At 38.4% G+C, this 120,766-nt stretch overlaps 2 protein-coding genes and 1 pseudogene across 4 annotated transcripts; all 3 read left to right on the forward strand.

The window, feature by feature from the left end:
• Positions 1 to 24,705: 24,705 nt before the first annotated feature.
• Positions 24,706 to 50,193, forward strand: DSC1 (desmocollin 1). Its single transcript, XM_059039648.1, is given in 14 exon segments — positions 24,706 to 24,768; positions 27,295 to 27,379; positions 32,391 to 32,458; positions 33,395 to 33,539; positions 34,927 to 35,093; positions 36,724 to 36,983; positions 37,132 to 37,232; positions 37,235 to 37,273; positions 45,438 to 45,650; positions 45,981 to 46,223; positions 47,998 to 48,081; positions 48,084 to 48,118; positions 48,846 to 49,100; positions 49,996 to 50,193. Coding segments are annotated over 14 exon segments (1,956 nt in total).
• On the forward strand, positions 39,339 to 40,074 carry LOC131742759 (small ribosomal subunit protein eS6-like; annotated as a pseudogene).
• A 17,816-nt stretch (positions 50,194 to 68,009) lies between the features above and the next one.
• On the forward strand, positions 68,010 to 100,756 carry LOC131742448 (desmocollin-2-like). 3 transcript variants are annotated; one of them, XM_059040268.2, is made up of 17 exons: positions 68,010 to 68,621; positions 75,118 to 75,202; positions 76,098 to 76,297; positions 77,397 to 77,516; positions 78,797 to 78,952; positions 80,436 to 80,580; positions 81,787 to 81,953; positions 85,507 to 85,641; positions 85,893 to 86,078; positions 87,713 to 87,963; positions 88,092 to 88,234; positions 92,939 to 93,166; positions 95,688 to 95,924; positions 96,535 to 96,659; positions 97,905 to 98,159; positions 98,704 to 98,749; positions 98,834 to 100,756. In XM_059040268.2, the coding sequence occupies exons 1-16, from the start codon at positions 68,553 to 68,555 to the stop codon at positions 98,737 to 98,739; spliced, it is 2,538 nt and encodes an 845-aa protein (XP_058896251.1). In that variant the 5' UTR covers positions 68,010 to 68,552; the 3' UTR covers positions 98,740 to 98,749; positions 98,834 to 100,756. The 3 variants fall into 3 exon arrangements, with proteins under 3 accessions (XP_058896251.1, XP_058896250.1, XP_066870966.1); XM_067014865.1 differs by lacking the exon at positions 98,704 to 98,749 and adding an exon at positions 76,960 to 76,994 and having other exon boundaries at positions 68,475 to 68,621; positions 77,393 to 77,516; positions 98,834 to 100,755; XM_059040267.2 differs by lacking the exon at positions 98,704 to 98,749 and having other exon boundaries at positions 98,834 to 100,755.
• The last annotated feature ends 20,010 nt before the right edge of the window (positions 100,757 to 120,766 follow it).

The following is a 120,766-nucleotide window of genomic DNA, read 5'->3' on the forward strand; positions in this document are numbered from 1 at the left end:
GTGGCCTCTCTCGTTGCGGTGCACAGGCTCCGGACGTGCAGGCCCAGCGGCCATGGCTCACGGGCCCAGCCGCTCCGCAGCATGTGGGATCTTCCCAGACCCGGGCACGAACCTGTGTCCCCTGCATCGGCAAGTGGACTCTCAACCGCTGCACCACCAGGGAAGCCCTTTTTGTTTTCTTAATACTGACCTGCATGACCTGCTTGTATATTTTGGAGATTAGTCCTTTGTCAGTTGCTTTGATTGCAAATATTTTCTCCCATTCTGAGGATTGTCTTTTCATCTTGTTTATGGTTTCCTTTGTTGTGCAAAAGCTTTTAAGTTTCATTACATCCCATTTGTTTATTTTTGTTTTTATTTCCATTTCCCTAGGAGGTGGATCAAAAAGGATCTTGCTGTGATTTATGTCTTAGAGTCTTCTTCCTATGTTTTCCTCTGAGAGTATTATAGTGTCTGGCCTTACATTTAGGTTTTTAATCCATTTTGAGTTTATTTTTGTGTATGGTGTTAGGGAGTGTTCCAATTTCATTCTTTTACATGTAGCTATACAGTTTTCCCAGCACCACTTATTGAAGAGGCTGTCTTTTCTCCATTGCATATTCTCATCTCCTTTATCAAAGATAAGGTAACCATATGCATGTGGATTTATCTCTGAGCTTTCTATCCTGTTCCATTGATCTATATTTCTGTTTTTGTGCCAGTACCATACTGTCTTGATTACTGTAGATTTGTAGTATAGTCTGAAGTCAGGGAGCCTGATTCCTCCAGCTCCATTTTTCTTTCTCAAGATTGCTTTGGCTATTCGGAGTTTTTTGTGTTTCCATACAAATTGTGAAATTTTTTGTTCTAGTTCTGTGAAAAATGCCATTGGTAGTTTGATGTGCTGTAGGATTCTGTTTGATAGTATTTTGTTGAGGATTTTTTCATCTATGTTCATCAGTGATACTGGCCTGTAGTTTTCTTTCTTTGTGACATCTTTGCCTGGTTTTGGTATCAGGGTGATGGTGGTCTCATAGAATGAGTTTGGGACTTTTCCTTCCTCTACTATATTTCAGAAGAGTTTGAGAAAGATAGGTGTTATGTCTTCTCTAAATGTTGATAGAATTCGCCTGTGAAGCCATCTGGTCCTGGGCTTTTGTTTGTTGGAAGATTTTTAATCACAGTTTCAATTTCAGTGCTTGTGATTGGTCTGTTTATATATTCTATTTCTTTCTTGTTCAGTCTTGGAAAGTTGTGCTTTTCTAAGAATTTGTCCATTTCTTCCAGGTTATCCATTTTATTGGCCTGTAGTTGCTTGTAGTAATCTCTCATGATCCTTTGTATTTCTATAGTGTCCGTTGTTACTTCTCCTTTTGCATTTCTAATTCTGTTGATTTGAGTCTTCTCCCTTTTTTTCTTTATGTGTCTGGCTAATGGTTTATCAATTTTGTTTATCTTCTCAAAGAACCATATTTTAGTTTTATTGATCTTTGCTATTGTTCCTTCATTTCTTTTTCATTTATTTCTGATCTGATCTTTATGATTTCTTTCCTTCTGCTAACTTTGGGTTTTTTTTGTTCTTCTTTCTCTAATTGTTTTAGGTGTAAGGTTAGGTTGTTTATTGGGGATGTTTCATGTTTCTTGAGGTAGGATTGTATTGCTATAAACTTCCCTCTTAGAACTGCTTTTCCTACATCCCATAGGTTTTGGGTTGTTATGATTTCATTGTCATTTGTTTCTAGGTATTTTTCATTTCCTCTTTGATTTCTTCAGTGATCTCTTGGTTATTTACTAGTGTATTGTTTAGCCTCCGTGTGTTTGTATTTTCTAGTTTTTTTTCCTGTAATTGATATCTAGTCTCATAGCTATCACATCAGTTGATATGATGTCAATTTTCTTAAATGTACCAAGGCTTGATTTGTGACCCAAGATATGATCTATGCTGGAGAATGTTCCATGAGCACTTGAGAAGAATGTGTATTCTGTTGTTTTTGGATGGAATGTCTGATAAATATCAACTAAGTCCATCTTTTTTAATGTGTCATTTAAAGCTTGTGTTTCCTTATTTGTTTTCATTTTGGATGACCTGTCCCTTGGTGGATGTTAATGTGGGGTGTTAAGATCCCCCACTATTATTACATTACTGTCGATTTCCTCTTTTATGGCTGTTAGTATTTGCCTTATGTTTTGAGGTACTCCTGTGTCGGGTGCATATATATTTACAATTGTTATATCTTCTTGGATTGATCCCTTGATCATTATGTAGTGTCCTTCCTTGCCTCTTGTCATAGTCTTTAAAGTCTATTTTGTCTGATATGAGCATTGCTACTCCAGCTTTCTTTTGATTTCCATTTGCATGGAATATCTTTTTCCATCCTTTCACTTTCAGTCTGTATGTGTCCTTAGGTCTGAAGTGGGTCTCTTGTAGACAGCATATATACAGGTCTTGTTTTTGTATCCATTCAGACAGTCTATGTCTTTTGGTTGGAGCATTTAAATCATTTACATTTAAGGTAATCATTGATATGTATGTTCCTATTCCCATTTTCTTAATTGTTTTGGGTTTGTTATTGTAGGTATTTTCCTTCTCTTGTGTTTCCTGCTTAGAGAAGTTCCTTTAGCATTTTTTGTCAAGCTGGTTTGGTGGTGCTGAATTCTCTTAGCTTTTGCTTGTGTGTAAAGGTTTTAATTTCTCCGTCGAATCTGAATGAGATCCTCGCTGGGAAAAGTAATCTTGGTTGTGAGTTTTTCCCTTTTATCACTTTAAATATGTTCTGCCACTCTCTTCTGGCTTGCAGAGTTTCTGCTGAAAGGTCAGCTGTTAACCTTATGGGGATTCCCTTATATGTTATTTGTTGCTTTTCCATTGCTGCTTTTAATATTTTTCATTGCATTTAATTTTTGATAGTTTGATTAATATGTGTCTTGGCATGTTTCTCCTTGGATTTATCTTGTATGGGACTCTCTGAGCTTCCTGGACTTGATTGACTACGTCCTTTCCCATGTTAGGGTAGTTTTCAACTATAATCTCTTCAAATATTTTCTCAGACCCTTTCTTTTTCTTCTGGGACCCCTAGAATTTGAATGTTGGTGCTTTTAATGTTGTCCTAGAGGTCTCTGAGACTGTTCTCAATTCATTTCATTCTCTTCTCTTTATTCTGCTCTGTGGTAGTAATTTCCACTATTTTATCTTCCAGGTCACTTTCCTGTTCTTCTGCCTCAGTTATTCTGCTATTGATCCTTTTTTATTTTTTTAACATCTTTATTGCAGTAAAATTGCTTTACAGTGGTGTGTTAGTTTCTGCTTTATAACAAAGTAAATCAGCTATACATATACATATGTCCCCATATCTCCTCCCTCTTTCATCTCCCTCCCACCATCCCTATCCCACCCCTCTAGGTGGTCACAAAGTGCCGAGCTGATCTCCCTGTGCTATGTGGCTGCTTCCTGCTATCTATCTATTTTACATTTGGTAGTATATATAAGTCTATGCCACTCTCTTACTTCGTCCCAGCTTACCCTTCCCCATCCCCATGTTCTCAAGTCCATTCTCTACGTCTGCATCTTTATTCCTGTCCTGCCACTAGGTTCTTCAGAACCAGTTTTTTTTTTTTTTTTGGATTCCATATTTATGTGTTAGCATACAGTATTTATTTTTCTCTTTCTGACTTACTTCACTCTGCATAACAGTCTCTAGGCCCATCCATCCACCTCACTACAAATAAGTAAATTTTGTTTCTTTTTATGGCTGAGTAATATTGTATATATGTGCTCTGCTTTTGATTCTTTCTAGTGAATATTTAATTTCATTTATTGTGTTGTTCATCAGTGTTTGTTTGCTCTTTAGTTCTTTTAGGTCCTTGTTAAATGTTTCTTGTATTTTCTCCATTCATTTCTAAGATTTTGGATCATCTTTACTATCATAACTGAATTATTTTTCAGGTAGACTGCCTATTTCCTTTTCATTTGTTTGGTCTGGTGGATTTTACCTTGCTCCTTCATCTGCTGCATATTTCTCTGTCTTCCCATTTTGCTTAACTTACTGTGTTAAGTTGGTGTCTGCCCCTAGTGGATATGGTTGGTTCAGTGGTTTGTGTAGGCTTCCTGGTTGAGGGGACTGGTGCCTGTGTTCTAGTGGATGAGGCTGGATCTTGTCTTTCTGGTGGGTGTCCAGTGGTGTGTTTTGGGGGTGTCTGTGAATTTATTATGATTTTAGGGAGCTTCTCTGCTAATGCGTGGGGTTGTGTTCCTGTCTTGCTAGTTGTTTGGCATGGGGCATCCAGCACTGGAGCTTGCTGGCCGTTGGGTGCAGCTGGGTCTTAGTGTTGAGATGGAGATCTCTGGGAAAGCTCTTGCCAATTGATATTACGTGAGGCCACGATGTGTCTGGTGGTCCAAAGTCCTGAACTCGGCTCTCCCACCTCAGAGGCTCAGGCCTGACACCAGGCTGGAGCACCAAGATCCTAGCAGCCACGTGGATCAGAAGAAAAGGGAGCGAATAAGAAACATAATAAATAAATAAATAATAAAATTATTAAAATAAAAAATTTAAAATTTTTAAAAAGTAATCATAAAAAAATAAGTGCAACCAAACCAATAAACAAATCCGCCAATGATAACAAGTGCTAATAACTATACTAAGATAAACATAAAAATCAGAAACAAGTCAATCTCAGACAGCAAACCCCAAGTCCACTATAGCTCCCGAAGTCCACAGCCTCAATTTTGGGTTGATTCATTGTCTATTCAGGTATTCCACAGATGCAGCGTACCTCAACTTGATTGTGGGGATTTAACCCACTGCTCCTGAGGCTGCACAGAGAAATTTCTGTTTCTCTTCTTTGTTCGCACAGCTCCTGGGGTTCAGCTTTGGTTTTGGCCCCGCCTCTGCGTGTAGGTTGCCCTCAGGCATCTGTTGCTGCCCAGAGAGGGCGAGGTTAAAGCAGCAGCCGATTAGGGGACTCTGACTCACTCATGCTGGGGTGGGGTGGGGGGCGGTGGTGTGCTGGCGAGGAGGGAGGGATACGGTGGTTATAACTGGAATGCTGGGCGAGCCTGCAGTGGCAGAGTCTGGCGTGATATTGCAACAGCCTGAGGCACGCCGTGTGTCCCTCCCAGGGAACTTGTCCCTGGATCACGGGACCCTGGCAGTGGCGGGCTGCAGCGGCTCTGCCAGGGTTGTGGATAGAGACCTGTGCTTGCACACAGGATTCTTGGTGGCTGCAACAGCAGCGTTAGAGTTTCATGCCCATCTCTGGGGTCCAAGCTGATAGCCGTGGCTTGCGCCAGTCTCTAGAACTCGTTTAGGCGGTGCTCTGCCTTCTGTGGGCAGACAAGGAAAGAATCCCCTCTCCTCGCGCACCAGGAAACAATGGTCTCTTGCCTCTTAGGCAGCTCCAGACTTTTTCCCGGACTCCCTCCCGGCCAGGTGTGGTGCACTAGCTCCCTTCAGGCTGTGTTCAGCTCCCAGCTGAACAGCTCCCAGCCCTGCCCACCCCGGTGGGTGAGCAGACAAGCCTCTCGGGCTGGTGAGTGCTGGTCGGCACCGATCCCCTGCGAAATCTCTCCGCTTTGCCTTCCGCACCCCTGTGGCTGCGCTCTCCTCCGCGGCTCTGAAGCTTCCCCGCTCCGCCACCCGCAGTCTCCGGCCGCGAAGTGGCTTCCTAGTGTGTGGAAACCTTTCCTCCTTCACAGCTCCCTCCCACTGGTGCAGGTCCCGTCCCTATTCTTTTGTCTCTGTTTTTTCTTTTTTATTTTGCCCTACCCAGGTACGTGGGGAGTTTCTTGCCTTTTGGGAAATCTGAGGTCTTCTGCCAGAATTCAGTAGGTGTTCTGTAGGAGTTGTTCCACATGTAGATGTATTTGTGGGGAGGAAGGTGATCTCCACTTCCTACTCCTCTGCTATCTTGAAGGTCCCATGGCAGCATCTTTTACAGTCAACTCCAGCCAATAGAGGACAACCACTGTCAGTCTCAAAGATGCCAGTATCCCTGCACCAGTGCATTCCTTATTTCCTTATTTAAGTAGTGTCATGTAGGCCTTCTCAAGAACATAATCAGATGATGGGTTCTACCATCTCACATAATAAATTTATTAAAATATTCACACCTCCCAAACCATCTAACCCCCGAGCTTCAACATTGCCACTTCATTTACATGTCCAAATTCCAAGGAATATTTTCAGCAGTACATCAGGAATGGCTCCAAGTTTTCTTGCTGACATTAAATCCTTAGTTACAAAGAATGTTCTCATATCAAGTAATTCTTCCTTAACCAGCTTTATATTCTACCCTCTAAAGCCCAACACCAACTCCTACCTGTAGTCTCAGAGCTCCTGCCAGTACAAACAGACAAGCTTTTTCAGTTCCTTTGGTGTATAAACTATTTCTCTCCAGAGCAGAGATTGTATTTCTCCATAAAGCTTCGTGAGACCTGTGATACTTAATGTTATGTGTCAACTTGGCTAGGCTATGGTGTCAGTCTGTCAAACACCAGTCTAGATGTTGTCGTGAAGGTATATTTTAGTTGTAAATTGTCAGTAGACTTTAAGCAAAGCACATTACCCTCCACAATATGGGTGAACCTCATCCGGTCAATTGAAGGCCTTAAGAGCAAAGACAAAATTTCCGTGAAATGGAAGGAATTCTCCTCAAGACTGCAACATAAAAAACCCCGCCTGAGTTTCTAGACTTCTTCTGCAGAATTTGGACTCAAGACAACATGAACCCTTACCTAAATTTGCAGTTTGCTGGTCTGCTCTATAGATTTCAAAATTGGCTGACTCCACAATCACCTGGGCCAAAATAAATCTGTTTTTCTCTTTCAATCTGCAGACACACACACACACACACACACACACACACACACACACATACATTATTTGGTACATATTTTTTCTGTTGGTTCTGATTCTCTGAAGAACTCTAACACCAGACCCAACTTTGATTATAGGTCTGCAGGCAATGAGAAGAGAATGGGTAGATTTTGAAAGAGAATGCTTGTTCCCAGGAAAGAACATTCATCTTAAAGGTTTGTCTTCTAAGGCTACTTCCGATTGTCTTGGCTCGGGTTGTCTTAGAAGCAGAGCCTGAGGTAACGTAGAGCCTTGAGTGCATGTTGTTTATTTGGGAAGCAACTCCAGGGAGACAGAGTAAAGGGCAGGGGAGAGAAAAATGGGGGAGGGAAGAGCCAATATACGGGTACATTACTTAGTTGGTCATCACCGTAGATGATTTGCGCTCAGTCCCATGTCAACATCTGAGAAGCCTTATGAAACATCCCCCAGAACTTTCTGGCCAGAGAATGAAAGGGAGAATTACTTATCCACTGGTTTGCCTCCCCCATTGTTCAAGATTGTGCTTCGTATTGTGCATACATGGGCACCATGTGTATTTAGTACTCCCATAATGAACCTTGAAGCTTGTCACTCAGAACCACTTGAGGGGTAAGATAATAAACTCAAACATTCTGTTCTCTGACCATAACCGATCTTCTGGAATTCAATCCTCTCACTTTCTTTTATTTTACCAGCTTTCCATCTCCTAATCTTTGATTCTTACATTTTGTCCCACTCACAGTGCTCTACTGGTTTCAAGTAGGTTCAGATCCTGTCTCCACCACTTGCTAGCTCTCTGACCTTAAACTCTCTAGGCCTCAGTTTTCTTGTCTATAAAATGGAATAATAACAGTACCAACTTTATAAAGTTGTTATGAGCATGGTTTGAGATAATGCACTTAGAGCATTTAACAGTGTCTGATACATAGAAACCAGTCAATAAATGATAGGTGTTATGACTATGATGGTAATTTTAATAACGATGCCAGCTCAGGTACTACAGCTCATCACTTCATTTACTTTCTTACCTTTTGACCCTTGGGTGGGTTTCTGCTGGTTCTGACCAATAAACTTCAAACTTGAATTTATGGTCTCTTCATCTCAGTTGAACTGTTCAAGCATAATTACCAAGAAAGGAAGATTAAGGCCCATACCTTATTCATGTTCCCAAGCTTTAGCTAGAGTAACTCTACTACTTTTCTACACAGTGGTTATTGCAGAGGCTTACCATTTGCCACTGACTTCTGTTGCTATCTCACTGTTTTGGGATGATGTCTTTGCTTATTCTGAGCAGAAATTTAAATCAAGACAAGGAATACCTCAAAACCATCCTCTATGGCATCTTTAGCTATTCTCTCCTCCTTTCCTTGTATCTCAGAAGACACTCTGCATCATTATCTTAATCTAAGAATTCAACATTTGTTCTTGCTTAATTGATCAACAAACCTATTGTTACCTAGATGTGCAGGTCACCATGTGAGACCCTGCCCCCAAAGAACTCTGTAACCGACTGACTGCCTGGCTTTTGATCTTTGCTCTGCCACTTTCTAGTAGTGTAACATCTGGGGAGTCATTTGGCTCCTGGATTTCTCAGCTTAACCTCAATTAAAATGGAAAATAATAAGACTTAACACGTTGGGTGGTTGCAAGGATGAGCTGATGTCTATAAAGTGCTCAGAACAGGACCTAGAACGTTACAAGAGTTTTATTGGAAATAGCTGTTTTTCTTCTTGTTGTAGGGGATACATCTGTTCAGGGTGTTAATGGGAGGCAAAGCAAAAGGGAGGGATCCCGTCTCCCTGCCTCTGGCATCCTGAGCTAGGAGAGTAGATCCTCTCTCCCAGGGATTTGATATTTGAGCAAGGGAAGCAAAGGCTAAGAAGATATTCCTGGCTGTATCAGGGGCTAACCCTATGAGGGCGGCCACGTCATGTCCTGTCACTGCAGGTGACATCCTAGGTAGAAGCGTCCTGTGACAGGGCCTTCACTGTGTTTTCTTATGGTGAAGTCTCCTTGGCGCCTCCCACTTTTCTGAGCCTGGTTCATCAGCTTTTGTGTTGATTCTGTGATGTATCTCTTATCACGTCATGAAATTCCTTTTCTGTGATGTTAACTCGTGTTCATTTCTCTTGTCTGGAGCCAGGAATCCTGACAACTTAGTGACCACTACGGAATCTTAAAAGTCTCTCTTCCCTGGGAAAGACATCTTCTCTTTATTCCTACCTGAATGCCCCTCAGATTCACATTTCCCTGATTTTTTTTCCAGATTTTTGGCTCTATATATTCTCTGTTCCCTTTTGTATTTTCTTTTCCTCTCATTCAGTCAGTACACTTTCTCTGATTGAGCTCATCCATTTCAGGGTCTTCAAACTACTTCAGTTTCAATGTAAATGGTTCCTACATCTATCTTTCCACTTAAGCCTTCAGTCCTAAATTCCAAATGCAATTTTTGACTTCCTACTTAGGATATGACCTGGATAGACTGACTATAACATCTTCCACACCTGAATCAGCTCATGTCCCTCTACTCTCTCAGTAACACAGAAGCCAAAACAACGCAAGAATCATCTTTGATTCTTCCCTTTCCTCCTGTTCTCTTCTCTTGTTGCTACTGCTTTATTTGTGATCTCTCTTCACTAGGATGAACAAGTGCAAGAACTTCTAAACTTGTACATTTCTAAATGCAAATCTGATAGTTGTCCCCTGCTCAACAGTTTCAGACAGTTCTCTGTTTTCCTCATGTCACACAAAGTAACTCTAGTCGAATTATTTCAGTTCAAAACTAATCTACTCAAGGACCGTTTTGGATGCCTCACTGTGAGGTATGAAGTACCAGAAATGTAAAGACACACACAAATGTTTCCTTACTCTTAGAGAGCCCAAATTCTACTGGGAGAGATAAATGCAATGCATGGGACACATCTTATGTTCCACTTGAGATCTCTCAGCCTCACCCAGATCTGTTTCTCTCCCAGATCTGCATGGTTCCTGGTTGACTTAACACAGACACACAGAGAGCCTCTTGCCATTTCCCTCCCATATCCTCATCACACAGGTTTGGAGTGACAGCAAGTCCTGAATAAATTATTGTTCAGAAAATGTCATCTTAATTGTATAATATTTAAAACACACTGGCATTAATTGTAAGCAAAACCTGAGTAAGAACAACTCCATGTTGTGCATGGAGGGTAATTGGGGATTTATAACATATTGTTATATTGTTTTTAATAGACTTCTAGCTTAGGAGGCATCATTTTAAAGGAAATTCTCTCAACAAATCCAGCAGCTACTTTATTAGAATGATTACATTAAAGAAATATCCTAACAATATTGTTTGACTCTATTTATTAATGCGATTCCACTTAAGTTAGTAAGCTAAAACTAAAGTTTAATATTTAATATCCTCAGTAAAATAAAAAGAAGTCAAATGATTTTTATTAAAATGTTCTCTCTCATACAAATGAAGAGGTAAAAAAATGAAAACAAAAGCAGAAACTCTGCAACCTTATATCAGGATGCTGTTTGCTGTGAAATGTACTTACTTTTTAGGATCATCTATGAATATTTGATAAGGACATCAAAATGTCTTGACCATTTTACTTGAGTACTAACAATTCAAATAACGCAAGACATTTTTGTCTATATTTATTGGCTTGGTGGTTGATTTTTGAAATCTTTTATTGTTAGACAAATTTATAAAGTGTTATGCACTTTGTATTTACAAGTGTTATGCAGATAATGCAGAGAGTTCTCATATATCCTGTACCTAGCTTTCCCTTATATTAACATCCAACAAAACTATAGAACCATTATCAAACCTAAGAACTTTATCTTGGTACAATAATATTAACTAGATTACAGAATCCATGGGGGTGGTTTCCACCAATTTCTTTACTAGTTCCAGCATCCAATTTAAGAAAGAGTTTCATTTAGCTGTCTTACCACCTGATTCCTCCAATCTGTAACAGTTCCTCAGTCTTCCTTCCTCTTTCATTGCCTTAACATTTTGAGGAATACCCATCAACTATATTTTAGAATGCTCCTCAATTTAAGTTTATCTGCTATTTTCTCATGATTAGACTGCGGTTTTGCATTTTTTGAAGGATGCCACAGAGGTGATATTCCTTTCTCAGTACATTGTATCAAGAAGCTACATGGAGCTGATATATATTATTAATGATGTTAATCTTGGTTGTTGTGTGATTAAGATGGTCTCTGCTAGGATTCTTTATTATAAAGTCATAATTTTTCTTTTTTATAAAACCTTTCATCCACACATTTTAGCATCCATGGGTGGATCTTGCCTGTGGCAATTACTATTGTGATAATTGAAAAGTGATTTTCTATTTCCTTCTTTCCCTCCAGATTTATTAATAGGAGTTCATCTGTAAAACAAGAATTGTCTATTTACCCCCATTTATGTTTTTGTCCAGTTATTTATATCAGTATGGGCTTGTAATATTTATTTTATTCTTTGGGTTGTAGTCCAATAATGTGATTATTTTGTTGCTTGGGCTGTTCTAAGGTTGGCCTTTGGGAGCTCTTTCAGGTTGGCTCCTATGCCGCGTTGACCTGCCACCATCCCTTTTTCTTTTCTAAACATTTCCTTACTTTCAGCATCTTGAGATCTGACATCTGACATTGACATTTATGCTCATCTTGAATTTTTCCTGCCCAGACCTGCAATCAATCAGTTATCTAGGATTTCTAGATCTTTTTATTAGAAATATAGAAATCAGGATCTAGGCACTGGGTGTACTCATTGCTATTGGGTCATCAAGTTTACAGAAAAAAAAACAGAGGCATACAAAAGAGGTGAAACTGACAAAGGAAATTCCCATGACAATATTGAAGAGAAGTCTCAGGATATCAGCTGTGCTGAAGGCCTAAAACTCTGCAAGGCCAGCTTGGGGCAGGATGGAGGTATTCAGGAAGAATGCCTGCGAGATATAAATAGAACTGAGCTACTACTTGGTATGTCTGAGCTCGTTGGTAGTCATAATAATGTGGAATTGAACATTAATTTAGTCAAAGTTTATGAAGGAAGTTGGCTGGGAGGTAGAGAATTGTGGATGGTGGGGGGGATGTAAGAGGTAAACACATATTTTCTATAGCAGAAAGTCAATAAATAATAGTCTAAATTTGGAAAATAATTTCTGTATAAGCACATTATTTAGCAATGCTGTGGCAAATAGCAGAAGAAATCGCTTTAAAAGTTGAATGTAGTTACTTTTAAGGAGTAAGAATTGGGATTTGGGGGCTTCCCTGGTGGCGCAGTGGTTGAGAGTCCTCCTGCCGATGCAGGGGACACGGGTTCGTGCCCCGGTCCGGGAGGATCCCGCATGCCGCAGAGCGTCTGGGCCTGTGAGCCATGGCCGCTGAGCCTGTGCTCCGCAACGGGAGAGGCCACAACAGTGAGAGGCCCACGTAACGCAAAAAATAATAATAATAATAATTGGGATTTGGGAGGAGAAAGGCAATAAACTATTATATTTTTAGCCAGTATATTTGAATTTGCATACTTTCTTGTTACAAATAAAAAATTAAATTTAAAAAAGGGAAAAAAAACATACCCACAAAAATTACAATGGATAAAGATTTATGGAACTGCCTCTGTTCTAGGTGAAATAAATTTTCAAAGACCCACACCTAGAAATATATTGGCAGAATTTTTCTACTTCAGGAACAAAATGCATCCTAAAAGAGTACAGGCAGAAATATAAGAATTAGCAGAAAATGTAACAAAATAAGTTTAAGGGAAAATAAACTAAAATGTGACCAAGAATATTATACCCTAACAAATTGTCTGCCTTGTGTGAAATCAATGGAAATTCAATTTCGAATATTTCCAAATTCACAAAACATGTACCTAGGCTGAAAAAAAATTATTTGTATATTTAATCCAGTTGACAGGAAATTTCACCTATTAAACAACTTATTTGCAGAGAAGTGTTTTAACTCAAAGTACACAAGTGTAAGAGGCAGACCTACCATTTAAATTCTGATTAAATGACTAAATGGCTAAGTGGCTTTACCTATTATGCTAAATGCGAGCTTTATTCCAGGAGCTTGACCATATTTCCTCTCCTTTCTTTTTCTTCTCTTTATCTCTCTCTTTTTTCTGCTTGAAATAATTTTTTTGAACTCTGTAACAGATTTCTGGGCAAGGAATTCCAAACTCAGAATACAAAACCCTGTTCATTTTTCCTAAAAGGAGGAGAGAAACAATCTAAGCATTATATACTAATTTTTCCCCCCAGGGAAACCACAGCAGCCGGGAAAGGGACAAAATCTGTGTGCTGGACACTGCTGGATTCTGAGGATATGATGATGAACAAGACTGTTGGGGTCCTGCCCTAATGAAGGCTATATTCTAATAGGGAAGATAGGCAAAGAGACAAAAAGCAAAAAATAAGAAAATACAATGTTAGTTTGTAATAACTGCTAAGAAGGAAACAAAGGAGGGTCTGGCAGAGAAAATAATGGGGACCGTGGGATCTGCTTTAAATTAGATGGCCAGGAGAAGCTCTCTGAAAGGAAGATTTAAACTGATTCTTGATAAAGGAGGATGAGCTAGCTGGTGAGGCGGCATTCCAGACAGAGAGGTGGGGCATGGCCAAGTCAAGACAAGAATGACTACTGAAGTGTGTGGTCTTATGGGGACAAATTAATTTCTCAATAATCCTGTTATTTTTTATTCAACAAATATTTATTTGGTTCCCTCCACGGGGGAGGCATAATTCTAGCCACTGGGAATAAACAGTCCCTGAATAGAAAGAATTTATCATCCAGGGAGGAAAACTTGCCAGTCAACTGGAAATGGCTAATCAGAGGCTTTATATGAGAAACACACCTAATACCAATTCATGTGGGGGTAACAGAACCAGGAAATGTTTGTTACCTTTCCAGGTAACCAGCGTCTAAGCAGACACCTGGACATAAGGGGAGTTGTATATAACTAGCAGGGCGTGAAAGCACAGAGGGTGTAATTGTCCTTTTGCATTGGATTGAAAGAGTTGAATAAATGACTTCAACATTGTTATGATTGAATTGTGTTCCCCCCATGTGAACTCAGGCAAGTAACTTCATTCTCTCTGATCCTGAGTCCTCCTGATTAATGTATTTAAATCTCTTTTTTTAAAAATTAATTTTTATTGGAGTATGGTTGCTTTACAATGCGTGTTAGCCTCCACTGCACAACAAAAAGAATCAGCCATACACACACAGATATCCCCTCCCTTTTGGATTTCCCTCCCGTTTAGGTTACCACAGTGCATTAGGTAGAGTTCCCTGCGCTATACATATGTTCCCGTCAGTTGTCTATTTTATACATAGTATCAATAATGTATATGTGTCAATCCCAGTCTCCCAATTCCTCCATCCCCACCCCTTTCCCCCTTGGTATCCTCTATGTCTCTGTCTCTATTTCTGCTTTGCAAAATAATGCACATATGTGGAATCTAGAAAAATGGTATAAATCTTTATCTCCTTTTGAATGTTTTCTACTTCCCAGCATGTTTCAAAACAAGTGTAAAGTATGTCATGTTGATAGTATGTAACTTGATACTATGTAATGAAAAATAGCACTTTCCTGTAATCCAACCATGGGAAAAATATCAGACAAATCTCATAGGACCCACAATACCTGACCAGTACTCTTTAAAACTATCAAGGTCATCAAAAGCAGGGAGAGTCTAAGAGACTATTACAGTCAAGAAGAACCTAAGAAGACCCAACTACTAAATGTAATGTGAAATCCTTGATGGGATGCTGGAACAGAAAAAAAGAAGTTAAGTAAAAACTAAAGAAAAATCTGAATAAAGTATGGATTTCAGTTAATAATAATGTATTAACCTTGGCTCACCAATTGTAACAAATATACGACACTAATGTAAGATATTAATAATTAGGGGAAGGTGAGTGTGAAGTGTATAGGATCTCTCTGTTCTGTCTTTGCAATTTTTCTGTAAATCTGAAACTGTTCTAAAACATAAACACAGGGCTTCCCTGGTGGCGCAGTGGTTGAGAATCCGCCTGCTGACGCAGGGGACACGGGTTCGTGTCCTGGTCTGGGAGGATCCCACATGCCGCGGAGCGGCTGGGCCCGTGAGCCATGGCCGCTGAGCCTGTGCGTCCGGAGCCTGTGTTCCGCAACGGGAGAGGCCACAACAGTGAGAGGCCCACGTACCACAAAAAAAAACAAAAAACAAAACAAACAAACAAAAAAACCATAAACACAAAAATGACAAAAAGACCAAGTATAAGATTTTCCCTATGTAATAAATATTTGGAAACAATTATTATATAATATCACCACTGAATCCGCTTTTCTGTAGGATGGAAATTCCCAGTTTCTTTAATCATTCTTTGCATGATACAGCTTCAAGTTCTTGCATCCTGGGAGTTTCTTATCATTCCTGAATAAGCATTGTTCTTCCACACTTCTTTGGTTTTGATTAAAAACTTCTCTGAAGACTGTGCTTCCTTTGGATTCCTTTATCTGCTTAGCTTCTATTCATCTTTCAAGAGCCATTAAAACTGCACCTTCTCCTTTGTGACATACCAAATCTATGGCATTGCTTTCCTAGCCACCATGCCGAATGACTTTCTCTCTTCTCTGTACTCTCACGGCACTTGTTCATAGCTGTTATTTCATCATGCAGTGTTATCTTTTTCCTCATTTGTTTCTTTTATTACACTATGAGAAGAGGCCATGTCTGTACCCTGAGAAACCTAGAAAAGCACCTGACACACAGAAGGGGTGTGCTAATTATAAGTTGATAAAGTTGGTCCTATCTAGACTAACTGTTACAGACAATCCGTTTTGGTCAGTTCTCTGTTCGTATTTAGAGTTGTCCCTGGGTGTCCAAGGAGGATTGGTTCCAGGAACCCCCAACCTCACCCCCACACCAAGGATACCAAAATCTGCGGATGCACAAGCCCCTGATGTAAGATGATGTAGTAGAATTGGCTCTCGGTATCCATGGGTTGGAATCCGCGGATATAGAAGGTGACTGCAACCATGGATGTGGAGGGCTGACTGTGTTCCTGTGCCTCTCTTATACCAGGTGTTCTGCATCCTCTTTCTGCTTATCTAATTCCAGTCTACCTTTCAATTCTCCATTTACAAGATATACTGATTTCTTTCTGAACCTTCGTTTCACTTATGGTTAGGTAGGCACCTAAAAAAATGTGTTTCTCCTTGTTTTAACGCACATTTGCTTTATCTGAGTTCAGGACCCTTGTCTTGGGCTATGCTTGAATTCCTCACAGGTCATCTAATATTTGGCTAGGATGTTCTGATTGTCTGATTATCTTACTCTTCTGTGAATGTCTTTTCTCTGAATGCTGGAAACACTTAAATTCTGTACCAATACTTAGCATGCGGTTATGTGTTTCTCGTTCTGTTCTCTCCTTGATATATATGCATTTTGTCTGCTTAATAACATTGTAAGCATTTTTAGGGCATAATTTTTCTCCCCTACAAATTTTGTTTTTCTCACGTTCTCAAGCAGTGTGATAGACACATAACAGATATTTATTAAAAAATAGGGAATGTATTCTAATTCACACTATCTGAGGACCTGGCAAAATATTGGGCCAATTCCAATCTGAATCCAAACTCTGTGAATTAAGTCAGGGAGTTCCTAAAGTCAGTGCTTTCTAGACTCACTTTCCCTAAATTATTCCATGGCAGGAGAATTGTATGTTACCAATTGACTGCAGAAGCACCTATGATGCAATAATAATTTGATCCCAGTGGCTAATTGAGGCTATGTTATAAAGGGTGTATGCTTTAAAGGGTGTAGTTTCTTTTGCTTAATGTTAATCAGTCTTATTCCATTTACATAAAGGAAACCTTGGTTAACACAAATGTAAAGTGTAGATGTGTATTTTTAATGTAGCTTAGTCCAAAAACATTCATGGGTTACTATCTTCCCTTTCTCCATCCCATTACTATTTTATACATTATACATTATATGAGTTAAAAGTTCTTATATATTCTATTAATGAAAATAACACCACCAGGGCTTCAGCAAAACAGACCATAATGTGCTATCCTTTCAGAATAATGGTAAAATGGGACTTCCCTGGCGGTCCAGTGGTTAAACCTCCATGCTTCCACTGCAGGGGGCACAGGTTTGATCCCTGGTTGGGAGACTAATATCCTGCATGTCGCGTGGCCCCCTCCCCCCAAAAAAGGTAAAATAGCAAAAGAGTCAGCAAAACAGTCTAGGCTAAGTTGAGGTAAACCTGAACTTTTTCACTGTACCTGAGACCTCTGCTCTGTCTCAGGAGAAGCACAGCGTGCAGCCATGCACATCTTCAAAGTACAGGCAAACATTCTCAGAAATATTCTAGTTCGAATTTGTATAGGGAAACTTTTACAAAAGACAAAACAATTTACAAAGTGTTTCTCTATTCAAACAGGAGAACTTGTTTTGTTTGATCATGTAGAGCAGTTTGTTTCCCAATTCTCATTTTTCTAATTATCTTCCATATAAAAGAAAGAGCAGCAGTTCATAGCAACCATTGTAATGACCAGCAATCTAATCCCTCATCTTCACCCTTTGACCTTCACACAGCAGCAGGACCACTGAGATGACAGTCTGTTTGTTCAATTAAACTTAGGTAAGAACAAATTCTTAGGGGCATTTCATGAAACACTATACGGAATCTGATCAATAGAGATTTATTTTTATTATATCCAAAACAAGCTGCGGGAACCTTGGGGAATGGGTTTTATTTTTAGCTCAAGAGCAAAGAAATTACAAATGGTTCCTCTGAGTATGTATCACATTTGCTATAGATGACAACACATATTTCAATCTAGCCAACAAATAAGTTTATAAACCTCTGGGTGAGTTTATGGTTGTTACTTCAGAGAATAACAGTAGTTTCTCAGGGAAGATTAGCATTTCAATAGACTTATAAGGCAACAATACTTTTGCACAATCATCAGATTCAATCACAAAGTCATAAAAGGCTAGAAGCTAAGTGTAACAACCTTCTCAACTCAAGAAGCTCCATTGAAGAAAGAGTTTTAGTTATTAACTTGTTTGGTTTATTCCAAAATGTGCCAAATTTCCTTACAGTTCCAAATATGTGCCAATATATTAAAAGAGCATATACATAATAAAAAAATACAATTGCTTGGCAGTTGTGAAAAGTGCTAGACATCATCACTAGACAAGTAATTCAGATTAAAATTATAATGATTTACTGATTAAAATAGCAGGATTTTTAATGAAATGATAACATTTGATCCTGTCTAGGATATTTATTGTTGCATTCATTGTAAGAATGTACACTGGTACTCTGCTTTTGTGATGCAAACTGGCTTTATATACCAAAAGCTATTAAGTCCCATTAAATCATTTGACCTAGAACTTTTACTTGTGGGACCCTGTCTCCAAAAGATACTCCTGAATCTAGAGAAGATGGTCTTTATAACGATGAAAAATTGGCAACAACTTAAATACCCAATATTATGGAGAGGATAAATCAACTGTAAATCATTTATCTGAATAAGTTTAATACAGTTTCTAGCAAATCCATTTAGGGCTTGTCATGACATAAGACAAATATTTGTTTTATATTATTAAGGGGACAATGCATGCTACACAATTATATTTATAGCACAGTATAAAAATGTTAAAAGTTCTATAAACAGAAACTAGACTGGAAGATATGCCCTGGAAAATTACCTTTAGATCATAGGTGAAGTTTCCTCTCCTCATTTTCTATCTTAACAAAGTTTAGATAGGGGATATGTACTCTTACGTTTAAAAATCAACATTTAAAAATATGATTTTAATATGTATAAATAATTGACAGTAAAATTGCACCTTCATTTAAAAAAAACACTTTTTAAACATTTAACTTTGAAGGCCACCAAAGAAATTAATAATTGAAGGAAATATCAGGAAGTAAATAAAAATCTAAAATATTCATTGTGTTTATTTCACCAGGATTTCAATCCTGATCGTATCATATGAGTACTTTAACTAATTTTCAAAACCAATAGTAGACTGTAAGCTCCATGAGGGCAGAGATAATGTTTTCTTCAGATTCTAGTCAGCAGCACCATTAGTAGTGCTTAGAATATAAAAGGTGTTAATGATTGATGGATAATTGACCAGTGTTATTGAGGTGACAATAAAGAAAAGGTCAGTTTACTGGGCTTCATTTAATTTGCTTGTCTAGCCTCCTTTTTCTGTAAGTAGCTGACAGTTGTTTTGGAGCAAGACCTCCTCACGGCTTTTTGCCCATGTGGTCTGGCCACCCCTTGACTTTAGCCTTTTGGGCAAGATTCTCCAATGAGATTGCGTTTTGCTCCAGCTATTAAAAATAAGACATGCTCTTTCAACAATGCATTACTGAACAGTTGAATGTAATCTTGGAGCTTCTGGTGACCATCTTTGCTGCTACACTGAGAAAACTGAATGATAATGAAACCAACACAAAGAAAGGCAGAGCTCAGAGACAGAGAGAACCAGTATCTTGGTGACATCATTTGATAACTTGGCTTGAGCTATGCCTGAATCTAGGAGATCCCTGGACTTTCCAATTACGTGACCTAACAAATCTCTTTATCCTCAACAATTTTGTTGTTTTGTTATGTTTCTCTTAAGCCAATTTGAGTTTGGTGTGTGTGCTGAATAGAGTTCTAAATTATATGGATATTTATGCTGACATTTCTTTTCATAAGTCTGCCAACAATTTTGATAATAATGGGAAGTAGTCGTTTTATGTAAAATTAGTCAGTACTCTATGTAAACAGCCTTAAGAAATCATTGCTAGTAATCATCAATACCTATGAGTTGCTTCTAAGTTTTGATAACCTTTTACCCAGATAAAAGTCCATGAATTCATTGGAATTGAAGGGGTTTTCCACTGAGAATTAAACTCCTGAGACCCAGATGTCTTCTATAGTTGACTTCTTTTAGTTTGTTCATACACTTCTAATCTTCTATTTTAAGACCATACACCCTATTTTACCCCTGTAGTTTCTGTTACCTTAAGCCATGTAAACTTAACCCAAAATGCCCCGTTAGGGCTTTATTAATGTATAAAGCATTGCTACCAGTCCAAAGTCTGTTAGAATAAATTGGGTCACCTAACAGAGTTAATAATTTTATGAGTAAGAAGCTATTTTGAGGCCTTGAATTTATTCATAACCAGTAATTTCTGCAAGTTAGCTATGAATAAATAGCTTTTATGAAATTTGTCACTGTATTTCTATAAGACACATTCTTTGAAATTTATAGAAAGGCTTATATTCTTTTTTTTTTTTTTTTTTTGCGGTACGCGGGCCTCTCACTGTTGTGGCCTCTCCCCTTGCGGAGCACAGGCTCCGGACACGCAGACTCAACGGCCATGGCTCATGGGCCCAGCCGCTCTGCAGCATGTGGGATCCTCCCGGACCGGGGCACGAACCCGTGTCCCCTGCATCGGCAGGCGTACTCTCAACCACTGCGCCACCAGGGAAGCCCAAGGCTTACATTCTCGACACCTCTTAAGCTAAAAACTAAAGAACTGCAACGGTCAGGTGGGTCTTTAGACTTAAATCTTTCACCCACGTTCCCTGAATTGGAAGGCAGATTCTTAACCACTGGACCATCAGGGAAGTCCCTAATTAAAGTGATTTTATTTTCTCATTGAGAAATCAAATTCCAATGCAGATTCAAAGTAAATATTTATTGGTGGTTGTACCTTTGGCAATAATATATTACAAGACATCATCTAGTTCTTTTTCCAGAACATTTTATTTCCCAAGCCTTCTTGGCCTCTAATTCCAAAGAAGCAGTTATATTATTATTTCCGTTTCTACATTCACAGTCAAATAAGCAAAAGTAAATCTTCCATTTTTCCTTTCTCAGCAGCATGGGGATTGAGCTGTACCTTTTCTTTTCAGTTAAACATGAGGTAGAAATGTAAGTAACAAGAGCAGGAAGAGTAATTTCAAGTATAAACATTTACAAAGTAAGTAGTCAAACAGCCATTTTACTTGACTGCGGTGATGCTCGCAAAAGAGGCCAGATGCTCACAGTGTTCTAGGATGATTGACTGTAATCAAGAGGTATAGGTTATAACTGCTTCCGAATACATTTCACTGGCCTCAAACAGGCTTATTGTTCAACGAGACAGAATTCTCACATACTCGGTCATCATTTTCTGCTCATTTTTAATGTATTGATATACATTTATTGTCAAAAGAGCACGAGAGAGTGAAAAGAGTAGCACTTTGGTGGCAGCCAGACCTGGGCTCAAACGTTTACTTCTCCATCATCTCTGGATTAATGGATTACTTACTTTCTCAAGTTTTCATTATCTAAAAGGAGCCCTCACTGGGCTGTTTGGGAGGATTCAGTGAAATGCCTGTCATGGTTTCTGATTCTTAACAGTGGCTCATTAAATAGGAATTTTATTATTTATTTATTTATTCATTCATTCATTTATTGGCCACGTCACGCAGCTTGTGGACATCTTAGTTCCCCGACCAGGGATTGAACTCACATCCTTGGCAGTGAAAGTGTGGAGCCCTAACCACTGGACCGCCAGGGAATTCCCTAAATATGAATTTTAGTTCCCTTTCTATAACCCAAATTAAACAATTACCATTTGAAAATATCTACCCTCCTTTCCTAAGTTCCATCACTGCTGTTGTGTGAGACTGATATTGAGCTCATTGAGTTGTGATAGGAGAAATGATTCTAAAGTTTCCGTTACAAGGGTCATTAGTGTTTACAAAACTAAGCTTGATGGAATAATGTACTTTTACACTAGAATTTCCTGCATGTGATGTACAAGTAATTTGGATGAATGGAGTGATTTTAAAGAGTTGGTCTCGGGCTTCCCTGGTGGCGCAGTGGTTGAGAATCTGCCTGCCAATGCAGGGGACACGGGTTTGTGCCCTGGTCCGGGAGGATCCCACATACTGCGGAGCAGCTGGGCCCGTGAGCCATGGCCGCTGAGCCTGTGCATCCGGAGCCTGTGCTCCGCAACGGGAGAGGCCACAACAGTGAGAGGCCCGCGTACCACAAAAATAAATAAATAAATAAATAAAGAGTTGGTCTTCGATCATAGGTGTTCTTGAATAAAGATACTCAAGAAAAAAATCTCTTCATGAGTAATAAAAAGAATGCAGTAAGAAAAGAATTAATATTTATATTCCAATAGTATTTTTCACAGAAATAGAACAAACAGTCCTAAAACTTGTATGGAACCACAAAAGGCCCAGAATAGCCAAAGCAGTCTTGAGAAAGAACAAAGCTGGAAGGATCATGGTTCCTGCTTTCAAACTCTATTACAAAGCTATAGTAATTAAAATAGCATGTTTTTGCACTTGGGTGATGGCTGCAGGAGCAGAAGCCGAGTGGAGCAGCAGCAGCAGAGCTGAGGACCCACATGTCTGGTTAGCTGAGCCTGGATGCAAAGGATGCAAAGGAAGAGTCCAGTGATGCAGTGAGTAAGACCTGGCAGCTGGAGCAGTGCAGGCCCGTGTGCCTGTGGAGCTGCAGGCTGAGGGGGTGCATCCTCAGCCCCTCCTGCCAGGCTTGGAGAGGCCAGAGGCCCAGGTGCACAGGGACAGACAGAAGCTCCCCAGGCCTTGGGGTTTCCTTAGTGGACAGCTGGGCGGGTGTGCCAAGGGTGGAGGATGTCGGCCAAGGGGCACTACCTCCTCAAGGAAGACAAGGAGGGCCCTGACCAGGATGCAGTTTATGAGAAGTACCTTCTAATATCATTTAAAAAAAAATTCTGGTACTGGCATAAAAACATACACATAGATCAATGGAACAGAATAAACAGCCCAGAAATAAACTTACACATATATGGTCAGTTAATTTATGACAAAGGAGCCAAAGATATACAATGGGGAAAGGACAGTTTCTTCAATAAATGGTGCTAGAAAAACTGGAGAGCCAAATACAAAAATAAGAGACAGGACCACAGTCTTCAGACACAAAAACTCAAAATGAGTAAGACTTGAACATAAGACTTGAAACCATAAAGTCCTAGAAGAAAACATAGGTGGTAAGCTCCTTGAAATAAATCTTGGCCATGATTTTTTGAATCTAATCCAAAAGCAAAAACAACAAAAGCAAATACAAGCAAGCGGGACTATATAAATTAAAAAGCTTCTGCATAGCAAAGGAAACTATCAACAAAATGAAAAGGCAGACTACTGAATGGGAGAAAACAGTTGCAAGTCATATATCTGATAAGGGGCTAATATCCAAAACATATGAAGAATTCATACAACTCAGTAGCAGAAAAGCAAACAATCCAATTTAAAAATGGAGAGAAGATCTGAATAGACATTTCTCCAAAGAAGACGTGCAGATGGTCAGTAGGTACATGAAAAGATGCTCAATACCACTAATCAACAGGGAAATGCAAATCAAAACCACAATGAGATATCACCTCACACCATCAAAAAGACAAGAAATAACAAATGTTGGTGAGGATGTGGAGAAAAGGAACACTTGTGCAATGTTGGTGGGAATGTAAATTGGTACAACCACTTTGGAAAACTGTATGGAGGTTCCTCAAAGAAGTAAAAATAGAACTACCATATCCAGCAGTTCCACTTCTGGGTATTTATCCAAGGAAAATGAAAACACTCATTTGAAAAGATATATGCACCTCGTGTTCATTGCAGCATTATTTACAATAACCAAGATATGGAATCAACCTAAGTGCCCATCAATGAATGAATGGACGAAGAAACTATGGTATATATATATATATACAATGGAATATTATTCAGCTAAAAAAATAATGAAATCTTGCCACGTGCAACAACGTGAACAGACCTGGAGGGCATTATGCTAAACGAAATAAGTAGGTCAGAGAAAGACAAATACCCATGATCTCACTCACATGTGGAATCTAAGAAAAAATAAATAAATAAAAAGCCAAGCTCATAGATACAGAGAATAGACTGGTGGTTTAAAAGAAGAAGCAGGGGATGGGAAATGGTGGGAGAAATGGGTGAACTGGGTTTTTCTTTTTTTAGTTTAAGTAAACTGAATTAAAAAAATTTTTTAACTACAATAAGAAAATTATGTCCCAGCTATTTCTTTATTCACTTAACTTGTATAACTTCAAAATGCACTGTGGGAAACTCCTGTGACATCTAGAGAATCAAACCACAGTGTGCAGACAATAATAAGGAGTAGACACAACACATCTGTGAAGTTGCTGCTGTGGACCAGAGTGCCAGACCTCGGGCAGAACTACAGTGCTAGGTGTGACAGGTTACACCAAAATGCTTAGATGGGGAGATAACTTCTGATGGATGTGATTGCAGATGCCTGTGTATTCCTGATTTGCCAATGGCAGCTGAGGAGGCATCACTTCTTTGAGTGGAGTTTGTGCACACACAATCTATGTTTGTACCCAGGGCCAAGACAGGTTAACAAGGCCAAGGAGGAGGGGAGGACATGGGAGTGGGTAATAGCCAGGGAGGACTTCAGAGCATTAATATGGGGGGAAAGGGAGGGAGGGCTGAGGATCGAGGGTACTCCCTGTTGCTTCTGCCTATGTGTCAAGTGGCAGTAGAAATTTTGAAAGCTGTGAGGAAGAGCTAGTGGTACCCCACCCTCCCCACTTGTAGGAAAACCTCTTTCCATTCTGAGGTAATTGAATTGAAGGAGGAGGACTGACCTGAGAATAGGAGGAAAGCAATTGTTCTGTTCCTCCTCCTCCTGTCATTTTTACCACTTGCCTCCTGACTCTTCTCCAAATCAAGCTCATCCACGCCAAGGTGGCAGCAGGATATCCTGTACAAGTGCCAGCTGTTGGGAATCTGCTGAAGCCGCCCTGTGCATCCCAAGCTGCCCTGTTATCCAGCCACCATCCATGACCATTGGGACTGCTTCTGATGGCTGTGGCCTCCACTGCCCCAGGGAGCATCTTCTCTAAGCAGCTCCTTTTCTCTTTCCTGGTGAGTAACAAGCAAAGGATTAGGGAGTTCAAGCATGTTACTGTGCATTTCCCTCCTTCAGTCTGGGCTTGAAAGAGAGTAGGGCGGTAGTGGAAGGCAGAGGAGGTTAGACTGGGAGAACAAAAACAGATCTGAGAAAATTCAAGGAAGAGTTGAGAGACTTGTGACCCGGGACGGCAGGTGTTTGGTTTGCTCTTCAAGTTTCCACTGCCAACCTGTTAGTTTTTCAAGGGAATCTCCTGTTCAGTCTTGCTGTGGTGTTTTTCTAAGGGGTGATGGAATGAATTCACTCCTCAGCCATTTGACCCAGGAGGTTCTGAGGTTTGCTGTTGCTACTAGTAAATAAGCTGTACTTATTTAACATACTTAGTTCCACTGAGCTGTGAGAAGAGGAAAAGGATTCTGGGTGGAGAGGTGAAATATCCAGGACTTTCTTAATTTTACTCAGGAAGGGCTAAAAGAAGGGCAGAGCTCTTAGTTCAAGCAAGGCGTTTAACTTGAAAAAAAAATAATAAAGAAAAATGTGACAGTCTTGGAAAAATACAGAAACTTGGCTTCCACTTAGGTTTTTAATAGCTTTGTAACTGTGTACTTCATTCCCTGGTATTAAGAATGAAAACATTGGGACTTCCCTGGTGGTGCAGTGGTTAAGAATCCGCCTGCCAATGCAGGGGACACGGGTTCGAGCCCTGGTCCAGGATGATCCCACATGCTGTGGAGTAACTAAGCCCCTGCACCACAACTACTGAGCCTGTGCTCTAGAGCCCACAAGCCACAAGTACTGAAGCCTGTGTGCCTAGAGCCTGTGGTCTGCAACTAGAGAAGCCACCGCAATGAGAAGCCTGTACACCGCAACAAAGAGTAGCCCCCGCTAGCCACAACTAGAGAAAGCCCGCGTGCAGCAACAAAGACCCAATGCAGCCAAAAATAAATAAATTTATAATAAAAACAAGTAATCATTATTTTAAAAAAAGGAATGAAAATATTATGTCAAGTAAATAAAAAGACTCATTTTTTAAAAAGTGGTTATTTAAAGCAGAACACAAATGCAACTTTTTAAATTCCAGTTTTTAGTATTATCTGCCTAACAGAGTTATTGTAAAATTACAGACTGTTTAAATAGGCTGACATGATATAGCCAATAAACTTGGGTTGAGTTAGAAAAGAAATATACATCCGTAATATGGCTGATGGTTTTCTTTCCTTCTCCCAAATAGTGGGTCCCATAACTCTAGAAATATGTCCTCAGAGGAAAATTGGTTATAAAATTGACCTATCTGCTCTAGCTCTATTTTTTAAATTGCATTTTAATTAGTATCTGTATTGGTCAAGACTGTTTTTTTTCCTTAATCTTTTCTTTTTAAAATTTATTTATTTAATTTATTTATTTTCAGTTGCATTGGGTCTTTGTTGATGCACGCGGGCTTTCCCTAGTTGTGGCGAGTGGGGGCTACTGTGTTGCGGTGTGTGGGCTTCTCATTGTGGTGGCTTCTCTTGTTGAGGAGCACAGGCTCTAGGCACGTGGGCTTCAGTAGTTGTGGCTCTCGGGTTCTAGAGCACAGGCTCAGTAGTTGTGGCACACGAGCTTAGTTGCTCCACGGCATGTGGGATCTTCCCGGACCAGAGCTCGAACCCGTGTCCCCTGCATTGGCAGGTGGATTCTTAACCACTGGGCCACCAAGGAAGCCTTGTCTTAGCTCTGTTTTATATTTAAATAATAACGAAACTGTCATTTGGAAAAACAGTAGAAGCAGCAGATAAACAGAAAATGCCAAGAAAAATAAGTAAAATAGGTTTTGAACTTACATTCACTTTTAAACTGATAGCTTTTCTCTTATTTTTCAGATAGTCTCTGTCTGCTTTCCTTGAGTTAGGTATATAGCTTTTAAAAGCAATATTTGTGTCTTGAATTTAATTAAAAATCTTTACCCTGTTGAAGTCTACTCTCTAAATTTTGAAATGTATTTCTTTTTAGACTAATTTTGTGAATAAGATAATTTAGACTTTGAAGTTTATGCAAAGCCAGTCCAAGGAGTAATTTGAGATCAGTGAATATTTATGGACATTTGTCTTCAGGGGGTTAAAAACATCCTCGAATATTTTCTCGACTTAACTACAGGTCAGATTGCTTGGGGCTGTGAAAATGATGATCTGTGTACAAATATGTGATTATTGTTTTCCAGAGTTAAGTACTTTCTTCATAGTAAGAAATCAGAATGACATTTACAAATGGTCTTAGAGATGATAAACTCTATATAGAGTCAATGGTTTGTAACACATTTTCTTGAAAGGATTCAATACAATTTGGGTTCTAAGAACTCTATTCATTTTAATTGATACTAAATAACTGTTGTGTCCCTAAAGCCACTTTCTTTGCTGTTTCCTTTTAAAATGAATATGAAAAATATTGAAGGTTTGGAAGATTAATTTGTTTCTGAAATTGACAATACTTTTATCAATAAGACAAAACTGTAATGTGAAAGTTTGTGATCAAATGTAATTCCTGATTTTTTTCCTTCTTTTGAGGTTTTAATATTATTTTGCGATGCTTGTCAGAAAATTTCTCTTCAAGTTCCTTCTCATCTTCAGGCTGAAGCACTTGCAGGCAAAGGTGAGAAACCATGTTACGAATTTCGTAGTTTTAACGACTACATTTAGCTTCCAGCTGCTCTTGTAAAGTTTGGGATAAAAGCCATATGGTAGCTATTTGCATTAAAATTCGACATGAAATGAAAGATAAACTACTTGTTTTTTGGTAGTGGTTAGAAATAAAGTACCAAGTTAGCTGTACACTTTTCATGCCAGAAAAATTAGCAAACATCAGAGGGGTAAATTATCTTAGTTTAGTACAAAGAGAGGCACCAAAACCAGAAATATGTTTTAGTTTCCTATGACTGATCTGCTTCCAACATTCTTTAATTGATTACATATAAAACAGATGTGTCAAAATTGAAGTGTCCCAAAATAAAATTTATGCATGAGTTTGATTACAATGACCAAGTACCCATCGAGAATTTATGTGATCTACTTCACAGAATAGCTTCAGAAAGTCAAATAAAAATTTAAGTAGTCTTACTATCACAGCCATACCTGAGGCATGGGTTGGTTGTTCTGAGTCCAGGGGTAACATTCCTTTCATCAGTGTTTTTCATTAGCCTTAAGTTTACATTAGAAAAACACACCTTGTATACAGAAGTGGTATACTTCTGTATACTTTGCCCAGTGCTTTGAGGTTTTGAATTAATCCCTTATATCTTTTAAAAGCACTTAAAAGGTACACAGTCGGGCTTCCCTGGTGGCGCAGTGGTTGAGAGTCCGCCTGCCGATGCAGGGGACACGGATTCGTGCCCCGGTCCGGGAAGATCCCACATGCCGTGGAGCGGCTGGGCCCGTGAGCCATGGCCGCTGACCCTGAGCGTCCGGAGCCTGTGCTCTGCAACCGGAGAGGCCACAACAGTTAGAGGGCCACGTACGGCAAAAAAAAAAAAAAAAAAAAAAAAAAAAGGTACACAGTCTATACTCTAAAGACACATAGTAAATATGGTAAATATATTAAATATGAATCAGTAAAGGAAATATTTTGATACAACCACTAAGCATTATTAAGCTTGGGGTTTATTAAGCCTCCAAAAGATTTTCTAGAATTAGTACTTGCAGTATTACTGAGAAATATTACTTAAGTATAGACCAGTTTTCTTATTTTTTGCAAGATAGTTTAAACTATCACAGATTATTGCAAACAAGTTCAAAATCTGACATCATACAGTTTACTACATATAATAGAAAACAACACTTTTGTACATATACATGAGTTAAAGTGGAAACAATAAATCCAGTGACAATAAAAATATTTTATGTCAGGGCTTCCCTGGTGGCACAGTGGCTGAGAATCCGCCTGCCGATGCAGGGGACACGGGTTTGTGCCCCGGTCCGGGAAGATCCCACATGCCGCGGGGCGGCTAGGCCCATGAGCCATGGCTGCTGAGCCTGCGTGTCCGGAGCCTGTGCTCCGCAACGGGAGAGCCCACAACAGTGAGAGGCCCGCGTACTACAAAAAAAAAAAAAAAAAAAATTTTATGTCTTTTCATAAATTATTTTATGATAAAAGCAGTGGAAACGGTGACCCCATCACCGTGACTGTTTTTAGGCGGGTCACTATTTCTCAAGATAGCGTCTTTCACCAAAACCCTATAAAGTTCTGGTTGGTTAAGTGACAAGTGATTAAATCAGGAAATAGGTGAAACTGGTTCTTACTCCGTGTGTGTGTGTGTGTGTGTGTGTGTGTGTCTTATTAATAAAAAACAGAACTTATGAAAAACAGATTGGGCATTATCCATGATATTGTTATATACAATCATTACTTATTTTCTTCACGTTACTATATATGTGAAAATCATAGTATCTAGAATGATAAGCAATGCTATATTTCTTCACTTTAAACATTTTGACCTTTTTATCAAAAAGCCAAATAAATGATTGATAAATATGTATATTTACATACATGTGCATGTAAATATATAAGTTCTCTGCTGCTTTTATAGCTTCTTCATAGGAAGAAAAGCTCTAGCACTAGCAGTCACTCTTGTGGAGAAATAAAAAGCTGCCTGCTCTGTACATTGTGATGTACACTTCGTTTCTTATTCTGCTGATAACATGCTGTTTATGGATTTTTGAGGTCTTTAGCTGCTTCTCACTGGTCAATCTGCTGTCTCTTTTGGCTTGTTATTAAGATCATTGCAAGAGGGAAGGGAAAGAGAATAGTTTATAATTAAAATAAGTTACTGGGAATTCCCTGGCAGTCCAGTGGTTAGGACTCTGCACTTTCTCTGCTGAGGGGATATATATGGTCGGGGAACTAAGATCCCAAGAGCCATATGGTGTGACCTAAAATAAAGTAAAATAAAATAAGTCAAAATGAAATAAGTTACTTCACTATTTTTTGATGTCTTTTAAAGGACAAAGGAATAAAATAGTTTGGAATTTTTGCTCAAAGTTGGCCTTTTGAGTAATTTTCCTTCAGAATTACTTGTGTTTCTCTAGTTTCCATTAACATGCTTAAGATTGAATTGGCATTAAGAAACATCAACTGCAAATCAACAAAATTCATAAAATATAACAACCAGATGTAAACATGGTGCAAGTTGTAAAATCTCTTGAGACAATGTGGAATAGAAGTCTTCTCTGTTAACGTAGAGGTTAAAATTAAAATAGTATGTCTTTGCTTTTCTATCAAACCAGTTTCATTTACTGTTTTATATATTTCTCTGGAAATTAGTGGATCTTCAGTACCTGCCACTTTTGCTTTTAGTCTTGGACAAATCACAACTTCAAGAATCTGTTTTCTTCTCTGTTTTATGGGCTGCTAATTGTTGTCTTATCTACCTCAGAGCTGTTGTGATCATTAAATGCCATAATGCTGGCAAAATCACCATATAAACAGTAAAGCTCTCTAAAAGTATTCTAATGGCAGATCAAATAATGCACATATTCCAGAATTTTGTCCTCAAGACTGGGGCTTTTGATGGGATTTTCCAATTCTTTGCTTTTATCTAACCTATTTGAATGTTAAGTGTTAATAAATTATTGTTGTTCAAAGTAATTTGATTTCCTTGATTATTGGGAACAGGGTCTAATTCAATACATATCATTACTGTGCTCCCATTTCCTCTATTGCCTCATGTTGTATTTAATTTTGGCTGGTAAAGATTTTTCTCGATGAGTCACACAATTATTGCAGTTAAAGGAATTTGTTTTAAACCATTCGATGCATCTAGTCTTTTAGGGATTTATATAAGGCCCTTTTGCAAGTTTTTTAAAGAAGAGTTGTATAAGAAGTGAATTTTCTTCAATAATTCCAAGTTATTTTATGAAAGAAAGCATCTGCAAACACTCTTCCTCTTTGAATGTTGAGGAGAGTCTGTACCTTTTATAAGTTTATAGGGAAAAATCAGCTCAGTCTGGTCTCTTCTTACCTATCCAGCCAGAGCCTTACTATCTTGTAACATATGATTTCTTTTCCAGACACACAAGTCTATCCATTGTCTTTAAATTTGTGTTGCTCGTTACATTCTGTACACACTCAGCTTTGGTGTCACTGCTCTCTCCCTTCCTCTGCCCAGTCTACACTCAATAACCCTCTCTACAAGGGTAAATTCAAGCCCCAACTTCTGTTGACAACTGTTTACACATTCCCAAAGATGAGAGCAATTACAGAGATAAATTGAATAGTGCAAAAGGTCTAAAAGAGATGAGGTTCTTCAAGCTACAGAAGAATTCAAGGGAGAAATATCACAATAGTAGACACAAGAAATTTAAATAATACTCTTCTGACTTAGCTAAAAATATGATTAATTCTACTAAAGTATAGTATTCCATTTATAGGTATTGTAACAATATTTAAATATATTATTATTGCTTTTAATATAGAATAATGGGAACTAGACTGCAAAACCATTAGTTGTATTGAGCTTTCTGAAACTGCTGCTTTAGTGACTAATTATGAAAATATTTATAATGTTTCTTTATCATATGAATATTAGTGGATTCTCCTAGGGATCCAGGCTGTGGTTTAAAGTTCAGCTGCATTTCTAGTTTAAATCATCTTTACAATAATTAGTTGAATTTTTATTTATTTTGAAGATGCTCAGCACATTAATAGTGAAAAATCAAACTCGTACCTGAAGTAGTACCAGAAACAAAATCGCTACATCTGAAAATCAGTGGAATGTGGAATAATGATATTTATTTGTAGTTGAGCATCGGGACCTATTTTAAACTACAAGTGATTATACAGCGAGAAGTAGATGATCATTTCCATTGAAGAGAAAAACTAGCAAAAATTAGTGTAAATTACAGCAGGATGGACTTAAGTTAGATAGGGAGATGTTTTAATTCCAACGTGATGAAGTAGAAGAATTCATTACAAGTGGTCCATTGAATGTTTATGACAGTTTTTACAGAGGGCAAACTTAAGGGGTGGTTTGTTTTCCTAAAAATAAAAGATGGATGGAATTGAATGCAACAAGCTATTTATTGGTGAATTACCCAATGTAAGGCACTATGTTAGGTGCTTCAGTCACACAAATATCCTAAGTCTCAGGCTTCACCCCTGAGGAAAATTGGAAACTAATAGGGACATAAAACAATTACATAGTCTTCTCTAGCCAAAACTCTCAAAATGACAGCAGTTTAAAGAAAGAAAAAATTACGTCAAATATGAGGGGAGAGGGAGGGATTGATAGGAAGGCTGAATAGTGTGGTGGTAGTAGTGATGGTGGTGGTGGTGAAGTGGTGATAATACACTCCTGTATCCCTGAGTGCAGAATTTATTAAGATACAGGAATCAGACTGACAGAAATCAAAGTATAGGTTTTATTACTGAAAAAGTCCAGCTGGAGGTTGGGGAAAAGTGAAAAAGGGAACAGAGAGAACATGAATGGTTATTTCAAAACCTTCTGTCCTAGAGATTGGAGTGGAAATTTCTTCCCCTCCAGGTTAGCATGTGAAGATGAAATGTTTCCTTTCCACCCAACAGTGAGGATTTTGCGTTACTTTGGTAGATGATAGGAAGATCACTGAAAAGTCTGGTTAGCTACTATCATGATTAAAATCGTGATTTGTAGAAATGAATCTGACTCCTGAGGGCTACGTAGTTTGGAGAAGGACAGTTAGGACAACTGTAGGAAAGTTGGTAGGACATGTGTGTAGGATACAATATGAAAGTTGATAGGATACATTTGGAGTCACATGAGGATAATGGCATTGAGAATAGAAAAGAGAAGTGAATGACGGAGACACAGAAATGCTGTAATCTCTAGAACCTGGCAACTGACTAATATAAGGCTAAAGAGGGGGAGGAGTTAGATACCTGAGATTTTAATCCTGGTTCATTTTAGAAAATGGTTAAGGTAGGGAAATCAGGAAGGCTAGTTGTGGTGAAGAACTGAGTTAACACAGACTTCACTTTGGGCAGATTTAGTTGTTCGTGTCAGTGAAGAAGCTCTGTTTAACTCAACAACCATTTATCAGAAAACTTCAGAAATAATTTGATGATATTTAAAGAAAAAGGGCATTAAAGCCTCACATTTGGGACCAAGATATATCATTTTGAGATAGAGTTTGGAATATATATATATATGATTTTATTAGCATTTTTACTACACAAGAAACACATGTTACTGATAGAAAAATGAGAAAATACAGGTAGAGAAAAGAACACAATCAAGTCACCTGGAAATAGTTGATATTTATATGTGTATATAAATCTACAAATAACTAGAATCATATTTTGTATTAACTTCAGAAAAAATACTTGTTATTAGCATGACTAGGGGAAGTCTACATGCATTCTAACAAGCAGAACTGCATGAAGTTAATTCAGGGAACAGAGTAGCCTCCTTCAGCTGGAGTGCGTGGTACTTGGTGAGAAAATAATGAGAAAGGATTGAAGCCATAGGGCAGGCATCGTCTGTGCTGCTGTGTTGTCTCTCTGTTGCATAAGTTCTTAGTTACATAGGCCTTTGCCAATGATTTTTTAAAATATTACATCTTTCCCCAACCGCTAGGTTTAATTTTGTGCCTAATTTGTTATTCAAGAATTAGCTGATGGTGTTTGTCTACCTTTCAGATCTATGCCTATGCAACTACTGTGGACGGTTATGCACCTGAGCACCCACTCCCCTTACTATTCAAAGTTGAAGATGATAACGATAATGTCTCATATTTTGAAGACAAAGTGACTGTCTTTAGTGTGCCTGAGAATTGCCAAACCGGTAAGTTCACATCTTAGGAAAAACATGAGAATTTTGCTTCAGTTGAATTCTTCATTTATGTTTTAGGCACAGTTATGCAAAACATTTTTAAATGCTTGACTTTCATGGATATTCTACATAAAACTTTGTAGCCTTATAAGATCATAGGCTCTTCAAGGGCAAACCTTTTTGTGCTCATTTCTAGGCACATGTAGAAGGCAGCTAACTGATACACAATGTTACTAACTTTGTTAGATTAATCCACAATGGCAGACAAAGTCTGTTTATATTTTCTATTTTGATCATGTACATATGTGTCCCAGATGTATTTATAGGGCAATAGAGCGTTTGAATCTTTATAAAGTTGCAATACATTTTCAAGGACCCGGAAATAGACTATGGTACGGAAATGCTGATCTGGCTTATAACAACATATGCATTTCTTTACTTAGCTTATTTTCCAAACAAATTGGAAAAATTTTAAACTGGTTTGATGCTCGCAGCAGCCAAGATTGTGGCCTCATCAAACCAAAGGGCATAACAAGTCTAGTTCATTCTCAAAAATCTCAAGATATGTTCTTAGTTTCTATGTGCATATTTAATACTATTTTGTGCGCATATTTAATATTATTTTCCCACAATAAATGGTTTGCTAAAGTAACATTGCCAATACTCTGATTTCTGAGCCATAAAGCTTGTCCAAATGATATTCAGACTGTTGCATAATGTTTGTCTTGTATGTATTAACAACTCGGCACATTTATTAAAATATAAAAGCATAAAACCTTTGTTATCATATGCAAAGCTGTGCTTTTCCTTTAACACTATCAAGTGGGGTATTAAAGAAACAAGATATACAGAGAAGGTCCCATCAAAAAATGGCCCATGGGCTTCCCTGGTGGCGCAGTGGTTGAGAGTCCGCCTGCCGATGCAGGGGACGCGGGTTCGTGCCCCGGACCGGGAGGATCCCACGTGCCGCGGAGCGGCTGGGCCCGTGAGCCATGGCCGCTGAGCCTGCGCGTCCGGAGCCTGTGCTCCGCAACGGGAGAGGCCACGACAGTGAGAGGCCCGCGTACCAAAAAAAAAAAAAAAAAAAAAAAAATGGCCCATGAACTGGATTGAGAGGAAGAATTTGAGAACCTCTGTTACCAACAGTGGGGTGGATGTTCTCACATATGCAGAACACAAATTATGTTATCCACAGTAGCCACCTAATTGAAGTTTCCAGGTTAGGGGTACTTGGAGTTGTGGGAGAGCATTTAGATACTTCTTCACTTATCTGTAAAATCAGACAGCTTGTGGGTTTTTTGGGAGAATATGCCACAGCAATGCCTTGATTTTATTTTTGTTTGTAATTCAATTATATTGCTATTTTAAGTTGTTGACAGTATTGGATTTATCTAAACAGGAACTTCAGTGGGAAAAGTGACTGCCATAGACCTCAATGAACCTGATACTCTACATACGCGTCTGAAATATAAAATCTTACAGCAAATTCTAGACAATCCAAAGCATTTCTCTGTACATCCAGACACAGGTGTCATCACCACCCCTACACGTTTACTGGATAGAGAAGTAATGAATTGCTTAATTAACTTCTCAATTACTAATGTAATTAGTAATTGTATGTGTAACACATGTTACACATAGTTACACATGTGTAACTATGTGTAAACTGATCATGCACTCCCAAAGAAGTTACAGTAAGTATTTTCTTAGAAGTGATATGCATAAATTTTGCGTTCCTTATAAAATTTTTAGAAACTGTCCTTTAATTATAATATTGCTTATTTTTCCTTTCTTTTTTAAATTTCTTTAAAAAATATTTTTGGACTTTTTTCTAGATTTCTTTCTTTCTTTTTCTGTTATTTTGATAGATTTTAGTCTCTAATCATTTATTGTTTGGGGATTCTTTCTAGTTACTCAGTTCATGAACTAACAAATCCATATATAATATACTTTGAAAAGGTGCTGCTAGATAATATGATTATATCTTTTGACTAAGATACTCAGAGTAACTGCCCCATTATAGCCAAATCTCATGTCCTAGTAGTCTTATTACTGAACCAAACTAAGGCCCGCTCACCTGCTGGCAGTAAAGCCAATCTACTGACACCAGGTTGTAGTGAAGGAAAGTGCAGCTTTATTGTAAAGGTGCCAATACAAGGAGAACAGGTGGCTTGTGCTCAAAAACTCCAAACTCCCCTAAGGATTTTAGCAAACGATTTGTAAAGGCAAGGTGATGGAGGGGCATCCCAGAGTATGTGATCAGCTCCTGCACAATTCTCTGATTGGTTGATGGTGAGGTAACAGGGTGGTGTCATAGGGGTTAACATTATCAGTCCTTAGGTCTGGGGGCTATGAGCTCATGGTCATCAAGTAGTTAACATCTTCCATTTGGTGGGGGCTTTTCACATCTTTAAAACAACTCAGGAAGTGTGCATCATATACTACTATCTAGGTACTGCAGAAAGGAGCTAAAGCAGAGGATATGGGGGAGAAGTCTGCCCTGGGAAGGCCCCATAGGGTCCTGCTTGGTTACAGTCTACCTAATTATTTTATATACTTAGCTTAGAGGGACTTTTGCTAATTTAGTTATCACTGTTATCCCATTTGATAATAATAAAATAATGAGAAATAGTCCATTTGAATTTATTCAAACACTTATTCTGTATTTCTATTAGTATTTAAACTCATAATAAAAAAAAATGAAAGCAGGGCCTTTCCAAAGGAAAGTGAGAAGAAAAATTTGTTGAATCTTAAAAATCAACAATTTTGCATTTGATAGTGTTTGTCACTATAGGAAGCTAATTATTCATCACTAATACATTAGCAACAACTTTTGGTAACATTTTATAGGTAAAAATGATTTTCCCGGGCCTCCCTGGTGGTGCAGTGGTTGAGAGTCTGCCTGCGGATGCAGGGAACACGGGTTCGTGCCCCGGTCCGGGAGGATCCCACGTGCCGCGTAGCGGCTGGGCCCGTGAGCCGTGGCCACAGAGCCTGCGTGGCCACAGAGCCTGCGCGTCCGGAGCCTGCCCTCCGCAACGGGAGAGGCCACGACAGTGAGAGGCCCGCATACCAAAAAAAAAAAAAAAAAAAAAAAAAAAGATTTTCCCTTTTGTGCTAAAACTTGGAATCATAGTTATGTCTTCTATATATATGTATATATAGAGAGACTCATTATGGTATGTTTATCGAACAGTCATTGAACTATGAAGTACATCACCAAATGGTTTTGCAAATTGGTGTACTTAAAGAAGCACAATTCTCTAAAGCAGCAAACTCACAAACTCCTACTATGTGCACTACAATTGTCACTGTTAAAGTTAAAGACCATGATGAGTGCCCCGAATGCCAACCACCAGTAAAAGTTATTAAGAGTAAAGATGGCCTCCCCATGGGCACAACACTCCTTGGATATGAAGCAGTGGATCTGGACAGCGGCACTGCTGAGGGCTTAAGGTAATGTATTTTCAAAATTTCCTTCTTTTTAGTTGTGATGATAATTGATTTCAAATTTGGGAACATTCTATGTATTTTTAGAATGACAGATTTTGAGATTATGTCCACTCTTTGGTTTGAGCATTTACATTTGATTTCTAAAAACTAGGTATAAGAAGATAAGAGATGAAGATAACTGGTTTGAAATTAATGAATACACTGGTGACTTGGAAACTGTAAAAGTTCTAGATAGAGAATCAACATTTGTAAAAGAAACCAATACAATGTTTCCATGATTGCAATGGATGCAGGTGAGTGCAATTTTCTAGAAATAAAATATAAATATAGGACATATTTTAAGGAAATCTTGGAGCTACATTTAAATTTGTTTGTTTCCAGATCAAAATTTAATGCAAAAAATGTTTGCATTATGATTGCTTGGAAACCACCCAGTTTAGGTCCCAGTGCATCACTAATGCAAAACTAGGAGGTGGTGAATGGCCGAAGTCCCAGTTTCGAGGTCCATATTATTTGACTTCTTCCATGGACATAGTGGCATCATCAAGGATCCCTATTTTTCTCAGGAGTACAGATTTAGATTATTCTGATTTGAACTTGCTGGAGGGATTCAACCCACCTACAACAGTTGGGTTCAGATAGATTTTTTTCTGAGTCTCTCTTACTGGGGAATAAAACATTTATCCTATTTCCTAAATAAATGGTCAAACAATGATTTTTAATGTCTTTTGCTGAGGTTTGCAATCATTCTCCAAGGTTAATTCTAGAACCTGTTTTGTGAAGAAATGTCTTTCAAATGTCCTAAAGTAGAGATCTCAAAACTCTTTTGAATATATCCTCCAAGCAGTAAATCATTTTTGAATATGAACCTTTGCAGTGTAAGCCCTGTCAGTTGGCTTCTCTTTTTGTAATGCAAGTGCCTGACTTAAGCTTTGATTGATATCTCAAATAAACACATTGCTAACCACAGAACTAGATCAAGAGCCAGGCTGATTCCTACCCCATCTCCCCAGGCTCCTTTGTTTTAGAGATTTTGGTTGATTTCAGTAACTCACCATTTGGGCTGCTGGCTTTTTTCTCCTCCTGTGCTTTAAATTCCTGCTCTTGTGTTTTAAATTCATCAATAAAGAGTGAGTCTGTGAAACCCAAGGGCCCAGCCTCCACCTCAATAAAAGCAGAATCCCAGGTGTCACTGCCCTTGCCCCACCCCGTCCATTCCCCACAAATTTACTCTTGCTGTGTGGCCCCATGTGTGCCATGTAATTTCCAGGACTTGTAAGTAATAAACCTTTTTTTTTTTTTTCAATGTTTCCTGATCGTTATTACTTAGGGCGTCTTGCAATCATAAGAGGAACCACGAGGGCCAGTCAGCTACAACCTTGGGTATTGATAGGCTGAGACCAGTCCATAACCACTCCCATATATTTACTAGTGTGTTTATTTATATACATATACTACTATGCTAATGTATACATCATAAAAATAGATATTAAAAGAAGATGATAAAAAATATAAATAGAAGTTACAATATGGCATTCCACCACACCAATTACACACTCACTCCTTTGGGGTAAATTTCCATTAATGATAAAGGTGAATGAACTTGGGCTTCTATGACAGAGCCTATGTTTTTGACTATCTGCTTAATCCAAGATGGTTTCCATTATTTTTATGGTTAGCATATTTTTATACACTAGATGTTCAAAACAAACAAGCTGGCAATGTTGTGGTCTTTTTCTATAGAATCACTGCATTTCTTTAGAAGGAATGGGCGAGTGTATGAATAAACACATATCAAATCCCACGGAAATAAACAAAAGTTGAAAGTAAGTCATGAAATGTTTCATGTTTATTCATTTTGTCCCTTGATATTTTGATAATAAGATAAAGACAGATGTTTTCTTACATATTATACCCATACTTTTTTCTATAGCTTTACACTAAAAGCCACATCTATGAAAAAATAGATTCTCTGATGAGAGACAAAGGTTAAACTAATGAAGATACTGCTGCTTATGATTTATAGAGGAATGGCAAGCCAGTTCATCTACATGTGTCGCATTCAGGTTTTTTCCTTACTTCCTGTCTCAGCCTTGGTCTATTCCTGTTACCCTGCGATGGAAGTGGTCTGTTGCACGTCATAATCAGTGAGATGACCCAGCAGTTTGAAAGAATTATGCCCATGAGCCAAACATTTTTAGGTTTCAAAATCTGAAAGAAAACCTCAATTTGAATATTATTACTTAATCATGTGCATATGATCTTCCTTTCCTCTTGATACCTCTCACACAATCTTTTAATGTAATTCTTTCAGTATAAGTAGGAAAAAAAAATCTACTAAAGAATGGGGAATGGTTGGCCGCTTCAGAATGAAGCTGAACATCTCTTTCCCGGCCACTGGCTGCCAGAAACTCATTGAAGTGGACGATGAATGAAAACTTCGTACCTTTTATGAGAAGCGTACGGCCAAAGAAGTTGCTGCTGACGCTCTGGGTGAAGAATGGAAGGGTTATGTGGTCCGAATCAGTGGTGGGAACGACAAACAGGTTTCCCCATGAAACAGGGTGTCCGCCTGCTACTGAGTAAGGGGCATTCCTGTTACAGACCAAGGAGGACTGGAGAAAGAAAGCGCAAATCTGTACGGGGTTGCATTGTGGATGCCAATCTGAGTGTTCTCAATTTGGTCATTGTAAAAAAAGGGGAAAAGGATATTCCTGGACTCACTGATACGACTGTGCCTCGTCGCCTGGGGCCCCAAAGAGCTGGCAGAATCCGCAAACTTTTCAGTCTCTCTAAAGAAGATGATGTCCGCCAGTATGTTGTGAGAAAGCCGCTAAACAAAGAAGGTAAGAAACTTAGGACCAAAGCACCCAAGATTCAGCATCTTGTTACTCCACGTGTTCTGCAACACAAATGTCTACGAATTGCTCTGAAGAAACAGCGTACTAAGAAAAATAAGGAAGAGGCTGCAGAATATGCTAAACTTTTGGCCAAGAGGATGAAGGAGGCCAAAGAAAAACGCCAGGAACAGATTGCCAAGAGACGGAGGCTGTCTCCTCTGAGAGCTTCTACTTCTGAGTACAGTCAAAACTGAGATGTATGGGCTTCCCTGGTGGCGCAGTGGTTGAGAGTCTGCCTGCTGATGCAGGGGATGTGGGTTCGTGCCCCGGTCCGGGAAGATCCCACATGCCGTGGAGCGGCTGGGCCCGTGAGCCATGGCCGCTGAGCCTGCGCGTCCGGAGCCTGTGCTCCGCAACGGGAGAGGCCACAACAGTGAGAGGCCTGCGTACCGCAAACAAAACAAAACAAAAAATAACCTGAGATGTTCTAAGAGTAACAAATAAGTAAGATCAGACATCAAAAAAAAAAAAAAAAAAAAAAAAAACAAAAAAAAAAACGAATGGGGAAAGCATTAACTGAGAAATATAGTTAACATTGCCACTCCTTTATAATCCTGGTGATTTGCTGCTTCTATATAAGCAAAAGTGAAATCTGAATGGTTCAGGGACACAATTATGATGTCAAACAAGGATTTATATTTACTCACTTATTCCACAAATGTTGATTGTCTTTTAAGTTCCAAGTACTAGGCCATGAAAATTAGGATTCATAAGACAAAGTCAAATTTTCACACAATATAAGTTGAGGGATTATTATGTTCTCATAACAGATTCCCTGGTATGAAAATTTTCCCCATCAAAGAATGTATGCATATCATGAGAAGTGGAAATCAGTTAAAGTGTTGCCCACCCAGATTAAAGGATAAGGGGAGGAAACGTCACAGAAATGCAGAAGCTTGGTGATAGAAAATGAAATACTTTTTGGAGAGAAGAAAAATATGGAAAACAGAGATATAAGAAATTAACTTGGTCTTTTGGTGACAAAAGAATGTCTTTAAATACAGTGATCATAGCACAAACAAATGAAATATCAAATCTAAACTTTGTGAGTCTATGTCCCAGGCCCATGGATAACCTGGATGTGTTCAAGAAGTAAAGATAAGGGTGCTATAAATGTTAATGGAAGACCGTATGGTGTCATGAAGGATTTTGTTTATTTGAACTTTAATCCATTTAATATATGCTTCTAAGGGCCAAATATATAAGTAAGTACTTATGTTTCCAAATGAATGTTTAGTTTTGATGCTCATAAACATTTTATGATGATGATCTAGGTATTCCAGCTTTCTTAGAATCTAGTTTATTTCCTTGTATTTTTTGCGTCAATTTTTTTGTCAGTCAGGCTGGTTTCCCTGCTTTCACTCTAGAAAGCACCGTTTTATACACCCACCACCTAGAATTAGACTGCCCCTCCTGTTTGAAATTCAGGTCCCTTTGCTTCTTCAAATGAATGGCAATGACATCTTCTGTGGTAGCTCTCACTAGTCTTTGTTCAGTTCTTTTTTTTTTTTTTTTTTTTTTTTTTTCGGTATGCGGGCCTCTCACTGTTGTGGCCTCTCCCGTTGCGGAGCACAGGCTCCGGACGCACAGGCTCAGCAGCCATGGCTCACGGGCTTAGTTGCTCCGCGGCATGTGGGATCTTCCCGGACCAGGGCACGAACCCGTGTCTCCTGCATCGGCAGGCGGATTCTCAACCACTGCGCCACCAGGGAAGCCCTGTTCAGTTCTTTTTTAAAAAAAATTATTTTATTTATTTTGGCTGCATGGGGTCTTCGTTGTTGCATGTGGGCATTCTCTAGCTGGCGGTGAGTGGGAGCTACTCTTTGCTGTGGTGCACGGGCTTCTCATTGCAGTGGCTTCTTTTGTTGCGGAGCGCGGGCTCTAGGTGTGCAGGCTTCAGTAGTTGCAGCACCCAGGCTCAGTAGTTTTGGCGCATGGGCTTAGTTGCTCCGCGGCATGTGGGATCCTCCCAGACCAGGGCTCGAACCCATGTCCCCTGAACTGGTAGGCGGACTCTTAACCACTGCACCACCAGGAAAGTCCCTGTTCAGTTCTTCTATGAACACCTTTTATGCTCTCCTCCCCTGGCAATAATATCGTAATTATCACAGGTGATTTGTCTTCTCTATAAAAGGGTACTCTCATTGTTTCTCATGTACCTTCTTTTCCTCTAGCTAGACTCTGAACTCATTTTCATACAAGGACCCTTATCATTGCTAAATATCTTTTTTACCAAGCATCTGGCAGAGATCTTGGCATGTTTGCTTCGTGTAGGTACTGATATTTGTCATTCTTCTGTTGTTTGAGAGCCCTGTGAATCTCCAGGTCCAGGTTGTGAATTTCACTACCAAGAGCTTTGCAAGTTCAGGTGCATAATAGGCACCTGGAACAATTAGTTTTAATGTATTATAGAAACTTGAGTTCAAAAGTTTACAAATGCTTTGTTATATTCGGCTGTAAAAAGAATTTTCTTAAAATAAATATTTCAGGGTTGTCAAGTGGAAGAGGTAAACATTTTGTGTATAGTCCAAAATAACCCATAAAAAAATTGGAAATGATTGAGGTGTATTATAGCTTGATAGGAAAGAACCTGAAAACTTTCTAATGGTTAATTAAAGAGTTCTGTACAATGGAGTGGGCTGATTCATAACAGTGAACTTCCGGTTCCTGGAAACTTAAAGAGCAATGGGGAACTCTTGCTTTTCAGAGTCCCTATTGTTGACATGTAAGTTTAGATTTTAGTTAACCCAAGATGTACTTTCTAGCTCCAAGATTATGACATTCCTTACTCACTGATACTTGGCATTTGCTTATGTGCTTAATTTAAAATAAGGTTTAGAAGTAGACAAGCATACACACTCAATTACCTTTTCACAATCTTCAACTATTATCAGTAATTACTTATTTTTTGCTCTATTTCCCAGAAGTACGGAAAAAATTTGCAATCAGTCTTTCATAGTTTTAGAAGGCATCTAGGACTTTGTTTTCAGCTGCGGCTTTGACTACTATCCATTTTAACAATTTCATGTTTTCCCCTTATAAACAACATGCTTAAAACAGACTGTGATGGAAAATAATCATTTATGTGATGAATGTTGGTTGAATTTTTTTTTTTTTGCTACTCTGCGGCATGAAGAATCTTAGTTCCCCAACCAAGGATCAAACCCGTGTCCCCTGCATTGGAAGTGCGGACTCATTAACCACTGAACCTCCAGGGAACTCCCCCTATTTCTTTATTAGATTTTTAAAAAGTGTGATTTCCATTGTTCCTTAAAGAGAAATAGTTCTCTGCTTAAATTTTAAAAAGTAAAATCAGAGCACACATGTTGACTCACAGGTAGTATCTGTAACTATTTTTTTTAATTAAAAAAATAAAAGCTTTTTTCCCATTATTTACTTCTTTGTTAAGGGTTTGAAGTTGTTACTTGTATTCAAATTTATTTACAAATTTATGGCAGTTCCAAATGCTTATATGCTATTGCAGATTTTTTTTAAAAAAGTTGTATCTCTCTTTATTTTTTAATAAATTTGTTTATTTTTGGCTGCGTTAGGTCTTCGTTGCTGTGTGCAGGCTTTCTTTAGTTGCAGCGAGTGGGGGCTACTCTTCATTGCGGTGGCTTCTCTTGCTGCAGAGCACAGGCTCCAGGCATGCGAGCTTCAGTAGTTGTGACACGTGGGCTCAGTAGTTCTGGTGCACAGGCTTAGTCGTTCTGCAGCATGTAAGATCTTCCTGGACCAGGGCTTCAACACATATCCCCTGAATTGGCAGGCGGATTCTTAACCACTGCATCACCAGGGAAGCCCGCTGTATCTCTCTTTAATTTCTAGATATTGTAAAACTTGTTCAGATAAAATAGGTATATACTGCAGTTACCTTATGTAAGTGATTAATTTAAGTCACTTTGAATAAATTAATTTTTTAGTTATTCAACAGAAATAGTTTCACTGAAATATACTATCCAATGTGGCTTAATTGTTATTTCAACCTAAAAAGAAAAAACAGATTACATTTACACATGATTTATGGTAGTCTTTATGATAAATTCAATATTTATGCACCAAAATTTAGACTAGCATTCAAAGCAAAAAAAGTGAGAAATTTCATCAGTTATTTTTCTGTTTATTTCAATTTTGAAAGCTTACCATTTATAGTAGTTTGTAATTTTATTACAAACGATAAAATTTGAACATGTTCTTTAAACTTCATTATCTCTTAAACACCAGTAATGGGCATTATGTTAATTAAAAATATTTATTTAGACTTATGTATGAAACATTAGGCCAATCATAGTGGAGAGCTGGAGATGAGTAACAGTTCTTATTCTCTTTTTTAAAAAATAAATTTATTTTATTTGTTTATTTTTGGCTGTGGTGGTTCTTTGTTGCTGTGCATGGGCTTTCTCTAGTTGTGGCGAGCGGGGTCTACTCTGCGTTGCCGTGCATGGGCTTCTCATTGCGGTGGCTTCTCTTGTTGCAGAGCATGGGCTCTAGGCGCGTGGGCTTCAGTAGTTGTGGCTCATGGACTCAGTAGTTGCGGCTTGTGGGCTCTAGAGTGCAGGCTCAGTAGTTGTGGCGCATGGGCTTAGTTGCTCTGCGGCTTGTGAGATCTTCCCGGACCAGGACTCGAATCCGTGTCCCCTGAATTGGCAGCCGGATTCTTAACCACTGCGCCACCAGGGAAGCCCAACAGTTCTTATTCTTAAAAGCAAATTGATTAAATGGTGGGGGTGGGGTGCAACTTTTTAACAGTTTATTCAATTAATTTTTTTACAAAGTCTAAAAATAGTAAGTGCATTATATTCAATGTGTTAGTATTAAGTTTTAAGTTAGCCAAGAGATACTGTGCCCAGATCACTAGGCACTCAAGATGAATACAACTTAGCCCTTAGGATGAACATGTTCACAGTTCAGTGTGTGAGCCAAAGATGAACCAAGGGTTCTGAGAAATTGAGGGAGAATGTGGCTACCATTGTCTGTAGAAGTCATAGCAGGTTTCATGCGGAGGTGATATTTGAATGGATTCTTAAAGGATAATAAGGTTTTGTCAGGCAGAGAAGAGAAGAAATGTATTCCCAGCAGTGGCAATAGAATGTGCCAGAGCTGCACACAGGAAGGAGCACACCTTCTGAGTTTGATGATCAGTTTTACAAAGTTTGAACAAAGAGTAGATGAAGAAAAAGGTCAGGAGAGGAAGTCAAGGAAGTGACTATGACCAAATGTAAAGTGTTTGTATTTTAAGCATGAATGTACGTTCTTCCTAAAGAAAGTTGTAAGAAATCAATTTTCTTCTTAACTGGTTATTCCTTAGTGACATTACTTATAATCTCATACCTTTTAGTTTTAAAAAGCACCTCAAGATATCATCTGATACAGCTACCAATCTCCAAGGAAGAGTAAAGTCACTATTTTGTACCAGTAGCAATGTTATCTGTGGTTCGGAAAGTATATGAAATTCCAGTTCAGACGACTAGTAGAAAGCAGATGTCAACTGTACATCATAGGGATTGTTGAAAATAAACTTTAAGTGAAGAAATATCCTATTTTTTGTTTTTCTTAGATAACAGATCTTGCACTGGAACATTAGGAGTTCTTTTGGAAGATAATGATCATCCACCACAAATTGAAAAAGAAGTGACAATTTGTAGGCATGAAAAGGATTTTGCTGTTCTCAAACCTGTAGATCAAGATGGACCTGATAATGAGCCACCTTTTCAATTCATTCTCGATAATTCTGCCAGCAAACTTTGGACAATAGAGACATTAACGGATGGTATGTAGTTATGCTAAACCTTCTAATCAATAGGAACTTAAGATGGTGGTCTAGATTTTCACCTTAGTTCATTATAATAAATAAATATTAATTTTAGTAAATTATTTTATTGATCCCAGGATAAGGATAATACCTTGTTTTTTAAAGCAATGAATAATATACTTATGTTTAGACTCTTGTTCTGAATATCTTTAAGAAAACATACAAATCCATTTTAATATAATATTTGAATAATATATTAAATATAGAATAGTATAGGTAAGCATAGAGCAATGTCAATTAATTTTCCTGGTTTTTCAAGAAATCAAAATCTGTCTTTTTTTCACATAGGCAAAACTGCCATTCTTTGTGAACTGCAAAATCTTGATTATAACTATCATTCTGTGCCTCTCCAAATAAAAGATAGACATGGCGTTTCTGCAGAACACATGTTATCAGTGAGAGTATGTGACTGTACAATTCCATCTGAATGTAGAATGGCTCCTAAAGTTCTGAGAGACGCAAGGCAATCAAATGCAATACTTGGCAGATGGGCTATTCTTGCCATGGTGTTGGGTTCTGCATTGTTGTCATGTAAGTATAATTATCTAGAATGTGTTAGCTGAAATGTTATCTAATATTTTTTAAAACATATGGCAGTTCTTTACATCAATGACATTTACAGCCTTTGATAAATGTATCCTTTTAAAAATCTTGCGCAAACTCTATGGCTTGGGGTACTGAGTCATAGAAGAATAAACCTATCAGTAAAAGCAGATTAAATTTAAAGTAATTTTCAGAACTATAGCCTTAGTTCTTCCAAGAATTGGCTGTGAGACACTGGGTAAATCACTTCCTCTTCTTTAAGTGCTTTTTTCCATGTGTGAAGTGAAGAGGTTGGATAAAATTAATGTTAAGATTCTCTCCCGTACAAAATATTATAGTCTCTCAACAAGCCACGTTCATGTAGTGAATGCACAAAAAGAGTTAGTGAAAAGAGTAGTTTCAAAATTTACTTAGATGTTTATGCTCATCGTTATTAATGTGTATTAATGAAGTGATTTAACATACATCTTAATAAGACTCCAACGTGGGGGAAATGGTCATATGGTGAGCTACTCAGGAAAAGTAATGGATGCAAAGAATCCTAAGATTTGGCATTCTGCAAACTGGTGTTTGGAGATGCAGAAGTGATGGAAATCATTACCCAGGCTTCTCTCCTTCCTTCCTCCCTCCCTCTCTTCCTCTCTCTCTTCTTTCCTTTGTTTACTCCTTTTCCCTTCCTTCCTTCCTTCTTTCTTTTTTTAACAATCTTTTTGACTACATACAGCCTATTTGCATTTACAAACTTTTCCCATAGTCTTTACTTTGTCTGTGTTCATTGATTTGTGTTTCAGGTTAAACTGGATATTCCTCTTAGCACTGGATGTACACTTTCAAAGCCAGGCACTGATTTTACATAATTGCCTTTCCTGTTTGATTTATGCCTAATGTTCTTTGTTTTGTGATTCTAAGATCTTTGAGTTGTTCTGTGTGGATTTTAAATACCAATAATACTAGCTTAGGGCTTCCCTGGTGGTGGAGTGGTTGATAGTCCGCCTGCCGATGCAGGGGATATGGGTTCTGTGCCCCGGTCCGGGAAGATCCCACATGCCGCGGAGCGGCTGGGCCCGTGAGCCATGGCCGCTGAGCCTGCGCGTCCGGAGCCTGTGCTCCGCAACGGGAGAGGCCACAACAGTGAGAGACCCGCGTACCGCAAAAAAAAATTAATAATAATGCTAGCTTAAATTCCAATCAAATGAAGGTACTATTTCAGTGTGGAGGAAATAAGGAAAGCATTTAATTCTGGACCTGGGAAGAGAGCTATTAATAAACTATGTTCACTTCATCTTTCTTCCTTTTTATTGATTTGTATCTTATTTAGCCTAATAACATAACCTCACTAAGACAGAGCTGGTCTGTATACTAATACATTTGTTAATATTCTGTTTTAAATTTTATGACCCAAAGAGATCTCAATTTATGGAACAAATTTTTAAAAGTTCTCTGAAGAAACTTTAAAACAAATCAAATGATTCAAATGATTTAATATATACCAGCATGAAAAAATGCTATTTTACTTATATATTTTTATTTTTTTTTTATTTTTTTTTTTTTTGCGGTATGCGGGCCTCTCACTGTTGTGGCCTCTCCCGTTGCGGAGCACAGGCTCCGGACGCACAGGCTCAGCGGCCATGGCTCACGGGCCTAGTTGCTCCGCGGCATGTGGGATCTTCCCGGACCAGGGCACGAACCCGTGTCTCCTGCATCCGCAGGCGGACTCTCAACCACTGCGCCACCAGGGAAGCCCTATATTTTTATTTTTTAGGTATTTGGTTTACATGTATCTGTGTTACTTCTAAGAGTACAGTGAAGAAATGTTGTCCAGAAGATGTAGCCAAGCAAAAGTTAATTGATCAAATACTGAAGCACCCGGAGAAGAAGTGATGGTAAATCAGATTTCACTTTGCTTTGTATGGTGGTTCAATGATGACAGTTGATTATTATGTAAAATAGTGATAATAATAACAGCTAATGCTTACTGAGCACTTATTATGCCACGCAGAGCTCCAAGTGCCCTGCATGTATTAATTCACTTAAACTTCATAATTCTATTGTATTAGTTTCCTAGGGCTGCAATAACAAAGCACCACAAACTGAGTAACTTAAACAATTGAAACTTATTGTCTCACAGTTCTGAAGGCTAGACATTAAGAGATCAAGGTATTCACAGAACCATCTCCCTCTGAAGGTGCTAGGATTCTGTTCCAGTCCTCTCTCCTAGCTTCTGATAGTTCCTTGGCTTATGACAGCATAAATCAAGTCTTCATATGGCCATTCTGTATGTGTGTGTGTCTGTGTCCAACTTTTCCCTTTTGGATTAGGGACCCACCTTAATTGAGTATGACCTTATCTTAATTTAACTAGTTACATCTATAACGACCCTATCTTCAAATAAGACCACATTCTGAGGCACTGAGGGTTAGGACTTCAACATATGAATTTTGTTGGGGGGGGTGGGGATACAATTTAACCTATAACACCTATGATACGGGTACTATTATTATCCTGATTTCATGCATGGGGAACAGAGAGGCACAGCAGGTAAGTGATTTGCCTGTGGTGGGAAATAAATGAAAGAAAATTGTTAGTTTCAATTTGATTTATTCATTTTAGGAAGCAAATATTCGACTCCCCACACAGAAATCCAACATCTGTGACACAAGAATGTCTGTTAGCACACTTGGTGGCCAGGGAGTCAAAACACATCAAAGTTTTGAGGTGGTCAAAGGCTGCTGCACTTTGGATCCCATCAAAGGAGGCAGACAGCAGACCTTGGAATCTGTCAAGGGTGTAGGAGAAGGAGTGACAGACACCAGCAGATATACATACAACGACTGGCACAGCCTCTCCCAACCTCGGCTTGGCGAAGTAAGTGCCAGTGTCTTCAAGTTCATATTACATGAAAGTAAACACTACTTATAAATCAGGATTTGTCCATAGTTTTCCTCCTCATACATCTGGAGCTCAGCACCTTTTCATGTTGAATTATCATAGAGATAGATGGATGTTAGGTCCAACCCCAAAGAGAAAAACGATCTTGTAAAGTTCAATTTTTAAAATAAGGTTTACAAAACTTGATCTAGGAGTGGCATATGTAGGCATTTTATACTTTAGGACGTGTAAAAAGACTGATAACTTCTTCCCTAAAAGTTGCCAGGAAAAGCACCTAGAGTGAAATATTTGTTATGGAGTTACTGTGCAGATCACAAATTATAAATATCTTTCGTATGGTGAACCCTCCACGTGGTTATGAAATCCTGACTATCGCCATCAACCAGATAGATCGTTAAGCTTTTATTTGGGGTTTTAGCTCCTTGTTTTATGCTCAGATCAATCAACATAGATTAATACTAGCCAGTTAATGTATTATATTATTATAGGTATATAATAGTGTATAAACATAAGAATCATAGCTTATTTTTGTTTCCCCAAAATATGTGAAAAAGTTGCAGAGATACATTTCAGTTATACAATCTCATGTTTAAATGGGAAATTGTAAACTAGTTGTGTGATGTATGTGGAGCTTTTGTTTTCGTCAGTGTGTTCAGTAGGAGCATTTATATATTTGCTATGTTTTTTTTTTTTGCTATGTTTTAATAATGAATATAATGCAGACCAATCATGTGCATTTTTTATATGTAGGAATCCATTAGAGGACACACTGATTAAAAATTAAACAGTAAAAGGTAAATCAAAGACATTTTTATGCTAATACATTTAGGTGTTCTTTAAAAAAATAATAAAATGTGCTTTTTCAAAACAGAAGGTGTATCTGTGTGGAAAAGACGAGGAGCATAAACATTCAGAAGACTACGTTCACTCCTATAACCATGAAGGAAAAGAGTCTGTGGCCGGCTCAGTTGGCTGCTACAGTGATTAGCAGGAAGAAGAGGGGTTTGAGTTTCTAGATCATCTGGAACCCAAATTTAGGACCCTAGCAAAGACATGTGTAAAGAAATAAATGTGCCTTTTAATAGAGTAACATCTACGATACATGTGTAGGAGTTTTTTGAATGTAAAATGACAGCAGCATCTGCTAAAGTGTTTATTGGAGGTAAACTTCCAGTCATATAGATAAGGATACTATAAATACGAAGCTCCCTCTAATTCTCCTTGTCTGAGATAACTTCCATGTTCTCTAGAAATAAATGTTTCATTTGTTAATTTCCATTTATATGCATTTACATATTGCCCTTTCTCGGACTGTACTATGTGCTGTCTTGTACCTTCTATTTGAAAACTATGTTACTTGGTATGCTCTGGAAGAGTAAATGGGGGAGCTAGTGAAAAGTACATTTTTATTTTAGATGAAAATTAAATATTTTCTTCACAGTCTTGGGGACAATTATGCTTTTAGAAGTATTGTCTTTGGTGCAAGAGAATTGCTTCCTCTATCTGCATGGCTGTGTGCTGAAGGATTTTTTAAACATTCTTTGATACAGTCTCCAACTGGTGAATAAGTCTTACCTCCCACTATCTTTTTCACCCTCCGGAGGTGCTCCCTCCCAGCTCGATCCTGAGATCTCTGTCCATGTGGATGCATCATCAGGTTCCTACAGATTCTAGAATTGTTGGAAAGACATGGACCAGAACAAGCTCACAGCAATTTGAGCCTCTGAGATTTTTTTTGAAGGATCACGTGAGAGGATGTCCATGAAAGAATTGCAGCCTTGATGCCCATGGGTTGACTGAAACCCACAAATGTGTTTTGTTTGCCCACCATGATGTATTATTACTTTTAAAAAATATAAATACCTTGGCAAGGACATGCTCTCTCTAGCGTGACACATGCCCACCATCTTCAAGCATTTGGGGAACTAGCCCAGCAGATATTAGGCTTACAACCCTGATACACAGTGCTTAGCCCTTTGAGTATGCTAAAGATTGAATGACTATCTGACCCGGAACTTAATACTCAGGCTGCGTTGGTAATCACTTTCAGAAAATGTTAAATCAGAAAAAGTGTCTGGAATATATATGGTAAAAAATTGAAATCTATTAATGCAATTCTACCAAACGTTTTTTGATTGGTGATGGATAAAAAAATGAAAACATGAGTTAATAAACTATTTTGAATATATAGCATTTTAATAGGACATTATATTTTATTAATTTAGAAAGAAACCATATATTTAAATAATATTTTAATAGTGTATTGTGCCAAACTCTATAGATTTATAAATGTTAACTGTATATATCACAAGGATATTTTTCATTCAGATAAAAATAATTTAAAAAATCTATTAGCTAGTTAACCTTTGAAACAAATGAGTATCTGATTTTCTTAAATTTTGTGATTAGTCTCCTTATTTTTAGTCACAGTTTCTAAGTAAAGGTGTTTCTTGATACGAAGTTGGATATTAGAGCAGAAAAACAAAGTTTTAATAAATAAGATTATATTTTAAAAGGTGTCCATTTTTATAGCTATTGTCAGTAAAATAATTTTAGAGAGTAATGCAATTTCTGGATATCTGTTATTTGATGTACATGTTACTCTGACAATGATATCAGTTTTGAAATTTTAAAATATAATATTAAAATTTTGGAAATATATAATAATAATGTGTTAAGTTATATTCTTGAATGTAGATGCAGTATGTTTGCTAAGCAATTAAAAATCACTAGTCGAACATTAACTTACATGTTTGTTTATGTCTTCATATTTCTTAAATTTAAGAATGAAAGAGAAAATTTGTGTCTGAACATAAAATACAATTAAAGGCCAAAGGCTGATTTCTCAATCAGCAAGCGAAGACACTAAAACTATAACCAAAATTATTAGAAAGTGTGGGAAATGAATTTGTATTAAGCAGTTTCGACTATTTTAAAATGTTTTCAAAATATCGTTAAAATTTATCTCACAGAGGAACTATGATGCCTTTTGGTTTATTTAGGAAATTCAAAGTCATTCTTTATTTACACTCAAAATTAAATGTTAATTGTATGATTGATGAAATTTATGAAACTCTGCTGAACTGTTTACAAATTTAGTTTGTTAATAGAACATTGTATTTGCTGGATTATTTCATGTAAGTTAATTGTTAATTAATTGTCAGTAAGTTAATCATTCTGAATTGTTTTCAAGAATTAAATCTATAGTTAGGGAAAATGTACAATTAAACTTTCCTATCTTGATCAAGATCTCAAACTATTTCATGTGAAAAAATTCCATGGAAACACCAAGACAGATGAAAATTGATATAATTGTTATAAATGAGCTTTGTTAAATACTTCCTTAACTTTGCTGAGCTTTTAATTCCTCCTAGGTTTATTAAAAATATTTTGTAAAATTTGATATCTATGCATATGTTTACTTGTAGAAAATGGAACATGCTATGTTATTTGGAAAATGTTCACAATAGATGTTCTAGAGTTGAGGATTTTTATTATCATAGAGGAAAAGCTAACTCCATTTTGGTGTGTGTTAGTTATAAAAGTCCTGTATACTAGTTGAAAATCCTTAATTAGATTAGGGCAATGAAACAAATTATGTATATTGCTACATGTTTCTGGTCTCTTTTATCTGCTTTTCTAATAAACGTGAAGGAACATTGCCTTTGACCAGAAACTGCCCTTGTCTATCTACATAATTAGGTTAAAGAAAAGACTACTACGTATAGCAGGAGAAAGCACTACTAAGAATGGATAAAGCAACTACATGCCAATAAAAATTAAAAAAAAAAAAAAAAAGAATGGATAGATCCTTGTATACTTTGTAGGGCCCAGTAAATTTAAGCAAGCATAGTTTTAAAAAGCTCTTTGAAAGGATAGTGTTGCATAAAAAATAAAAACCACACTTGATCTCAAATCCTTGCCACTACCAATAAAATAATAACCACTTTCAAATATATAGATAGAATAATTGTGTAAGAAATGTTATGTGCAAAGTATATTTATAATATGCATTTCATGTGCATAGATCAAATTATTTTAAAATCTTTACTTAAAGTTTTTTGATTGATAGGAATAAAATGCCCTTTATAAAATCAATCTATGGAGTTAGATGTTGTTTATTTACTAACTTTAGAGAAAAAAAACAATTAAAAATAAGTGTGACCTTCCTCTGTATTTGCTCTGAGGATACATAAGATTTCAAATTTTTAAAAATTTAGTTGTCAGAGTGCAACAATGAATACCTGTAATTGTGGAGTGTTTTTATTTGTCCATGTTTAGGGACCATTAAATGCTATAACATGGAATTATTATTAAAAGGAAATTTCAAGGCTTCCTTTGAGATACCTGAATTTTTACCTAGAATTCATACCAAAAATTCACATAGAATTATTTTCTGTCAGGTATAGTTCAAGAAAAACTAAAAGGAACCCTCTATTCCAAAGTGGAAATGAAAGAATTTTCTTATTTTGACTTTGTCTCTCTTAAAATATGTAGAAAGCTTAGGAATTAAGAGTGGATGACATTTATATGGTTCATTTACATAAAATTTAAAATCCAACTTCACAAAGACCTTTCATCCATAGTAGGCATTCTGTAAGAGAGCTAGGTTACTATACTACATCCACCATACTTCTCACCTCTTTGAGATCCATAATGAAATTCTAAATCAGTGGTTCTTGAAGAGTGATTCCTGGACCAGAAGCAACAGCATCACCTGGGAATGTGCCAGAAATGCTAATTCTTGGGTCCCTTCTCAGATCCACTGAATAAAAAACTCTGTGGGGGAGGCCTTGCAGGTGTTCCCAGTGTACAAGTTCACCTCTGTACTAGGTCTTTGCTACTCAGTGCTGTTCATAACACCTGACAGCAGGTGAAGACAGTGGATTCAGGCCCCACCCCAGACCTATTGAATCAGAATCTGCATTTCAACAACCTCTCCCAGGAGATCCCTTTGTACATGAAATTTGACAAGCACTGTATAGATGATCCCTTGGTTAGAACCTGCAAAAACTAATAGATGAACAACACTATTAGCCAATTAGAGTGAGTACACTGGTAATCTCAGGCAGCGGGTCTACGGCTGCCAAATGGTAAGGAAATTTGTCCCAGCTCACCCGGCGACCCCAATTCAAGGCCACATCTCTTCTGTCCACCCACACAGCAGAATCTCCCACCCTACTCTGTGTTCTTCTGTACCTGAATAACTGACTCTCTGTATACTTTGTACGTTATGGTTGCATATATTGGAGGGTATACAATGGCACATAGGGTAACCAAATTTATGTACATGGCATACTCACTGCCACTTTACTTAGTGAACATATTTTGCCAACCCATAATTGAGGAAAAAAAATCACATTTTGACATTATTTTTGGTCAGGGTCTATCCAACAAATTTACTAAATTATTTTTAAAAACCAGCCTGAATAACCTGGAGAGTTTAAGCAACACACTCTCAGTATCCTGACATCATTTTGGCAAATAGTTGACTTGACGTATTCTTTTCATACTGTGACAGTTCATCACCATGTACGTTTTTAAGCTTTTATTTTTCTGGGTGTAGCTGACTTTGAATATCATAGGTGTGGCTAGGAAGCTGTCAGAACCAGTTGTGTTTTACTGAGTAACCATATTCTGTCACGATTATTTCTTTTTATTTCAGACTGGGAAATCAGGCAGAAGGAAATGAAGACAAATTTTCAGAGTTATTTTAATTTTAATATTTTAACCTAATATTTATGTGTTAATATTAAATCGATAACAAATTATTAAAATTAAATATGAATTTGGTATTGATATTTTAATATTAAATACATTTGAAGTTAAATATCAAGGGGAAACTTGCCACTGACAAACACACGTCCCTTGATATTTTGTGACAGTTGTGACAGAGACTTCTGGTTGTTTACCAACTATCCCCTAACCTAGCTATTTCTTAGAGATGGACCTTGATTTCATTCAGAATGGCTATGGGCCTCACTAAGAGACCATTATTTCCCAATCCCTTGAACTAAGTGTGACGTGTCCTAGATATTGGTCAACGAGAAGCAAGTGAATTGCTGTGTATCAAATTTCTGAGTAGGTGTTTTAAAGGAGCTGATTCTGCTGGAAGATGTTTTTAGGTTTTTTTGTTTGTTTTTGTTTTGTTTTATTTTGTTTCTTGCATCCCTCAGTTGAATTTCATGACTTCTAGAACACCGATGTGATGCCTGGTGCTCAAGCAGCCACCTTATGATGCTTCAGATTGGAAACCATGAGCCATTTGTTGAGAATGGTGGAGCATCAAGATAGAAGGAGCCTAAATCCCTTGTGACTTTGTGGAGTCTCCAAACCTGCCCTGGTCTTCCTGCCTCTGGACCTGTCCACTTGAGTGACTAAACCTTTTTGTGTGTAGGCGATGAAAATTTAGATTGTCTGTTAAATGTAGCTAGTCTAATCTGATACGGAGAGAACAGAGACTGGATGGAAATAATTGTTTTACTTAAGTATGATTCAATCAACTTCATCTGCCTTGGGAACTCATTTTCTTTTGGCTAAGATTTCAAAAATGGTTGTTCTTGAAGATAGTTCTGTGTTCTCTAAACAGTCTCAAGGCAAAATGAAGTATTAATTATTTAATGGAAGTCAAAAAGGTGTAACTTTTCTTCACTTGAAAATACTCTTTTCTGTTCTCCTAAAGTCAGAAACCTGACTTTGTCAGAAGCCTGACTTTGGGCTTCCCTGGTGGCGCAGTGGTTGAGAATACGCCTGCCGATGCAGGGGACACGGGTTCGTGCCCCGGTCCGGGAAGATCCCACATGCCGCGGAGCGGCTGGGCCCGTGAGCCATGGCCGCTGAGCCTGTGTGTCCCGAGCCTGCGCTCCGCAACGGGAGAGGCCACAACAGTGAGAGGCCCGCGTACCACAGAAAAATAAATAAATAAAAAAAAAAAAAAAAAAAAAAGAAGCCTGACTTTGTCCGAAGGCATGGGTCTAGGAGTGAGGCAGTCTGGATTTTTCTATTAACCTGTTATATGATCTTTAACAAGTCATTGAAGCTCAATTACTTCAATCCCCTCAACTATAAAAAGGATTTTATTTGTTGGTTTTATAAGCCAAACTGACATTCTTCAATGCAGCGATTATGTTTCAGTCATCACTCTGCTCTCCCTTACACCTGTGCTTGACAAGAGTTTTTGTTTGTTTGTTTGTTCTGTGTGTCAATAGTATATATACATGGCATTTAGTATTTAATTGATGCATTAAATTAAAAACTTAAATGAAAACTTCTTCCCTAATTTTAAAACACACCTTTTAAGATTTAGCATACTATTTCCACTGCTTCAGTCTCTGTCCCTATAAATTGTGTGATCAAATGGATGTGTTTCTTTAAGTCTGAGGGATTCAATGTTTGGTTGCATTCTAATAGCCTGAGGCATGATCTCATTTTTCAGTTGATTAATATATAGGTAAATCGGGCTTCCCTGGTGGCACAGTGGTTGAGAATCCGCCTGCCGATGCAGGGGACGCGGGTTCGTGCCCCGGTCCGGGAAGATCCCACATGCCGCAGAGCGGCTGGGCCCGTGAGCCATGGCCGCTGAGCCTGCGCGTCCAGAGCCTACGCTCCGCAATGGGAGAGGCCACAACAGTGAGAGGCCCGCGTACCACAAAAAAAAAAAAAAAAAAAAATATATATATATATATATATAGGTAAATAAAAGCAAATACAATTTATTTTCCTATTAATTAATCCAACAAATTACATCACAATCTAAAATATTTCTTATGCCAATTCAACTAGACTTCAAAGTGAGTAAAGGTGAGTTTAACAAACACAGGAAGTTGAGGAGGTTTCAGCAGGTGACAAAGAAGACAATTTTATGGTTTTGCTGTATGACAAATGGTGATTCCACATGCCAATTCCACTAAGTTGGTAATTCCAACTTAGTTGGAATTCTGGTCTTCCACATTAGAGGCTATATAAAAAGGTATTTTAAAAATGATCTCAGGACTTGTATTAGACTACTTGGTGACAGAAATAAAGTGGCTTATTTATTTATTTATTTAGACATCAGGAACCACCTGATCCTGCCTGCTCAGGGCACATTGTCTCCCAGCAGCCAAAGCCAGAACCCTGGGCATCACCCTTGACTCTTCCCCCTCTGCCTTCCCACATCCAACATCCTACACAGAACTACAACCAGTTCACTCTACCTCTTAATTATCTCTTAATTTAATCAATTTCTTGTAAAGAATCGATTTCTTATAAAGTGGTTTAAATAGGTAAAAGTTAATTTTCACTAATGTAAAACAAGTTCAGAGTCTTGGACTTACAGGGGCTTCTTAATATCATCAATGTCCCAGGAGCCTTCACTTTTTCTACTCAACCATCCTTTGTACAAATTGCCTCACAATCACAAGATGGCTCATGCAACTCCAGCTATCACATCTGAGTCTGAGGCAGAAAAAAAGAGGAAGGAGGAAGACTTTCTTTTTAGGGAGCATTTCCAGAAGCTCCCTCCAATAACTCCGGGCTACATACCCTTGGGAGAACTTAGTCACTTGTCCATCCCTAGCTGCAAGACAGTGAGAAATGTGGTTTATCAGCTGAACAAAATCAGGGCACTGTAACTAAGGAAGGCGTTTAATAATGATAGGAGGTAATCTGGGGGCAAATATGCAGGGGAAATATTGTTTCTTATTCTTAACCAGTGTTTCCTGCCCCAGGTCAGTAAGATTCTTAGCAAAATATTTATTCCTTATATAATGATTTGCAGGGCAGCAATAGAGATGCAGACATAGAGAACGGACATGTGGACAGGGAGGGGGGGTTGAAGGGGAGGGTGGGATGAATTGGGAGATTAGGGTTGACATATAAACACTACCGTGTGTAAAATAAATAGCCAGTGGGAAGCTTCTATATAGCACAGGGAGCTCAGCTCGGTGCTCTGTGGTGACATAGATGTGTGGGATAGGGGGTGGGAGGGAGGTCTAAGAGGGAAGAGATATATGTATACATATAGCTGATTCACTTCGTTGTACAGCAGAAACTAACACAACATTGTAAAGCAACTATACTCCAATAAAAAAAAAGTTAGTGGACTATATAGTAGTTTGAGTGGCTCACACTCTTTCACATGCCAAGTTTTACAAAACTGCAGAGCTGAAGCTTATTTTAAAAGTGGCATAAATAAAACCTCAGTTTTTTTCAGAGATTTAAACCTGATTACATCCTTAAGTCATATGTGGCCTGCAAATTTTGGGGGGTTTTGCGGGAGGAGAGGAGAAGCTTTTACAGTCGAAAAAATTATGAATAAACTGCTATATTAAAAATCAGGATATTTCACCCCAAATGCAAATTTGTGACTTCCCTTGAAAAACTGGCGGGTCTGGCAACACTGAGTCCATATTCCCAAAGACCATCAATTGCTTGGAAGTTACAAGTGACTTTCCCAGGGTCTCTGCCAGTGCCAGAGCCCTATGAGGCTTGTCATTTATGTCTCAGATAAGAAGGCTGTCAATTGCCATTTATCATGACACTTGTACTATTGTTTTCTGAAAGTAGATGTAGGAAAGAAAAGAGATGTATTTTTTGTGCTCTTATCTTCACAAAAGCAGAATAATAAAAAGGGCTGCTCTTTTCAAGCAACCTAACTTATTTATTTTGATTACTTTCCTGGACCCTGCAGGTGTTAAAGGCTATGGCTACTTACACTACATGAATTTTCAATATAAAATGGATTAGGTTGCCATTTGGTGTACAATGTAATTTGCTTCTTCATTATGTTCATTGGTTTCTCTCCCCTCCCCACATTTGAGTGTAAGGTCCATGAGGGCAGGGATCATTGTGCTTAAAACAGTGCCTGGAACATGGAGGAAACTCAGTAAATGCTTGTTGAAGACATTTACTGAGCACCTACTATGTGCAAGCATTATAGGATACTATCACAAATGTTATCTCATTGAAAATATTAATAACATACTTCCAAGTTTAGGTGTTTATTATTCCTTTTACCAGTAAGAAAATGGAGGCTGGGAGAGGTTAGCTGACTTAAACAAGATCAGACTGCTAGGTTTTCATAGAGCAAGGATTTAAAGGTAAGGCTGACCAGTGATTACCCTCGGAACATTTCTCCTGAAATGGCCTTCTCAAGTCCATACAACAATGGAAAGTGTTTAGAGCTTATCAATCCTAAAAGAAAAAATACTTCCTGTGAATCTGTGTTAAATATTTTACATACATCCTTCTATGATGTAAATTTCAATCTTCAGCTGGTACATTTCTGTGGGAAGGTGGAAGACATATAGAGTCTTCCCCACATTAGAGCCATTCTCTCCACAGCAGAATCAATGGGTTAAACAGACAGATGGCTTTCATTTGGAGTTGCCCTAACTAGCCATATCCTGATAATGATCAAGTTTGCGTCTTCAGATTGGATGTCTCTTTTGAATTCCACATCCATATTGCTTACGAATTATTCCAGCCTGATGGCTCACAGAAATCTCAAACTCAGTGCCTTCAAAAGCAAATTATTCAACTCCTGCACAAACTAGCGCTTTCCTGCTGTTCCTACTTTTGTTACTAACAATACTGTACACTCTTTGTCCAAACATAAATCAAACCCAGAATTCTGCAATTATCTGAGTATATAAAGAATAGAAGTTTAATGCACTCCAGAGGAGACAGATTTATAAATGGAATAATTACAACACTTTGGTCAGATAACCAATTACAGAGGCAGATATGAAAGCTGCTACATACACAGAAGACTCAAGGTGCTTCCCCTCTATGGGGAAGTAGGGAAGGCTCCCTGAGCAAAGCAGAAGACATTCTAGGTGGTCTGGAAGTAAGGCTTCCCAAGCCAAACAAAGCCAAAACAACCAAGCAAAAGCAAAATGAAGCAAGCAAAAAACAAGATCTACTAAAGTTCCAAACAGCACAATTTAAAAACCACTCTTAGGCAGGTTGGACTGGAGGGGTTGTAGAGCTGGAAGACCAGTGAAGATGGTCCAGATGAGAGATGAGGGATTAAACACAGCAATGAACCTGGAGACTGATGTGAGGTGAAGGTGAGAGGGTGTCTAGGATGACTCCCTGGTTTCTTTCTTGAGTAAGTTCAAGGATCATAAAACCATTAACCACCGTGAGGAGAGAAGCAAAGCAGTTTTGTTCTGGAAAGATAATGGTTTCAGTTTGGGATATTCTGAACTTGAGGTATTTATGGGAGTTCCAGGAAGGTACTTTTGGTTTCAAATCTGGAAAGAAAGAACACACTTGATGCCCTCCACCTCCTCCTCCCACTCTTTATTACTTAATACCCATGTAATCCATCCCCAAATACTGGAAGTTCATTTAGTGCAGGGAACACTTTTTCTTTGGCTTCCTATCTAAGTAACTAGTGGTATAAATACTTTTTCCCGCATGAATAGTCAAAGCATCTTTTCTTTTCTCTGCTCAGTGAGAACTGGCTAGACATGCCCCTTACACCTCTTTCCTTCTCTCCCTCTCAATCCCCCACTCTATTGGGTGAAATAAAATGAATGTGAGAAAAGATGTGAATTATATCTGGATAAATTTGTTATTAAAAAAAGAAGGGAATGAAATGAAAGAGAAGGAGAGCTCTGAGAATGAGAAGATAGTTTATTTTATTTATGTGGCGATGGTTGTTGTTGTTGAGGAGTAGAAAGTGAGAAGTAGGAAAAAGGTACCTTTAAATTTTCAGGAAGCAGCAGCAAACTGTATAAAGGGCACTCAGAATGTTACCCATGGGAAGAAAGCATTTTTAAGAAGGTAATACTTAATACTATTAATACTTAATACTTAATACTAGGTATTAAGAATACCCCTTGAAAAGGCTACCAACGCGGAGCAGGCAATTTTCCACTTTACGCTCTTGAGTTCTTGTGCTGGACTAATAACAAAATTGACACATGACAGATAACAGGAGAAAGAGAAACATTTTAATTTGTATGCACAGAAGTGTCATAGAAATGGACCTAAGAAGTGGCCAAAGCTGGCAGCTTTTATACATTTTAGGCCAAGAAGCAATAAATTTGTGAGGAATTGACAGGACGAAGAAACTTAGGTTTTGGGTGCTTAATGAGTAAAGAATCTAAACAGAATTTGGGCTTGGGGTAGTAAATTAAAGAAGTAACAAGGGTGGTTTATACACGATCTCAGCCCAAATTCCCTGTCTCTGGCGATAGGGGTCTCCTTCTACCTCCTGATACAGGAGGGCACCTTTCACAGGAGATTCATTTCCTGCTTTCAGGGAGACAGAAAGGAGGGTTAGAGTGCCCCTCTCGCATTGGCCATTTCTTCAATAACTTTAACTCAAAATAATCACTACGCCATGGTGGCATATTTGGGGATGGCCTGCCCGGAGCCTCAACACTGGAAAAGGTTTGAAGTACTTGACCAGGTTTTCTTTTTGTTGGACTGCGTTTCCAGAAAGCCCGCTCTGCTGGGACTGGACCCAGGGTTGGCGTAGGCTAAGAACACTACAGGGTAGCTGGCCAGGTAAATGTTTGAGGAATGACTGGATTTGTTTTTGTTTTCAGTTTTATTGAGGTATTATTGACAAACCTGGTGTGCATAAAGTGTACAATGTGATTATTTAATATCTGTATATTTTATGACATGATTATTAGAATTAAGTTAATTAACGCATCCATCAACTCATATACTTAAGAAGGTTTGCACCCTTTGACCAGATTTCCCTATTTCCCTACCTCCCAGACCCCCTGGTAACAACATTTTAATCTTCATCAAGATATCTATATAGATCTATAGCTCTATGTATCTATCTATCATCTATCTATCTATCTATCTCTATATCTATATTTTTTAGCTGGCTTCCCCAAAACCGAATAGATGAAAAAATTAACCACAGTTAAATAAATTACTATTACTTTCCTTGCTATTACTTTCTTTGGAGTGAGTTACATAGAGTTGTCTCTATGAACTGCAATTACATTTCCATGCCTGTAATTACAAATCAATGTTGTAATTAGGAATTTGTTTTGTTTATATACACTTGGGGGAGATAGAGATGGATTAAATGATGACATAGGAGAGAAGGAACAGAATTGCTGGAGCAGTGTTCTCAAGGAGGTGGGAGGAGATGGGAATGAATGCCCAAGCGTACAAGCTGAACTTAGCCATGAACAGAGGCAGTTCTTCTACAGTATAGAAGAAAAGCCCATGTATAATATATATGGCACAGATGCAGACAGGTGGGTAGGTGTGTGGAAGCTTGTAGTATTCCTTGATAATTTCTGTTTTGTATGTGAAATTGAAAGCTAAATCAGCAAAGGAAACTAAGGATAAAGGAGGGTGTTTGGGAGGTTTGAGCAGAAAAAAGAAGATATGAAAATATTGCCAATGAGAAAAGGGAAGTGAATGGACTAGGCAAATAATAGTGAGACTGCTGGGCCTACTTAAGATACTGATCATGACCTTAAAGTGGAACTCCTGAACTTGGATATGAGTTTTATCTGCAGCCACATTCAACTTTGAGTGTGTAGCAGTTGGAGGGTGGAGAGGTTAGATTTAATCAGGGAGTCACTTTGACCAGGAAGCATCAGATTCCTAATTTTTGTAAAAGATATTTTATGATTTTAAAATGCACTTCTCTGGTTTCTTAAAATATACTTTGTAGGCTTTGGGATTCCTTTATTGTAAAATGCCTGGTCATACCCTTTGCCCATTTTTTTTCTATTGTGGTTCCTGTCATGTGTAAGAATTCTTTGCACGTTCTAGATATTATTCCCTTGTCTGTTTTAGTCATAACTAATGTATTCTCCCAATCTATCGCCTATTATCTTTATTCATGGTGTCCTTTGTTGAATAGAAAGCCTGAATTTTAATGTAATCAAATGTATCTTTTAAAATTTTCTTTATGGTGTATGCTTTTTGGGTGTTGTTTTAAAAATCTTTCTCTACCCCTGGGTCACATAGATGTTCTATATTGTCTTCCATTAACTTATGTCTTTGTCACCACAGGAAGTTTACCCCATCTGGAGGCCACTCTGTACATGATGTTAAGTAGGGAATCAGTCCTGTTTTTCTCTAATAAAGAATCAGTTTTCCTAACGACACCACTAAATAATTTCTTCTTTTTTCAGTGGTGTGTGTTGTCCACACTTTTATCATATATCAAGTTCCTATTTCTGCACTGGTCTCTTTCTGAATTTTAAAACTCTTTAGCCTATTTGTCTGTTCTTGTGCAAAAACCATACTAGAAATTCTTGGTAGGCCTAGCTCACATTTTAACAAATATACTAATACATGTCCATGATGTTTGAGATCGGATTAGGAACACTCATCCTGCTGAATTTGACTCAAGACATCATTTTAGTAGGGCAATAAATATTAAAATTAGAAAAACAAAGACTTACTTGCCAAAAAAACCTCCCAGGAGTCATTCATTCATTTATTCATTTACTCACTCATTCAACAATTATTTATTAGGCATCTACGATGTGCCAGGATTCATGCTGGTTAGTGCCAGGGATACAGGGAGAACCAAAAAAGGTCAAGTGCAGTCATGAACATGTATGGTCTTTGGTGAAAAACAAATATTAATCGAATAATTACTCAAATTTAACATTGTAATTGTGACAAGTGCTCTAAAGAACAGGGAGCTATTTAATGAGGAAGATTTGACCTGATCAGAGAGGGATTTGACCTGGTGGGAGAGAAAATAAAAGTTGCTATTTATAGGATGGGCCAGGCCAGAGACAGAAGAAAGTTCCAGGTAAGGGAAGAACATATACAAAACACCCATGGTAAAAGGAGCCTCTCGAGTACAGATCTGAAAAAGTGCAAACGTGTTTGTGTGTGGCAATATTTAGAAGTCAGGTCGAGCAGAGGAATCCAGGCCAGGAGAATGCACAGACCCAGCCAGCAAGGGAAGAAGAAAAAGCCAAGAGCAAATATGTTCTAAGTGAAGTGATCTCACAAAACAGTGAGTTTCCTGTCCCTAGGTCCGTTTCAGAATTTAACACATAAATTTTAGTCGGTGATTTTTCATCCTTTTGGAACACATTTTATGTATCATTTTGCAGTTAGCTTGAGATTAGTCTCTTTTTCATTTTTTTTTTTTTTTTTTTTTTTTTTTGTGGTACGCGGGCCTCTCAGTTGTGGCCTCTCCCGTTGCGGAGCACAGGCTCCGGACGCGCAGGCTCAGCGGCCATGGCTCACGGGCCCAGCCGCTCCGCGGCATGTGGGATCTTCCCGGACCGGGGCACGAACCCCTGTCCCCTGCATCGGCAGGCGGACTCAACCACTGCGCCACCAGGGAAGCCCTAGCCTTTTCTTAACAAAAGAGTCAGCATGAGGTGAATAGCAGGTGGAGAGTACTTGTTCAGCCCAATTGTACTTCCTTAGGCGTTTCCTTCGAGCACATGCCCTTTCTGTTTGGTTCTGTTTGGTTCACCACAGCATTCCCAGGGCTGAGTTGATACTGAATAAATACTTGTCAACTAGTTAGTAAAGCAAATAATTGAAAATTCTGTGGTTTTAAGGATATATTTGTTCATAGCACTCCAGAGTGGCACATGTCAATGGCATTCTATTAAAGGCAAGAGCAGACACGGTCCTGTTCAACACAACTGCCCCAGAATTCATTCATTGGCTTGTTTTTTAATAGAGGGTCTTTTAGGTGAAAGTACTTCAATAAGAACTGATTGTTTACTTCACACTCTATCCCTTATTTATTTCAAAAATATATTTTGAAAGGTAATGGAAGTTGAATTTGATTAGTACACTCTTTTATTGAGGACAATTTTGAAGAGAACGTCAAAGAAATATGGCAGCATTAAAAAATAAATATTTTAGTTATCGAACAAGGCAGCACTTAAAAAGCTTTTCTCCCATCATAAAAGAATTCTGATGGTCCTTGCCCTAAGAAGCTCACAGTGTAAACTGAGAGATAGAAAAAGTGAACAGAATTTCTATTCAATATGTTAACTGCAATACTAGGAATGCATGCCAAGAGGGCTATGGGAATACAGGGTAGACATTCAATAAGTGTTTGTTAAATGTTGAAAAAAAATTGGTCCCAATTTTCACTAAGTACAAAACTAGCGCGAGCTGCGGCATCTCATTTTAGCATTGCATAGTTAATCCTTCTGAATCAGATGAGCTCTGGGGGTTGTGTTGGGGCGAAGGAGACTGAAGGATTTGGGAGTGATGAGTGAATTAACACTGGGGTTCAGCCCTAGACCAGTACCTGAGGAAAGAGGAAGAACAGGAACTAGGGAACTTTCATAAGGATGAAGTCGGGTGGGCGATGCGTGGGTTGTAAAGGTATGGTAGCAGTGGACAGAAGAGGGATACCCATATTAACCAACATTCATGGAACTCTTAGAATATGCTAGGTTTTATTCTGCATCATTTAATCTTGTAACGACTCTGAGAGGTAAATAGTCTGATTGTGCTCATTTTATTATGGTTATCTGATGTTTTCCTCTTCACTTTCACCTGTAAAGTAACTAGACAATGTCCTTCAACCTCATTTTTCCCCCCTTAGGTCTGTTTCCTTTGCTTTGAGGTTCCATTCTGTGTCATTGGCCACGCCAAGATAGAGGCACCCTAAAGATCACGTGTCCACATGGACCCTTCTCCCTAGGCTTCAACAGTGGAATCATGCAGCTCAAAGAGAGCTGTCCCTGTGTACATATCAGTAAGTGGTATTTTTTTGTTGCCATTAATATGTTCAGTTTCTGGTTTCTGAGATTAGAAAGCTGTGAAGCTAGGTTGCAGAGATGTGCCCCAAGTGCCTTGAGTTGCTGTTTGTTCAGTTTTTTTTTCTTTTTTTTGGTGGTACGCGGGCCTCTCACTGTTGTGGCCTCTCCCGTTGCGGAGCACAGGCTCCGGACGCACAGGCCTAGCGGCCATGGCTCACGGGACCAGCCGCTCCGCGGCATGTGGGATCTTCCCGGACCGGGGCACGAACCCGTGTCCCCTGCATCGGCAGGCGGATTCTCAACCACTGTGCCACCAGGGAAGCCCTGTTTGTTCAGTTTTTTAAGGACAACTCTGGTTCTGACTTTCTACTTGGAAAGGAACACCTATTTCCAGCCAACTTCTCAAAAATAAGCCACAAGGAGTCTAAGTAGTTTAATTTTAGATGTGGAGGGTGCCATAGACAGCATCTAGTATTACTTTAATTATCTTACTTAACAAACAGGAGTGCTGAACGCTAACGTTACATGAGCGGCCCAAGACACAAAGGAACTTGGTCCTGACTTTTGGTCCGGTGCACCCTTCACTATAGCAGAATGGAAAACCAGTTCAAGTCAGCAAAATCATCTTCACAGCCAAAAGACATACTTAAAAATTTCATCTTCCCATATTTCATTGTCTCTTCAAATTTATACCTGTTGTTTCAAGATTTTATTATAGAAGAATCTATTTCAGAAGCCATATAGTCTAATTTAAATCTATTAAATTAATTGGGCCCCTTGTTTAGAGTTTATAATTCATTTCTTTGTTTAAAAAATCACAATGAAACAAACAAATCACCATCTTAGTAGCCTCAATCAGTTACATAATGTGAAAGATGGAAATAAATATCTAAGGCGAATTCTTTTCAAATTGCTCTTCTCCCCTTTTCTGGAATGTGGAAAAACATAAGCTACCCTTAGGCATTAAAGGTTGAGAGGTAGGCAAGAGTTTGGAAACGTCCCATTGTCAAGGGCTATGATGACAGCCTGAGTAGATTTCTTAAACCTGAAACTAGCTTGCTTCTCTTCCTCTGGAAAGCATCACGCTAGAGATCATGATATTTTCATTAATAGGATGAGGTGTGTTTATGAAAGCACTGCTGGAAAAAACACGAGGGTTAAAAAATTATGGAAACAGAAGGATGTCAACCATAGTCTCATACTGATGACTCCGGCTTATTTTACAAGCAAAGTTTCAATGATTAATTGTATATGTATGGAGACAACAGAACAGCTCATTATGTGTCATTCAGTAGTAAAATAGAGCATGAGACTAATACATAGAATGTAACGCAGGTACTGTTTGACAGTACTTTTGAATTTAAGTATATGGTCAATATTATAATAATTTTGGCTCTGTGTATAATGCTATTAGGACTGTACATGTTTTCAAGAGCTGAAATGTATCACGGCTGGCTTTTCAAACAAGTTTTCTCCACACATCCCTGTGGAGACAAACCAAATGAAATGGAACAGACAAGTTTCTCCTTTGTGGTCAGAATTCCCTGGTTTAAGACGTAATTGAAAAGAGGTGCCGGAGGATGAGTCAGAATGCAATGTCATTGCTTTCTGGAGAGCTGCAAGCATACCTCTTTTATATTTTAACCTTCCAGGTTAAGTACTCCTATAATTCATCTAGTTTAAGTATATTTCAAACCAAAACATACACTTAATCCTATTCTTTTTCTTTTCTTACCACGAACTCTGTTTTTTATGGTGGGAAGGGAAGAGAGAAATCTCAGACGTCCAGGAGTCCAATTTAGGAGGTAAGTTACAAGAAGGTCAGTGGTGGTCTTTAACTGTGACAAAGGAGGGTCTTGGAGGAAATCAGTAGGCCCACATTTAACCAACGTCTACAAGATGTATTTTCCGTAGTAACTCACCTTTGATGCCTGGATTCCCTTATTTTAATTGATTAATTATTGTAATTTCCTTGTATCATTGCTATACTGGCCATGACATTTGTTTAAAAAAAAAGACAAACAACAACAACCAAACAAGACCCCAAGAAAGGTGTGCCACAGATGAAACCTCTGTCTGAATTGCACTTGGATGTCTGCAGTAAATTAACTCCAGCAAAGAGTGTATAAAACAGTCTACCTGGGGTCAATCCTCTAATAGGCGGGCCTTAGTTAGCTGTGACACAAAACGCGACCTCTCCAGCTCCCAGGCGGCCTTTGCGGGTCTGAAACTGGCCGCTGCGCACGGGGCGGAGTCGAGGCCGGGAGCGCGCCCCCTTCTGCGGCAGGACGCGCTCGGGGACCGAGTCTCTGTACAGTCAGGGCTTCTGCTGGGCAGGGTCAGCTGTTAATCCTCAAGGTGGATACCGGGGCGGTGGGGAGATGGGGCATATGGGTGGTGTCCGTCGGTGAGAAACAACTAGCGCAGAAAAAGGGTGGCGGCGAGAGGGAGTTCCCACCTGTTGGCGTTCTTCCAGAAATGAAGACTTGAGAAAATACCAAGGAGGGGCCGATCGGTGTCCTTCGGACGCGCCTGGAACCCCACCCTCGGTCAGAGGAAAAGACCCTGGGGTGAGACGCAGGAGCTTCAGAAAAACCAAGAAGAAAAGCAGCTCCCTCCGCGCGCCACCGCCTCTGCCTCGCACTCCTGCGCGGCCGGCCCAGCCTGCGCCTAGCCCGCGGCCCTTCGCCCGGCTGCGCCTTCCCACCACCGCCTTCCGGGTGCCTCTGCCGGCGACCTGCCTCCGAGTCCTCCCATGGCGGCAGCGCGACCCACAGGCTCCGCGAGCGGAGCCCTTTGCCGGCAACTCCTGCTGACCCTCGCGGTGAGTGGCTGCCCGGACCCCGGTCCCGAGTGGGCGCGCGGACCAATGGGGGGAGGGAGGGGAAACTTTGGGAGCGGGGTTCGGTGGTGGCGGCGGCCCATGCGGGGGGTTCTTGGGCCTGGGGCTGGCTGAAAAAAGTGCCGTAGGCTGGGGGAGGGGGGAGGGCAGACAGAGGAGAGCGAGCTGGGCGCCGCGATCCCGCCGGGGCATCCGGTAGATGTTATCAGCACTGGCAGATGAGCGGCTGCAAACGCCCATCGCAAAGCGTGGCCTCTGGGTACAAGCCGGCGAGCGCCGCGCGCCCCGCGCTGCTCCTCTGCGCCTCGCGCACCTCCCCGGGCGGGGCAGTCCGTTCGACCTCAGTGCGGGGCTCCGGCCGCGGACGAGTGGAGACGCTGGGCGGATGCGACCGAAATCGCAGGTCCTTGGGTGAAAGGACTAGGCGCCTTTTGACCTTAGTGTGTGAGTGAAGGGGGGAGGGAAGAGCTGGGGCGGGGGCGGTCTCCACCCTCTGCGCCTAAAGATAGTAGATGGGCCGGCCCTCGGTGGTCCTTGGTATGGTTTCCATTGTTTGTCAGCACGTGAGATTTCATTCCCCTTAAACTTCGGGGAAGTGGCTTTCCCGATCTCTCGCCTCGGAGGCATACAGATTCTCCCCGCTTCCCCATTCCCCGCCAAGCCCTCCAGCTCTAGTTTCCTTCCCGTTTTAAAGAAGCCAAAACCAAGACCCCAAAGCTGGGAGGGAAAAAGGAGGTGGCCTTATTCGGAAGGGATAGCCCCCCTCCCTGGCAGGAAAGACTGAGATCTCTTTGGGGGACCTCAAGGCATTGGAATCCAGTGCGGGGGGAGCAGCCCCTGGGAGAGTGTGGGATCAGAGGTTCCCCAGTCAGGGCTTCCTGGGTCCCCTGGAAGGACAAAATTTACATAGACCAAGTACAGAGGGCCAAGCGGGTAATGTCCTTTCACGTTGAGCCGCAGGCGTTAGGGCTGCAGTCCCTAACCCTGAAGGACAAAAGGGGACGAACCTGGAGAACAGAGAGGGAGGATTCCTTCTGGGAGGGATGCAACTGGCGGCGGGAAATATCCGTGTAATTTCCCTTACTCTACCGCTCTCATTTTACAACGAAATCCTGAAATTTTTAACTAATGAAATTGTAGTTGTTACTATTATTAGAATGCCTTTCCCATGGAACTCCAGGGACTTCAAACCCTTAACTAAATTCCCGGGGCACATTAATAACATACAAAGGGCAGGGTGCACAGCAAGTAATAGTTCACAGCTGAGGAAATCAAGAAGGGAGTAAATAACGGTCGTAAGATATGTCCTTGATGACAAAAGGAACGGATTTTGGTTAGATTCTTAATAAAGTTGATTTTTTTTTTTGATTGATTTTTTTTTTTTTTGACACTTCTTTTTAAACATTGCCCTTGAAGGAAAAGGCATGATTAGGCACGGTACTAAAAGGCACAGGCCATAAATAGCTTTGCTCTTATATACTGACACACACAACTTTCTGTGTGTTCTCACTTCCTTTTTAGAAGAAAGCAGATATAAGGGAATAAACTAAAGTTGAATAATCCTCATTCTTTGGCCTTCCTTAGCTTCAAAGCTGGATAGGCCAGAAGTGGGGTGGCTGTGGCTACCCCCCCTCATCCTACTGCATTCTGGCTGGAAGGCTTGGTGGGTCTTAAGATGTTCTGATACTCATGTGCATGTCTGTGCCAAGTCCTGCTAGCCTCAGATGCTTGTTGTGGTTGTGAGCCTCATGTGTGACAGACGTGTAAAGAAGAGTATGGGCTTCCCTGGTGGCGCAGTGGTTGAGAGTCCGCCTGCTGATGCAGGGGACGCGGGTTCGTGCCCCTGTCCGGGAGGATCCCACATGCCGCGGAGCAGCTGGGCGCGTGAGCCATGGCTGCTGAGCCTGCATGTCCAGAGCCTGTGCTCCGCAACGGGAGAGGCCACAGCAGTGAGAGGCCCACGTACCGCAAAAAAATAAATAAATAAATAAAATAAAATAAAGAAACATTACTAAATAAAAATGGGTTGGGGTACACCCCTTACATTTCCTCTTCCCCATGCACCCGACCCTTCTGTGAATCAGCTTCTCCCAACTTCCTCATCTTGCCTCACCTCACACATTTGGTGACCACTTGAACGCTGCCTCTACCTAAACACCTAATGATGTTTCTGTCTCTCTGAGGTCATCAGGGATCTCCACTGCTAAATCGAAATCATTCCTTATACAATTCCATCTTGCGGTTGGAGCTCTTCTAAATCAAGGAGTCCAGCATGAACATGGACCTGAAAAACCATAAAGTAATAAAAATGTCCTTTAAAAATATTTCAGCCTTACTCATAATAAGGAAAGATGAATTTAAAACTACATTGGTTGTAAAGCAATTATACTCCAATAAAGATGTTAAAGGAAAAAAGAAAAAAAAATGGTCCATATCAAAAAAATCTTTAAACAAACAAATAAATAAATAATTTAAAAAATGGTATTACAAAAAAAAAAAAGAAATACATTGAAATGTCATTTCTCATTTGGCAAACATCCAAAAGTTTGACAACAGGCTCTGTAGGCAAGAATGTGGAGAAATAGAAACTAATAAACGGCTAGTGAGTGTTAAGAAAAAGTTACAACCTCTATGGTCTATATACAATTGTAACAAATGTAAATAGAAACTGTTTTACTTCTTCCTTTCCAATTTATATGCATCTACTCTCTTTCCGTCTATTTATATACCAAATACTGCATTGTTTTAATTATTGAGACTTCATAAGACCTTTCAGTATCTGCTAAAGCTAATATCCTTTCATTGCTTTTCTTTTTCATAATTTTTCTATCTTTAATTGTTTATTTTTCCTTATTACATTTTATATCAGCTTGTCTAGTTCCAGAAAAAATATTGATGGGACTTTTACTGGGATCATAAACTTTATAATTTAACTTAGTATAAATTGATATACTTATGTTGTTGATTTTTTACTAACCAAAATAATAATATACATTTCTTTTGTTCAAGTCTGCTTTTGTGTCCTTCAGAAATATTTTCAGGTTTTTCTCAAATAAACTTTACATGTTTCTGGTTAAGTTTACTTTTTGGTATTCTAATTTTTTATCACTTTTGAAAATGATTTCTTCTTTTCCATCATATTGTTTAACAGATTCTGTTTATGTGCATAATGACTAATGATTTCTGTATTTTATTAGTTGTTTCTGCTGCCTTATGAAATTTTCTTATTGTTTTGTGGTTAATTTCCTTGGGTTTTCCAGATAAATAGTCATATCACATGCAAATAGTGGGGTTTTTTAACCTCTTTCTTTTCAATTCATATGCCATCTAATATCATTCTCTTGCCTAATATACTTTAATGTAATGTTAGCTATAAATGATGACCCTTGGGAAGTCTATCTTGTTTCTGAGTTTAGTGAGGCGACTGCTAGTGCTTTTCCATTGATGATGTCATTATAATATAAAATAAAATTATACTGAAGTAGCACTTATCAATTCTTATCGGGGGCACTTTTAAAAAAAATTTAGGAATGGTTATTGAATTTGGTCAAATGGTTTTCAGCACCTATGGTGCTGATCATATGCCAGGGCTTCTTTAAACGAATTAGCGGCTTGTGTTTCCTAGAACAAATGAGTGATGTGAATGTGGATCACAAAGCCATGTGAAGACCAGTTTACTTCTAGCTCACCCTTACAGTGAAGGTTTTGCATTTGGGGATCCAGATTAATGTGGACAGATCTTCTCTTAGATCTTAGGCAGGTCTGTGCTTTGATTTCATTCCCCTCTCTTGAGCCCAAAAAGCCAGAATCTAATCTTTTCAGATTAGAAATTGTTTCTGGTTACTACTGTGTTCCAGCTTTATCCTCAGTTTTTGCCTCGCTGGATGTTTTAGGATGGTTTAAAAGCATGTATCCATCATTTTTAGTTTTGGCCTGGGGGTTGGACTGAATGCCCTAGGTCCCATCATTGGAAATGAAAATTGTTCCCCTAATTCATTCGTCACACTGGTCAGAGTTAAGCTTATTCAAATAGAAAGCTGCTTAAGTAATTTATCTGCTTAAAACAAATCTTTGGTTTCTTTTATTATCTTTAGGAAAAAAGATCTATATGTGTACTTTGTTAAGGCTATTCAGGACCTGTCCCACACCTACTTCTGTGAATCATTTTAAACTCTGTCCCTCTTGTGCTCTATGCATCAACCATCGCAAATTGCATGTTCAAGTCTGTGTCATCTCTGGGCCTTTGCATATGCAGTTCCTATGTTTGCAGCATACAAGCTCTGCCTCCCTGTGACATGGCTAATTTGTTGCCCCTCTTCACCTGGCTCTTAGAGGAGGCTGCTTCCTAGCGCTCTCCCAAAGCATCCTGTACTTCCCTGTCCTAGCTTTTATCCCCCATTATCGAAATTACAAATAAGTCTTATCCTTGAATGGAATGTTTCATGAGAATCCTTTTTACTGCTCTGTGTCTGGTACATATGAGAACATTCAGTAAGTATTTGTTGAATGCATGAAGGACTGGATGTCCAGGATACTGTTATCTGAAATATTGTCTTAATTAGGCCACTTCTCACCTTTTCCATCGTTCTTACCTTAGTCCAAGTCACCACCTCTCCTCTCAGATAGATTCCTCCCAGTGGGTCTCCTTGCTTCCACTCCGTCTTCCCCATCATCTGTTCTCACATGGCCACCGGATGAGTCTGTGTAAATACTCACCCCGTGGTACCACTCCACAGTGTCTAAACCTACTGTGCTTCTCTTTGCCCTCGGAATAAAATCTACACTCCTTACTGTGGCCTTTTAGACCCTACATGATATGCCTGTGACTGTCTCTTCAATATCATGTCCTCTCACTCTTCCCTCACTGTGTTTACTGCTATGGCCTTCTTTTTGTTCCTTCAACACACCAGGTGAAGTCCCCTCCCAGGGCCTGTGGCCTGGCTTTTCGCTCCACCTGGAAGACTCTTCCCCAGTTAGTGAACTGGGTTGCGTCCTGCTTTCATTCAAGTTTCTGGTCTTTATCACCCTCTCTTCCTGTTGTATTTTTCTCGTAACACCTACTCTTGGCATTGTGTGAACTTTGTGATTTGTGTTATTTACTTTTTGTCCCTTAGTGTAAAATAATCTCTGTGAGGTCGAGTTCTCTTTGTTCACCGTAGTAGCCTTTGAACACTTCCTGGCACTTGGGCAGAAACCAAGAAATGTTGGTTGAATGAATCAGTGGGTGTATGCCTTCTGTCACCTTGAGCTGGACTCTTGTCTGATTCTACTCCTGTTCTCTTTGGGCTATGCAACCAATGAAGATTCTTTTCATCTTTTTATTTCTAATTCAAGTACAGTCTCTTTGTTATGTCCACTCTGAGTTCCAAATGAAATGTAATCTCTGCCATGCTTGGTCCTTCATACATAATTTAAATTAGATACTTAAAGGGTCTTTAGTGCATTTTGGAAATAAAAATTTTCATCCAAATTTTGATGATTTTAATTTATGTTTATAGACTTTTAAATAACAGTGTAGGGACTTCCCTGGCGGTCCAGCGGTTAAGACTCTTGAGCTTCCACTGCAGGGAGTATGGGTTCGATCCCTGGTGGGGGAACTAAAATCCTGCAGGCCGCGCCGTACGGCCAAAAAAAATAAAAGTTTAAATAGCAGTGTAAATGCTGGTTGGCTGTTTTGCTTTTCGTCAAAAACCTTTGCAAAAAACTGTGAAACTTTCAGAAGCATCCATTATAAAGTTTCAGAGAGAACAGAATTTATTTTCAGTGTGCTCAAATATATATTGTATTGGAATTGGTTCAGCATAAATCACTAAATCATTTAAATTTTTTAAGTGAAATATTTTTAACACTGACCTTAATTCTCATTATTGAGAACTTCAAAATAAGTTCATATTTCAAAGTCGTGTGCTTATATGCGTGTAAGTATGTAAATATGTAAGAAAGTATGTAAATACTTTTAAAGTCACTCCATGGCAATGAGTCAGTGCTTCTCTTTAAAAGCATCAGAATTTTCTTTAGGATATTTTTGATTTGGTACCAAAACTCATAGACAGTTGACAGTTAATTGAAACAACTTGCTGGCGCATTAAATTTGTTTTTGTTTCTCTTTCCTTTTACATACCTGTGCTGCCTTCCTAATAGTTTCCAGTGCTTTCCCACAAAGGAGTGTCATTGGTTTCTCAGTATATCCACTAAGTTCGTGAAATTATTATTGACTTCATTTTACAGACTAGGAAACAAAGCCCAAGAGGATAAGCAATTCTCTGAGTTTACATGCTTTGTGAGGGAGGGAGCCATGGCTCTTAGTCTGTTGTTTTTATTCTTCTCTTCTATGCAGTTTTCTTCTGAATTCTTAATCCAGTGTATGCTTTTTATTTTATTGTTCTAATTATATAAACAGATTTATAATTATACAAATTTGTATAAACTATGTACACATGAAAAGGATCTTTTTAATGTATAATACTGATTTTTTTAGATCTCAACATTTGCCTGTGATGCCTGCAAAACAGTGACACTACATGTTCCCTCCAAACTAGATGCTGAAAAATTTATTGGTAGAGGTAAGAAACTACCAAAATATGTAATAAATCCTAATTTGGTATGATCTTGTAAAATTAGTGTAATCTTTAGGAGGATAACTGTATTGGAACTAATAGTTAAAACTAATATAGTACATTCCAATACTTTAAAAAATATATATATTGTGTCAATCCAATGAATGGAATATTGTACTTTATTGAAACACATGATTATATAAAGTAGTTAAAATTGTTTAGTTTGAGTAATGAAGTAATTACTAATATTTACGTTAGATGAAGGATATGGTATATGTTATAACACGTCTATGAAATTGAGAAATAGTATTGAAACTATTTCTTGAGTTTAAAGGTGTTGTTTTTGGATTTTCATCCTAAAATATTTTGGTATCTTACAACATTTACTTCCACATATTTTTTTTTTCAATTATTTTTTTCACATAACTCAAATGTATACCAAAAATCAGACCAATGAAGATACAGAATACGATGACTATTTAACAACAGATTCAAAGAGTTCCATAATAATTTAATGTAATAACTGCCAGTTTTAATCTCTAGATTCTGTTTAACTTATTTTAAGTGTTCTCATATATTGCTCTGTGGCTAGTTTCAGTTAATAAAGAACTTTTTTGGTGTGAGTTTAATATTCAAACTGTAGAATTCACATGCTTTTATTTCAGAACAAATGTCTCTTCCTTAAAGGCTCTGAAGTAGGTATCAGAAGTGATGGATACGTTTAGTTAAGCACAACTTAAATAACTGTATAGCTTCATATGTCCTTTTAAAAATGCAAAACTTCCAAGTGTCAGTGTAATTAAAGTTTTTGACTGCCCCACCTCAAATGCATAGCTTACTGTTAAAGCTATATATTGCTTTCTTTTACCTTACAAATGATTGCTCTGTATATTTTCTACAGTTAACCTGAAGGAGTGCTTTAAATCTGCAAATCTAATTCATTCAAGTGATCCTGATTTCCAAATTTTAGAAGATGGTTCAGTCTATACAACAAATGCCATTCTTTTGTCCTCAGCAAAGAGATCTTTTACCGTATTACTTTCCAACACAGAGACCCAAGAAGAGAAGAAAATACTTGTCCTTTTAGAGCAACAAACAAAGGTATACCGAAGTATAAAAATGAAGTATGACGAACTATTTTCTTCAGGTGTAACTAACATGACCAGGGAATATGTGAATCAGAAAAGATATGCGATAATTTAGCTTGAAGAAGAATAAAAGCTATGACTCAAGTTAACAGTGTTGAAATGGAAAAGGGTTATTCAACATAGGTTATCACAGATTATAATTTCTTTTTATTTGGGACATAAAAGGAGAAATTGGGATATGGGACAGCATGAGAACTTGAGATTAGACACAGAGAAGCATTTCTTGATCTTCACTGTGGAAAAGGTTTCCAAAACAAGAAACATTATTGCTTAAGATATTTGTATATAACTTGGACTTTGTAGCTTTTAATTATTCAAGAACTCATATGGCATGTTAATGACTTAGGATGGTGTCCTACTCTGGGCAGCGGTATAGGGTCGTGACATGGTTAATTTCTCTGAGATACATGAGGCATCCAGAGATAGGTCTCATGTATCTTAGCATAATCTTTAGTCTTAGAAAATGGAGGACTATTTTAGGTTAAGGTTTGGACTTCACGCATACTTATGACTTTTTGGCATCCAAGATCAAAATGACTTCATTCAACCACTGGCCATTACTCATGACAGCTGTTTAAGAGTTGTCACCATGTTTCTCTCCTCCTTCTGACACAGATCTCTCTGTTGGTCCCCTGGCTCTTCCTAGTTGCCGGTGAGTGGAAGATGCTTATGCTAAATTTAGAAGGGCACCTGTCTACTTACATTCTTTGCATATTTCTCCTTCCATGTTTTTGCATGGCAGTGTGGCAACAGTACAGTTTTTTTTTTTCAGTTTTGCTTCTAGGCTTCCAATTTCATCTCTCTTTCTTCCATGTTCCCACCAAGTTATTTTCTCAAGAGGATTGCTGTGATAACAGTTATAGAGCAGGGATTTCTTGGTTATTTTTTTTCTAGTATTGACATTTCATTTGGTTTTCAAGCACTACCATGGTCTTACGCCTCCCCAGCTAATCCTCATGAGAGGAGAAGGAAGTATCAGAGTTTTAAAGTTTGAAAATAAAGTATTTGTTGGCTTTATTTATTATTAACATTTTTTCATCTTCTAAATTGAGGTACTGAGGAAAAGTCGTTCTCAAGAAAAAGTTCTAATACGTGCCAAGAGAAGATGGGCTCCTATTCCTTGTTCAGTGCCTGAGAATTCCTTGGGTCCTTTCCCACTTTTTCTTCAGCAGGTATAGTTTACTTTCCTTCCACTGTGAGAGTCTACGGTTTCCATCTTTGTAAAAAGTTTAGACAATGAGTATGCAGTTATTTAAAAAGTATCTGTGTATGAATATATGAGTATGTCTAGCATATGGTTCAATATATGGTATAAATGCATCTCTCTATACCTATGTATACTTTTTTTTTTGCAGTTTTAGTCATGCAAAAGCCATTTATAAAACTGTAAAACCCATATAGCACTCTCAAACACATGCTTCCTTAATGAAATTTCATATCATCAAGGGTATCTCAGAGCCTGTGCATAGTCTAGAAAACCCCAAAACATCTTCCATAACAAAGGATGAAATTGTTGATAACAGGTCAAATGCCACGAAGGGGAAAGACACGTACACCTTTCCATGGTTTCTTCCCAAGTCCACTGCTTAAATCACACTGGATCCACATTTTCTCTCCCCTGTTTCATTTTTAGTGGAAACCCTAGCAAATCTTCTTGCCTTCCTCCCTTATCAGTGGTCACTACCATTCAGTCTAGCTCTTAGGTCTCTTTTCCCCCAGTTCTTGAAATGGTGAGAGAGAATCCTTGCTTAAATCCCACCAACAAATTCAATGCAGCTGAGAAAAGAGCATTTTAAAGTTGAGAAAGAAATTGTTAGAAAATAATTGTTAGTCATCCTAATAGATAAAGATCCTACTAAGAGGATGAAAACAATTTGGAAAAAATTTTCTTTTTGAATCAAATACCAAAGTAGCACACTTGTCAGGATATTATGTCATTTCCATTCTCTCTCATTTTCATCCTCCCATTTAGCCCCTATAATAGAGAAGATGCTGAGAAATAACAAAAACTAATTAAGGAAACCACTTTCCAAATGTTTGCCCTGCCGAGAGTATACTTTAAACCCAGTGTCTCAAATATTATGTTATATATAATAAAACTTCAGGTGTAAAACATTGACAAAAGGGTAACTGTTCATGCGCAGAATACTTTATTATCTAAGACAGGGAAAGTCCACAATGCTTGATCCATGTAGCTACATGTAGCCTTTAAAGTATTTCTTGTTATTCTGGAAAGCTAAGATGCTATTACATTATTTTCCTCGTGCCTTGCTCTTGAATTTCACAATTATTAGGCTTCCTTATTCTATTGCTGCTTTTTATTCAGACATAATAATAAATTAAAGAGGGCAATTACTTATTATAAAATGTCAGTGTGATTGCATACGTATATAAATGAAAGTTTTGCTGAAATACAAATTTGTCTTTTATGTATATGATGTCTACTTTCTAGGTTCAATCTGATACAGCACAAAACTACACTATTTACTATTCCATAAGTGGGCCTGGAGTTGACAAAGAACCTCTAGGTTTATTTTATGTAGAGAGAGATACTGGAAACCTGTTTTGTACTCGTCCTGTAGATCGTGAAAAGTATCCATCTTTTGAGGTAAAGTCTAAAGTTTACATATTGTATTAGTAAAATTAAACTTGGCTATTTCGTCTCTCTTCCTCAATTCATTTACTCTTGACTGTTTTCTGATTTTGGCATCCATGCTCTGGGTATATCTGATAGTACAGACCTGACTGGCAGCAAAAAGAATTTTATAGAATAAATAGCCTTCGATTCTATTAGATTGCTCTGGGAATTACAGTTTACTATTTTTTTTTCAAAAGCAAAAAAGAGTACTACTTTGAACAGTAGTTACTTATTAGGCAGAAAAGATCTGTGAACCTCTTTATGGTACTGAGAGTGATACCATAGGAGGTAAGTTAAGTTCAGAAGTTAAAGCCTTGGTACGTTTGCAATGAGAGAAAGTTGACTTGTGGTGAGCAGGTAAGGAGTGTAGACAGTGCTTAACTAGGATAACTACTAGGTCTTTTCATCATCTGGGCAACCTCCTGTGGTGGGATGAGCATTAATATACATGAATTTAACCTAATGTGTTGATTTTCCAACAGGAGCTGGTCATTTTGCTTAACTTAGTTTTAATTATTTTATATCTATTTTGGATGATGTAATTACTTAGTTTTAGAATTACTACAACATGACCTTCTAAGTACCTGTGATGGTCTGTTCTTTCTATGATAGCTGTTATGAGAAAAATTGGAATTGAAATTCATATTATAAAATCAAAAGAATAAATCGCATTCTAGACCCAATTTATAGCCACTCATTTGGTCCATTTCTGACTCCCCCTTTTTAAATTAAAAAATTCTTGGGCTTCCCTGGTGGCGCAGTGGTTGAGAGTCCGCCTGCCGATGCAGGGGACACGGGTTCGTGCCCCGGTCCGGGAAGATCCCACATGCCGTGGAGCAGCTGGGCGCGTGAGCCATGGCCGCTGAGCCTGCGCGTCCGGAGCCTGTGCTCCGCAACGGGAGAGGCCGCAACAGTGAGAGGCCCGCGTACCAAAAAAAAAAACCAAAAAAACAAAAACCAAAAAAATTCTTATGAAGACAGTTATCTAAATACAATCATCAATATGCCTAAAATTCTAATTAGAAAATAAAATAATATCTCAGTTAACTGCACCTGGGGAATTTGGAATCCTAAGAATTCAAAGTTATAAAAGATCCAGAAAATTGTATTTAAAATTCATGCACCTGAAACTTTCAAACAAAACAAAATAGTTCTCAAGACTCTTTTGAGAAGATAATAATAAAAACCATTACACCCATTAACAACAGTACAGCAATGGTGAGGAAACCAAATTTAGCTATTTTATTATATTAGATAAATTTAAACGTAAAATGTTATAGTGCACCATGAAATTAACCATCTCTTCTGGCATTAAGGTTATGTTCACATCCAAAAACAGTAACAAATAGTGAAATCCACACTGTGATGCTGAACAGTCTCCACATGAAAGCCAAAGCGAAAGCAAGTTTGAACTGTATTGTTTTTTTTTTCTTCAATTTTACTCTCTTCACAGCTAGTTGCCTTTGCAACAACTCAGGATGGATATACTCCAGAATATCCACTGACCCTACTAATCAGAATCGAGGATGAGAATGATAACTTCCCAATTTTTACAGAAACAACTTACATTTTTAATGTTTCTGAAAACTGCAGAGTTGGTGAGTACCTGCCGTGGCAACATACGGCAACTTAATGTTTCAATTCATTAGCTGACTTTAACTCTGGCCACTGGGCGGTGGCGCATCCTGCTGCCAAGAACAAGTGACTTGCTAGACGGCGGCTGTAGGTGGCATTTTACTCTGCCTTTTGCTAGCTGTCTGACATGACCCTGGGCAAGTTTCCTAATCTTGACAAACCTTGGTTTCCTCATCTGTAAAATGGGATATTAATATACAAGGTTGTTTTGAAGGTTAAGTGAAGCACAATATACCTTGAAGGCCAAGCACAGTGCCTAAAAAATAGGAGTGACTCAATGTTACTTTGCCTTCCTGTGTGAGGTAAAATAAATACTTTTAAGAGACCATATTTTCTAAATATTCTAAGAATACTTTTAGAATATTCTTTTCTAAAAAAGAATAAGTCTTTGAGCAACGGATGTCTTGGCCTTGAAGAGATCTGGCTGATGTTCTATAGTGATTAAATGATAGACAGTATTCTGGGCATTATCGTAAAGGTCATGGAGAATAATATATTTTCTCAATCTTTTGAAAATTGACCATTTCGGCTAGGAGTCGGAATGCAGATTTTGAGTCTTCCCTTAGAAAGATCTAACTAAACCAAGAATCTTCAGAGCAAACTGACCCATATGATCAATTTAAGTGTAGGCTTACAAATAGAAAAAGGTTAAAGAATAATTGGAATTCTTTAGTCTAGAAATACAAAGGCCATGGAGGGATATTATCAACATTTATAAATTTATACAATAAATACAGTAAATACAAATATGGTCACCAAATTCCAAAATGTTGGAACGCTGGGATATTTAAAAGTAAGTGCTGGGCTACCCTGGTGGTGCAGTGGTTGAGAGTCCGCCTGCCCACGCAGGGGACGAGGGTTCGTGCCCCGGTCCGGGAAGATCCCACATGCCGCGGAGCGGCTGGGCCCGTGAGCCATGGCCGCTGAGCCTGCGCATCCGGAGCCTGTGGTCCGCAAAGGGAGAGGCCACAGCAGTGAGAGGCCCGCGTACAGAAAAAAAAAAAAAAGTAAGTGCTGTTTTATATAGAAGTCTGAAAATGTATAAATGCTATTACTATTATCAATTACGTGGTCCAAAACTTTTTTGTGGTAGATGGAGAGGAGTCAAATAAAGGGAAAGTTGAAACTGTAAAAGTTTTTGAAATTAAAGAGGATTTTTCTGTATGTAGGTACTACCGTGGGACAGGTTTGTGCAACTGACAAAGATGAGCCTGACACACTGCACACACGTCTAAGGTACTCCATCATCGAGCAGTTTCCAGCATCACCCACCCTCTTTTCTATGCATTCAACTAGAGGTGTGATCACTACATCATCATCTCAGCTAGACAGAGAGGTAACATAAATATTAACAAATAAAGCCTGATTATCACATGGCTACTTAGCAGTACCTGCATATCTCTGTATACCACCTGCAGATGTGCTTTTGAAAAGCATGTTGTGAATCTAATTTAACAAAAATTATTTTAGGTAGGTTGATGGAGATCATTGACCTTGCAGTCCTCTGATTTTGAACTGCTAATTCATTTTCTCCTGAATGGTATGTTTTGTAAAATCAAATTTCCTAATATAAACATATTTATAGTTGTAAAAAATAAGAAATGTCATATGAAAAGTAAAACTTTCAGAATTTGTGGAATTTTCTTATCTACATACAACAATGCTTCTTTTTCTGTGTCATTTCTTCATCAACAATCTCATCTACACTCTTTCCCCTTACATAGATTAAATGAAAGTTTATCTGTCTCTGATCTCTGGTTTAACATTTTCAGTTGACTGCTAGAAATCCTTATTTAAACATTTCACAGGTACCTAAGATTCAGTACATCTAGAATTGAATTCTTCTTTCCTTCTAAACATGCTCTCCTTCCCATGTTCTCTAGTTAAAATGCCATTAGTACATTCTTTTCCTTTACAGATTTTTTCTATTGTCACCTTGGATTCATGTTCTCAAAATTGTATTTGATGTCTCTTCTTGCAGATCAAATTACTTTCCAAAGCATTTGATATTGACTCCAAAGTGATCTTAACATTCACATTCTGTCCATTTCTACTGCAGCTACCCCAGTTTAGTAATTGTTCATTTTGTTATTAAACTATTACCTCCTCCACCAAGACTTTATTCTGGCCTACTTCCTACATTTATAATCCTTAATCTTAAAATATAGTAATATGTGTTTGCCACATTTTTCTTTGATTCCTAAAACTCATATCGATTCATTTCCTCTCCCTCTCCCATGGATTAGAGACGTGGTCTGCAAATTTTCTGGTCTCAGGATCCCTTTACAGTCTTAAATATTATTGGAAATTCCAAAGATCTTTTGTTTATGTGGGTTATATTTATCACTATTTAATCTGTGTTTAAAACTATAAAAGTTTAAACTATGTATTTATTTACCCAATTAAAATAATATATTACATGTTAATGTAAATATTTTTATAAAAAATGATTACATTTCTAAAACAATAAGTAATTTAGTGAGAAGAGTGGCATTATTATGTATTTTCTAAATCTCTTCAATACCTGACTTAATATAAGACCAATGGATTCTCACATCCCCTGCATTCAGTCTGTTATATAGTTTTAGTCGAAGTATGTAAAGAAAATCCAACATGATATGAAGTTAGAAAAGAGTATTTTAACAGTAATTTCAGATCATTGTGGATAGTCTTCTTTGATACACCAAAACTTGACAAGTGGTAGTGTCATAAATGTGTTTTGCAATGTGCACTCTGAAGAAGCCTTATCCATGAACTTTCCTACTTTGTTACATCAAAATACATTGGTCTTTCTTCTGCTATGAGCGGATAGTTTACCATGTATGATTTTGTAACATCGTGCATTAGTCATATGGGAAATATTGACTCACTGAGTTATGTAGATCCTCCAAATATTGATACATCTAATTAAACAATATTGGAAAACACCTCCTCATCTCCATTAATATCATGATGGTTCTTAAAAGTTTTCCAGAATCCTCATTTTGGCCTGAAAACTCCAATTGACCATTGGCAACAAATAGCTGTTTTCCTTGAAATGACATATTCACTTTACCTATGACAAAATGTCTTCCAGATATACCAGTCTGAATAACCATAGGTGTCTTTCATGTAAAAGTGGTATTCTATGAAAAAAAAACCGATAGCTAGTTCAGCTTATAAATCAATCACACAAATACTTTTCCATGAAAAGAACATCATACTATGTTATGCAGAAGTACTTTATACATACCTCCCATTTCTTTACATAGAGTATGGGTTGAAATCTAATAAAATTTATTAAAATTAATCATTTTTACTGCATTTACAAGGACATTCCTAGGTAAATTTTTATTTTTAATTCAATTTTATAATTTATAATTTATTTATTTTTACTATGAGTATGTGCCAGTGAAGAATACAATTTCATTTGTTGAATGAATGAATTGCTGTCGCAGCTCTATAAATTATACAGATTCTTCATGGAATTTATGTGCTCAGAAAGCAGATTATAGACCAAATTCTCTTTTATCATCAAGCCTTGAATAGATCCTTCTGATACATCAGTTGAAAACATTTGACTAATGAAGGAGTCTTGGAGTGCTTTTACCAAAGAGAGCTCTGGACTCACTTTCTGATCCCAGGTTTCCAATTTTTTTATTGTTGGCCTTCAGCCCGTTAAGCTCTTTAAACATCAGAATTTTTCTTCCATCTGAAGATATCACAAGTTAATATTTAGGTCCCAAACTTGATTTCTTTCTTTGTTTTATCAGCCAGTTGATCATTCCCAATAAATCATAGTTTATTACAAACAGAATACATATTCCCACCCATAAGTAATACTAGTATGAGCTTTTAAAATTTTTTTAATGAAATAAGGCCATGAATTTTTAACTCTACATATGATTGATTATGAGAGAAGAGTAAATTGGGAAAAATCGGGTTTGTAAAAAGCATAGTTATCGAGAGAAATATTAGTTTTATTTTAGGTAATACATGAGGGCTAGAAAGTTTAAGAGGTCTAAAGGGAAGAAGGTGGCTTTTTAAGAGAAGGGTGAATATTCTAGGTGGATGGTTAGGATAGGTTTTACATATAATTTAGTCTTATGAAAAGAGGTGAATTATAAAGGAAGGTGTTGTTATAATTTTATAGAAGAGGAAAGCTAGGGAAAAAGACTTTTCCAACTGCCCAAGAGTACATTTGTTATTTTTGAACTTGGAAATAGAACCCAAGCCTCCTAATGTTCAGTCCAGAAGACATTATTATTAGTGTTGTTGTTAATCCTTCCATATCTCAATACTTGTGACAAATGAAACCATTATGAGGAGATACACATTTTTTTAAACCAGTGATGAGCCTTCTGCAATCTCTGAAGAACGGAAAACCCTTAAGAACCAGAATCTATTTTCCATGAAGAAGAAAAAATTACATAGTTCCAGAACTTTGTTTTCATGCTAATTTAATGATCTTTTAGTAAATGTAAAGTAAATATTTAAAATCCACCTTTTTTTACAGGAGGATACCTTACTTTATTGCTTCATTACAAGACTGGTATAGAGTCACTGTTGTGTATTTTTTAATATAAGAATGTACTTTGCATAGGAGATAAAGATTTTGATTAATTACTAGGCAATTTAAAATGTACTATGACTATATCTTCTCTTTCTGTTAAGTGATGCTAAAACCAGTTAATTCCATAAGCAGCACTTTCAATTTGAGAAACTACTCTATTTTCGTAAATTAATTGAAAATTACTAGTGTGAGGAAATTGTTCTTTTGCCAGTACATGAAAACTATGAAATCTAATAGTGTACCTCTTAAATTTTGAATGCAAGGGAAATTATAGAGTGTAAATTAAGATTTCATTTACAGTGTTGCTTTCACTCAATAATTAATACTTACTTTTCAGCTAATTGACAAATACCAATTGAAAATAAAAGTACAAGACATGGATGGTCAATATTTTGGTTTGCAGACAACTGCAACTTGCATCATTAATATTGAAGATGTGAATGACAACTTGCCAACATTCACCCATTCTTCCGTAAGTGTGTGATATTAATAAAAGAAAAATGTACAATGTAGTGTTAGTTGCTACATATGTGCACCTCCACCCATGCCCCATGATTTCAAATGAAGTATTCCCAGCCACGTGTCAGTAGTTTGGACTTGGGGTTTAAAGTCATGTTAACATAGTACTTTAGAAATTAGAAGAACTGGGCTGGCTTTACCTGGTATTTTATTTTTGTGAGAGTGACTAATTAGACTTTTTTTTGTTGTTTTTAATTATTTTAGTATGAGACATCAGTGGAGGAAAATAGAGTTGATGTGGAAATCTTACGTGTTGCCGTTGAGGATAAGGATTTAATTAATACTGCTAATTGGAGAGCTAATTATACCATTTTGAAGGGCAATGAAAATGGAAATTTTAAAATTGTAACAGATCCCAAAACCAATGAAGGAGTTCTGTGTGTGGTTAAGGTAAGAATAACTTAGGAAATTAGTTGGGCTTCCCTGGTGGGGCAGTGGTTAAGAGTCCGCCTGCCGACCCCGGTCCGGGAGGATCCCACATGCCGCGGAGCGGCTGGGCCCGTGAGCCATGGCCGCTGAGCCTGCGCGCCTGGCGCCTGTGCTCCGCAGTGGGAGAGGCCACAACAGTGAGAGGCCCAAGTACCGGAAAAAAAAAAAAAAAAAAAAAAAGGAAATTAGTTATTTGTACCTTATAATGTCACAGATTAGCATACTAGAGCTTAATGAAAAGAAAGGAATTATGGTAAATGTAGGAATAAAATAGATATTTAGGTAAACGTAAACACTATGTTTTTCATATATATAGGGGGATGAATATACAAATTTTGGAGAACATTTTATAAAGGCATGATAGTTTAAAATGATTATATATGCATGTTCAATTAATACGATATAGTACCCACTTTGTAACCAGTATCTCTTAACAATTAAAAAACTAGCACAGCTTTGACACCAGCGGGACACTGCCAAACTTTCCTAGTCCATTCTATCTATAGCTGTGTCCAGGAGCCTCTGCTGGCTCCTGAATTAATTACTGAATTTCCCAAATGATGAGTTATTCCTGGTCAGACCCATAGGGAAGCTGTTTATAGATCTGTTCATCTGTATCCAGTGTACATTACATTCTTAGCTTCCTGGTTCAAAATGGGAATCCTCACCCATTTGAAGATGTAAATACTTCTAAAACCTCTTTCTGATAATATTCTACAATTATCTCAGAAGACATCACTGAGAATTCAGGAGGCAGAGTTAGCCCATAAAGTGATCTGAGCTCTGGCTTTGGACAAAACCATGGGCTTATTTCTGCTGCCTCTAACTAAAACATGATTCTATCCTGGGTCTCTGTAGCTTCCCTTCTGTACGTATTCACACGGAGAATGGATCAAACATGATGAATTCTTTTTTTCTTACAATGATGAAAATCAGCTGCAGTTTGTGGGTTAATTTCTGTTTCAAAACAGCAAAGGGATTGTCCCTTAAATCTTGTCTCTTTCTTTAGATATCAGGCAAAATAAAATGAAAACCTTCCATTAAACCTGGTACTACCCAATTTTTAGAGAGTAACTGGGATAAAAGAGATTAATAAGGAAAGTGTAAAGCCCGTAATCTTTCAATTTTCTTGTCTCTCTTATCTTGAAAACATTTCATAAAATTCGACCCACGTTTTCTACCCCAGACCAGGTACGAAAAGTTGTACTCACCTCAGAGGGGTAAGAAAAGAGGTTCCAAAATTAATGGACTGGTAAATTACTGTTGATTAGGGTATGGATTCCCTAAAGTAATATTTCAAATAATATTTCATTAAATACTATCTGAAATCGCCATCAGGACCTATAATATTACTTGTGTTAAATTTGCAGTTGAGGAATTTTTTTTTTTTTTTTTTGCTGGCTCCACCCAAATGCTCAATCAGTTGAAGGATTTCCCTTCTTCTACCACCATCATATTTGTGGGTATATGTTTAATACTTTCATGACTGTTCCTGACACAGCGCTTACATATTTCCGAAGCTAACTAGTTACACACTAGTTCACATTGCCAAGTACTATTTCTTGATCTGATTCCCAACATGCTTGCTTTTGTAGCCACTGAATTATGAAGAAAAACAAGAGGTGACCCTGCAAATCTGTGTAGTTAATGAAGCTCCACATTCTGGTAGTTCAAGATTAACCGGGAACATGGCAACAGTCACTGTTAAGGTACAAAATCAGGATGAAGGCCCTGAGTGTAGCCCTGCAGTGCAAATTGTTCGTATTAAAGAAAACGTACCAGTGAGCACAAAGGGCATTGGATATAAAGCATATGACCCGGAAACAAATAGTAGCAGTGGCATAAGGTACTTGTAATTCTATTTTAGTTGATTTCAAATTTACCATGCTTTTAAAATGTATAACTTATTTCGATACCAGTATTGTAATTTGGCTTATGATCCATTTTGCTATTTTAATTCATCATTACTTACAGGTATAAGAAGTTAAGTGATCCAGAAGGATGGGTCACTGTTGATGAAAACTCAGGATCAATCACAACTTTCAGAAGCCTGGATAGAGAGGCAGAGACCATCAGAAATGGTATATATAATATTACAATCCTTGCCTCAGACAAAGGTAAGAACTTTGTGTTTAAACCAGCTATATACACCCACAACTACAGACATCCTCAGTTTTTAAACAACATACATTAAGTCAGCTGCATACATTCGCAAAATTTATTTCACTCCAGATGACAAATAGAGTAATTGAGAGGTTTGCTATAATTTATTAACTCATGTCTGCTTTCTAATAGTACCCTCAGTTTTGTATGTAATTACAGTATAAAATAATTTAGTCATAGAAAATACTTGAGAGTATAATTTATTAAAATTAAATAATCATTAAAAATTGAGAAAATTGGGGGCTTCCCTGGTGGCGCAGTGGTTGAGAGTCCGCCTGCTGATGCAGGGGACACGAGTTCGTGCCCCGGTCTGGGAAGATCCCACATGCCATGGAGCGGCTAGGCCCGTGAGCCATTACCGCTGAGCCTGCGCGTCCGGAGCCTGTGCTCCGCAACGGGAGAGGCCACAACAGTGAGAGGCCTGCTTACCGCAAAAAAAAAAAAAAAAAAAAAAAAAAATTGAGAAAATTACTTTAGAAAAATTAGCTTCAATTTATTTTGTCATATCTCTTAAAATAGTCACTTTGACAGGAAAATTTATTACAGAGAGAACATACTGATTGCCTCATAGGTCAGTCCTAAAAAAGTTATGTCTTTCTACAGGAAACTGACAATATACTTGGGGGTTAGTATTCTGATATTATAAAAGTAGAAAAATACTGTAAATCCACAAAATTATATAAAATAGAAAATCGTTTTCTATGAGCCCTGTAAAATTGGAATGTGTGCACAATGATTAGGAATGAGATCCTTTTAGTGCATAAAATATAATTTTACCGTAATATACATTTGAACTTTTTGCCTCTGTAAAATAAATACGTTAACTACAGTAAACATAAATTATTATACTATAGCTTGCAAAATTAGAATTTAGAAGTGATTTTGGAAGATGTTTTAGATATTTCAACTTTTTCTAAATTAAAGAGAAATGGCTCATATCCATTGATTGAATTGGTAAAGTTGTAATCATTGTTAATTTAACTTCAACCAAGTAAAGACTGCCCTTTAAGGCCTCAACTTCCTTTGTCCCTTTGTCAAAACATGCTTTTTGGTCAAAGCAAGTGAAAAGAAGAGAAATAATATGAAAATCAAATCCATTATTTTTAATTTTTAATTGCATTTGGCAAATGGTTTTTATCAATGAGATAAACATTACTGTCTGGAATGAGAGATTTTGGATGTAATTTTATTCTACATTTTCCTCTGTTGAACAAATGTTTTTATGGCGTTTAGAAGAGAGGCACTGTTAATCATCATTGTGGTCAAGAATAAATGTGTAACAGGGCCTTTTCCATTAATTTCTTTTGAAGCTGGTGGGGGATAAATAACTCCTCACCTTTTTATTTTCTGAAATGAGATCATACTAAAGTATGTTTTTTATTTGTTTTTGTCTTTTACCTTTTTCTAAAATCTATCCTGGCTCATTCCCTTTGAGCCCTCCCAGCTGCTGCTTCCATACAAGAAATGTTCTCTCCTGTGAGCACTGACCTCTGAGCCTGTGCTCACTCCCTCTCCTACTTTCCTACAGCACTTGTTTCCTCTTTTAAAAACTCTCCCTCAAGGATTCTGCCTCAACTTTTCCACACATTTCTCTCTTATCTACATGCATTCTAGTTTTACTTCCTTCTCCTCTTCTAAACAGAGCTCTTTCTTAAGGTTTGAGTTCAATTTCTCTTCTCTTCTCAATCTAACCTCAGTTGACAGTTTCGCCCAGGTGTTTCCTCTGTATAGCTGAGTTTTAGGTTTCTACTTTTGGTGTAAGATTCTAACTTTGGGGAGGAGGAGTGTGCTTTCAAAATTTTAAAAAACATTTAGCAGAAGAGTGCCATGCACATAAATCATGGACCCATAGGTAGCTCACCTTCCAAGACTTCATTTTGGGAATTGATATTTACCCATATAGTATTATATTAATATTAGAAGGTGAGCATTGCATGCATACATTCCAGTGAATAAAAGAATATTATTTATTAACAGATGAAAAGCAGAGCTGTGAAACACTGAGATTTCTAAAAATCTTTGGTTGAAATATTGTCCAATACTCATCACAATGTGCAAAAAAAAATGGAGTTTATTGAACCACTCTAAATATTTCATGGAAGGGAAATTCAAGCATTTAGAACCATGGTAGCACAGCAAACACTGTAGAGGTCAATTTTTTAAAAAATTAATTAATTTATTTTTGGCTGTGTTGGGTCTCCGTTGCTGTGCGCGGGCTTTCTCTAGGTGCGGCAGGTGGGGGCTACTCTTTGTTGTGGTGCGCGGGCTTCTCATTGCGGTGGCTTGTCTTTGTTGCAGAGAGCGGGCTCTAGACGCACGGGCTCTAGGGCACATGCTCAGTAGTTGTGGTGCACAGGCTTAGTTGCTGCACAGCATGTGGGATCTTCCCGGACCAGGGATCGAACCCGTGTTCCCTGCATTGGCAGGTGCATTCTTAACCACTGCTCCACCAGGGAAGTCCCGAGGTCAATTTTTAAAGACTTTATAATTAACCAGATTTAATCAGTAAGACATGTGCTTTCAACTCCGTGTGTAGCCTCAAATGGAAAGAAATGGTCAAGACATCTTGCAATCCCAATTTTCAGAGAGAGCAAGAAAATACCATATGGCATAAGAACGAGAGAATTTGAGAGACGAGATTATTCTGTCCTAATAGAAAAGTTTGTCAGATGGATAAAATACATGTATACACGTGTCCCCACTTCCTTTGTGTCTCTGTCTTTTCTTTAAAAGTTGTCCAAAGTGAGAGATAGTTGCATTGTTTCTTGTATCTCATTTCTTCTCTCCTAGTTCCCTTTTCTTCCTGCTGAACTATATCCTTTACTAGTTCTTTCAATGGTGCATTGTGGGTGATAAACCCTGTCAGCTTTATTGTTCTGCAAAATATTTTAATATTGTTCTCATGCTTGATTTGATCATTTGACTTGGTTTAGAATTTTGAGTTAACCCCTTCTTTTCCTCAGTACCCTGCAAGTGGTACTCCATCATCTTTTGGCATTTCTTGTTGCTGATGCATATTCTACCGTCTATTTAATTATTGTCTCTTTATAGGTAATACATCCAGATAACTTTTATAGTCCCCTACGTTGTGTTCTATATATAGTTTTAATTCAGTGTTATGCTGAGAATTTATTTTTATTTACCCAGCACTACAGTCAGAATATATTTTAGAAGATCCATTTTTTTTCTTTAATTCTGGGATATTCTCAGCAAGTATTTCTTTAAGTATTACTTCCCTACCATTCTATTTATCCTTTTTTTTCTAGAGTCCCTGTTAGATGAATGTTTATTTCTACTAGAATTTCAGTGTCATTTTCATGCTTATTTAAACAGTTAACCTTCTTTATGCTTTTGAAGATAGTAAATATATGTGTTTTGAAGATACCTTGCATAGAGTGAATTAATCTTCTGATTGTTGATTTTGTCAGTTTTCCTTTAAGCATTAATCTTGCTCATTCAGGAATTTTAATTTGCGAGCTTACATTAAATGGGAGGTATTGGTTCTTCTGCTTTTGGCTTTTTTCTTTCTTCCACTTTACCTCATAGTGGTCTTGTAGTTGCCTCCACCGTGTTCTTTTCTGTGGCCCACATTTCAGAACCCCTTCTTAACTTGGTGGGCTATGGCTCCTGGCCCATGATGACCCTGGGAATATCACGGGTTCTATTGCTGGGTCGAGGCTGTGTCTGCACGCCAGTGCCTGGTCTTCCCGCTTTCCTAGGTGGGCAGCTTCATATAAGGCATAGCCCCAGGTCGTGGGTGGCACAGGTTTTTTTCATCCTCTTCTCCACCCCTGATGTTCAAAGCCTTCTTATGAAACAGAAAGAATAAACGATTTAGAGACACAAGTCCTGGATTTATGTTCAACTTCAGACTTCACAACCGTGTTACTAATTTGTGGCTGGGACCCATGACCACTTCATTTTTGAATCTCCAGATTTTCCACTGCAGTGCCCTGTACAAAGTAGTTATTCAGTAAGTTTTTATTGAATATGTAGATAGATGAATTCCTTAGGCTACACCTCAGAGTGATTATTCTGGTTTGAAAGTGTTTTTCCACTTCTGAAGTCTTTCATGCTTTGAACATTTCCGTGTACTAGTTTTGTTCTAATCTCCCAAATACATGCCTTCTGTCTTTCACTTTTCCTGCCCCCAAATCTTAAGTGTTTTCTAAATGAGTATTAAACTCCAAGCTCCCTACGTTGTCTTTCAAGGACCCTTGGTTCTTCTTTCCAGCATTAGCTCCCACCAGTGTGCCTTCCCCTTCATTCTGTCCAGAACATAGGTGTGTGTATGTGCTTTCCCACCTCCTTAGATCTCCTTGTGCTTTTAAATATACCAGAAATATCCTTGTTGGTCCCCTCTTCCTTCCTCTTTTAAAAAATCTGTCAAAGCTCACCTCCATAAAAGTTCCCATGTCTATTGCAGCTCTTTAGTGAATGAATGACAAATCTAAATAGCAGTTATTTTCTGTACAACCCATTTGAAATTGATAATGTCTTTCTCTTAACTTACCTTAAGGACATATCCTGGGACTGTGCTTGTCACTCTCATTTATATGGTACAAGTGCCTAATAAGTAATAAATTTTTTGCACTGTGTAGTGTCCCAGTGAAAACTCAAAACATTAAGAAATTGTATTTTCATATCCGATTTTCTAGATGGGAAAACATGTACTGGGACACTAGGGATTATACTTGACGACGTGAATGATAACGGCCCATCCATACGTCAGCAGACAGTGATAATCTGTAAACCTGTCACGTTATCGGCGGAGATTGTGGCCATAGATCCCGATGAACCCATACACGGCCCACCCTTTGACTTCAGTTTGGACAGTGTTTCTGATTCAGAAGTACTTAGAATGTGGAGACTGACAGAAATTAACGGTATGTATTTTTAGACATGACTTTGTCCTTCTCAGCATCAGGATATCTAAAATATTTTTTTTTCTTGATGGAGTAGAAGAATAATTCACTGAATGGTAACCGCCAACAAAAGAACATGAGTTTCTCAGTGTTGGGGTGGTGGGAAGTGCCGGTTCTGATCAGTCCTGTGCCAGGATTCCCTCTGGTATTGGGTGAATTCTCATTTGTACTCCACCCCCCCCCACCCCAGACTAGGTCTGATGTAACCACTTCCTGACTTGGGTACCTCCCACCTACACAGAGTCTTCATAGGACAGTGGTCTCCTAAGTCATAACGGAATCCCCATCCCTTGCAGGTATGCTACGCAGGAAGCAGACTCTGAGACAGTCTTTCCAGGCTGAATGTTTATCAAGGAGTTTCCTTGGCATTAATACGTGTGAAAGGAAGGGAAGCAGGGTTTAGCAAAAAGAGAAATCAAGCTGTAGCTCAGGCCGAAGGACAGCCTCGGCGGAGTCTGAACTAAATGGCCCTTCAGAATGGCCATTCTGTTCTGTGCTTTTACATTGCTTCATCAGTGGGTTGGGCTGCCCTCAGGGATGTGACCTTTGGCAGGAAGGCACAGTCACTGATGGTGCTGATAGCCTCCCAAGCAGCTGGGACAATACATCCCTGATTACAGGGGATCTGGGTATGCATCACCGTGTCCAGGATCCCTTCTTTCTGCACTGCATTGACTTCTGACCATTTCTTGTCTACTGTTTTCTATGTGGGATTCTTCCCCCACTTGGTCCCAGTCTGTACTTCTGACTTTACCCATGTTAGAATCTATGGTGACAAGAATGGCAAAAACAAAGGGAACCTCCCTTTGTCCCACCATTGCCTCATTCCCTACACCAGCTCTTAACTTTCTAGCACATTCTGTGTCTCCTGACCGCACTACAGTACCTGTGCATCACGATGTCATGTCACTCCAGCTTTCACGACTCAAGATGCACTGTAAGCTGAGTGGGGGGTGATATTAAAATGCCCTTGAAAGGTTTTCATTCCCATGCTTTCGATGAGTATTCCTTGACTTCCTGTTATGACAAGTTGCTCTGTGAACTGACAACATTTTCAGTATTTGTAACAGCATTCTAACGTGTGCGTGCTTGAGAACTAACCTTATATTTAGATGTCCTTTCTACTTATTTGGTGTCATAATATTTCTTTTTACATAATGTTAAAGGAGGTGGTAATTTTGAAAAATATTCCTACTTAGTACAATGAAACGTTGTCAGGATTATATTGGTCAAAACTTTGTTGGCTTAAAGTTTTACTGGGCTGTGAAAGAGCCCAAAAGCCTGGGAAATGCCAAGTTAAGAAGAACGTATCCTAAAGAGGCTTTAGGTCTCGCCATGCTATTTATTCTTCTTGGGCATCAATTTACTCCTGTGTAAAATGGGATTATTGGGGGAAGTAAACAAGATAGTCAATGCAATAGACCATGGCACGTTTTGAATCATAAATTGTGGTTTTGTTAGTCTTATTATGATTTCTTACACATACATAGACTCACTGGGTTAACCATGCTTTCTCTTAAAATTGACTTGATTCAGTGATTTTTTAAACCCAAATATCCAAGTTTATATTTAGAGCTTCAAATTATGAAATAATGAAAATGTCACACTGAGCCAGTTAAGTGGGGAGGATTATTCTTGCGCATGGGCATGTGTCATCTACATGTACACTAGTATATTTTTGGCGTTCCCAAGACTAGGATTTTGACCTGGATGTTTTCCACTATTGACCTTAAAAAACATACATCGAAACCCCAAAAAATACAGTTGGTCCCAGTGTCTTGTAGGACCATGAGAAGAAGTTCCAGCAGCATGACTCATGCCTTGAAAATATGTTCAAGGTTTGGCACAATGTATAGAAAACAAAGTAAGGGGAAATACCAGAATTTTAGTCTATGAAATTCTCTGATGAATCATGCATAAAAGAAAATATACACTGACTGGTATTTTAAAAATTTAAAGGGCTTCCCTGGTGGTGCAGTGGTTGAGAGTCCGCCTGCCGATGCAGGGCACGCGGGTTCGTGCCCCGGTCCGGGAAGATCCCACGTGCCGCGGAGCAGCTGGGCCCGTGAGCCGTGGCCGCTGAGCCTGCGCGTCCAGAGCCTGTGCTCCACAACGGGAGAGGTCACAACAGTGAGAGGCCAGTGTATCGCAAAAAAAAAAAAAAATTAAAAAATTTTAAAGATGTGATAAAAATCAGTCTCTAAACAAGTCTGTTATTTGTGATGGGAAGGCTTTGTTTATTCACAGACAAAATATATTATTACAAAAGCCAAAAGAAAGACCTTTATAAAAAGAGGCAGTGTAGACAAACTTTTATATGATTAGAAAGACTTCGTCCATTCACGCTTACAATCATGTAGCACTTGTGCCATTCCCATCAGGAATATCCAGTTGTAGGGAAATATGAATATTCTGTCACTAGTTATTTGTGCTCAGGAGAAATCAATGACATTCTATAACGCTTGGTTTTATTTCCTTTCAGATACAGCAGCACGTCTTTCCTATCTGAATGACCCCCAGTTTGGACAATACACAGTACCTGTCAGAGTTACAGATAGGCTTGGCCAATCACTTGTCACTCAATTAAATGTGATATTATGTGACTGTGTTACCCAAAGTGACTGCAACACTGACTTCGCTGTGAAGACTGGCAGTGGAGGACCGTTACTTGGAAAGTGGGCCATCCTTGCAATATTGTTGGGCATAGCATTGCTATTTTGTAAGTCCTTTCATGAATTCAAATGATAGCCTTTAAAATAACTTTCAGGACACATTCTTAGAATCAGCACTGTTATCTGTGGCTGCTCATTTTTATATAGCTACATTTCTATTTAACACACACATATTTAATTTATTTATTGAAAGTGCATTGGGCTTCCCTGGTGGCGCAGTGGTTGAGAATCCGCCTGCCGATGCAGGAGATACGGGTTCGTGCCCTGGTCCGGGAAGATCCCACATGCCGCGGAGCAACTAAGCCCGTGAGCCATGGCCGCTGAGCCTGTGCGTCCGGAGCCTGTGCTCCGCAGCGGGAGAGGCCACAACAGTGAGAGGCCCGCATACCGAAAAAAAAAAAAAAAAAAAAAAAAAAAAGAAAGTGCATTTAGGTATCATTTTAGTGCTATCCTAATTAGCATAGACATAAAATCCAACACAAGTACAGCACTTAGCAGTGTTTGTGGCATATCTGGTTAGGGCAGACTTTTCTACTGGATGCTGCTTTGACACAAGCAATAATATTTATGTTTTCTGGAAAGTGGTTTTCATATTTGTCATCATAAATTCATAACGTTGTTTTACGATAAACTGAAGTAATCTCTCTCATCCTCCAGGTATCCTATTTACTTTAGTCTGTGGGGCTACTGGGGCAGCCAAAAAGCCAAAAGTATTTCCTGATGATTTAGCCCAGCAGAACCTCATTGTGTCAAACACTGAAGCTCCCGGCGATGACAAAGTGGTAAATTGTCTTTTCAAACTACATACAGACGATAAATTGGCCTAACCAACAATAATGATCTTTTCTGGGCAAAGTTCTTTTGAAATCAGGTTAACTTACAATATATAAAATGTCATCAGTCCCAGGGGACAGATAAAATGACCTCGATCCTATGGTGATATATGGCATTTCGATTCGGCCATATAGTGTTACTTAATAGTAAAAATCCTTCGGCATGTCATTATTATTTTGTATTTCAAGGGTGTCATTGCTTCAGCTTTAGACCCAGTCTTTTTTATATGTTGAAGCTGCTGGTTGTGTGTAAAAATGTTTCATTTAGTTATTCACAGATCATCAGCGTATGGTTTTAATTGTTTTTCTGGCAACAGCAATAAAATGACTACAGGCTTTGATCATCGTGGGAAGAACTTTAATGGAGGTTTTCAGGATCTGATATAGGTTAGAAAGGAGCCTGAAGTCAAATACACGAAGCAGTAATTCTAACAGGTGATTACACTGCTTCAGCTTTGATTTCCAGCCTAATATGTGGATGAGGAACAAGTAAGTTCCCTACAAAAAGCATAATTGATGATTAGAGCAGGAAGGATTTAGAAAACAAAAGGATGTTGACATCTAGGAAGGTATTAGAAAAAATAAAACTTAGAGTTTCCTACAAAAACGTAACATGGAAAATTAGCGGCCAGAGCTTTGATGTTCTTATTTTCTCTGCTGATTTATTTGTATTTAATTAGATCACAGGATTTAGTATAGCTGCTAAGATTTTTACAGCAACTTTTATTTCTATTGATTGTGTTTCAGTTGAAGGGAACTCAATTAGACACTAAATAAAAATACTGATTATTATTTCTGTTTCTCTTCTAGTCAGGTGAAGGGAATCAGGATCAATCCATGTGAGACAATAGTGTACAGTCCTGATCTTGAGATGTGAGATGCTGGAAGGATTTCACAAATTAAGTTGTACAGTAGTCTAAGAAGTTTTTAAAGAAGGAGTATACATCAAGCTTTCTGACTTGTCTGAAGGCTCAGACCACGTGACATCTATAGTTTGCTTCTTGTATTGGACGCTACGTGAAGTACTGGGGTTACGGTAGTTAGGTACTTGGGATTGCCAGGACAGACGGAGTTCCTGCCCTCAAAATGCTTACCTTGTAGCATGAAAAGTCACAGCATTATCTGCATGATTTGCTCTTTTTCTCATTTTTTGTTCTCCTCTGTATTTCCCCAATGCCAACTGTTCTGTTTCAGTATTCCACCAATGGCTTCACAACCCATACTGCAGGAGGCTCCCCTCAGGGAATTTGCAGCACCCTGGGATCCAGAGTGAAAAACGGAGGGCAGGAGACCATTGAAATGGTGAAAGGAGGGCAGACCATTGAGTCCTGCCAGGAAGCTGGGCATCATCACACCCTGGATTCCTGCAGAGGAGGACAAGTAGAGGCGGACAACTGCAGATACATGTACTCCGAGTGGTACACCTACACTCAGCCCCGCCTTGGTGAAGTGAGTTTCCCTAAGTGACCTACAAATCTATTTTGCTTCCTTTTCAACTTTCTAAATGATTACAGTTTAGTGGCCTGATCTTTATTTTCAATTAATGATTAACCTGCTAATAAGAAATTTGATTTTCCTTAATTTTGATGTAGTTATGATCAGATGTTAAGTGGATATTGACTTTTCCTCTTATTTTGTTTGCTTTTTAATTGCTTCTGAAATCATATGATATTCAAATTCTTTTTCTCATGACTTTGTGTTGCCATTTCTCATCAGGCAAGTCATGTCTTAAAGACCAAAAGTGGGGTCCAAGGCAATTCCAGCCTAGACAGCCACTATGCCTATCTGGAAAGCTCTGAGCCCACATGCATTCAGGTTCAGTTTAAGGGATGCATTTCACATCAGCCATAATCTTGAAAGAGAAAGCAATGATTACTTAAAATGAACACTTGTATACTTGCTGCCACATGTGTGACTTTTAGAAACATGCTGTGTAGTGAACTGATGGTATAATTGATGATATAAACCAATCATGGGTGTTTTTTATATGTAGGAATCCATTAGAGGACACACTCTGATTAAAAATTAAACAATGAAAGGTAAATCAAAGCAATTATTTTTATGCTAGTAAGTTTCAGTGTTTAAAATAGTAATAAAATATGCTGTGTTTTTCCTCTTGGCAGAAGGTGCAGCAGTGTAATCAGGATAACAGTCATATGCATGCTCAAGACTACGTCCGGACGTATAACTATGAAGGAAAAGGATCGGCGGCTGGTTCTGTGGGTTGTTGCAGTGAACGACAAGAAGAAGATGGGCTTGAATTTTTGGATCATTTGGAACCCAAATTTAGGACACTAGCAGAAACATGCATGAAGAGATGAGTGCGTTCCATTTCGTCTACAAATGCCAGTGGCTTTAATTGTCTCTTTTAAATTATTATTACAAGCCAGGATTTTTTTAAAAATAGAAGATGCTATTTTGGGGGCTTTTCCCCTTTATTTTGTTGAGATCTCTTTAGTCAAACGTGCTTTTACAGAGGGATGCTGTAAATAACTACACAAATTTCCTGATTTTTCCATAGTTTTTAATTACTTGTCTTCCACGTAAGGACACCTGCAGATAGACAAGTTGAGAAAGTCTGCCTTACTGTTTACATTTGGGTATAGTGACAGCAGCCAATTCATAGTGCGATAATATGTAATTAACTCGTCTGTATCATAGACTACTTGGAGTATAACCGAATGGAAAATTGAAGAGATCTTGCTCTAACATTATCTTCAGTTACCTAAATTAATTGTTTGTGTGGTGCTTGAAGACTGTTGTTCTCCTAAACATTCTAAGGTGTATACGCGGCATTCTTGCTACTGTTTTAGACTTGTAACATGACCTTGCTTCATAACGCAAAGGGAGATTCCCAACTAGGTGTTGACTGTTATTATAATTCCGTTCTGGTGGACTTTAGTTTCTGTGGCGTATTCTCGGTGAAATCTGGCACTGAATCCACATTTCCTGTTACCCACCTTCTCAGCAAAATTTAAATTAAAAAAATGCTGAAGAACGTATTTTTACTTCTGCAAGGTTTTGGTCTTTGGTCCCCACCACTCCCCACCACCCCTTCTGTCTGCCTCTCACCCTCTTTCTTCTCTCTTTCCTCCTCTCACTCTCTTTTTTCCTTCTATCTCTCTCTTTCTCTTTCTCTTCTTTTGGTTCTTAAAATTCCGATTTGTGTTGGAGAATCTAAATATCGTTAAAAGCCGCCTCTTTTTTCCTCGCGTATAAAGTGACTTATTCTGTGTTTCTGTTTTATGTAAGCACCTGTATTCTTGGCTTTTCTTAAAATCAATGTAATGTTGATTTTTTTGTTTCAACTATGTTGGTGACTGCTTCATTATCTCCTCAACAAAAACCCTTTAATTTTGCCATTCAGCTGTAGAGATATGTCATGCTTTTATTTGATGCAACATTTTATGTTAACAAAAGGAATAGTGTAATTAAAATTAGGGTGTGGATGTTTGGTATATAATAGTATATTTACAGTTCATTATTGGAAGGATACAGTTTATAAATGCAAAATAGTGATGTTTTTTGAAATAAGCTTTGCAATACAGGGATCGTGAAATCTCTCTAGGAATAACTTTTATAGCTTTTTAGATGAGATGGCTAGATATAGCTATGTGTTTGTAAAGTTTTTTTTAAAAATATTTTGAGATTACAGTTTTTAACAAATGTCAAAGTGGTTCGAACTATTTAAATTTTGAAATAATACGACAAAATTAAACTTAATAGCCAACCAAATTCCAGGCTACATTTCACAGCTGATTTCAGTCAATGAATTTTCTATCCATACTAACCATATGGACATTTTAAAAGCATTTCTGGTATTTAGGATTGTTAAATAATATGCCTATTTTGAATTCACAGGATTGGCTTATAACAATTATTTTTAAAAATTAACACTGGGTAATTTATTCAGTAATCAGTTTATCTTTTCAATAGTTTCATCACTACTCAGTCAAAAATGCTATTTCTCAAAGTTATTTTTAATAAATTATGTATAAAATTCTTGTATATTACTAGTTATGATAAAATAAATCAAGTAGTTTTTAAAAATCAGTGTGTTAATCAAGCGTCTGATATGAGCTTCTGGGATTGCATTTTTCTTACTTAGAGAAATGAGTCTCTTTTTTAGGATCCTGTTCTACATTTTTTAGACTTTTAGAGTTTGATTTGGAGAGGAAATTTGTCCATTGTTATGACCACATTTATCTAATTTTACTATTCTGAAGACTGTGATGCTGTGGGATGTTGGTTAAGTTGCATAATCTCTCTGTGTCTGGTTTTCTTCATCCAAAATGGGGAATAATAATAGAACTCCTTTCCTAGGGTTCTATTAGGGTGGCTGTAAGACATTTGAATAAAAAGTGGTTTTTAAGCATGAAAGTCAGAGTGGTCCACCTAAAAGGCACTCCTAATAAAACCAAATAATTTTAAATAAGTCACATATACAACCCATTTCATATTACCAAAATCAATTAAGAAAACAGGATAATGAAAAGGTTGGGTTTTGGGGGGGATTATTTTGTTTTTTGTTTTTCATTTTCGAATGTTTGTCAATTGAGCATATGTTTCTCCATAATGATCATCTGATGACTGGGTCTTGTATTTCCAGTGGTTCAGAACATACATTGCAAAGATTGCTGAAGTATCTGCAAAGGATTGCTTTGTTTGAAATACTGTGAAACTACTCTATTCACATTGGCTGGAAAGAGGAACATCCACTTCTTAAAAAGGGGCACTAATTCTAAAGCTCTTTGAAAATTACATGTGCTTAAGATGCCTCCTGTCAAGCCCATCCTTAGCTGCTCTGCTAGCTTGTTCTGCTAAAGAATGGTTTGCCTCCGAGTTAAGCAGCTGCTTCCCTGGGAGTTTAAGACTCTTGGCAGTCACTATGGTAATCTAAATGCAGAAATTCCAGAGAAACTAACTTGATGCAAACTCCCAGCTCCACCGTTGTTAGCTGTGGGATTTGAGAAGTCATTCAAACTTTGAGTCTAGTTTCCTCACTTGTATGACACCTATTGAGGGGGTTGGAGGAGTCTACTTCATAGTTTTGTTGTCAGTTAAAAGAGTTAATTCTGGGCTTCCCTGGTGGCGCAGTGGTTGAGAGTCCGCCTGCCGATGCAGGGGACGCGGGTTCGTGCCCCAGTCTGGGAAGATCCCACATGCCGCGGAGTGGCTGGGCCTGCGCGTCCGGAGCCTGTGCTCCGCAATGGCAGAGGCCACAACGGTGAGAGGCCCGCGTACCGAAAAAAAAAAAAAGTTAATTCATGAAAAGACTTGGTACTGGGTTAGCCCTCAGTATATGTGTCAGCTGCTCCTATTATCATAGGAGCAGAGGATGCCATAGCTGGGAATAATCATAGCTCCTGTATCCACTTCTCTACAGCTGACAACTTGCCATCATGTTCCCGTTCATTTTCCCCAGAAGCTCGACCAGTGTTTTACCTGTGATGGCCTTTGGGAACTTCATGGCTAATAATAGTTTCCAGGTCTCTGATTCCTGGTAGTCAGCAAGCTACATCATATCCATAGCCCACAAATCAGTCTGTGATCAGTCTTAAGCCTTAAATGAAAAGCAGATAAAATTCCTAATAAGTCATACATTGCCTCAGAAAGTAAAAAGGAGGCAAAAATCTTAGAGATTTCCCCTACAAAATGTTGCTTCAACAGAGGAAGCCAACAGGGATCTGCTATTAGTTCAGTGCAATCTGCTTTTGCGGTCTCTGTATAATCATTTTCTGCTTTATTGGATTCCCTGTTTTAAGACTGGGTTTTATCTTCCTTCCTTTTCTTTCTTCTTCTTTTTTTTTTAAGTGCGAAATCTGACTTTGACCGCAAGCTTTCCCTTTAGTCTCTATCTCCAGCCTTTTCCTGGGCTCAAGATTGAAATCTCGACCCCAGATTTTGCCCTGGTCGACCCCTTAGGCAGTTATGTCCTGAGGGCAAAATGCTTTTCCTTCTCTGTACCTAGAACCATCATTTTTTTTACCTCCTTGAATAATGAAGCTGTAAGAGGTTACATGATATCTATGTAGAGCTACAGCTCTTATCCATATCTTCTTTAAGACCTCTGTTATCCTATTATTTACTTTTAGGTCAAGACCTCTGTTAGCCTAGTACTTTTAACTCATTATGCGTAAAGACAAAGAGCATGGTGCCACATCCAATCAGGCCTTCCTGAGTTTCCTGTATAAATAGTGCCCTCCTTCTTATTACTTACGCTTGAAGCTGAGAATCCTTAGCTTCTCTTTCTTGTCTGCATAGCACATCCTATTCGTTGTCCCCAACTGCCAAATTTTCTGAGAATTTTAAACACAATTTCATTCATTCATTTTTTTGCATACAGTCATTTAATGCGCTCCCATTACAGCCATGTAAGGCCTTCCTAATACAGACTGTTTGTGCTCATATGAGAAGGAACAAGCTGAATCAGCTACTCTTGCACAAGACAAGACATGGTGTAGTTGTCCCTTACATCCCTAAAGGAAATCTGTGCAGAGCTAAGAGGTTAGAACTGTGGAGTTTCTGCTAGTTGCCTGCTTGCTTTTATTTATGTTAGGATGCAGGAAGAAGGATGGAGCAAAATGCTGTTTCTTTCACAGTAGACAAAGAGTAGGGCGACCTTGCTGAAATATTTGCTTGCACTATTTTTTAGAGTGTGGTTCCCAGATCATCTACCTCAGAATCACCCATTGTGTTTGTTAAAATAAAGATCCCTCTGGGACTTCTCTGGTGGTCCAGTGGTTAAGACTCCATGCTTCTTCCACTGCAGGGGGTGCAGGTTTGATCCCTGGTTAGGGAAATAAGGTCCCAAAGATCCCTTGAATCAGAATCACAGGGATGAGAAGTTATTGGGAAGAAGTATGGAAGGCTGTACTTTTTAATAAGTTTGCTAGGTCACTTTTACACCCTTTAAAATTTGAGAACCATGGATAGGGATTAGTGTCTGGATTTAGGTGATTATTTGGAAATTTATGAAACTGAAGTATTTAAAGTTTGCTTCTTCATATCAGATACATTACACAAAATGCTAAAAATGTACCAAAGAGTTGAAACACATTAGTTTGTAAAATTCCACAATTTCAGTTGATTAACCATTTCAGAATGAACTCTGCTCTGTGATTCCTTCCAGCCACATGGAGGGCAAGTGGAGGCATTGTCTTAAGGTAGAATTGTGGGATGAGGACACTCAGTAAACACACAAAAAATGAGCTAATTTTGCCACATAAATGCTGCTAACCAATAACATGCATGCAAATTATGTTGCATCTCTTCCCAAAACAAATCAGGTTGTCAAATCTCCAGAGACAAATGGGGCAAGGAGGGTCAGCACAAGGTGCAACAGGTGACTGTCCATGAAGTGGCAGATACTTGGCAGTGCTATTCTGTCACGTGGAAGCCGTGTCAGGCAGGGTGACAGGCAGTGCTCACTGGGTAACCATGATGGCTAGGAGCTTCAGAGGGTTTTATGAAACAGGGAAGGGACGTGGTGGAAGAGTCAAGACTTGCAGCTTAAGGATTGTTCCCATGGGAAGTGGGCCAATTGGAAATTTTCTAAGAACCAAGGACATGAGGTGAACCTATAGGGAATGAGATGGTCTGAAAGCCAAAGTTGAAAGGAGAGGGGCGGGGTCAACCTACAGAATTGTGATGCAAACTTACCAGTAAGTCAGGTAAAAGGAAGTTATCCTGAAAAGGTAGGATAATGGTGCAAAGATTCCACACATAGGCAAGGATGTTTATCTCAGTAGCATGACATATGTAGATAATTGGAAATAAGCTAAATGTCCCATGATAGGAAAGTAAATGGTTTATAATACATTATTGTGATACAAGTTACCATAAATGAGGATAACAGATGTAGTGACCATGGGCACTGACTTTGTAGTCTGAAAGACATGAATCCAAATTGCAACTTTGTTATCACTAACTGAGGAACCTTGGTAAGTCATGGGAGCATCAGATTTGTTACATATAAAATGGGGACAAAATAGGAATAAATGACGTAATACATGTAAAGATCCTATCTTTTGAAAAATTTATTTATTTATTTGTTTTTGGTTGCCTCGGGTCTTAGTTGCAGTACACTGGGCCTTCATTGAGGCATGCGGGATCTTTTCATTGCTGTGCAGGCTCTTCGTTGTGACACGTGGGCTTCTCTCTAGCTGTGGCATGCGGGCTTAGCTGACCCGCGGCATGTGGGATCTTAGTTCCCGGACCAGGGCTCGAACCTGTGTCCCTTGCGTTGGAAGGCGGATTCTTTACCACTGGACCACGAGGGACGTCCCAAGGATCCTATCTTAATGCTTGACTCATCAATGTATTAATAAAGATAGCTATTGCTACTATTGTTATGATGATAATGGAATATCATGCAATTATTTTATCTTGAAGGCTATTTAATTAAATAAGAAAAGGCAAAATACAGTATTAATGAAAAAGTAGGACAATTCTCTAGTATAATTCCAAATTCATATAAATGTAAGATTCTATGTAATATACTAAAATATTGAGTGGTAATCTGCAGATGAAATATTTCTTTATTATGTTTTTGTGTTTCCATTTTACAATGAGCATTTATTATAAAATCGGGGGAAAATAATAAATGAAATAACAGAAAAGTTCATAGGTTTTAGATTTTTGGAGATTTATAGACCTGTGAGAAAAAAACCTTTAAATCTTAGCCTTACAACGTCAAGGCTACAACGAACATATTACATTCACAGTAAATGACTGAATTGAAACAAAAACAATATTTTATCATCTCATAATAATTGAGTGCACTCATGTTTTTGGTCTAAAAAGTTTGCATTAGCACACAAATTTTATCATCAGTAAATTTTCATGTGCTGGCTAGACTAAGAAAAAGTAATCAATTTACTAGACGTACCAAATGAAATATTTCAAACAGTATTTGCATGAGTGCAAGGGGGAACCAAGTAAATTGTTCATTTTGTAGCAAGCCAAGCTTTCCCTCTTCTTCCTGCCATAGACACAAAGTCAATCTTTGCACAAAGAAGACTATGATGAGGACTTCCCTGGTTGCGCGGTGGTTAAGAATCCGCCTGCCAATGCAGGAGACACCGGTTCGAGCCCTGGTCCGTTAAGATCCCACATGCTGTGGAGCATCCAAGCCAATGTGCCACAACTACTGAGCCTGCGCTCTAGAGTCCACGAGCCACAGCTACTGAGGCCCGCGTACCTAGAACTCGAGCTTTGCAACAAGAGAAGCCACCACAAGGAGAAGTCCGTGTTCCGCAGCAAAGAGTAACCCCCGCTTGCCATAACTAGAGAAAATCCACGCGCAGCAGCTAAGACCCAACATAGCCAAAAATAAATAAATAAAATAAATTTAAATAAAATAAATTTTAAAAAGACTGCTGAGTCTTCATTACATTTTAAACATTGTAACATTGTGGTCTGGTCTGGAGTCTGTACTTTTTACATATATATATATTTATTTATTTATTCTATTTATTTCTGGCTGTGTTGGGTCTTCGTTGCTGGGAGCGGGCTTTTCTCTGGTTGCAGCCAACGGGAGCTACTCTGTTGCAGTGCGTGGGCTTCTCATTGCAGTGGCTTCTCTCCTTGTGGAGCACGGACTCTAAGCACGCAGGTTTCAGTTGTTGTGGCGTGTGGGCTCAGTAGTTGTGACTCGCGGGTTCCAGAGTGCAGGCTCAGTAGCTGTGGTGCACTGGCTTAGTTACTCCATGGCATGTGGGATCTTCCATGACCAGGGATTGAACCCGTGTTCCCTGCACTGGCAGGCAGATTCTTAACCACTAAGCCACCAGGGAAGTCCCTGGAGTCTGTACTTTCTTTTTTTTAATTGAAAAATAGGAGTCACTTTCTAATTATTTTAATGTCTCCTTTATGCAAAAATTTCATATAAACATCAGTAATTTAAATTCCTCCTTTTTGCATAATGCATATAGAAATCTTAGAGAATAAATATCATTTTAAAACTTCTAATTAATAAAATTATTTCTAAAACTCTTTATATGGTTCATTGATCACAGTAAAAGAATTTGGATAGTTTCCTAGAACAGGATTTAACTTGCAAACACAGTTTTGTTTCTTATGGTTATAATTGGGTGCTGTTTCTTCCAACAATAATAATAATTTTAAACCTGCCAATACATCTTAGGTTTAAGCAGGAAAGAAAAAAACATTATGGGTTTCAACCATTTTTGGTTTTAACAGATTAATTTATCTCCATAAATATTTTTTAAGAGAGGGTATATGGGTCCAAAATTCTGAATTTTTATCTCAACATTCTTAAAACTCATCTGCATCTTTAGGTAAATCACATAACTCCTTCAATAAAATGAGGAGTTAGACCAGGTTAAATATCTAGTCACTTTGTTATAATTTTCTATGATTCCATGTTAATGAAATATAAGTGAAGTGGTAATTCAGTCTTAGTATATCATTGATTTCCAAACGTCCTCCAAGTCAAAGAGATTGTATTACAATGTCTGTGGTGTGTGGGGATGTATGTCAAGGACAGGTCAAGGGTAGTTGGATTAGTTTGATGTTAGCTCCATGCCAACATGAAGCTGGTAAGCATCCCTGATAAAATGTCTTTAACAGGTAAATGCACAAGTCTATCCCAGAACTCTTCTGATGCTTTGATTTATATAGTTTGTCTGGATATGTGCCTGAAACTCAATAACTTAGAGAAGTTTCCCTTTTCTTTCTTTTTGACTGAGTTTCTTTAGGAAAGCTTCCAATAACATCTTTGGCAATTTTCGGTCTCTTGGAAAACCCTACAACTTCTTCATCGTTTCATTGATCTCATCATTTCCTTCCTTTCTCAACTTCAACTTATTCATTGCTTTAATCTATTCCACTATAACTTTCACTTCTTTTGCCTTCTCTTAACATCCCATTTTAGTGGACCGGGTAAAGAGCTTCTTCTTGCTGACTTGCAATAAGCAGCCATATTAAGCAAGCGTATGTGACAAAGAACTGGTGTGACCTCTAGAAACTGCGGGTGGCCTGTAGGACTTAATGCTGCCCACCATCTATCCAACAGCCACAAAAAGCAGGCCATTTGTTACACAGCCATAAGGAAACCTGCCAAGAATCAGCATGAGCTTGAAAGTGGTTCCTTCCCCACCTGAGCCTCTAGATGAAAATGCAGCCCAGCCGACACCTCAGTTGCAGCCTGGTGAGAATAAAGCAGAGCACCCAACTAAGCCATGTCCAAATATTTGACACACAAAAACTATGGATAATACATGTGTGTTGTTTTAAGCCTCTAAGTTTGTGGCAGCTTACAATTGCCTGGTAATGTACTCTCTTTCCAGAATACAACTCTGAAGTGCAGTAGACCTCATTTCTCAGAGCGTGACAAATGGGACTGAGCCCACAGCATTAATCAAGTCAATGACACAACTTTTAGTGACTTTTATATTTTCCCAGTCTCTGATTCTGCCTCCAGGATTATCTCCCAGTAGACTGGCTTCTCTCACATCTGTGTTTCAGGCTTTGCTTTCAGGAGGACCAAAGCGTGGCAGGTGCAAGGAAGCGCTGATCTGATAGTCGCTTTTGTCTCTGTTTCCTCATCACCTCACCTAGTCCATCTGTGGCTCTGCAGTCGTGCCTTCATCAGCACTTCTCCAAGGAAACTCACTCTCCTGTCTTCACCAATGGCTTAGTCATGTCCAATCCAATGACTTGTTTTTAGCCTTACTCTTACTTGACTTTTCAAAAGCTTATGCCACAGTTAATTACTTCCTTCTTGGCTTATGGAACACCATGTTCACAGATCATTCCATTCCTTCTTAGTCTCTGGCCACTCCTCCTTAGTCTAGGAGAAGCTGCTTCCTTTTTCCTTCCTGACTCTTAGAGTAACTAAAGGATCTATCTTCACTCATTCCCTACATTTTCTCTTTCACTCTCAAAGTTTTAAATAGTACATCTTAGCTTGGGTATGTAATAGACATCTCAAACTTTACATGTCCAAATAAAACCCTTCGTGTCTTAATCCAAACCAGTTCCTCTCCCAATTTCCTTCCTTCCTTCAGTCATTGTGTTCACAATGCTGCTTAGTACAAAGCCTTTGGTAGGCACCCTTAAATCTTCTCTTTCTCTCACATCCCATCTCCAGTCTATCAACCAGTCCTATGAGGTTTGACTTCAAGTTATACCACAAATGCAAACTTCATCACTAGTTCCGTCACTGCCTTTCATAGGTCAAACTATCATCACCTTCAGCCTGAACTGCTACATCTGCCAGTGTTGCCCTCTATAATCTCTTTTCTTGCAGCAGCCATAAGTGATTAATAAAATATATAAATCAGATCATGCCTTCTTCCCCCACCACCACCCAAAAGCCTTTCTATGCCTTTTTATGAGCAGATGAAATTAAAATAAAACCTAAACTCTTTAACTGGGCCCATGAGTTTTTTTAAATCTCTGTTGCTTCTTTTCATTCCTTTATATGCTAGTAGCCTTCACTCCACTCCAGCACTTGTTGGCTTCTCTCTGTTCTCTGAACAGACAAGCTTGTTCTTGATTTCCAGGGCTTTTATACTTGGTATTTTCTCAGGCTGGGATGCTTTCCCTCCAGATCATTGGTCTCATCTATCATTCAGATCGCCAAGTTTACATCTCAGTAAATCTTTCCAGGTGACCCCTATAAAATACACATTTCTCAGGATATTTAAACTAGCTTGGGTGTCAGGACTGTTTGGTCTTCCTAAAAGAGGTGTGGCAGAAAACTTGTGGTTTCAGGAAGCATGACTTCACCACTGTCAATTATATGTGTCTTGAGAACATTTTTTTTTTTTTTTTTTTTTTTTTTTTGCGGTATGCGGGCCTCTCACTGCTGTGGCCTCTCCCGTTGCGGAGCACAGGCTCCGGACACGCAGGCCTAGCGGCCATGGCTCACGGGCTTAGTTGCTCCGCGGCATGTGGGATCTTCCCGGACCAGGGCACGAACCCGTGTCTCCTGCATCGGCAGGCGGATTCTCAACCACTGCGCCACCAGGGAAGCCTGAGAACATTTTTATTGTCCCAGTTGAGAGTGTGGAATGGAAAGATGAAAAAGTAGGTAAAGCATGAACTAAAGGAAGAGATTTTTAAAAACCAAAATGAAAAACAAGACCCATAACATCTAGGTAGAGATGAACAGAGGTATCTCAAAGGGAAGTGGATTTTGTTTCAAGATTGGCATTAGTCCCTGAGTAATAAGATATTGTGTTTCAGTACGTAGTATGAAGGCAATGGAAACACCGGTCTCTGTCCCGTGTTTACTGTGTCATGATGCTAAAAGTCTTACATGATAGCTTTGGTTATCTAAGTGGAAAGAATACCAAAACAATACCTGATTTTTTTTTCCTTTTTGCCAATAGCTGTGGACATCAAAGTAAATTGTGAGAATTGTGTCAATTGTAATCAGAGGGAAGTCTTAATAATATAGACAGTTTATCTGGAAACCATTTAAAAGACCTAGCCCCAAGAGTTAGTTAGAATAAATATTCTTGCTCTTGAGATAGGAAAGTGGAACCATTAGAATCTTTCTAGCCATTAATATTTCACCAATGATAGGAAACATCTAGACCTAAATGGGTGTGTGGAAGAAATACTTCCTTGATATATATTTCTCCTGCAATTTACTGAAATCTAGGGAAAGACTTTGAAAGTAAGAATAAACGAATACAAGTAACAACAGTCCAGGTAATAAATGAACTGGAAACCACAGTACATTTCATCATGCCCACCATGAAAGGACTTGATGAAGTACACAAAAGCAGACCTAAGCCTTTCTTTTAAAGTATTGATTAAATAGATTATATAAATGCTACAAAGAGGGCTAAAAAATGGGAAAAGGAGATTTACATCTAAATAAAAATGAAACATTAAAAAAAAGTTTAAGAATCTCCATCTTAGAAAAACCCAAAGGCCTGAATTCTTCCAACATCAATTTCATCATCTCCTGGGTTTTGTATGTGTCATCATATTTCAGAGTGAGTAAAGAGCTTCCACCTTCCTAATGGTGCTTGTGCTACTGGTTAAACAACCACATTTTGAGAACTGCTCATCTAGAGCAAGAATCTCATTTCTGATCTGTACAGTAGAATACTCTGGGAAGCTTTTAAATAAAACACTTAAGAGAGCCCTTCCCTTAGAGAATCCGATGTAATTGATCTGAGGGGGGCCTGAACGTTGGTGTTTATTAAAAGCTCCCCAGGGGATATCAATATGCAGTAAGAGTTATGAACTACTGTTCCTGGTGGTGATATTCCTAAGTTTGTAGTCAGTCCTGGACCCACTGCAGCCTTCCCAAACTTTTGAGTCAATTACAGAACTGGGACATTCTCCTCCATAACTATAAATTTTATCTTGGCATCCAAAAAGAAATTTTTAAAATGTTTTGTGGTCCAAAAGCTTAGACAATAATGCATTCTAGAAGATACCCTTGCCTCCATCTTCCTACTTGTAAATCCAACCTGTGAAACACAAGATTTTAACAGCTCCTGTGACTCTGGAACCACTTTTGTAATGAACATTAGCCAATATAAAGATGAAAAGGAAGAGGAGGAGGAGGAAGGAGGAGGACTTGAATTATGCATTCAACAAATAAAATTCTATTTAAAGTGTACAAAATTTGAATTTATTTTAATAAATATTTAAATAATTTGTATATTTATTACACATAAATAATTTAATTTTAAAAATATGTAGTGGGCTTCCCTGGTGGCGCAGTGGTTGAGAGTCCGCCTGCCGATGCAGGGGACACGGGTTCGTGCCCCGGTCCGGGAAGATCCCACATGCCGTGGAGCGGCTGGGTCCGTGAGCCATGCTGCTGAGATTGCGCATCCAAGGCCCGCGTACGGGAAAAAAAAAAAAGAAAAAAATGTAGTAAATATAGTCACAAAACAGTAACGAGGAGACAAATAGACAATGCAATTGTACTTAACATGGCCAATAAGCAAATGAAAAATTGCTCAACCTCATTAGTCATCAGGGAAAAGCAAATTCAAAACATTAAGATATCACTTCATCAGTGAAATGCAAATGAAAACCACAATGAGACACCCATAGTGGTAAAATTATAAGACTGACAAAAATGTGTTGGCAAGGACGTAGAACAACTGGAACTCATATATATTGATATATGCTGGTGGGGAATTGGTCAGGCAGTTTGAATGAAAGTGAAGTATAGCCTTATCCTATGCCCTATGTCCTAGTTATTCTACTACTAGGGATATATGGGGGAGAAATGAAAGTCTATGCACACAAAAAGACTTGCACATGTTCATAGCAGCTTTATTCATAACAGCTAAAATGTGGAAACAACAGAAAAGAGAAGAATTAAACACACAGTGGTATACAGACAATGCAATAGTACTCAGCAATAAAAGGGACAAGGTACTGATACACTCAACAACAATGTTGAATGAAAGACATGAGACACAAAAGCATACATTCTGTGTGGCTGTCAGCCTCTAAGATGGTGTCCCATGATCTCTGCCTCTTGGTGTTCATGCCCTTGTGTAATAATCGCCATCCCTTGACTTTGAAGTGCTTCTAGTGACTTACTTCTAGCCAACAGAATTAGGCAGAGGTGACAGAATCTCACTTCTGAGGTGGATTACAAAAAGACTGTGGCTTCCATTCTCGACACCTTATCTTTCTGGTTTGTTCTGAGGGAAGCCAGGTACCCATGGTGTGGGCTGCCCTAGAGAGGCCCACGTGGCAAGGAACTGATGTCTCAGCCAACATTTATCAAGGAAAACCTGCCAAAAGTCATGTACAGGAACTTGAAAACAGATCCAGTGGAGCCTTGATATGACTGTAGCCTCAGCTACACACCTTGACTGCAACCTGAGCCAGAGACAGCCAGCTAAGCCTGGATTCCACAGAAACTGTCAGATAACAAGTCCTAGTTGTTTTAACCCACTAAGTTGTGGAATAATGCAAAAGTGATGTCCGATAGATAACAAGTGATGCTGTAATAGATAACTAAGTTAGTGTGCAATTCCATTTATGTGAAATTCTAAGGAAGTCAAAACTACTCCTTAGTGACAGAAAGCAGAACAGTGGTTGCCTCAGAGTGGGGGTATTGACTAGGGTGAAGGAAATGTTCTCTATCTTGATTTGAATGAAGGTAACACTATGTATATATACAGATAAATAATTAGGTCGGCCAAAAATTTCGTTCGGGTTTTTCGTAAGATGTTACTGAAAAGCCCTAATGAACTTTTTGGCCAACCATATATATATTTATGTATATATTTGTCAAAACTTATTGAAGAAAAAAAACCTTATTGAAGTGTATGCTTAAGGTCTATGAATTTTACTCTATGTAATCCAGATGTAAAAGGAAAAATCTTTTCTTAAATTTTACATTTTTACAAGATGAAGAGGCCAGAGATTTAAAAACTACCTACCCCAGGGCAATTATGTCAAACAAGTTAACAGGCAATTAAAAAATTCAGTTAGAATCTCTAGACAGATGGGGTTAGAGTACCCAGGTCAGGCTGACTTGGATCCCTGTTACATTTGGAGGGGAAGGGGAGGAAAAAGCTAGAGGGCCTTGGACAAACTTGGGAAAAATAAGAAACCTGGCATATTCCTTGCCAAATGCCATGATAGAGTATGCCCTTCTTTGAACAGATGAGTCTGGAAAACTATTGCTGAGAGAGCCCAATAGAGCAAGGCTCAGGCCACCTATTCTCAGGGAATACTTTGTATACTATGATAAATGAATGGCAGAGAATAAGATGTCTTTATGTTTCATTATGTCATGAGAACATGTGTGTCCTTATCACTTTTCAGTATCTCTCTGGAGAGAGAAAACCTTATTCTCGGTGTGCCAAATGAGAAAGGAAAAGTTGATATTGGATGACATTGGTGTCAATTATCTTGGGACTATTACAGAAAGGCAGGTCACCATAAGGGGAAAGATGTCATAGTTACATCCACAGTGCTTGTCCATTCCAATTTCGTTTTGTCCACCCATCCTAGGATAAGACGAATGGGGAGAGGCAGTAGGCTCCAGTCTTTGCTCGGACCTTTGGAACAGTACAGCAGTTGAGATCAGATAACTCATCATTAGATGGTTGAGAAGCTGTTCCAAATAATATCTGATCACTACTTAACACTATTTTGGTTTTTTTTTTTCTTTTCTTTTCTTTTTTTAAATTTATTTTTTATACAGCAGGTTCTTATTAGTCATCAATTTTATACACATCAGTGTATACATGTCAATCCCAATCACTCAATTCATCACACCACCATCCCCACCCTTCCACCATTTTCCCCCCTTGGTGTCCATATGTTTGTTCTCTACATCTGTGTCTCGATTTCTGCCCTGCAAACAGGTTCATCTGTATCATTTTTCTAGGTTCCACATATATGCGTTAATATAAGATATTTGTTTTTCTCTTTCTGACTTACTTCACTCTGCATGACAGTCTCTAGATCCATCCACGTCTCAACAAATAACCCAATTTCATTCCTTTTTATGGCTGAGTAATATTCCATGCTATATATGTACCACATCTTCTTTATACATTCATCTGTCGATGGGCATTCATGTTGCTTCCATGACCTGGCTATTGAAAATAGTGCTGCAATGAACACTGGGGTGCATGTGTCTTTTTGAATTATGGTTTTCTCTGAGTATATGCCCAGTAGTGGGATTGCAGGATCATATGGTAATTTTATTTTTAGTTTTTTAAGGAACCTCCATACTGTTTGCCATAGTGGCTCTATAAATTAACATTCCCACCAACAGTGCAAGAGAGTTCCCTTTTCTCCACAGCCTCTCCAGCATTTGTTGCTTGTAGATTTTCTGATGATGTCCATTCTAACTGGTATGAGGTGATACCTCATTGTAATTTTGATTTGCATTTCTCTAATAATTAGTAATGTTGAGCAGCTTTTCACATGCTTCTTGGCCATCTGTATGTCTTCTTTGGAGAAATGTCTATTTTGGTCTTCTGCCCATTTTTGGATTGGGTTGTTTGTTTTTTTAATATTGAGCTGCATGAGCTGTTTGTATATTTTGGAGATTAATCCTTTGTCCGTTGATTCATTTGCAAATACTTTCTACCATTCTGAGGGTTGTCTTTTTGTCTTGTTTATGATTTCCTTTGCTGTGCAAAAGCTTTGAAGTTTCATTAGGTCCCATTTGTTTATTATTGTTTTGATTGCCATTACTCTAGGAGGTGGATCAAAAAAGATCTTGCTGTGATTTATGTCTAAGAGTGTTCTTCCTATGTTTTCCTCTAAGAGTTTTATAGTGTCCGGACTCACATTTAGGTCTTTAATCCATTTTGAGTTTATTTTTGCATATGGTGTTAGGGAGTGTTCTAATTTCATGCTTTTAAATGTAGCTGTCCAGTTTTCCCAGCACCATTTATTGAAGAGACTGTCTTTTCTCCATTGCATATCCTTTTCTGCTTTGTCATAGATTAGTTAACCATAGGTACGTGGGTTTATCTCTGGGCTTTCTATCTTGTTCCATTGATCTATGTTTCTGTTTTTGTGCCAGTACCACATTGCCTTGATTACTGTAGCTTTGTAGTATAGTCTGAAGTCAGGGAGTCTGATTCCTCCAGCTCCGTTTTTTTCCCCTCAAGACTGCTTTGGTTATTCGGGGTCTTTTGTGTCTCCATACAAATTTGAAGATTTTTGGTTCTAGTTTTGTAAAAAACGCCATTGGTAATTTGTTGATTTCATTGAATCTGTGGATTGCTTTGGGTAGTATAGTCATTTTCACAGTATTGATTCTTCCAATCCAAGAACATGGTATATGTCTCCATCTGTTGGTATCATCTTTAATTTCTTTCATCAGTGTCTTATAGTTTTCTGCATACAGGTCTTTTGTCTCCCTAGGTAAGTTTATTCCTAGGTATTTTATTCTTTTTGTTGCAATGGTAAATGGGAGTGTTTCCTTAATTTCTCTTTCAGATTTTTCATTATTAGTGTATAGAAATGCAAGAGATTTCTGTGCATTAATTTTGTATCCTGCAGATTTACCAAATTCATTGATTAGCTCTAGTAGTTTTCTGGTGGCATCTTTAGGATTCTCTATGTATAGTATCATGTCATCTGCAAACAGTGACAGTTTTACTTCTTCTATTCCAATTTGTATTCCTTTATTGCTTTTTCTTCTCTGATTGCAGTGGCTAGGGCTTCCAAAACTATATTGAATAATAGTGGTGAGCGTGGACATCCTTGTCTTGCTCCTGATGCTAGAGGAAATGCTTTCAGTTTTTCAGCATTGAGAATGATGTTTGCTGTGGGTTTGTTGTATATGGCCTTTATTATGTTGAGGTAGGTTCCCTCTATGCCCACTTTCTGGAGAGTTTTTATCATAAATGGGTGTTGAATTTTGTGAAAAGTTTTTTCTGCATCTATTCAGATGATCATATGGTTTTTATTCTTCAATTGTTAATATGGTGTATCACATTGATCGACTTGCGTGTATTGAAGAGTCAGTCCTTGCATCCCTGGGATAAATCTCACTTGATCATGGTGCAAGATCCTTTTAATGTGTTGTTGGATTCTGTTTGCTAGTATTTTGTTGAGGATTTTTGCATCTATATTCATCAGTGATTTGGTCTGTAATTTTCTTTTTGTGTAGTATCTTTGTCTGGTTTTCGTGTCAGGGTGATGAGGGCCTCATAGAATGAACTTGGGAGTATTCCTTTCTCTGCAATTTTTTGTAAGAGTTTGAGAAGGATGGGTGTTAGCTCTTCAGTCTAAGTGTTTGATAGAATTCACCTGTGAAGCCATCTGGTCCTGGACTTTTGATTGTTGGAAGATTTTAAATCACAGTTTCAATTTCATTACTTGTGGTCGTTCTGTTCATATTTTCTGTTTCTTCCTGGTTCAGTCTTGGAAGGTTCTACCTTTCTAAGAATTTTTCCATTCCTTCCAGGTTGTCCATTTTATTGGCATAGAGTTGCTTGTAGTAGTCTCTTAGGATGCTTTGTATTTCTGCAGTGTCTGTTGTAACTTCTCCTTTTTCATTTCTAATTTTAATGATTTGAGTCCTCTCCCTCCTTTTCTTGATGAGTCTGGCTAATGGTTTATGAATTTTCTTTATCTTCTCAAAGAACCAGCTTTTAGTTTTATTGATCTTTGCTATTGTTTTCTTTGTTTCTATTTCATTTATTTCTGCCCTGATCTTCATGATTTCTTTCCTTCTGCCAACTTTGGGTTTTGTTTGTTCTTCTTTCTCTAGTTCCTTTAGGTGTAAGTTTAGATTGTTTATTTGAGATTTTTCTTGTGTCTTGAGGTAGGCTTGTATAGCTATAAACTTCCCTCTTAGAACTGCTTTTGCTGCATCCTGTAGGTTTTGGATCATTGTGTTTTCATTGTCATTGGTCTCTAGGCATTTTTTGATTTCCTCTTTGACTTGTTCAGTGAATGATCTCTTGGTTATTCAGTATCGTATTGTTTAGCCTCCATGTGTTTGTGTTTTTTACATTATTTTCCCCAAAATTGATTCTGATCACAAAAGATGCCTTTGATCAGAAAAGATGCTTGATATGATTTCAATTTTCTTAAATTTACTGAGGCTTGATTTGTGACCTAAGATGTGATCTATCCCGGAGAATGTTCCATGCGCACTTGAGCAGAAAGTGTAATCTGTTGTTTCTGAATGGAATGTCCTATAAATATCAGTTAAATCTATCTCGTCTATTGTGTCATTTAAAGTTTCTGTGTCCTTATTTATTTTCATTTTGGATGATCTCTCCATTGGTGTAAGTGAGGTGTTAAAGTCTCCCACTATTATTGTGTTACTGTCGATTTCCTGTTTTATAGCTGTTAGCAGATGCCCTATGTATTGAGGTGCGCCTATGTTGGGTGCATATATATTTATAATTATATCTTCTTCTTGGATTGATCCCTTGATCATTATGTAGTGTCCTTCCTTGTCTCTTGTAACATTCTTTATTTTAAAATCTATTTTATCTGATATGAGTGTTGCTACTCCAGCTCTCTTTTGATTTCCATTTGCACGGAATATCTTTTTTCCATCCCCTCCCTTTCAGTCTGTATGTGTCCCTAGGTCTGAAGTGGATCTCTTGTAGACAGCATATATGTTGGTCTTGTTTTTGTATCTACTCATCAAGCCTTTGACTTTTGGTTGGAGGATTTAATCCATTCACGTTTAAGGTAATTATCGATATGTATGTTCCTATGACCATTTTCTTAATTGTTGTTTGTTTTTTTAGGTCATTTTCTTCTCTTGTGTTTCTCACTAAGAGAAGTTCCTTTAGCATTTGTTGTAAAGCTGGTTTGGTGGTGCTGAATTCTCTTAGCTTTTGCATGTCTGTAAAGCTTTTGATTCCTCCATTGAATCTGAATGGGATCCTTGCTAGGTAGAGTACTCTTGGTTGTAGCTTCTTCCCTTTCATCACTTTAAGTATATCATGCCACTCCCTTCTGGCTTGTAGAGTTTATGCTGATAAATCAGCTGTTAACCTTATGGGAGTTCCCTTGTATGATTTGTCTTTTGTCCCTTGCTGCTTTCAATAATTTTTCTTTGTCTTTAATTTTTGCCAATTTGGTTACTATGTGTCGCGGCATGTTTCTCCTTGGGTTAATCCTGTATGGGACTCTCTGCACTTCCTGAACTTGGGTGGCTATTTTCTTTCCCATGTTAGGGAAGTTTTCAACTATAATCTCATCATATATTTTCTCTGGTCCTTTCTCTCTCTCTTTTCCTTCTGGGACCCCTATAATGCGAATGTTCTTGCATTTAATGTTGTCCCAGATGTCTCTTAGGCTACTTCATTTCTGTTCATTCTTTTTTCTTTATTCTCTTCCACAGCAGTGAATTCCACCATTCTGTCTTCCAGGTCACATATCTGTTCTTCTGCCTCGGTTATTATGCTATTGATTCCTTTTAGTGTAGTTTTCATTTCAGTTATTGTATTGTTCATCTCTGTTTGTTTGTTCTTTAATTCTTCTAGGTCTTTGTTAAACATTTCTTGAGTCTTCTCAACGCTTGCCTCCATTCTTTTTCCAAGGTCCTGGATCATCTTCACTCTCATTATTCTGAATTCTTTATCTGGAAGGTTGCCTTTCTCCACTTCATTTAGTTGTTTTTCTGGGGTTTTATCTTGTTCCTTCATCTGGTACATAGCCCTTTGCCTTTTTGTCTTGTCTGTCTTTCTTTGAATGTGGTTTTTGTTCCACAGGCCACAGGATTGTAGTTTTTCTTGTTTCTGCTGTCTGCCCTCTGGTGAATGTGGCCATCTAAGAGGCTTGGGCAAGTTTCCTGATGGGAGGGACTGGTGGTGGGTAGAGCTGACTGTTGCTCTAGTGGGTAGAGCTCAGTAAAACTTTAATCTGCTTGACTGCTGATGGGTGGGGCTGGGTTCCCTCCCTGTTGGTTGTTTGGCCTGAGGCAACCCAACACTGGAGCCTACCTGGGCTCTTTGGTGGGGCTAATGGTGGACTCTGGGAGGGCTCACGCCAAGGAGTACTTCCCAGAACTTCTGCTGCCAGTGTCCTTGTCCCCACAGTGAGCCACAGCCACACTCGGCCTCTGCAGGAGACCCTCCCACACTAGCAGGTAGGTCTGGTTCTGTCTCCCCTGGTGTCACTGCTCCTTCCCCTGGGTCCCAATGCACACACTACTTTGTGTGTGCCCTCCAAGAGTGGAGTCTCTGTTTCCCTCAGTCCTGTTGAAGTCCTGCAATCAAATCCTACTAGCCTTCAAAGCCTGATTCTCTAGGAATTTCTCCTCCCGTTGTTGGACCCCCAGGTTGGGAAGCCTGACATGGGGCTCAGAACCTTCACTCCAGTGGGTAGACTTCTGTGGTATATGTGTTCTCCAGTCTGTGAGTCATTCAGCCAGCAGTTATGGGATTTGATTTTACTGTGATTGCGCCTCTCCTACTGTCTCATTGTGGCTTCTCCTTTGTCTTTGGATGTGGGGTATCTTTTTTGGTGAGTTCCAGTGTCTTCCTGTCGATAATTGTCCAGCAGCTAGTTGTGATTCTGGTGTTCTTGCACATCCTTCTACTCCACCATCTTGGTTCAGGGCTCTACTTAACTTTGTTTGAGTAAGAAATAAAGTTCTTAAGGATGTCTCTGTGAGTTTGGAATCATTTATTTTGAGATGTCTAAAAGTACTATTTATTACTTTGGGGGCCTGAAAGGGTGATTTTGGTCAAAGATTCTCATTTTTAAAGTGAAATATTATAGCTAAGATCAAGTCTTTCTCTGATCACCATCCAAACAGAACTTGGAATCTGGGAGAAGCAGCCAATTTTATTGCACATGTCAAGAACACTGCAACCTTAGGAGAAAGGGACAACAAAATAGTCTTTCTGGGACATGCCTACGTTCCTAATAGGAATATTTCTAGCTTCTCTCTCTCTTTTTCTTTTAACATTCAGGTAAGACCCCTGCATTAGGGTTGTTTAGAGGAATAGAGATCTGGTATAAACTTGCATAGATGTGTGTAAGTAAAGACTAGAACTTATCAATTAGGGAAAAGTGCAGCTTATCATAATGTTGAAAGGCAAACACAAGTATGATGCTTGACAGCAGTGCAAGGAAAGAACCTTGGTGTTTGGCTTGTTCAGTGAACACTAAGTAGCTCATTGGTAGAAAGCTATTCCTTATTTAGTGACAGAAGGGCTTGGGAAACTGGGCAGGCTAAAAAGAAAAGAACAAATCAAGATGAATAAATCTTGAGTAAATAAAATTAATGAGTAGATAATTAAAAATAAAATCAACAATTAAGAACAATAAATAATAACTGCTTAATTAAATAATTTACCCCCATAGGAACTGGTGGGAAAACCTGCTTCTCCACTCCTGAGCTAGCTGATACGCATCTGAGCTGGAGGTCTGCCACTTCCCCAACCTGATTTTGAGGGCTGGTCCTCCTAAACTTCTGGGAAAAATGAAGGCTGACAGGCCAATGAATCAGATGAATGACACGAGATCTGGAAGTTGGCCCATTCACACTTGTAGCCTTCATCCCTGAGTAATGCTCTTTGAACAACAGATACACACAATGCACTCTCCTGGCGACATGAGAACATACAGGAGAAACTAAAGCCTCA

The sequence above is a fragment of the Kogia breviceps genome, chromosome 15 (genome assembly GCF_026419965.1).
Source record: "Kogia breviceps isolate mKogBre1 chromosome 15, mKogBre1 haplotype 1, whole genome shotgun sequence".
NCBI lineage: Eukaryota > Metazoa > Chordata > Mammalia > Artiodactyla > Physeteridae > Kogia > Kogia breviceps.

What these genes read in the sequence shown, in the direction of transcription:
- LOC131742448 (XM_067014865.1), top strand. Translation starts at nt 68,553, where the DNA reads ATGGCGGCAGCGCGACCCACAGGCTCCGCGAGCGGAGCCCTTTGCCGG. An exon ending in AAAAGTATCCATCTTTTGAG is followed by an intron (nt 78,953 to 80,435) that starts GTAAAGTCTAAA and finishes CTCTCTTCACAG; the next exon opens with CTAGTTGCCTTTGCAACAAC. An exon ending in CATCTCAGCTAGACAGAGAG is followed by an intron (nt 81,954 to 85,506) that starts GTAACATAAATA and finishes CTTACTTTTCAG; the next exon opens with CTAATTGACAAATACCAATT.